Here is a 142274-nt window from a genome sequence, read left to right on the forward strand (position 1 = left end):
TAGTGGGCTTATCTGGCCAGCCCACATCCATTCTGGCTCTTACCACTGGGTGCTACAGCCTAGCCCTGCCTGGTCCATCCCCAGACCCAGCTCTCATGTGATTCAGTGGGTGCAGAGACCTAGCCCAGCCTCTCCTACACCTACCCTGGTTCTTATGAGCACCAACAGGTGTTGGAGCTAGGCCCAGCCTGGCACACCCCAGACCTAGTCCACACCCATGCCTAGGGATGCTGCAGCCATGTCCAGCCCAGTTCACCTGTCCCCATTCCAGTTCTTGTGCTGACAAGTGGGAACCAGCAGGGGCATCCCTTAGTTCCCTGATCCTGCTCCCAGCCACAAATCTTGTGCATGTCAGTGGTTGTTTTGACCCAGCCTGGCATGTCTTAACCCCTATGTTGGTCTTTACCATTGGATGCTGCAGCCTGGCCTGGCCTGGCCTGCCCCAACCCCAACTCTTGCTTGTGGGTGCTGCATCCTAGTCCTGCCAAGCCTGCCCCAACGCTGGCTCTCATGCAAACTACTAGGTCTGGTAGCCTAGCCCAGCATAGTCTGCACCCCATCCAGGCTCCTGTGTGTGGCAGTGTGTTACATTTTCACCTAGCCTGGCCCAGTCCCCCTGCCCCAAACCAGCCCACACACCTGCCTTATCCAAACTGACCAACACCCAGCCCCGACTCACATGCTCACCAGTGGGAACTATGGCTCACCATGGGAGTTCCCAAACTTCCCCCACCAGACCTTTTCCCAGACCTGAATCTCACATGTGCCAGTGGGTGTTAGGTCCTTACCTAAAATAGTCCACCCCCAATAGTCAGCTTTTTTGTACTGGTGGATGTTGCAGCCTGGCCCTCCCCACACCCAGTTCTTGGGTGGGCCTATGGATGCTGCAATTTGAACCAGCCAGGGCTGTTAACACCCCAATTCCCATGGGTGTTGGTGAGTTCCGTGGTTATGCCTAGTTTGGCCCCAGCTCTTCAGCAAACCAGCAAATATTTGCAGGCCAACAGAGGTCAGCCCACAAATCTCCCACAGAATCTGCTCCCAGACCTGATTTTCTCACATGCTGGTTAGCGTCATGGCCCAGCCTAACATAATCTGTCCCCTGTTCAGACATTCACTGGCGGGTACTGTGGTCTAACCCGGCCAGTAGGCCCCCAGCCCTAGTGTGAGCCGGTAGATGGTGGTCAGCAGTGGTCAATGCTAGCTAACCCAGCTCAAGTGTCCCAGTTGAGGAGGTGCATCAGTCTGACCCAGAAAGGTCCTCCAGCTTCCCTCCTCCATACTATCTTTTCTCTCAGCCCCCTTGCTTATGGCAAGTACAGTGACCTTGTCAGTGAAAGTCTCCCAGAAGTCATTCCTCACTTGCAACATACTCCTTCATGGGTCCTCCCTTCCACATGCCTCCTTATCCCCTTCCCTGAGCAATACATAGTCCTTGCACCCAGGAACACTTGAGTTCCCCAGGCCAGTCTTCTTAACCCCGGTCTTTCGGTGAGTGGTGTGCTGGCCTGGAGCTCTGCCTGCCCACCAGGGACCCAAAATCATGCACAGGTCTCCAGACCTATGTTCAAGCCAGCTTAGCCGGTAGCATGGACACGGCAAGGGTCAGGGAATCAGACACCGACAGGAGACCAGTAGTGGTGGAAGAGGCCTCTCTCTGGCCTCCCTTTATTCAGCTATGTATACTTATCCCCCAAGCCTCTAGCAGAACAATCGATGCTAATGAGTCTGACAGACAAGGTGCCACAGCCTCCAAGCCCATTTCCTGCAGGAGCCAAGCTTAACAAATGCTAACCAACTCCTCAGCCCACAACAGATCCCCGTTCTTTGTTTTAAAGCAGACTTGTCTGCGCCTGTCTTAGGTTGTGGACTCTAGGTTACCAGCCTTACCCGTCATTGGGAATCTCCGCAGCATGACGGAGCCCCTGTCTTAGGTTGGTCAGTGCCCAGTCCATCTTACCCATCACTGGCTGCCATCCAACGCGTTGTCTGCTGTAGCTGCACAAACCATACTTGGGGAGGTTAGTTACCCTGTTCCATGGCTAGGAGTGATTTACCTCGGTAGCAACGAGCAGGCAGCAATTCTTGGGCTTGGGAAAACAAAACACTACACAGGTGAAACATACATAGAGGCATAATGGGAGACAAGAGGCCCTGACCATAGAAACATCTTAGTTCGGTAGCAATGCACAGACAGCAATTCCCGGGCCTGGAGAAACATTCTGCACTACAGGGGAGTTACACACAAAGAGGCATATGATGGAATACAGGAGGCCAAACCAAATCTCACAGCATCTGCTGTTCTATGCCAACAAATCAACCCACAATTACAGCGTAGGCGTGCCCACCCCTCATGTTCATAGTAAAGTCCTGTTGTTCCATAACTCTGGCAGTCAGATCTGCGACCTCAACCACTGTCACCACGATAGCTGGTGGCAGCTGCTGATGTACTGGCTACGATGGTCGCCATTATGCCAAAGTCTCTTGAGCTTATCAGGCCAACAGAGGCCTCTCCGTCAGTCCCAACAGGCACAGGTAGGATTTAGGGCGGCTGCAGGATAACAGCAGAATCATAATTGCCATTGTAGCTTGCTGTCAGGGTGCACTGGAACTCGGTGTCATTCACTTTAGAGGCCTTTTCTGTATGTAAGAAACATAGGGATAATACAGGCAGACACAAGTTCAAAATTCAAGGAGTTGAGGTACATCCACGTGAGCGAGTCCTCAAGTCCAGAGGAGTGGTGGAACTGATAAATTTCATAGGAATAATTGCATTCCTAAAGAAGGAAAAATGGGGTGCATGCCAGTGCATGTCCATACCCCACAAAGCTGCCACATAGAAAAGGTGGGTATTTTCCCCGTGGTAATAACAGGGAAATAATAAGAAAAAGCACAGGCAGAAATTGAGCTACTTATAAAGGGCCAGACCCTAAACAACTGGGGTCGCACACCAGATAGTCTGAAGTCTGGTTAAAGGAGAAACTGGCAGGAAATCCATAAACAAAGAAAATTCCTGCTTTCCATGGCACTTTGCCTTGGGACAAAAGGCCACAGAGGTGCCAGACATAGGACATTCCAGGCCTAGGGCAGATGTGTATTACTTCTTCCTGCCCTCCTTTCAATGATAAAGAGATCAGCCTGAGGTCCTCCCACAATGGCCAGAGGTAGTGGCCAGATACTTCAGGTGGGGGATTGATATGTTAATAGCATCATGTCCCTTGGAAGAGATGTGCTCTGGTTAATCTAAGACAAGGTGGGGGATTTTATTTTTGAGAAAATGACTTGGGTACCCAGAATACCCTGACTGCCTACTACCCAATCTAACTCATCTCTCAATAAGACAAAGAAAAGATAAAGAGAGGGGTGCTTACCAAATACTAATATACTTATATAAAGGTCTAATATACTTGCTTGTCCGTCGATCTTCCGATTCAAATGCTTCATCTTGGCTAGTACCCGAGCTTTCACAAGACTCAGCAGCAGGAGCTTGCCGGACAAGCCTCTCAGGAATCCACCTTGGACCATTTTCGTTTTCTGGGAAAACGAACCTCGCCCCCATATGAGGACGGGATCTGGGCCTTGCCACTGCCCAGTCAAGGGATCCTTCCACATCACATAACCCTTCTCTTTATGAGACAGGCTCCAATGACGATCTGCAGCAGACCGTCCTTCAGCATCCAATGTTAGGAAATTTAAGATAAATAATACAAGGTTCAAATGATCTTGGGGAGTACTATACTCCCCCTTTTTAGTTTTAGTAAGATAATCCTTGATAGTGCGGTTGGCACGTTCTATAATACCTTGTCCTTAAGGATATTAAGCAAGGGGGCCTTAGGTCTGAAATACCAGGTTGCTTACTCTTATGGGGACAGTATAGAGTGAAAACTGTCAAATAATAGCTTTATATCAATGACATAATATTTTTTGAAAACAGACTATTAGTAATTTAAATTATAGAAATTAAAGAAATTGTGTTAACCAGTAATCTTATTCAAAGTAAATGAGTTTGTAGCAAAGTTTTAAAATCATTTAGGTACATTCACGGTCCTATCAGAAAGCTCTGGGAGTATCTGTAGAATTCAGAGCTTAAGGCAACCTACTTTTGATATTGATATGCAAATTATGTGTCCTGGTTTTGCAGCTAAGGATCCAGATAGCTGATGAGACAGATGTGTAAATTTACCTGCTTTTTAAAATGTTTCCTACAGGAAGTTTAAACTTAATTCACAAAAACTAGAACATTTTCTGACTAATAAGGAGACAGTAACACATTATTACAATTTTAAACAACTTATACAGAAGACAAACTTAAGACACACATGTGCGCGCGCACACACACAGAGACACACACTTTTAGAGACTTGAAAAAATTGTTCTCAATTAAACTTAGTGGTAGTAGTGTTCATCAGAAACCAGTAGCTGAAAAACCATGAAGTAAATAGCTTTGAACCACGACTTTGAGAGAGAAAAGTCACATTATGAAATTCTTTTATCATAATAAGAATACGAATTTTAGTCTTTTCAGTAAATAGCTATGCTAAGAATACATAGTGACTAACCAGATACAACTGCAGAGCTAAATCATTAAAAGTGTGTAAACTAAAATTTAAACCTTCACAATTCCATAGGTGTGTACATTATGACACGACAAAATTTTACTCCATTTAGCAATAATTTTAATCCAATCAGCCTGATTAACTGTCTCCACAAAACGGGAGATAAATCCGTTGGCATTCCTGAGGCTTTATACGAGTACCAAGGGAAATCCTAGAATTGGAAACTTGAATTCTTGGATGCCTCTTTAAGGATGGCTAAAAATATCTAAAAGAAGGTTTTTGTTGTTGTTAGTATAACGCATTATAGATTAGACTCCATTATTGACATGGAATCATCACTCAAACACCTTTAAAACAAATACAAAATCTTTACCAATTAAAGCAGTGAGAAATTTGATAACAGCCGAAAACACAAGACTTATTTTAAACTATAAAAATGCTTTGTATACAATACCACATTAATCTAACTTATACCTTGAAATAATTTAACAATGCATTAGAGTTTACTTCTAAAACAAATTATTTGCGATAAAATTTCACATTTTTGAACATATCACAAATGAAACTTAAGAGATTTGCCTTGCATTACTTGTATTTCTTAGAATTCTAAAACCCTAAAAGTTGCCATGGGCCATGGATATGCAGATGAAGCTAGCTTGCCAAACATTTATCACAACAAAAGACCTACCAAAGTACAATTTGCAAGCCTAGAAGACAAGTTCTGTAAAATCATTTTTCTTGACTTTTTCTTCGTGATCATATTATAAAGATATTTAACAGGTGGACAACCAGGCAACAGAAAATTTAAGATTCAGGTATTAGAGGTCTGGATGAATCAAAAAGCGGACAGCAAAAGCATTCAGCCAAACTTCCAATGGGCGGGGGATCCTCGGAAGACTCACTTCCATCCTCTACCCCTTCCTCGTCCTCAGAAGAGGACTCTGAATCTACTTCGCACAATTGCTCTAGACTTTGTCTATTCTGCGGTTTCTTTTCCTTATTTGCCCTGGTTTGGAATTCCTTCTGTCTACTTATTCTGGTTCGATGTTCCTTCTGTCTACTATTCCTGGCTTGCAGCTCCTTCTTTGTTACCCTGGTTTGGAGTTCCTTCTGTCTACTTACTCTGGTTTGCGGCTCCCTCCCCCTTCTTACAGATAATTTTTGAAGGAAGGGATGCACCACCGCTTCATGGGATGACAAAGCAATATTTACCAAGTGCCAGAGGAAAAAGGTGGCTACAAGGAGAGCAAACCATGGGGATACGTCGCAGATAGTTTCAACGAACTTCTGCGAGGCCTTAAGCTTACTGTCGGTGCCTTGTGAGTGGAGCAGATCTCGGACTCCCTTAATTACCTGCATTTTAGCGAATTATTGCTCCCTGATAAATTTACTTATGTCCCTGCGAAAATTTTTAAACCTGCCTCTACATTTCCGGGGTCCCTCAGATTGTCCCTCGTGCCCCTAAACGGGGAGAAGGTCTGGGGATTAAATCAATTATGCCCCTCCAAAGTTAAATCCTAAACTTGCCTCTGCATTTCCGGGGTCCCTCAGATTGTCCCTCGTGCCCCTAAATGGGGAGAAGGTCTGGGGATTAAATCAATTATGCCCCTCCAAAATTCCAGGGGTCCCTCAGATTGTCCCTCGTGCCCTAGCGCAGGGAGAGGGTCTGGGGATTAAATCAATAATGCCCCTGCAAAATTCTTAAATTCTAAACTTACCTTTGCAGGTCCAGGGGTCCCTCAGATGTTCGTGCCGTGCCGTGCCCCACGTTAGGCGCCACCTGTACCGGGCAGCTTAGCCGGTAGCATGGACACGGCAAGGGTCAGGGAATCAGACACCGACAGGAGACCAGTAGTGGTGGAAGAGGTATCTCTTGGCCTCCCTTTATTTAGCCATATATACTTATCCCCCAAGCCTCTAGCAGAACAATCGGATGCTAATGAGTCTGACAGACAAGGTGCCACAGCCTCCAGGCCCATTTCCTGCAGGAGCCAAGCTTAACAAATGCTAATCAACTCCTCAGCCCACAACAGACCTAGTCCTCTAGCACATGTGCTGGCCTGGGGCCTTACCCCTTTGCCTGTCTGGGACCCAAGGGCATTCATGAGTGCCCATGCCCAGCCCCCTCAGCACACCATGCCAACATCGGGCCTTTCCTTCTCCCTCTCCATCCAGCCATGGGACCCAAACATGACATGAGTCCCCAGGTCCTCTCCGACAGACCCAGGCACAAGTCCCCAGGCCCCAGAGCTCATGGAAGAGAGGAAAGCCACTGATGTCTCCAGCTCTGCAGGTAGAAGGAAGCTGCCGGCAGCTCCAGCTCCATAGTTCTCTTGAATTTTAAAAGCTCATAAAAGTGTACTTTGTAATCTTCATAATTACAAAGGTGGGCAGGTGCTAAAGTCCTTTGACTCAATCAGGTGTGGTTTTTATACTCTAAAATTAGAACTTCACAAATGTACTCTGAAACATGAACAGCCAGTTCCAATGGCCAACTGTTGCATGGTATACTCCTTTGCAGTTCATCAGCAAAATGATTGAACCAGTTAGTTGTAATTTTCCAAGATATCTGTAACTGATATTCCCAGACCTCCATAGTTGGCTAGTTTTATAGTAGTGAACCTGCTGAGACTTTAGTCTTGAGGATATTTTCTCAGTTTCTATCTTTCTACTCAATTTTTTTTACTATGGTAAAATAGAGCTAACATAAACTTTGTCATTTTAGTCATTTTCAAGTATATATTTCAGCAGTGTTAATAGCACCCATTTTTAAGTTTTAAATTTTTATTCAGAAATAACTTTATTTTTATCATAGTTTGTGTTTTTTATTTGTGGATACTTCTGCCTCTGTCAGAGTTCAAAAATAAGAACAGCCACCTTTTTCTCTTATGACAGTATTATAGGTAAGAGTACAACATTGATATTTTTGCATGAATTTTATTTCTTATAGTGTGTATGAGATTATTTTTTCTTTTTTTTTTATTTATTTTTTTTTAAGATTTTTATTTTTATTATTTTTTTATTGGAAAGGCGGATATACAGAGAGGAGAGACAGAGAGGAAGATCTTCCGTCCGATGATTCACTCCCCAAGTGAGCGCAACGGGCCGATGCTATGCCAATCCGAAGCCAGGAGCCTCTTCCGGGTCTCCCACGCGGGTGCAGGGTCCCAAAGCTTTGGGCCGTCCTCGACTGCTTTCCCGGGCCACAGGCAGGGAGCTGGAAGGGAAGCGGGGCTGCCGGGATTAGAACCGGCGCCCATATGGGATCCCGGGCGTGCAAGGCGAGGACCGTTAACCACTTGCGCCACCGCGCCGGGCCCGAGATTATTTTTTCTTAAAGCACAATCAATGTTCCTAACGTTCTATGTCTGATTTTTTTTTTTTAAGACAAAGCATTTCAGGCAATCAGTACTAACTTTGCCTTTTATAGGAGGTTGATTCAGGTGATTTTTAAATTATTCTATAGGTATATACAAGAGCCTGGTTAAGATGTGGCACAGACCAGATTAACATGCTGCACATATTGGCATACACAGGTACCAGAGCTGGGTATGGGCCTGGTGGCGGTTATTGAGGTCTCCCCAGCTAGGCTGCAAATCCTGCTGGTATATGCAAGGCCAAGTCTGTGGCATGCTGGGTCGGGTCGGGCTGCGACACCCATCAGGTTGCATAGGACGTGGGCCAGGGACAGAACTAACCAGACAACAACAATCACCAGTGTGTGCATAGGCTGATCCGGGTGACAGACTGAACCAGATCCTGTACTGATCAGTTGTCAGTTCTGGGGTCACCCCAGGTGAGGTTTCTTGGGAAACTCCCCAACTGGAACACTAGACTTGAAACTCTGGCCACAGGGAAAAATCATAAGATTTGTATGGCAGGGAGTATAAGGAGTATATGATGTCCAGCTCATTTGAGCCTACAGAGGATGTTGAATGCCATGTCAGAAGATAGAGAACAGAACAAGTTGGACAACTCTGCTGGCTAAGATATGGCAGCAAGTGTCTGGATGAGTGGATATGTTGGGGTGGACTCTGAGCCAATGGTCCTTGGAAGGATTTTCTCAACCTTGGAGCAGCAAAACCAACAGCATTTTGGAACTATCAAAACCACCCTTGGAATATTCTTCTCCACAGTTTCCCTACTAGGCCTTGTCTCTGTCCTGGGTCTTGCAACTTCCAGGGAGTACTGTGATCCAGTCTTGTACCCTGTTCCAGCACTTACTAGCAGATACTAAAGCAAAGCCTGGCCAGTCAACACTTATACTGACCTTTGAATGTGCCAACAGATGCAGTAGCCTGGCCTACCTCGGCTGTCCCCCAAACCCAATTCACATGCACACTGATGGTTTTTGCAGCCCTGCCCAGTCTGGTCTGCCCCCAGTTCCAGCTTGCACATTCACCAGTGGGAACAGTGGCCTAGCAGGGGAGCCCCCGCAACACCCCTACCAGATTCACTCCCAGCCTGAGGTCTTGTGTGTGCTGGTGGGTGCTGTGGCCCAGTCTGGCATGGCCTGTCTCACCTTGGCTCAGAGGCAGGACTCCGGTCCCAGCTTATGCTGGCAGGTGCTGCCACCTACCTCAGCCTAGTCAGCCCCAAGTCTCAGCCCTATTGTGAATGGGCAGGTATTGTGGTGTTGTGTCCCAACCTGACCTGCCCTGCACACTGTCCTGACTCTCGCATCTGGCAGTGGGTGATACAGACTAGCCTAGCCCGCCCCAATCCCAGACCTGACCCACATGTAGCCTGGCTTGACATGGTCTGCCTCCAGCCAAGGTTCTTGCACTCACCAGCCAGGTTTGCATCTTAACAAGGGAGTTCCCCAAGCTCCCCTATCAGACCAGCTCCCAGTTGCAGATATCGTGCATAACAGTGAGTGTTTGGCTCTGTCTGATTTGGCCCACCTCCAGTCCTGACTTTCACCAGTGGGTACTGTGGCCTTGCCAGAGCAGCCCACACATATTCCAGCTCTCACTGGTGGGCGCTACAACCCAGCCCTGCCTGGTCCACCCCCAAACCCAGTTTTCATGTGGATCAACAGGTGTGATAATCTAGCCAAGCCCAGCCCATCCCACACCTATTCTGGCTCTCGTGAGCACTAGAAGGTACTGGAGCCTAGCTCAGTCTGGCACAACCCAGACCCAGCCCACATACATGCCAAGGGATATTGCAATCATGTTCAACTCAGTCCACCCCCATTTCTGACTCTTGTGTTCACCAGTGGGAACTGCAGCCCAGCAAGGGAGTCCCCTAAACTTCCCTACCAGGCCTGCTCCCAGTCACAGATCTTGCATGTGCAAGTGGTTCCAGCCTGGTATGGCCTACCCACCCCCTCAACCCCCTGTCTTGGCCCTTGCTATCCAATGCTACAGCCTGGCCTGGCCAACCTGCCCCCACCCCAACTCTTGCCAGTGGGTGTTCCAGCCTAGGCTTGCCAAGCCTGCTCCCATCCCTGGCTCTCATGAAAACCACTGAGTATGATAGCCTAGCCTGTCATGGCTCATACCCCATCCTGGATCCTGTGCATGCCAGTGTGCTACCATTTGGCCCAGCCTTGCCTGCTCCACCTCCCAAGCCAGCCCACACACCTGCTGACAAGTGGAACAGTCATGTTTGTTCTGGCGCACACTCATTCCTGACTCAGCCTCACCAGCAGGAACTACAACCCAGTAAGGAAATTTTCCAAGTTCCCCCACCAGGCTTACTCCCAGACCCAGATCTCACACATGTCAGCAGGTGCTAGGCCCCTACCCTCCACCCCTCAGTTTCAGCCTTTGTATGTGCTGGTGGATATTGTGGCCTTGCCAGTCCCACATCCAATTCTTGAATGGATCTGTGGGTACTGCAACCTGGACAAACCTGGCCTGTTCCCAACTCCAGCTCCTGTGAGTGTTGGGTGAGTTCCGTGGTCATGCCTATCTCCACCTGTTGCCACCTCCAGCCTTTGAGCAAGCCAGTGGATACTGCAGTCCCAGTGGGGTGGGCCCACAGATCCCCCATAGAATCTGCCCCCAGACGTGATTCTCTCACATGTTGGTTAGTGTCATAGTCCACCCCTGCCACAACACTCACTGGCAGATACTGTGGTCTAGCCCTATCCAACCATGGCTTTCGTATGTGCACTGGTAGGCAGTGGTTAATACTAACAAGTCTAACTCAGGTCTCCCATATGGACAGGTGTATTTGTTTGGCCCTGAAAGGTTCTCGGTTTCCCTCCTACAAACCATCCGGTCTCGAACCCCTCTCTTACCTGCAAGTGCGGTAGCCTGGTCTGTGGAAGTCCCCCAGAAGTCATTCCTCATCTGTCATGTTTTTTCTCAAGGTCCTCCCTCCCACACATCGCCATACTCCCTTCCCTGAGCAATCCCCAGCCCCCATGCCCACAAGGGTGCAGGTCCCCCAGGCCAGAGTTCCTGTGGTGCAGCATGGAACTGAGGCCCTGCCCACCTGCCTGCCTGCCCATGGCTCACACACACATACACGTGGATCCCCAGGCCCCCATGCTGGCATCCGCCGGTGGGCTGGCATCTCAGATCTGTTCTTCTATTTTTAAAGAGACTGACTGAGAGATCTTCTATCTGCTCATTGACATCTCCCCACCCCCAGATTGCCACAAGAGCCAGTGCTGGGCAAAACTGAAGCCAAAACCTTCATCTGAATCTCCCACATGGGTGGCAGGGTCCTAAATGCGTGGGCCTTCTTCTGCTTTCCTAGGCACATTAGCAGGAAGCTGGATCGCCTTGCCCCTTAGCTGCTTAATTTATCCACTTGCCTATTTTTCTTGGAACTATTTCCATGTTCTGCTTACTGTGTGTTATCTGTGAAGGAGTTGTATACTCTGTAGCTGTTCTTCCTACTTAAAGGGCCTCAAGACATCTTCCTGCCTGATTGCAGTAAATCCATTCTGATCCTCAAAGAGGCAGGGCAGTGAAGTAGTTAAAGCTCTGCAGCTGACTGCCTAAAATTCCTGCTCAATCAATAATAACCTGTGTGTGATTTGGGACTCTGTCCTTAGTACCCTGAACCCACATGGGAGACCAGGAGGAAGCTCCTAGTTTCTGGCTTCAGATTGGCTCAGCTTCAGCTGTTGTAGCCATTTGAGGAATAAGCCAGATGGAAGATTTCTCTCTCTCTCTCTCTTTCTCTCACACACTTTGTGTGTGTGTCCTTCTCTCTGTGACTCTGCCTTTCCAATAACAATAAAATAAGTATTAAAAGAGTTTAGGGGCAGACATTGTGACACAATGGGCTACATCCCATGTCATAGCACCTGGTTGGAGTCCTGGCTTCTCTTTTCTTCCTATCCAGTTCTCTGGCAATGTGCCTGAAAGGCAACACATAATGGCTCCACTGCTTGGGTTCCTGCCCCTCACATGGGAGGCCCTGGCTTCAGCCTAACCCAGCCCTCTTTCTCCCTCTCCCTTTCTGTTATTCTTTCCTTTAAATAAACAAATTTCTTTGCTGCAAAAAAAAAAAGAGGTTACACATTTTTTAAATTTATGACTTATTTATTTGTATTATAAAGGCTGATTTTACAGAGAGAAGGAGAAACAGAGGGAAGGATATTCTGTCTGCTGGTTCACTTCCTAAATGGCCCCAGCAGCCACCCAGAATCCAGCTGATCTAAAACCAGGAGCCAAGAGCTTCTTCCGGATCTGCCACGTGGTTGCAGAGTCCCAAGGCTTTGGGCCATCCTCAGCTGCTTTCCCAGGCCACAAGCAAGGAGCTGGATGGAAAGTGGAGCAGCTAGAACATGAATCAGTACCCATTTGGAATCCCAGCTAATGCAAGGTGAGGATTTAGCCACTAGTCTGCCCTGCCAGACCCCACACCTAGTTTTTTCCATAAAATGTTTTCTGTGAACTTTTTGAAGACCCTTAGTACGCATAGATTTCAATTTTTCATTAGTATGAATGGATTTCATTTTTTCATAGTAAAACAAACTTTCAATTCTATTTTCCTTGGTCTTTTTGAAGTGGCCTCATATATGGTAGATGTGTATAAAATCAGACAAAAATTAGGCACTGGCATTACTGCTGCTCCTCTACTGTCCCAGAGGTTCTTGCTGCTTTTTCTGTTGCCACTGTGACTGTTATTACTACGGCTGCTGCCAAGAGGAGACCCTGGAAACTGCCCCTCAGGGGGCGCTTTCAATTGACAGCTTTAGTGGCAGCCCATCAACACTGCGGTTATTCATACCTTTAGCTTATTATAGCTCCCAGGTCTGGAAATACATCCCTCAAACGGCCGGGTGATGACATCCCATCACAGGACTTGGATTACGTGTAGTATGACTCTCTAATGTTAGAAGAGTGTAGTTCTGGCTTTTCCTGTCTGAAGACTGGAACAACACTGCCTTATGGAAACTAGTACAGAATTCTGTCTGCTTAGAGAATTTGTTGTCTAAAGGAAATTTGTCATTATTATCACCAGGAATTCAGAAATCCTAAGCTATTTATCCAAACTATTAATTTTTATGGATTTATTTATTTTTACTGTAAAGGCATATTTACACAGAGGAGGGACAGCGAGAAACATCTTCCATCTGCTGGTTCATACTCCAAATGGCTGCAATGGCTGGATCTGAGCCGATCCAAAGCCAGGAGCCAGGAATTTCTTCTAGGTCACATACACGGGTGCAGAGCCCCAAGGACTTGGGCCATCCTCCACTGCTTTCTCAGGCCACAAGCAGGAAGATGGATGGAAAATGGGCCCCCATATGGGATCCTAGCACATGCAAAGAGATGAGCCAATTATGCCATTGCACCAGATGTCCAAACTATTAATTTTTTTTTTAAATTGACTACTTATTTGAAAGGCAGAGGGACCAAGGCGGACAGAAAGATATGTGCTGTCTGCTGGCTCATCCCCTAAATTCCCATAGTGACTAAGACTGAGCCACTGTGAAATCAGTAGCCAAGAATTCATGAAGGTCTCCCACATGAGTGAGGGTGCTAGGACCATCACCTGTTGCCTCTCGGGATGCACTTTAGCAGGAGGCTTGAATGAAGAAGGGAGCCAGGACTCAAACCCAGGCACTCTAATAATTGCTCTCGGTGTCCTACACCGAACATCCACCTCTGCTACTATTAGTTTTATAAAAATGTGTAATTGTAAATAGCAGTAGTAACCTGGGTTTTTTGTAGGACTTTGCAATGATTCAAAACTACCTTGCCTTCTCAGAGATTAGGGGTATTGTAACTTAGCTTTGCAATTTCTCTTTTTTTCTGAACTCTGCTTGCTTCTTCCACCACCTAAGGTAGCCAGCATGTCCACCTGACTAGAATCATAATAAATAGAAGGAAAAGGGGGCCAGTGTGGCACAACAGGTTAAGTGGTCGCCTGGAAGAGCTGGTACTATGGAATAACGGATAAATCCATGGCCTGCAATAATTGCATCTCATATGGGTACCGGTTCAGGGCCCAGCTGCTCCATTTCCAGTCTAGCTCCCTGCTAATCTGCCTGGAGAAGCACCAAAGAATGGCCCAAGTCTTTGGGCCTCTGCCCCTTGTGGGAGACTTTGATTGTTGCAGGCATTTGGGGAAATGGAGGTGGAAGACTTCTGTCTCTCCTTGTTAGTAACTCTGCTTTTCAGATAAATGTGGGGATTTTTATAAATAGTTTTAATTGTTGTGTGAATTCTAATCAAACTAAGATATATTTTTATATTTTTTCTTTTTTCATTTTATTAATCATTTTTTATTAATGAATGAAAATCAGGAACCTTCTTGAAGAAAATGATGCTACTATATGCTCTATAAGTCAGTGAGAAATTTAATGAGGAAGAAAGTATTTTGAAGCGATGAAACAAAACAAAATCAAAATCCATGAGATATAGTTTCCATTGGTCTTTGTTGGTGAGATGTGTCTCCTGTAGGCAACAAATAGGTGGGTTTTGTTTTTTTAATCCAGTCCACTATCTATGATGTTAGATTGATGAGTTTAAGCCATTTACATTCAGGGTTAATATAAACACGTGGTAATTTGGTCCTGTCATATTAGCAATGGGCTGTAAATTGATTTAGTCTTCTCTTGTTACTCTATTGGGATGTTCTTCACATTTGCCTTTGGTTTTGGTTGGGTGCTATTCCTCTTCTCTGTCAAAAGAACATCTTTAAGTATCATTTATAGGGCAGGTTTGGAAGAGGCAAATTCTTTTAACTTTACTGTGGACGAATTTTATTTCATTTTCAAAGACAAAGGAAAGGTTTGCTGGGCACGTTATCCTGGGCAGACAATTTTTTACTTTTAAAAATCTGGAATATGTCCCTCCCTCCATTCTCATCTGGCCTGTAGAGTTTGCTGTGAGAAGTCTCCTGTAAGTTTAATTGGCATCCCTTTGTATGCCAATTGATTTTTTTCACGAGCACGTTTAAGGATCTTGATTACCATGTGTCGTGGTGAAAATCGCTTTTGGTCAAACTTGTTGGGAGTTCTGTGTCCCTCCTGGATGTTGTTTTCTAATTCTTTCTCTAGATTAGGAAAATTGTCCCTTATTGTTTCATTGAATACATTTTTAAACCCAGCTTCTCTTTCTGCACCTTCTGGGAGTCCCATAACTCTTATATTTGACCTTTTAATAGTGTCTTTCAGTTCTTCAATACTTTTTTTTTAACTTGACCCAGCTCTGCTTCCAGCTTTTTGTTTGTTTCCTCCTGGTGACAGGAAATGTCTTCTCATTCTGAGATTCTTCTGCTTTGTTCATTCTATTTTGGAGACTCCACTGTATTTTTAATTTGCTTCACTGTATCCTTCATTTTCTGATATATCAGTTTTCATTTGACTCATTTCCTGTGTGACATGTTCGTTAAATTTCTTAAACTTTTGTATTTACATGCTTCTCGGTGATAAGAAGCTTTGTAACAAATGTTTTTAATTCTGTATCTACTATTTTCTCAATGTATTCCTCAGTTAACTTTGAGATTAGCAAAGGGTTTTGCTCCTTTACAGGGGAGTCTTCAGTAATATTCATTTTGCCTTTGTCTCTTCTTTTGCTCTTGGTCATTGTACTTCTGGTTAGCAGAGTCTTGTCCTTGGGGCAGGTTTCTAAGCTGTGTCACTCACAGGTCTACAATTCATTTTACTTATGTGGTTGGTACACGGCTCTTTGTTTGTAGTCACTTGTACCACTCTTTCCAGTGAGTTCCAGGTTCGGATTCTTATTTTAAATTTCCACTGTGGTCTCCATAGCCCCAGCTCCTGGCCCATCACTCTCCACCTCCTGTGATACCATGCTGAGGCTGCACCATTGTCTATACAACCTTTCTCCCACTTCCAGTTGGAGTACTTCCCAGAATTAGAGAGACACCAGGCATTCTATATAGCTAGGTTATTGGTGGTACTGATCTTGCTGGAACCTGTTGGTTGTTAGTTCTGATGGCCACATGAATCTATTTTGACTCGTACAATGCCAAAGTCAGTATTATTTTCTGTGTGGGACTAGTGCAATGCACTGAGCTCAGTGAGTTCACTCCCAGCTCAGCACATGCACAGCTCACTGTTGTCTCTGCAGTCTTAAAGCCTTTGTCACATTGTACAAAATGGTGCCTGATGTGCCACTACTAGAGTTCTTGATCTGCTGGTCGTCAGGTCTGAGGCTACCCAGACCTGTTTTGTGTGGAACCTGTGGGATGCCACATTTCTGCAGTTCATTGAGCCAGAAATGAGTTCAATCCCAGCTCAGTGCATGTTCAGTTCTGTCCCATAGCCTTTGCCTCCCTACACAAGATGGCACCCGATTCAACTCTACTGGGGTTTGGGCTGTGAAATCCACCCTGTTCCCACACCACCAGTTTGGGATCTGCTGCTCTGTCTCTGCTCCTGGTCTGATCAAACAAACCAGCAAGATGGGCAGTTCTTTGTCTGGGTTTACATCCTGAGTTTCCAGTGAATTCCCCTTCCAACCTGGTTGTTGGTGAAGTCCAGCTGCCAGTGGAATTCCTGCTGCCAGTGCAGCTCAGATCACTGCTGGCTGAATGCCACTGGGATATTTGGTCGATGTAACACCATACAGTTGTCTCCGTGCTTTCCTGTGTCCATTAGTCCCCAGGTGCCGCTCTACCATCAGTCTGTCCTCTCCTATCTCCTGGAATATGCCCTCTCTTCTTTCTTCTTTACCCTGGCTGATGTTTTTCTGTCTATTTAAATGTGTCCTCACCCTATTCCTCCCTTCTCCTTCATGAGTGTGTGTGTGTGTGTGTGTGTGTGTGTGTGTGTGTGTGTATATATATATGTATATATATATATATATATATATATATATGAAAGTCAGGCTTACAGAGAGAAGGAGAGATAGAAAGATGTTTTATCAGCTGGTGCACTCTCTAAATGGTTGCAATAGTAAAGGCTGGACAGATCCGAAGGTAGGAGCCAAGAATTCTTTCCGGGTCTCCCACCTGGCTGCAAGAGCTGAGTATTTAGGCATTCCTCTGTTATTTTCCCTGGCTATTATCAGGGAGCTGAATCAGAACTAGAGCATGCAGGACTTGAACCAGCACCCATATGGGATACTGTCACCACAGGTGGAGGCTTAACTTGCTATGCCGCAGTACCAGCCCCAGGTCTTTTTGGTTTTTACTTGTGAAACGTCTTATTTGGTGAAGTAGTAATCCTTGCATTGTAATGTGATTTTAAAAGATGTTATCTCAGAAACAAGAAGAAGGTGAAAAGAAAGAAGGCAGCTGGGAGAGAGGGATAAAGGGAATATCATCCTGTTCTTAGAATTGTAATTATAGGGGTCAGCACAGTGGCTCAACAGGCTAGTCCTTGGCATTCCATATAGGTGCTGACTCTAGTCCCAACTGCTGCACTTCTGATCCAATATAATGCACCTGGAAAAGCAGCAGAAGACTGCCAAAGTGATTGGTCCCCTGCACCCACTTGGGAGACCCAGAAAAGTTTCTGGCTTCTGATTCCAGATCAGCTCAGCCCCAGCCATTGCCACCATTTGAGAAGCTAATTAGCAGGTGGAGTATTTCTCTGTCTCACCTTCTCTTTCTGTAGCTCTACCTTTTAAATAAAATCAATAATTTTTTTTAAAAAAAAAGTTGTATCTACAAACCACATTGAATCTGTTAAACACTACTTAAAGATTAATTTTTAAGAAAAAAAGAAAGAAAACAGCCACCTGCTGTGCCAGCATCCTATGTAAGAACAGGTTCAAGTCCCAACTTCTCCATTTACAGCCCAGTCTGAGAAAGAAGCAGATAATGACCAAAATACTTATGCCCATGTAACCTAAATGGGAGATATAAAAATAGATCTTTCAGTTGTAAGAAATGGAAATTGTCAGGGTTACTGTGCTGAGATGTGTTAAAACCTATTGACTTCTCAATGCATTGACCCAGCTTAACAAACTTCCGTACTTCATCTCCCACCTTTGCCTCCCTGGATCAATCCACTACAATCATGCTGGCCTCTAGTCCGTCGATGCATCAACCATGCCAACTTCACTTCTGCCTCAGAACCTTTTGCCCCTTTCCTATGCCTAGGGATTTTCCCTTTTCTGATCTCACAGTTTCTTCTCTTCCTTCAGTCCTAAGCCTTCTTATACCTCTTCAAAGCCGCCTTTTGCTATCCACTCCCCCTATTGTGTGGCCCTAGAGTGCTTATCTGTCTTTGAAACAAGCTCATTTTTGCATCTCATTCTTTGTTTGGCATCTGTCACCTTCATAAGAGCAGGAAATGTGTACATTTCCTATACATCCCCAGGGCTCAGTGAAATGTACCTAGGTGGATGCTCAGTAGGTGTTTGTTGAATGCTTGAAAGACTGTAGGTGAAATTCAGGTCTAAGAAGATGCAGTCTGGGTTAGAGGACTCACAATGTTGTCATCTTGGTCCTGTTGTAGCAGAAACAGGCCCTGGCCAAGAGGGGCTAGGATCTAGGCTCAAATTTATTCACTGGGACAGGCAAGTCCAACTTTAGTCACTGAAAGATAGCCTATCCCTGTAGCCAGGTCACGGACATCAAAAGCAACACAACAGTTTGTGTACTGGGTGAGGAATTGCAGTTAAGGTCATGGGGGAGTCCATCTGGCAGGGACTCAGCAACTGGGCTTTCAGCGGGCAGCTTATCAACAGATGGGCATTTGTGGATAATAACTAGTTAGAAAAACAGCTCTACTGTGCCTACTGGACAGGTGCCCAACAACAGGATCCAAGTGGAAACCAAGTGATAAGAACCAGGCTAGGGACTGGACTGAATTTCAGGCCGTGTGGGCGATGAGATGGGGAGGAGAGGGCTGCAGGCAGGATGCAACAGATTGTCTGTTTGGGTGGAAAGCACATCTGGTGTATTACCTTGTGCTGTCTGGGAACAGAAGGGGCATAATGCTAACAGAGGTAAATGCCTAGGGTCTTCTCACCATGGGATTCCGATAAGAGAGCTCTCTACAGGACAGGAAATTTAGCTGGAGCTATGTATGCCATCGCTGACTACACAAAGAGCTTTACACACTAATAGAACCAGATGTGTAAGGAAGAACCCACAAGCCCCTCCTGTTGGAGAACCAATGCAAGCTCCCCTTAGCTCAAAAATCAAGTGTACACAGTCCTGCCCCCCTGGCCGTTCTACAGTCCTTGGATCGTATTCCCGCTTGTTTTCTTGTCTAACTCTCAAGGTTATGGCTATCTTCCTGCTTCCTCCACTCCCTTTTACCAATCCAAACGTTACATTTTAGTCTGCATATCAAAGGTCCCATTATGTGTCTGTGAATTCTCCTTGAGGTTGAATAACTAATGCCCTCAAGTACCACAGCACAATCATGCACTTGATGTTGTCTGATTCGTGATATCACAGAGTTTCTTCCTATAACTAGACCATAGTGTCTGTGAGCATTGGAAAACTGTCATCTTCTTACATGTCTTCTGCAACCTCTCCCCCTCCAACCCCCCCCCCCGGAGGTCTGGGATTTAACCGATCATTGTTAGCTTCAGTCTTGCCCTATCCAAGAAAGGTTGGGAGGATGCATATTTTGGTGGCTGAAACTGCTTGGTGAAACATAGGGAGCAGGTTCTAACTACTCTGGAAGCAACTCATTGATCAACAGACACTTCCTTTTTTTTTTTTTTATTTTGTGAGATAGAGAGTGAGAAGCCTATCTTGACATCCAAGATGCACATCATGGACCCTCATCAATAGGTTCCTTTCTAGGCTTCTCTATCCCGCCACCGGCACTGACTCTCTAGAAAATCAAAATTTAGCCTTTGTCCCATTCTTCTTGCATGTTTCTTATCCCTGGTGAGGCTTTGTGACAGAGTGAATTATTTGAATTATTCAAGAAGGACATCAGGGGGCAGCATTGTAGTTGTAATGGGTTAAGCTGCCACCTGCACTGCCAACATCCTATATGCACACGGGATTCAATCCCACCTAGTCTACTTCCCATCCAGCTCCTTGTTAACATATGTAGAAGTGCTTTGGGCTCCTTCACCCAGGTGTGAAACCAAGGGGGGAGCTCCTGGTCCTGGTTTCAATTCCAAAGGCTCAACTCCAGCCTTTGTGGCCATTTGGGGAGTGAACCAGGGGAGTGGAAGATTTTCTCTCTCCTCCTCCTTTCCTCCCTCCCTCTCTAACTCTTCCTTTCAAATACATTTTTAAATTTTTTTAAAGTGGGCCCAGTGTGATTGCTCATTGGCTAAATCTTCAGCTTGCAATCACCAGCAGCCCAAATGTGTGCTGGTTCATGTTCCAGCTGCTCTGCTTCCCATCCAGCTCCCCGCTTGTGGCCTGGGACACTGCACTCACATGGGAGACCCAGAAGAAGCTCCAGGCTTCGTATTGGCCTAACAGCCATTGCACCTGCTTAGGGAGTGAACCAACAGATGGAAAAGCTTTCTGTCTCTCCATAAAACTGATCTGCCTTTCCAATTAAAAAAAAATTCTTTAAAAAAGTGACTCAAATAAGGATAAATCAGGTTGAACAGACACCCAGTGGGGTGTGCGACAGTGGGGCAAGTGACCTCTCCCATTCATCACAGTTGGAAAGCTCTTCTCAGAGGAAAATAAAACATAAAGCCAGATGATAATCTATACAAATTTTATTTTGATATCAATTTGTATGGAAACAAGCAGGTATCAGCATAATGCAGGCACGGAAAAAAGGGAAAGAAAAAACTCCAGGGGTAATTATCTTATATTTACACCATTTGGTTTCAACAAGGACAGGGAGTTTTACTGTTAGCTTCCCGTGGGAACTCCAGTTTCTGCACCTTACCCTGCTGCCTGTCAGTATCACGATACAGCAGAGATTTCTGGGCCTTCAACCGGCAAGCCAGGCACATGAAAATCGACTCCACGTTCTGACTCTCTTTGGGGTCCTTGGCTGAGGTCTCAAACAAGAGCATGTTGTGGGCATCAGCAAATTTCAGGGCTAAATTGGAGGGCACCTGGATCTGTTCCCTCAAGTCACACTTGTTGCCCACAAGCACTTTTGGGACTAGTGGGGGCACTGCATGCCCATTGCATTCTTGGATCCACATTTTAAGATTGGTGAAGGAGGTCATCTTGGTGACATCATAGACAAAGACCACTGCATGCACATTGCGGTAGTAATGCTCCACCATGCTTTTGCGGAAGCGCTCTTGGCCTGCTGTGTCCCACACCTGAACCTGGAAGATACAAAAACCCACCCGGAGTCAGCAACGAGAGAAGAAACCAGGATCCACGGTGGTATAGAAAATAAGGTTACAAGTCCTCACCCAGGAAGTAGTTCACAGCTAGATTAGTGGGATGGATTTATTATTATAGAGACAAGTTTCTGAGTTGGTTATGTTTTTTCAGGGTTGTTAGTCAAGGGGTAGACATTCAGGCCAATATGACCTTTATCCTGTTTCACAATGCTTGGGTTTGAGTCCCAGTTCCACTCTTAATTCCAGCTCTAGCCATCTCTCTCTCTCTCACTCGCTCGCTCGCTCTCACTCTCCCTCTCACTCTCTCCCTCACTCAGGTTCTCACTGTCTCTATGAATAAGATGGTTAGTTAAAAACCTAACATACAGGGACCGGCACAATGGCTCCTTCGGCTAATCCTCCCCACTGCTAATGCCAAGATCCCATATGGGTGCCCATTCAGGTCCTAGCTGCCTACTTCTGATTCAGCTCTCTACTTTAGGCCTGGGAAAGCAGTGGAGGATGGCCCAAGTCCTTTGGCACCCATGTGACAGATCCAGAAAAAGCTCCTGATTCCTGGCTTCAGATCAGCTCAGCTCTGGCCATTGTACCCCTTCAGGGTTTGAATAAAAGTTCAGTTTGTCTCATCTCTCCCTCTCTTGGCAAATTTGACTTTCAAATAAACACTTTTTTTAGATTTTATTTATTTTTTTCTGAGAGGCAGATTTACCAAGAAGACACACACACAGAGAGAAAGAAAGAGACACAGAGAGAAGAACAGAGGGAGAAGGAGGGAGAGAGAAACAGAGAGAGAGACAGAAAGTGTGTGTCCACCTACTGACTCATTCCCCAAATGGCCGCAATGGCCAGAGTTGAGCCAATCCAAATCCAAAGTCAAGAGTCAGCGGCCAGGAGCCTCTTCTGAGTCTCTCATGTTGGTACAGAGTCCCAAGGATCTGACCCTCCTCCGTTGCTATCTCGGGCTATAAGTAGGAAGCTGGATCAGAAGTGGAGCAGCCAGGACACAAACCAGTCCCTGAATGCTGGTGCTGCAGGTGGAAGATTAGCCTTTTGAATCGCTGTTCCAGCCCCACCTCTGGGAATATATCTAAAGGAAGTGGAGTTTGTTTATGAAAAGGGGATCTGTAATCCTATATTTACAGCAGCACAATCTGCAATAGCAAAGACATGGAAGCAACCCAGATGCCCATCCAAAGAGGAGTGGATAAAGAAACTGTGGTACATCTACTCCATGGAATACTACTCAGAAATTCTAGCATGAAATTCTAGCATTTGCAACCAAATGGTCCCTCCCAGCTAGAGACCATTATGCTCAGTGAAATGAGTGGCTGTGGTTGACATTTGGCAAGTGAACCAGTGGATGGAAAATCTCTCTCTCTCTCTCTCTCCCTTCTCTACCCCATCCTGCTCTCTATATAAATATGCCTTTCAATAAAAAATAAAAAGGAAAAAAATGAAACCTCTGCCTGACACCTACCTATATCTGATACGTGTTCTGGTTTGAGTCCTTACCTTCTCCACTTCCCAACCAGCTCCTTGCTTATGCATATGCGAAAACAATGGAAGAAAGCCCAAGTGCTTGACCCCTTGAACACTCATAGGAGACCTGGATAAAGTTCGCAGGTCCTGCCTGTGATCTGGTCCAACTGGACCTCTGTGGCCATTTGGGGAATGAACCAGCAGATGGATAATTTGTTTATCTAGCTGACTCCTTCTGCCACTTCCTTTCAAATAAATCTTTTCAAACAAAACAAGGATACAGAATATTTGCATACTATGGGTACAATGATTTTAAACTCTTCAACTTAGACATACATAGGAAATCAAAACTGATAGTTTCCACTGATTCACTCTCCCTATGCCAGCACTGGCCAGGACTGAGCCAAGACTGAAGCCAAGAGCTGAGAACTCAACCCAGGCCTCCCACAGGGAATGGCATGATTCTAATTACTTGAGCCATAACCTACTGCCTCCCAGGGCCTACACTAGCGGAAAGCTGGAGTCATGGGTTGGTGTTGGTTATCAGGAGGCTGACATCCTAACCATACTAACCACTCAACCTAACTCTTGACTCCCATAAAAGGTTATTTATGGACAGTTGGATTGTGGATGATATTTATATTGTTTTCTGTATTTTCCAGACTTTGCCTTGTAAGCATGCGTTGCTTCATTTCCATTCATTTCTAAAGAAAGTCAGTGTTTTAAAATCTCACATTTTATCTCAGTGTATTTTTCAACTCATTTCTTCAATATGGAAAAGGTAATTTAGCTCACTGGAATTTTTTTTCTCCCTGCATCTCTCAACTTTTGGGGAAAAGGCCAAATTGTAAAGGACAAAATCTGCTATCAGTAACATAGGCAAAGACACAACTCCCAGGGGATGCTCCGGAGTCAACAAATATTCGAGTCCAATCTATTTCCAGTATCTTAGATAAGGAAAATTCCTGTGCAGAAAGATGGTCCCGAGGCCCTATACAACTCTCAGTTATCAAAGAGATTTTGATTCTGACCACTAATTGATCACTATGGCTCTGCAAACACAGGCCAATCTTAAGTTGGAGCTAGTGGTCAGTGAGGATAATCTAGGAAATATAATTGGATCTCTTTGCTGAGGGCCTCAGAATCACCCTTCTGAGCATCACTTTTCATTGTCCCAGGTCCTCCTTCATTTCTTCTCCTCCACAGTGAGCTGCCAACTCCCTTTGGCATGGCCTTCAGGTTTAACCCTTCTTCTCTTTCCATCCCTCATCCAGGTCCCTTGGACATTTCCTCCTGTCTTCAGCTCCTGGACTATATACAATGGAGCCTTATACAATCCTGCTGTCTCTCCTGCAGTGCTTTACTGCATTTGGAATAGCCTTCCTAAATCCCTGCTGATTCCATTGCATCATCCTGTTCTAGAAATCACCAGAACCCTGTAGTGTGTGTGTGTGTGTGGGGGGGTACCACAAGGAAGATTTTACATCTGCCATAATGTTACTCCTCTTGACTCGGCTTCTAAATAAACAGTGAAGCCTCGCTTGTTCCTTGTGTCCTGCTAGTCTGCCCTCCTCACTACAGAATTGGTTGCTCCTCATTGCCTTATCCAAATCTCACTCATTCTTTAGGGCTAGGCTCCTTCTTATATCCACCTTCTTCCTCTAACCTTCTCCAGCCTCTCTTCCCTTCTCTTGGAAACTTCTATTGTGTTTTAGCCTACATCACACCATTGGGTGCTCTCTACCTTCAGCACTGATCCTGGCATGTCCCCAGCTCAACTGATCACTTGTCATCGAGGTTGCCATCACCATCATCACCATCATCTCCGCCATTATCATTGTCATCAAAACAGTAGTGACCTGAGCCACTGAGACTGCAAGCAGTCTGTTGTCCTAGCCCACTGCTAAGGCAATTTCAAGCGAGAACACCTGACTGTTCCAATGAGCCACCCAAGTCCTTGAAGACAGACATGCTTCTGCTAAGCACAGCTAGAAAACATGTCCCTTTCTTCCACCTCTCAGACACTCAGAATGGGCAGGAAGTGAGAGCAGCAGGCCAGGAGAAGAAAGGGGGAGGGTTGATAGGGAGGGAGCAGGCCTAGCGTAAGAATAGCATTGCCACTGGGCTCCTATCCGGCTGCCCCCTTCCATGTGCCCTTAACTCCTGTCTCTTGCCTCTGAGAAAGGCCAACTCCCTATCAGTCCTCAGGCATGCAGCAGATGCTCTAACACCATGAGCTCAGGACTCTAAAAATATCTACCACTAGCAGGAACACGGGTGGGAGTGTGGGAGGGGATGGAGACTGGGGATGGCTGCCTATTTGGTTCTTCATGGGCTACGTCACGGTGTCACCACCCTCCCTCCTCTCTACCACCTAACACCACACAAGCTGTCAGAAGTGCAGTGAGGGCCCTGTCTGCTGGAGACCTTCTCTGCCTTCCCAAGCCTGACCCAGGTGCATGCCTTGAAGCTTTTCTCCTGGGCACTCAGAATTTCAACTGGAGGCACTGCTCCTACCCCAGGCCTCTATAAGCCCCTGCTGGACTTGCTGGTACCCTCGCTGGTGGTGAGAGGTGAGCTGGAAAGCCTGCATTCAGAAGCTAAAGGAGCAACACCAGGCTTGCGGCACCATACAAAAGCATCTGGTGTGTTTTGGCTGCCTGGGATCCCATCGTCAGCAGCCCCACACAAGCCCCTGGCCCGTGCCCAGCACAGAAAGCATCTCTTCCCCCACCTGGCAGACAATTCTCCTCTGACCCATCCTCCATTCCCTGTCCCTCCCTTGGGCATGTGCACCATGCACAGGCCTGACGATGCCCCCTTCCCCTTAAGCCACATGCATAGTCCCCAGAGCGTCTCAGATCTCAGAGCACTGGGGCCAAGGAAGAAGGAGGCCTGCCATGTCAGGATGCAGAGGTTGGGTTGGTTAGATGTCCTCGTGCCAGTTACTAATCTGTCTTTCATCCAGAAGAGGGAAATGACAATAGTAATAGCAGGGATGCTAAGAGAGTTAGCATTCCCTGGAAGCCCACATCACCATGGTTTCCATGGAGGCCTGCTTTCCAGAAGCCCTCCAACATCAAAAGCCTTGGATGCTCAAGGCCCCTACAGGACATGGCACAGAATTCGTACATAACTTCTACCCATCCTCTGTATTCTAATTTTTAAAAGATTTATTTGTTTTTATTTTTAAAGCAGTTACAGGGCTCAGCGTGATAGCATAGTGGTTAAGGTCCTCACCTTGCACATGCCAGGAGCCCATATGGTCGCCGCATCTAATCCCGGCGGCCCTCCTTCCCATCCAGCACCCTGCTTGTGGCCTGGGAAAGCAGTCAAGGATGGCCCAAAGCCTTGGGACCCTGCACCCGCATGGGAGACCCCGAAGAGCTCCTGGCTCCTGGCTTCGGATCGGCTCAGCTTCAGCCGTTGCCGTCACTTGGGGAGTGAATCATTGGACGGAAGATCTTCCTCTCTGTCTCTCCTCCTCTCTGTATATCTTCCTTTCCAACAAAAATAAACAAATCTTTAAAATATAAAAAAAAGAAAAGCAGTTACAGAGAGAAGGAGAGACAGAAAGACACGGAGTGATCTTTTGTCTGCTGATTCACTCTCCAGTGGCCACAGTGAGCAGAACTGAACTGATCCGAAGATAGGAATCAGGAGCTTTTTTTGGTTCTCCCATGTGAGTGCAGGGACCCAAGGCTTTGGGCCATCCTTCACTACTTTCCCAGGGCCACAAGCAGGGAGCTGGATGGGAAGTGGAGCAGCTAGAACAGGAACCAGCACCCATATGGAATGTCAGTACTACAGGCAAGGGATTAACCTGCTCCACCACTGTGCTGGCTCCTCCTTACATTTTCAAGCATTCCTAGATGCCCTAGAATCTTCATGCCAAGTAAATAGTCAATGCACTGTAATATTTATGGAATAAATTATACACAAAGAAAAAACCTGTATGTGCAGCTCACTGGTAATTTTCCTTTAACAATTTCATTTCTTGGTTGATTGAGTCTGTGGAATGTGGAAGTCCAACTATTTACTATCTTACTTCCTCCCTGACCCCAAAGTTACTCCATTAAATCTGAATGCCTGGGCCAGCACCGTAGAGTACCAGGCTAAACCTCCACCTGTGACACTGGCATCCCATTTGGATGCTAGTTCAAGTCCTGATGTTTCATGTCCCATTAATGGCTCCCTGTTGACCTGGGAGAGCAGTAGAGGAAGGCCTAAAGCCTGGGGACTCTGCACCCATGTGGAAGACCCAGAAGAAGCTCCTGGCTCCTGACTTCAGCCTGGCTCAGACCTGGCCATTGTAACCATCTGGGGAGTGGACCAACAAATGGAAGAACCTCTGTCTCTCTCTCTCTCTGTAACTCTGCCTTTCCAATAAAAATGACTGAATCTTATTTTAACACAATCCGAATGGTTACTAGTTGAGCAGGCACCGTTGGAAAGGTAGCATTCCAGCACCTCTGTTTGGTGGCTGAGCAGTTAACTGAGTCCTCTAAGTTCCCTCAACCAAGCCACACCTTCCTCACTTCTGTAATGGGAGTATGCTGCTCCCCTGGGTGCAAGGAGGAGCCAAAGAAGCAGCAGCTGGGGGAAGAGCTGCCTTTGGCACCACATGAAGTGTTCTGAGCACGTCAGTTGCTGCCCTCGTCTCAGAAAGCCTGGCAGCCCTCTCCAGCAGCCTCGATTCCTGCACCCTTGGGTCTTCAGGTAGGAAAGCATGGCCTTTGGCAGCCAAGCAGGGGCATTGCAGTGGGGAAGGAGAAAGGGGAAAGCGGGGGGTGGGGGACGTAGGGGGTAGCCCCAAACTGAAGGGGTGCTGGAGGATGGTTGAGGAGCCACATTGTGAGGAACTGCAAGAGAGAAATGCAGCCTTAAAAACAAACAAACAACAACAGCAACAACAAAACATTTTGCTTGAGGCAATTCCCTTCTCCCACTGCCCTCCCTCCCCCCACTGCACCTAATCTCAGCTGCTGTGGGTATTTCTTTTCCCTAGGGAACATAGCTGGCCTCTCTCCACAGACAAGCAGTCTTTGTGCTTTGGTTGGAGACTGATAGGGGAGAGTATAAGTGCCCAAAGTAGAGACATGCACACCAACCTCTGGAAAATGCCCAAGGGGGAGGGAGGACACAAAAAAGTTTTGAAGCAGTCCTTTTTTTTTTTCTCTTGTAAGGCTCATACGCAAAACTGATGCTGCGAATGGCTAAGGAAGACAAAGACTCCTATACTGAGAGGTAGCAAAGTACAGACCAAGAAGCATTCATGGACGATAGCTAATTTAACCATGAAGCTAACTGGCAGAAGACAGAAACTTGAAAGACCCAAGGAAGAAGGCGTGACGTCATGGCATCTCCTAAGGAACACGAGCTCCACCTCCATCTGCTCTGTGTGCAACCCAGGAAGCCGTTTGCCTGGCAATCAGCAGATAAGAGATCCATGGTTTTGGGTGGCACCTGCCCAGAGCACCAGCTACCCTGTAGTTTTGTCAGATCCTGAAGGCTGGGGTAAAGGACTCCCCAACACCACCTCGTCCCCAAGGAACCAAACCAGGAAGGAAGGCTGCTTCCCCAAGAATCAACAAGCCGCCCCTCTACCACCTGCCTCCCATATACACACAGTCCTGTGAACATCTCCCAATGCCTTTAGACTGACACAGGATCTATACGGTGTAGCTACATTGTACATGGTGGGCAGCCAGGGAAGCTCCACCCTTCTTTTGGGCACTGGAAGATGTTGCCACCCCTCCCAGGTTGTCAGCTGTCCTATGTGCTGTCCCTCTATGCTCCTGTCACAGGTGACCTTGTGGGTTGGGTGGCCTACGGGTCAACCCAGAGCGGGGGTTTTATATGCTCTTCTGAGCCAAGCTGCATAATGTGTGGAAAGAGAAGACAGAAGACTTGGGCTCAGGCCTGGCTACTTCCCTTTCCTGCACTTTAGTTTTCCTGGTTTAGAAAATGTCTAAAATGTATGGTCTTTGAGCAGTCTCTGATTCTCAGTTTGTGGTGCAAAAATTGAATACTTGGGTGCAACTACAAGAGACACCTTGAAGGCTATAACCCCATGTCCTTGGCTTGAAAGAAGCAACTAGAACGGCCACCTGGCATTATACCTGCCCCCTGTGCACACTCCACCAACATAGGGAGCTACATATTGTCCAAGGAGCAAAGTGCATGGTAAGGAGCTCTGAGTATGGGTGAAAACCCTTGTCCTAAACTGCAGAGGAAGGTTGGTGAGATGGTGTAGTACTTGGGTTCAAGAGTCAAAGAACAAAGCTCAGGGAGCCAGGATGATGGCATAGTAGATTAATTCTCCACCTTCAGCTCTGGCATCCCATAAGGGAGCCGATTCAAGTCCCAGCTGTTCCATTTTCTATCCAGCTCCATGCTAATGGTCTGGGAAAGGAGCCAGTGATAGCCCAAGGCCTTGGGAGACCTGGAAGAAGCTCTTGGCTGCCAGCATTGGATCTGCCCAGCTCCAGCCGTTGTGGCCATTTGGGAAGTAAACCAGCAGATGGAAGATCTCTCTCTCTCTCTCTCTCCTTCCCTCCCTTCCTCCCTCTTTCCCTCTCTCTCTCTCTCTCCCTCTCTCCCTCTCTCTCTGTAACTCTGTCAAGTAAAATCAATAACTCTTTCAAAAGAGAAAGCACAACAATCATATTCCTAGTGCCATGGAATTATTTCATCTCTTTCAATCTCACTCTCATCTATAAAATGAAAATCATAATAATAGCACAGCTATTCCATAGCTGTTATGAATGTAGATCAAAGAAAGCACATACAAAGTGTCTAGCTGGGACCGTTTATTCCATAAAGTTGTTCTCAATATTATTGCTAGTTACTGGAGTCTGCTTGATCAAGTTAGCCTTAACAGGAAACGTTGAATGATAAATGCTATGATTGGTGGGAGCAGGTGATGTGGTGCTTAGAGAGGTCTAATGGGGCTTCAGTCTCATCAAATGGGGCCCTGATCCTTAGCAGTGTCACTGCACCCTAGCAACCATTCCCCAGCTGGCCATAGAGGTGGACAGTGTCTGCTGCCCTGGGCCAGCCCAGGCAAAGCCCCAGCCTACTCAGGCCCAGAGGAGAAGAGCTGGCTGATATCTCTACCAATTCTGCCATGGCAGGAGCAGCTACTTTATAACCCAACTGCGGTCTAGGGCTACCAAGGCCAGAGTCAGTGCACTTCCCCCCACCTACCTCCCCCACCCCAGCCTCCTCCAAAGAGGAAAGCCCTTGGCAGTCACCCCCTCAGCAAGGTCTTGGCAACCGGCTGTTTGAAACCCATAGGCGAGCCAGAGTCTGGGCTGAAAGCTCCTGTCTACATCACCTTCTGGCTGCCCACGCACGCTGGCTGTACCTGCTCTAGGCCCCTAGAAGCTTTTGTCCTGTGCTGCCAGCAGCTTTCCAAGAAGCAGGGTCACCAGTTCCCTGCCTCAACTCCAGCCCACGTTCCTCTTTGCTGGCCTCTTCTGTGAGCTCTGTCACAAGGCCATAGCCTCATAAAAATATCATCTTCCCCCAAAATGCCCCTAGGAAGCACTTTATCTGTATGTAGTGCTGTGCTGACCTGAGCTTCCAGCGAGTCACATAGTCACAGGCTGTGCCCTGTGGGGAAAAAGACCTGAGTCCTTGGCATATCCAGTTTGGCTGGATAGAATGGTGTTAGAAGGAACACCCCCAACATACAATGAGGCCATCATGGCTGATGACTTTCCTACACCTCTCAGCCCTCACTTTCTGGCCCCCTCTTTTCCCCTCCCCTCATTTTTCCTCCTCTCTTCTCCCTAGACACCAAAACATGTTTGGGTTTTTTTTTTTTTTTTTTTTTTGGCCTCCATCTAAATTTCAGATGGGCTTATAAATCAGAGAACTCTTTGCTTGCTGTAGACAGTTGTGTCGAAACAAATGAGAACATTAAATATGAAGATTTTGAGGATCTAAGTGCCCAAGCATAAACGTATTTGTATTTAAAAAAAAAAAAAGATATGCTGCAGAAATTCCAGATTACGGCCTTATGTCAAAGAAGCTTTATGTCAAAGAAGCTAGACACACTAGAGGAAGTTCCAACCAAGGCAACATCAGCCCTGGAGCTGGAGGGAAGGGAGACAAGCTACCATCTTTGACTGTAAAAGGCAATGCAGCTATTCCCGTAAAGTCTACAATCTCCAATTGATGATGGTTTATCTTTCAGGGTCTCCATTATCACTTGGAAGCTATCAGTCTTCAGCCATTTTAAATGCATTCATTTTTTTTTTTTTCAAAGTCCTGCAGCCTTGCACAGTTTGGGATGGTTCATCAGTCTGCCCAGTTACAGTTCAACCCTTTGCTCTACATCACTCAGACAAGAGGGTCTTGGGCTCACTTTGGCTGTTCTGCCAGCAAAAGGGAAGTCTACCTACACCCTGACCCCCTTCTAGGATCCAAACACATCCTCACTCAGGAAAGAGCCAATGGGGCATCTAGAGGTGCTGATCTCCAGTGTCCCTGGTGCCTTTTTAGGGGCTTCCCTCAACAATGTTCTGCCCCCCTTTTCCCTGCCACATGAACTTGTCCTTGCCTTGTCCTCTCTCCTGCCATCCCCCTGCAAATACAGATCTTCCTGCTCTAGTACACGGCTACCTTTTTGGAAGTAAAGGCAAGCACAGCTGCTCAGACAAGAATACTGGGTCTTAGCCCATTTGATAAGGTAATGGGGAAGGGGGAGAGGGACAGAAAGGACCCTTGATAAGTTGTCTGAATTTTCCACAAAGGCTTCCTGAAGACAAAACCAACAGAATGAGGGTAGTGGGCAGTCCATTCATTACACACTGCAGACAAGCAACAAGGAAATCATGGGAGGGGAATTGTTCCAAAAAATCACATTTTACCTATTACGGAGGGCCAGCAGATGACCCTATTTCAATTCCTTTAAAAGGGCTCCTGGCTGTGTGCCAGAATCACCCCCACACCAGGTCAGCCCTGATAAACTATAAACTGCTATTGAAAATAAAGCAGCTTTCATTCTCTGCATTTCCATCCATTCTTCCTAATGTTTCGGGTTTACCCAAAGTGGAATTCTTTTTAAGTCTATTGGCACTCAAGAGGTGGAAGAGACCTCAAGATGTTAAAGTGCTTTGGGGTCCATCCCATAGGATGGAGAGCTATCACCATGCCTCCCTGTGCCTCTAACTGCAGTGGCTCCAGCTCAGGGTCAATGATACCATCATCATGTCCCTTCATCTGGCAGGAGCTGTCAAGCAGAGAAGGGTGAGAAGGCAATCCTTCCCTGTTCACCCTTAAATAATAATAATAGATGAGGCAAAGCAGAGCCACTGTTAAGGGAAAGAGGATGGAGAGGGCTGAGGGAGAGGGCTGGGGAAGAGGGCTGGGGTCTCGGGCTCAGCAAGTGGTGGCACAGCCAAACGCTGGACAGTGGCGCCCTGTGGGAGGCGGCAGGCCCCCTCCCAGGCCCCTCCCTTCCCGGACCTGACTCCCGGCATCACCTTGATCTTCTCGCCCTCAATTTCCACCGTCTTCTCCCTGAAGTCCACACCGATGGTGGCTTCAGTCTTGTCCGGGAAGGTACCCCCGCAGAAGCGGAAGGTCAGGCAGGTCTTGCCCACGTTGGAGTCTCCAATCACGATGATTTTGAAGATGCGAATCTGCACGTACTGGTCCAGCGATGAGTCAAGCTCCAGGGAGGCAAGGCCAGTGGCAGATGCAGGCTGCAGGCTCCCATGGCCCAGGATGGGCTGCGCCATCTCCCCCGGACCTGACCGGGGTCCCAACCCCCCTCAAGGGCTCCACACAAAGAAAATGGTGAGCTACGTTCGTGTGCTCGAGGAGAGCGAGCGTTGTGTGTGCGGGTGTGTGTGTGCGCGCGCGCGTGCTTGTCTGTAAGTGTGTGTCCGCCCGTGTGTGCGTGCGCCGGCAACGTGTGCGCGCGCACGTGAAGAGGGTACTTCTCACCAGGTCGCCCCCCCCCTCCTCCAGCGCACCCTCCTTGCAGCTCCGAGCCCCCCACAAAAAAAAGGAGAGGAAGGAAATGAAGGAGGGTGGGTGAGCCGAGAGCCTTTGCCGCCAGTGTATGCCCTTGGACAGGACGCTGGGATCGATGGGCGCTCCCCAAGGCTTTGCTTAGACCCACCCCCGACTGGATCCCCAGGGAGATATGGGAGGGAGGACGCCTAAGGAGAAAAGGGAGGGGTTGGGGAGGGCAGCACACACTACCCCAAGAGAGACTTCCTTTCTCCTAGTGTTTATAGGTTTCAGGCTGCACATCCCCCATTTGCACCAAGCACACGGGGTCGAGGGGCAGGGCAGCACAGCTGGGGCGAAGAGCCAGCCGCTGCACCCTAAGGCAAGACTGGGGCACTTGAGCCTTGGAGTTGCACGTCTCGGTGCGGTGGTGTCGGGGTGGAGACACCTCCTTCACCTCGGGAGCTGAAGGCAGCTGAGCAGAGCCTCTGCGCTCCCCGCCTAGTCTGGGGATAAAGGGATGCTCTGTCTTAATGGGTGAGCAGGTGCACTCGCGGGTCCCAAGGGAGCCGGGGAGGGCGCTACCAAGACGTGCAATGGGTTGTGGGGAGCCCCGCGCAGCTGAGAGGACGGAGCCAGGGGGCGAAGGGAGTGCATATGTAAGGGGTGTCACTGTTTCTGTCACAGTCTTCCCAGATGTAGGGGAGGGTGCGCGTACCAGGCGCCAACCTCCCCTCATCACACCACGAGCACCCATCCTCTGAATGTTCAGGAGAGCGACTCTCATTGGCTGTCGCGGTCGGTTGTGTGTGGCTGGCCAATGGGGAAAGCCCGCCGTGGGAGAGGGTCAAAGAGGGAGTAGGGGAAGGGGGGAAGCTAGCAGTGGCAGATTCAGCAAGAGGGGACTTTGTTTCTGGGGCTGACCATTACAGGCCCAAGGCGAGGGGCGGGGGTCTGGGGACACGGCATAAAACCCAAAGTGCTTTGTAGTCCCCAGCCTTCTGCACAGTTATACGGCTTTCCAGAATAACAGGGTTTCAAAGGGTGTTGGCAATTCCTAGGTGGGTTCACGCCCCTCCCTCGCCCCCCACCCCGCCCTCCGCGGCTGAATGTAGAACAAAGTGGCTGGTCTAATTTGCCAGAAGCCTAGATTATGCTTGAAAGATGATAAATGAACACAACATTATTAAAGGGCAGCATCTCTCCACAACGATTTCAATGTTCGGATTTTGCTTGAGATCAACTTTACTGAGATACAACTTACATGCAATAAAGTGCACCCATTTTTTGGTCGTTTTTAACATTTTATCCCTTCCCTCCAACATATCTCATAGGCAATAGTGACATGTGCTAATGGCATAGCGCCCACATGACTTTTTGCTACTGCTGTCAGTCAAGGGATCACGTAGCACCGAGAGCTTACATATTGTTTGTGTGTGAAGCAGGCCAGCAAGAAGAGACAAATGCAACTAAATCCATTGCCACTAAGAGAAAATTGATTCAGGGTATTAGTGTTATATCTATAAGCAAACTGGAATGAGACCACTCAACCAAGTCCAAGGTTGTCAAAACAAGGTGTCTAGCTAATAAGCTTATTAGATGAGTTAGCAGATATATTTACAGCTAACTGTATGCCCTGTATGTGGGTCACCTATTTCTAAAACCTGAGATTATACTGCTCAACACCAAAACCATCCACAAAAGGCTGTAATTTTAGGGCTAATCCAAGGTCATCATTATGAATATCAATGATCACAGTACCATGTAGGAACCATCACTGGACAACACTTTGGTTTTTTATTCTAATGTCTAGATAATAGTTTGCTAGATCATTCTCCTCTGTGTTTCTTTAAATTTTAAACTTACATGGTTTGAGAGGCAGAGACAGACAGAGATCTTCCATTCAGAGAGGGCTGGGGACTACAAATAGCCACAAAGCAGGGCTAGGGAAGGCTAAGCAGGAGCCAGGAACTCAGTTCAGATCTCCCACATGGGGAGCAGAGGCTCAAGTCAGGATGCACCTGAGCAGGCAGCTGGCATCAGAAGCAGAGAACAGCATTATGTATGGGAGTTAGGTATCCCAAACAGTTTCCCTACATAACCACTGAGCCAAAGCACAACTCTTCTCTGTATTGAAGGCCAATGTCTCAAATTCCTTTGTTTTTATTTTTAAAATAGTTTAATCGAAAAAGAGAGAGATTTCATCCACTGGTTCACTCTCCAACCGTTCCCAACAGCCAGGGCTGGGACAGGCCCAAACCAGGAGCCCAGGACTCCATCTAGGTCTCCTACATAGCCATTAGGAATCCAAGTACTTGGGCCATATAAAAGTAGGGCATCGTATTGGAAGTGACAACCTGATAATGAGAAGCCTGCATCTCAAGCACTGATTATATATATATATATATATATAATTTTACATTTAACATACAATTCTATGCATATAGCAAAATCTATTACTATTAATCATATATTAATATACTCGCAGGTCATATATTAATATCAACTAATACTTAATAGTTTATCAATAATAATGAATTGATAATAAGCAAATAGAAATGATTTATTACTTATTATTTCTATTATTGTTATATATAATTATATTATGTAAAATGACACAATGCATTGCATAATATACATTTTATTATGTATATAATTATATTTTCATGTATTTATGTTAGTATAGTCTAACTTATTTTATTTATACAAAGTGAACAGATTTTACATATTTCACAATACAGATTTAGCAGCACAGTGATACTTTCCACCCACCTTCTCTCCTGCCAGAGTTCCCTACCCACCTATTCCTTACTTCTATTATTTTAGTTAAAAAAATTTTTTTCTAATTGGAAAGGCAGATTTACAGAGAGGAGAAACAGAGAGAGAAAAAGATCTCCCAATCACTGGTTCACTCCCCAAATGACCACAATGGCCAGAACTGAGTCAATCCTAAGCCAGGAGCCAAGAGCTTTCTCTGGGTCTCCCACATGGATAAAGTGGCCCAAGCACTTGAACCATTCTCCTCTGCTTTCCCAGACCATAAGCAAGGAGCAGAATCAGACGTGGAGTATCAAGGACTCAAACCAGAACCCACATGCCACATGGGATGTGTTGCCTGCGATACCAGACACCCCACCTTTTTTTTTTTTTTACAGTATCATACTTTCATGCCATGTCAATCACAGGCTTAATACCCCATTAGGAAAAAAAATTCAACTAACAACTAAGGGGAAAAAAAACCTCTGTTCCTCAAGACTATCAGCAAAGTTTATAAATAACAATCTCATTTTTTTTGTACTCTGTGTACTAAATATCCCAAATCAATAAAAATATGACATTTGTTTTGTGGGGGGACTAGCTTATTTCACTAAGCGTAATGGTTTCCAGTTGCATACATTTTGCTGCAAAAACAGGATTTCATTCTTTTTTATGGTTGAATATCCCTAGTGTCTATACATCACATTTTCTTTATCCAGTCATTTGTTGATGGATGTTTGGGATGATTCCATATCTTACTTATTATGAATTAAGCTGCAATAAACATGGAGGTGCAAATAACTCTCTAATTCTTTTAAAGGATTCATTTACTTTTATTTGACTTTTATTTGAAAGGCACATTTACAGAAAGGCAAGGAAAGACAAAGAGAGGGATATCTTCCACCTTGTGGTTCACTCCCCAAATGATTGCACGAATTGGAGCTGAACCAGTTCAAAGCCAAGAGCCTGGAGATTTTTCTGGGCCTCCCACATGGGTGCAGGGCTCCAAGGACTTGCGTCATCCTGCATTGCTTTCCCAGGCCAAAATAGGGAACTGCAATGGAGGTGGAACAGTCAGAACTCAAACCAGCACCCATGTGAGATGCCATAGCACTGGCCCCCTCAAATTCTGAGGAATAGCTATAAAAGTGGAGGAAAGATAACTATTAAATACATCCTATACAGAAAGCAGAAATGGGTTTTATCACCTTACAACTAGAGTTAATTACTTACTTAGATACATAAAATGTTATATCTACATAATCAGATTCTTTACAAGTATGCTTCTTGCAAAGAAAAAAAAAAAAACAATGTCACTGGGTCCACCTTTATAAGGCAGATACTTTGATTTCTGGAAATGTGGTATCTCAAAATAGTCAACTTGGGACCAGCATTGTAGTGCAGTGGACTAAACTGCTGCCTAGAATAGCGTGACAGTGACAGCCCATATGGGCTCCAACTGTTTCCACTTCCAATCCAGCTTTTTGCTAATGTGCCTGGGAAAGCAGAGGACAACAGCCCTGTGCTTGTGCTTCTGCCACCCACATGGGAGACTCAGAGGAAGTTGCTGGTTCCTAGCCTCAGCCTGGCCCGCCTGGGACCTCTATGGTCATTCAGGGAATGAAATGGTGAGTGGAAGATCAATATCTCTGTCTCTCTCTCCGCACTTCAAATAGTCTTTTTTTTTTTAAGGACAACAGCTCTACTAATATATATATATTATATAATATATAACATGATATATAATATAATATATATATCTATTCTCTTTATGGATTGACACTTTGGGGGCTGTCACTTATATTTTTGGAATTTGTTCTGACTGCATTTTTTTTTAAAAAGGTAAAACAAAAATTTGAATTAAAAAGACAAGACTACCTTACCGCAACCCCTGCAAAACAACAAAAAAATCAAAATAAAACACTAACATGTTGGGCCTGACACAGTAGCATAATTAGTAAATACTCTGCCCGTGGCACAAGCATCCTATATGGCTGCCAGTTTTTGTCCCAGCTGCTCCACTTCAGATACAGCTTTTTGCTAATATGCCCGAGAAAGAAGCAGAGGATGGGCCAATTGCTTGAGACCCTACATGGGTGACCCAGAATAAGTTCATGGTTCCTGATTTCAGAACAGCCCAGTTCAGCCATAGTGGCCATTTGGGGAGTTAACCACTGGATGGAAAATCTGTGTCTCTCCTCTCTGTAATTTTTCAAGTAAAATGTGTAAGTCTTTTCAAACAATCAAACATGCTTTACACTCCTGTATTAATTGTACATCATTAAATGATTGCATTTTGAAAATAGCTATTTCCTTTTTCTTTAAAGATTTATTTTTATTTAAAAGGCAGAGTTACAGAGAGTAGAGACAGAGAGAGATCTTCCACCCATGGGTTCATTCACCAAATGATCACAGTGGCCAGAGCTGAGCCGATCCGAAGCCAGGAGTTAGGAGCTTCTTCTAGGTCTCCAATGTGGGTGCAGGACCCTAAAGACATGGACCATCTTCCACTGCTTTCCCAGGGCATAAACAGGCAGCTGAATCAGAAGTCATGCAATCAGGACATAACCAGTACTCATGTGATGCCGGCACTGCAGGTGGATGCCAATATTGCTACACCACAGCACTGGGCCCCGAATAGAGTAATTTTCATAGGTACCTTTTTACACTTTGATTAAGTTTATATTTAACCAATCCATTTTTTTTTTTCGGAAAATCAACGTCTCCAACATTTTTAAAATGTTAAAAAGTCACTGGTACTCTGACATCATGACTTAAACCTCTGTGTGTGGCATCGACATCCTATATGGGCACTGGTTCAATTCCTGGCTGCTCTGTTTCCAATCCAGCTACCTGTTACTACTCCCGGGAAAGCAGCAGAAGATGGTTAAAGTGCTTGGGCCCCTGTTCAAGCCAGCTAAGCCGGTAGCATGGGTCAGGGAATCAGACACCGACAGGAGACCAGTAGTGGTGGAAGAGGCCTCTCTCAGCCTCCCTTTATTCAGCCATATATACTTATCCCCCAGTCCTCTAGCAGAACAATCGATGCTAATGAGTCTGACAGACCAGGTGCCACTAGCCTCCAAGCCCATTTCCTGCAGGAGCCAAGCTTAACAAATGCTAACCAACTCCTCAGCCCACAACAGATCCCCGTTCTTTGTTTTAAAGCAGACTTGTCTGCGCCTGTCTTAGGTTGTGGACTGTAGGTTACCAGCCTTACCCGTCATTGGGAATCTCCGCAGCATGATGGAGCCCGTCTTAGGTTGGTCAGTGCCCAGTCCATCTTACCCATCACTGGCTGCCATCCAACGCGTTGTCTGCTGTAGCTGCACAAACCATACTTGGGGAGGTCGGTTACCCTGTTCCATGGCTAGGAGTGATTTACCTCGGTAGCAATGAGCAGGCAGCAATTCTTGGGCTTGGGAAAACAAAGCACTACACAGGTGAAACATACATAGAGGCATAATGGGAGACAAGAGGCCCTGACCATAGAAACATCTTAGTTCGGTAGCAATGCACAGACAGCAATTCCCGGGCCTGGAGAAACATTCTGCACTACAGGGGAGTTACACACAAAGAGGCATATGATGGAGTACAGGAGGCCAAACCAAATCTCACAGCATCTGCTGTTCTATGCCAACAAATCAACCCACAGTTACAGCGTAAGCGTGCCCACCCCTCATGTTCATAGTAAAGTCCTGTTGTTCCATAACTCTGGCAGTCTGATCTGCGACCTCAACCACTGTCACAACTGGTGGTGGCAGCTGCTGATGTACTGGCTACGATGGTCGCCGTTATGCCAAAGTCTCTTTTGAGCTTATCAGGCCCACAGAGGCCTCTCCGTCAGTCCCAACAGGCACAGGCAGGATTCAGGGCGGCTGCAGGATAACAGCAGAATCACAGTTGCCATTGTAGCATGCTGTCAGGGTGCACTGGAACTCTGTGTCATTCACTTTAGAGGCCTTTTCTGTATGTAAGAAACATAGGGATAATACAGGCAGACACAAGTTCAAAATTCAAGGAGTTGAGCTACATCCATGTGAGCGAGTCCTCAAGTCCAGAGGAGTGGTGGAACTGATAAATTCCATAGGAATAATTGCATTCCTAAAGAAGGAAAAACGGGGTGCATGCCAGTGCATGTCCATACCCCACAAAGCTGCCACATAGAAAAGGTGGGTATTTTCCCCGTGGTAATAAGAGGGGAATGATAAGAAAAAGCACAGGCAGAAATTGAGCTATAATAAAGGTTGCGCCAGACCCCTAACAAATGGGGTCGCACACCAGATAGTCTGAAGTCTGGTTAAAGGAGAAACTGGCAGGAAATCCATAAACAAAGAAAATTCCTGCTTTCCATGGCACTTTGCCTTGGGACAAAAGGCCACAGAGGTGCCAGACATAGGACATTCCAGGCCTAGGGCAGATGTGTATTACTTCTTCCTGCCCTCCTTTCAATGACAAAGAGATCAGCCTGAGGCCCTCCCACAATGGCCAGAGGTAGTGGCCAATACTTCAGGTGGGGGATTGATATGTTAATAGCATCATGTCCCTTGGAAGAGATGTGCTCTGGTTAATCTAAGACAAGGTGGGGGATTTTATTTTTGAGAAAATGACTTGGGTACCCAGAATACCCTGACTGCCTACTACCCAGTCTAACTCCTTTCTTAATAAGACAAAGAAGATCAAGAGAGGGGTGCTACCCAAATACTAATATACTTATATAAAGGTCCAATATACTTGCTTGTCCCGTCGATCTTCCGATTCAAATGCCATCATCTTGGCTAGTACCCGAGCTTTCACAAGACTCAGCAGCAGGAGCTTGCCGGACAAGTCTTTCAGGAATCCACCTTGGACCATTTTCGTTTTCTGGGAAAACACAAACTGAACCTCGCCCCCATATGAGGACGGGATCTGGGCCTTGCCACTGACCAGTCAAGGGATCCTTCCACATCACATAACCCTTCTGCTTATGAGACAGGCTCCAATGACGATCTGCAGCAGACCGTCCTTCAGCATCCAATGTTAAGAAATTTAAGATAAATAATACAAGGTTCAAATGATCTTGGGGAGTACTATACTCCCCCTTTTTAGTTTTAGTAAGATAATCCTTGATAGTGCGGTTGGCACGTTCTATAATACCTTGTCCTTAAGGATATTAAGCAAGTGGGCCTTAGGTCTGAAATACCAGGTTGTTTACTCTTATAGGGACAGTATAGAGTGAAAACTGTCAAATAATAGCTTTATATCAAAGTAAATGAGTTTGTAGCAAGTTTTAAAATCATTTAGGTACGTTCACGGTCCTATCAGAAAGCTCTGGGAGTGCCTGCAGAATTCAGAGCTCAAGGCAACCTGCATTTACTATTGATATGCAAATTATGTGTCCTGGTTTTGCAGCTAAGGATCCAGATAGCTGATGAGACAGATGTGTAAATTTACCTGCTTTTTAAAATGTTTCCTATAGGAAGTTTTTAAACTTAATTTACAAAAAGCTGGAACATTTTCTGAGTAATAAGGAGACAGTAACACATTATTACCATTTTAAACAACTTATACAGAAGACAAACTTAAGACACACATGTGCGCGCTCACACACACACACACACACACACACACACACTTTGAGACTTAAAAAATTGTTCTCAATTAAACTTAGTGGTAGTAGTGTTCATCAGAAACCAGTAGCTGAAAAGCCACCAAGTAAATAGCTTTGAACCACAACTTGAGAGAAAAGTCATATTGTGAAATTCTTTTATCATAATAAGAATGCGAATTTTAGTCTTTTCAGTAAAATAGCTATGCTAAGAATACATAGTGACTAACCAGATACAACTGCAGAGCTAAATCATTAAAAGTGTGTAAACTAGGATTTAAACTTTCACAACTCCATAGATGTGTACAACATTTTGACATGACAAAATTATACTCCATTAGCAATAATCTTAATCCAATCAGCCTGATTAACTGTCTCCACAAATCCGTTGGCATCCTGAGGCTTTATACGAATACCAAGGGAAACTCTAGAATTGGAAACTTGAATTTTTGGATGCCTTTTTAAGGATGGCTAAAAATATCTAAAAGAAGGTTTTTGTTGTTGTTAGTATAACGCATTATAGATTAGACTCCATATTTGACATGGAATCATCACTCAAACACCTTTAAAACAAATACAAAATCTTTACCAATTAAAGCAGTGAGAAATTTGATAACAGCCAAAAACACAAGACTTATTTTAAACTATAAAAATGCTTTGTATACAATACCACATTAATCTAACTTATACCTTGAAATAATTTAACAATGCATTAGAGTTTACTTCTAAAACAAATTATTTGCGAGAAAATTTACATTTCTGAAAATATCACAAATGATTTGCCTTGCATTACTTGTGTTTCTTAGAATTCTAAAACCCTAAAAGTTGCCATGGGCCATGGATATGCAGATGAAGCTAGCTTGCCAAACATTTATCACAACAAAAGACCTACCAAAGTACAATTTGCAAGCCTACAGGACAAGTTCTGTAAAATCTTTTTTCTTGACTTTACCTTTTTTCCTGATCATATTATAAAAATATTTAACAGGTGGACAACCAGGCAACAGAAAACTTAGAGTCAGGTATTGGAGGTCTGGATGAATCAAAAAACAGACAGCAAAAGCATTCAGCCAAACTTCCAATGGGCGGGGGATCCTCGGAAGACTCACTTCCATCCTCTACCCCTTCCTCATCCTCAGAAGAGGACTCTGAATCTACTTCGCACAATTGCTCTAGACTTTGTCTGTTCTGCGGTTTCTTTTCCTTATTTGCCCTGGTTTGGAATTCCTTCTGTCTACTTATTCTGGTTTGATGTTCCTTCTGTCTACTATTCCTGGCTTGCAGCTCCTTCTTTGTTACCCTGGTTTGGAGTTCCTTCTGTCTACTTACTCTGGTTTGCGGCTCCCTCCCCCTTCTTACAGATAATTTTTGAAGGAAGGGATGCACCACCGCTTGACGGGATGACAAAGCAATATTTACCAAGTGCCAGAGGAAAAAGGTGGCTACAAGGAGAGCAAACCATGGGGATACGTCGCATAGTTTCAACGAACTTCTGCGAGGCCTTAAGCTTACTGTCGGTGCCTTGTGAGTGGAGCAGATCTCGGACTCCCTTAATTACCTGCATTTTAGCGAATTATTGCTCCCTGATAAATTTACTTATGTCCCTGTGAAAATTTTTAAACCTGCCTCTACATTTCCGGGGTCCCTCAGATTGTCCCTCGTGCCCTAGCGCAGGGAGAGGTTCTGGGGATTAAATCAATAATGCCCCTGCAAAATTCTTAAATTCTAAACTTACCTTTGCAGGTCCAGGGGTCCCTCAGATATTCGTGCCCCATGTTAGGCGCCACCTGTACCGGACAGCTTGGCCAGTGGCATGGACACGGCAAGGGTCAGGGAATCGGACACCGACAGGAGACCAGTAGTGGTGGAAGAGGTATCTCTTGGCCTCCCTTTATTCAGCCATACATACCTTTCCCCCAAGCCTCTAGCAGAACAATTGGATGCTAATGAGTCTGACAGACAAGGTGCCACTAGCCTCCAGGCCCATTTCCTGCAGGAGCCAAGCTTAACAAATGCTAACCAACTCCTCAGCCCACAACAGGCCCCTACACCCATGTGGGAGATCTGGAAGCAGCTCCTGGCTTTGGATTAACCAAGTTCTGGTTATTACAGCCGTCTGGAGAGTGAACCAGTGGAGGGTAGATCTCTTTGTCTCTCCTTATCTCTGACTTTGACTTTCATATGAAAACAAATAAATCTTTTTAAACACTAAAGAAATAAGACCCAGTGCAGTGGCCTAGTGGCTGAAGTCCTTACCTTGAATGTGCAGGGATCCCATATGGGCGCAGGTTTCAATCATAGCCACCCTGCTTCCCATCCGGCTCCCTGCTGTGGCCTGGGAAAGCAGTTGAGGACGTCCCAAAGCCTTGGGACCCTGCACACATGTGGGAGACCTGGAGGAGGTTCCTGGCTACTGGCTTTGGATTGGCTCAGCTCCGGCCGCTGCAGCAGCTTGGGGAGTGAATCATCAGATGAAGGATTTTCCTGTTTCTCCTCCTCTGTATATCTAACTTTGTAATAAAAATAAATCTTTTTTAAAATTAAAGAAATAAATTTCACCTAATTTTAGAATTGACATCTTCAATATTTATGCCTCAAAGCAGCGCTGCTTAAGCGATCACAAAACACCTGCGCTTCTGAACACTGAATGATTTTGCTTAGCAGGTAGGGAAACACCAGATCATTTTCACCAATCAAAGGCTACTGTTTCTTGGGTTAGATTTCCTAAAACAGGTCATTCCTTACCTCCATTCCATAATGTGCACGTGTGTGTGTGTGTGTGCATAACTTCATCATGTACATGATCAGGCCAAGGACCACCAGCATGGTGACATAGCAGGCTAAAGCCGCTATGAAGGAGCAGAGAGTGTCTGTGGACTAGAGGCATGTCACAAACCAAGAACACCTGGTGTGATGGCTTAATTTAATGCCACCAAGTCTCAGTGTTAACTCTTTGCTGTCTCACTCTGGTTGTAAACCCCAAGGGTATCTCCTCCTCTCTCCCTTAGTTCAAGTTGACTATGTTGTCCTTCCCTTTTGGCTTTCTTCAAGTTTAACATAGTGAAACCAATGCTGCAACATTTTGGAAGCCCCAGTCAGAGGGCAGTGCCATTCTGAGCTTCAGAGCCTGGCTCAGGAGTTAACCATGGCTAATTTTTTCTGTAGTAATGCCTGGCCACATGTAAAGGACCAGGTAGCCCGATTATCTCTTCATGGACATTACAAGTTTTCTAAATCCTCTGGGCACAGTCTATGAGTTCTGAATCACTTTAGCTACTAAATCTTTCCTTTTCACCGGTTTGCCTATCATGAAAATTCCCTCTACTGTTAAAACACTGGACCTACATATACTAGTAAAAATGTTATGGAGTGCAGCCAGTGATTACTCCTTCACCTTTCCTTGTATACTCTTCCCCCCAAGTCCTAATTCAGCCTGGATTTTGGATGCAGATGAGTCCAATTAGTCTTTTTTAGCCCAGTTCCTGTTCCTGCCCATCTCAATGAGCGCCAATTAACTCCTTAACTCACAACATTTGGGTATTCGTTCCTGCCCACCTGTGACTCACCTATCAATTGAGAGAAGGTATTGCATTGTTGTGTAACCCCTCCCCTCACAAGCCCCTTTGCACTCTCTTTCTGACCAGCTGTTTCCATTACTCTGGCACCTTGACTCTTGCCTGATCCAGGACAGGTAATCCCCTGAGCATGGCCCCTGTATACTTCTTTGATTGGACTTGTCATCTGCTATCTTAATATGTTCTATTATCACCAAGCTTGGTTAATAAAGACTCCTTAATAAAACCTTAGACATGTCTGGTGTGATCTCGTTCACACCCCGTAATAAAAACTTCAAGACATTCTGTTTGGAGTGGTCCATCCTACACACTTCAGATATTCCTTATAGCCCTCAGAGACAAACTTATTAAATGTACACATCACACCCTAAAAAGCCACAATATGACTCAAAAGTGTTTTTGTTGTTGTGCTTTGTGTTTCAGGCCAAATGTTTTCCTGAGACTCAGTTAAGCATCTTCTTACCTGTTCGATCAATCCTGACACCTCTGCCTGTAGCACCGGCATCCCATATGGGTGCAAGTTTATATCTCAGCACCTCCATTTCCTGTCCAGCTCTCTGCTTATGGCCTTGTAAAGCAATAGAGAATGACCCAAAGCCTTGGGGCCCTGCACCCATGTGGGAGACCTAGAGGAAGTTTCTGGCTCCTAGCTTCAGATCAGCTCAGCTCTGCTCATTGCAGCCATTTCATCATTTACCAGGGCATGAAGATATTTCTCTGTCTCTCCTCTTTTTGTAACTCTACTTTTCCAATAATAATAATAATAATAATAATAATGTTTTTAAAATAAGCTTTTTTTACTAGTTCAAATATAGCTGTCCTTATGCATACTTCCTCATATAGTATGTACTTTGTCATTTTTTTTTAATTGCCAGATCTTTTAGTTTGACAAACAGCATGGTACTTTCTGTAGGATGCATCACAATACTGGTTCTTTTTGACTTCCTATCACCTTTGTGAGGTTGGCAGGTGAAAACGGTCAACATGCTTCGTCACTGAAAGGTTACCTTTGGTGGTGTTGCAGGATTTTTGACTTCGAGTACACTAGTACTGTTTAGGCCTTGTTCATTAGGATAACAGCTATAAACAATAAAGCAATAAGATTATTAGACTTTAGTGATGTTTTCACATTTGTACCAATAGCAGTCTGTTAATATTTCATTATACTGGAACTAGCTAGCAGATTTAGTCACCAATACGATGAAAATAACTTGAAGAGAACTTAAAAAAAGTTGCTTTGACAAAGAATCAGATTTCAATTCCATTGCCCCAAAGATAAACATTTAGAAAATATCGTACACAATATGTTCAATTGTACCATACATCCTTTAAGAACTTGTTTTCTTCCTGTAAGACAAAATCTCACACGATGATTTTTGCAAATTAGAACATAAATAATTGACAATGTAAGAATACAAATAATTCCACAACGTGATACAGCTTCACGATTAAAAGCCAACTTGATCAATAAACATAACCACCAGCATATGCATTAGCAGTTTTTGAAACTTCACCAAGAATCTTTGTAATTATGCAAATGTTCATTCACTTTAATAGAATATACAAGCTCACACGCAGAATCTGTTCCTCCTTATAGCAAGCACCACTCTAGGTGTAAACACTGTAGGCCGGATCTGATCAGAGCTAGGATGGCACTATAAATCAGTAGATAGTTAAATTTCAAGACCAAACAGCAACGAAAGCAGCAGAAAACATTGCAAAAACACTGAGAACTCATCGCTGAAGCCAGTTGCAACGACACAGAAAAACTATGATTTAGCACATGAACAGAATGAAATACTAGTAGTCGGGGTCAGAGGGAACTGCAAAGGGAAGGAATCTCTCAGGCTACAAAGAGTTAATGAATTTTAAATTCTCCCTGGGGGTGCAAGAGTCTGGGGTCTGGCCCATTGTTAACCAGCAATATTCCCGTTGGTTCCCGAGATCAGTGACCAAGGAGAGACAAAATGAACTTCTACCTCCTGTTAGATCTCTAACAATTAAGCCTAAAATGAAACAATTAAAGCTAAAAGACAGAACAGGGAAGGGCCAAGGTAAAAACCAGCACAGCACAGCAGCATAGCTATGTAAAGAGGCCCATCCAGACTCTCTCCACTCTAAAGCTCAAAACTGGCAGCTAAGGCTTGGGTGCAGAAAAAGATCAGGCCCTTTTCTTTAGATTCTGGGGATCAAAGGAATCCCAATGCTTGAGGATAAATCCCAAGGGGGGTTGTGGTGGATGGCTTGCTTCCCATCTGAAGAGAGGATAAGAAAACAGAAGCGTCCCTCAGTTTCTATCTCTCCTGAGTTTAAGACGTCTCTTAAAACTCCTATTGCTAGCCCGTGGCGTCCAGCTGTACTCTGAAGACCACAGAAGTAGGGAGGAAGGTGGGAGTGAAGTCAGTACACTTGACTCACGTCGCTTGACCTCCCATGCCTTATGGGATGTGCCTCAGTTAGAACAGCATGTGCCAGGAGTGAAAAATCCGCTCCCGTTTCCTGCGCCATGCTAGACCTAGGCCTCAGCCTGGTGCAACACTCTGATGTCCTGAAGAACATATAAGTCAGAAGCAGCATGTGCCAAAAAATATCCCCTGCACCCTGATGCGTCTGGGACTTCTGCCGGACAAAATATGCTCTCCATTTGAAATTTGCTCTAACCTCGAGCTGACAAGCCTGACCTCAAACTTTTGCCTGATAGCATCCTATAGGCCTGTGTAACAATGTCCTTAACTAGAGCTGGAGGAGTACATGTGTTGACTCTGGCTTTCTGCTCACATTAGCGACTACACTGATTAAGAGCTAACCTGGAGGAACTGTCTCTGCTGACTGCCTTGTGAAGGAGTTAAGCACTTTCCAGTTAAGTTTCTTAGATCTCATCTATAGTGGGGCCTAGAAAGAAACTCTGCCTGCCTTTTCCTTTTCCCCATCACAGACCAATTGATATTCAGCACATACTAACCAGTAAAAGAAAACCCAAAAACTGAATCCATAGAGAATGAGGAGACTTAGTGAGAAAAAGCTTTTGGAGAAGATATCAGAAAAGGTAACGGAGGACTCGTCAGTGCCTGAGGCTGTTTGGGAATTGAGGCACGCAGCCCAGGGCTCGTGGCCTCGCCATGTGATGACTGAGTCCCCGTAGAAGGAAGAAAAGAGTGCATATTTCAGCCCGACACCCTGACAGGCTGTCGGAGTCCGGGGTACAGTCCAGAGGCCTTTCGAAAAGCATCAGGGAGTGGCCCTGACCAGAATTTCTGAGGCGCCCTTAGACTTCTCCCAGTCTCACACGACGGGCTTAGTCCGCGAAAGGAAACTGAGTCTGGACAAAACCGACATTCCTGGAGCCGAGGAGAGAGAAGAGAAAGATAGAACCCCCACTTCCGTAGACTGAGCACCCAGGTGCCTTTCCCAGGAGAAGCGCTTCACGGTCCTCTGCTCACTGGAGGCCTAGGGTGAGGCTGACTGGCTTTGAGGGAACGTCAGGGGGTGCCCTGACCAGATCCCCTACTCGTCCACGCCTTCTCCCACATCCTCCACGAGAGGCCAGTCCGCCAGAGCGGTGTTTCACGGCACCTTGCCCACTGGGCTTTTTAGGGACTGAGGTCAGCCGACGGGCTTTCAGGGAACATCAGGGGGTGCCCTGACCAGATCCCCTACTCGTCCAGGCCTAACCCCAACATCCTTCCTTAGGCGCCGATCCACAGAAGCGAGAGGAGCCGTTTCCCAGCGCCTTGCCCACTGGGCATTTCTGGGAACCAGGGTCAGCCGATGGGCTTTCGGAGAACACCAGAGTGCCCTGGTCAGATCCCCTATTTACCCAGGCTTTCCCTGTCGTTCTTGCGGCACTGATCTACGGGAAGTGGGAAGCAAGGAGAGATCAGAAAAGTGTCCCAGCTCCAGGGGATCAATTTAGCCAAACTCAGCAAGCCTCGCCCCTGAGTCTTAAGACCGGCAGCCGCGCTAGACGCATTTAACTGGCTGACAGGGACCCGGTGTTTCTTTTTCTGAGAGTTACTAATTGTGGAGAGCTAGTGTCTCCGAAAAACAGGATAGAGAGTCCGCTTTGCTCACCGTCCGACGAGGTGGATGTCTGGAGGCTGGCTGGAGATGAACTCTTGCTGGTAGAATCCGAGTCACACGGCACCAAAACTGTTGCAGGAATTTTGACTCCGAGTATGGCAGCAACCTCAAATTCTTGTCTCGCAGGAAAGAAGAATTTTCATGCGGACACAGTTTAGTTTTAAAGCAAGATTTATTAGAAAGGCTGAGAAGAGAAGACTCCCGTCCTAGCGACGGGAGGGGGTGTTGTGCCGGTTTTTTGAAACCCCCAGATAATCATCAAGTCTGAAGTTGGTGCTGAGGCAAAAAGGTGGTTTATTCAGGTTAGCCTAGGTCTCCCAGCGACCTCCCCCAGCCCAGCATGGCTGGGCGGGGGAGGGGCAGCCGCAGCCGAGGCTGCAAGGATCCATAAGGAGGACAAAAGAAGCGCGAGCCAGAAGAGCCAAGGGAAGGGCCGAGAGCCCAAGCCCCCCAGTTCTTATACACTTCAGGCTATTAATTATACAGTCATGACTTAGCAGGCTTCTATTGGTGGGTTTGAAACAAGCAATTTTCAAAAAGTACAAATCGATGAGCTATTGGGCTGTGAATCTTATCAAACACCAGGTACCTCCTTCCTGAGGAGTGGTCTGCCTAGGTGACCTGCCAGGTGTCAAGTAGACTATCAGGCCTGAAGTTCACACAGCCCCCAGCCAAGCCATTAAGGCAGAATCACAAAAGGCAGAAAATGCCTAGGTTCTTCAGGGGTTTTGAGATAGAAAAGACCCTTACCCCCTGCCATAGTGGCAGGAGGAAGAGTAAAAAAGACCTTAGTGCTCTGCCATAGTGGCAGGAGGAAAATGAGACCCCCTATGAATGGTGGGGAATGCACCTTTTAAAGGTTTCCCTCAAAGATGTTTCTCCATGAACAAAGAAAATTCCTGGTTTCCATGGTACCTGGCCTTGGGACAAAAGGCCACAGAGGTGCCAGACATAGGACATTCCAGGCCTTAGGCAGATGTGTATTACTTCTTCCTGCCCTCCTTTCAATGACAAAGATATCAGCCTGAGGCCCTCCCACAATGGCCAGAGGTAGTGGCCATTACTTCAGGTGGGGAATTGATATGCTAATAGCATTCTTGTCCCTTGGAAGAGATGTGCCCTGGTGAATCCAAGACATGGTGGGGAAATTCTCTTTTACTTGGGTACCCAGAATACCCTGACTGCCTACTACCCACTCTAACTCCTTTCTCAGTGGCAACGCAGCTAGTGTCTGCAGTGTCAATCCTGCTCCTCCACTGTGTGGGTTTCAATACCCACCCTTGAGAGCGAGCTCAAACAACAGCTCTTTCCTGATGAGCTTTTGATCTTCCTCAGTGACTCCATACTCTTCTCTCTGGCTCTGGCAGCAGGTCACATACTAGCCCACATTTAAGTGACAGGTATCCTGTCATCTCCCCAACAAGACAGCAGCCGCATGCTATATTTTTCATAGCCGCCAGAGCCTCTTTCAGTCCAAACATCCATTGCTGAAAAAATAAATTTAAAAACTTGTTTAGTGAATACATAACCCCAATCTTTGGGAATGTCATGTATGTGTCACATGCTGCACACTGACAAAAAATGATTCGCAATCCAGCTTGTATTTCGCACCTTTTTCTACTCAGCAGCTCATCCAGCTGCTCCCACAATTGTGAAAGCCCTCCTTTAGACGCCTCGTACAAAGTCTGCGAAGCTCCAAGTGTGAGTTTTTTCGCCAGCATCCTGCTCTTTCAAGCACAGAAGCTTGAACAGCAGGACCTGCCGCAGTGCCTGGCGAGGAGCATCTAGGCCACAGAATTACATAACGTAAAAGGGAAACGACAGCAGAGTGCGCGGCACGAGACCGTCGGGGTGGGAGAGTGTCCTGTGCCTTGTAAAAGACGGAAGTACACGCCAGATTTGAGAAGTCAGGTGGCCCAGCCAAGCAAAGTGGACTCTGGGAAGAGAATCCAAAAGGCTTAAGAGTCTTGTGACCTTAAAAAGGACGGCGTACGGTGTGAAGCGCTATCAGTGGTTCCCGTTACACACAGCGCTACAACCCCAGCCACAACCACTGAGAAAAGCGGCTCTAGGAATCAGTTCAGACACCTTCCCAACCCAGCCATCCAAGCCGCCGCCACCGACTCGCGGAAACGCTACTCCCAGCTACGGGGCGCGCGAGCGCGCAGGCGCACAGCCGAATCGCGGCGGGGGAGGATAGGGGGTATCTGTGTACAGGCGGGCAGCTAGCCGCATGCGCAAACCGTCTCTGCAAGTAGCCCAATCGCAATGTGGCGCCGAGTGAGACGCTTGCGCAGTAGGCCTCCGCTCGCGAGCCCCCCCCCGCCCAAGCTCTAGCCAGCTGTCCTTGCTGTCCAATGCCCACCCGGGACTGGGAGGAGGAGCTTGCGTAGTGTGCGTGTGGAAGGCGGGGGCGCGGGGCCGGCGCCGTGGTGTGTGACCCATCTGTCGGTGCGTAAGAAGAAAGGGAAGGAGGAGGGCCCGAGTAGCGGTGGCCGAAATGTTCCGGTGTGGAGGCCTGGCGGCGGGGGCTTTGAAGCAGAAGTTGGTGCCCTTGGTGCGGACAGTGTGCGTCCGAAGCCCGAGGCAGAGGAACCGGCTCGCAGGTGACTGACACATCCCACGTTAACCCCCACCTGGATGGCCAAGGGCTTGAGCGCCATAGGCTCCCCTATGCCTCCCAGGGCTTCCTCCCCCTCCCACCCCTGAATAACTTAAAACGGTCACTTTCGTGGGAATTTCGAATCCGCAGGATTCAGACCCTGAGTTTTATAAGTAGAGGAATCGGCTCGGTCCCGCCGACCTGACCTTCAAGCAATTTGAACCCAGTAGTAGGCTTAAGGCCTCTCGGTGCTGTACAGTGATACTAGAACCGCTGGCCATCTTCTATGGTCGTGGCCTCCCTGCCAGACGCACCGGGCCTCTTTTGCGCCACGTGGTCGGGTAGACTAAGCCATTTGCCTTTCGGGAGACTTTGAATAGGACCATTAAGCCCTATGCCTAACTTTTCGTATGTAATTGAGGATATTACCCGTGCTCCACTTTGCAAACATCAGAGGTGATTTGAGTGCCTCCTGCAACCATCGCTGCAGGCGATTGGGCGCCAGATTCTGAGAAAGAATGGTGCAGAATTCATTTTGAGATTCCCGCTCCCTGTCAATTCTTTGTGGGCTTTCAAGCTTTCAAGGAGAGACACTGCAGCATACGTTGAATTGAATCTGCTCCTCCCCTCTCTCCATGAAGTTGCAACATCAAACTTTTAGAGCTGGAAGGTTATTTTGTGGTAAAGTTCAACCCACTCCTTTTATAGGTAATAAACAGACACAGAGAGGTAAAATGACTTGCTCAAGGTCACATAGTTAATTAATAGGTTGGGCCCTGGCTAGTTTGTCTCTAGCCGCTTAATCCCCTTGCTACAACTCCACATTGCTACCCAAAGTTCGACCTCAAAAAAAGTTAACAGTGAACTCTGTTCCCTTCCTCATAATTATCATGTTGTTCCTCCAGTTAACCACAAATTTCTCCGAACATGGCTGCTTTTTAAATTTATTTATTTGTTTGAAAGAGATACAGAGAGAGGCAGAGAAACATAGTTTCTGCCTTCTGATTCACTCCCCAAATGGTTGCTAGCGTAGGAAGGGGTGAGGCCAAAGCCAGGAACCTTGAACACCATCTGTGTCTCCCACGTGGCTGGCAGGGCTCCAAGTACTTGGGCAGTCTTCAGCTTTCCCAGGCCAGGCCACAAGCAGGGAGCTGAACCAAAGGTGGGACAGCTGGGACTAGAACCTGTTATCGTATGAGATGCTAGTGTAACATGTGGTGACTTCACCATCTGTATCACACCCCTGGCCCAGAGCCTGCTTCTTTTTCAATTGACACAGTTTAACAGGGATAATGGATGATCCACCTGTATGATATGATTTTTAAAATCAATAATCTGGGCCTGGTGCGGTGGCCTAGCAGCTAAAGTCCTTGCCTTGGACATGCCAGGAGCCCATATGGGTGCCGGTTCTAATCCCGGCAGCTCCACTTCCCATCCAGCTCCCTGCTTGTGGCCTGGGAAGGCAGTCAAGGACGGCTCAAAGCCTTGGGACCCTGCACCCGTGTGGGAGACCTGGAGGAAGTTCCTGGCTCCTGGCTTTGGATCGGCGCAGCACCGGCTGTTGAGGTCACTTGGGGAGTGAAACATCGGATGAAAGATCTTCCTCTGTCTCTCCTCCTCTCTGTATAGCTGACTTTGCAATAGAAATAAATCTTTAAAAAAAAATCAGTAAACTTTGAATGTCTACCATAGGACATTTGCATTTGTAGCTTTAGAAGTTACCCTTGAGATATGTAAGGTGTGGAGACAACTTATGGGTGCTTTAGAAATAGAAAAAATTTACTTTGGACTGTTAGGGCCTTGAAAGTGTATATATGAGCAGTTTTTCCTGTTTCTGTGGATCCAAAAAATGTTTCCTTGCAACTATATGAGTTATGTCATAGAACATAAAACACCTCCTCCCTGCTTTTAAACTGATGTCCCCAGTTTGAGCTGCAGCACAGTGCATTAAGCCACTGTCTGCAGTGCTGCTGTCCCATGTGAATGCTGATTTGAGTGACACCTGCGTCATTTCTCATCCAGATCCCTGCTAATGTTCCTGGGAAAGCAGCAGAAGATGGCCCAGGTGCTTGGGCCCCTGCACCCATGTGGAAGGTCCAAAAGAAGTTCCTGGCTGCTAGCTTTGACCTCAGTAAACCTTGACCATGTGACCATTTGGGGTGTGAACCAGAGGATGGAAGATATTCTCTCTCTCTCTCTCTCCTCCACCTTTCAAATAACTGATGACATCAGTAGAGGTCACCTATGTAGGTTTTTACTGCATTGAAATGATAGTTGCTTTGTGCAAGCTGCATAGAACTTTACAGAGAAATTGAGATAGCCAGAAATTTTTCATTCATACTGGCCTTTAGAGCATATGTGCTCATTTTGCTTAAGGTTCAGAACTTTTTAAAAAATATATTTATTTTTTATTGAAAAGGCAGAGTTACAGAAAGGAGAGTCAGAGATGTTCTGTCTGCTGGTTCATTCCCCAGGTGCCGCAGTGGTGGTAGCTGGGCCTATCTGAAGCCAGGAGCTTCATCCAGGTTGCACATGGTTGCAGGGTTCCGAGGACTGAGCCATCCTCCAGTGCTTTCCCAAGCCATAAGCACGGAGCTGGATTGAAAGTAGAGCACCAGGGATGCAAACTTGTGCCCGTAGTGTATGCAGGCACAATGGCACCGGCCCCAAGACTCAGAACTTTTACCAGCATTTTGAAGTCTCACTAAAAATCTCATCAAATTAATATGCATTTGCAAAGCTAAATTGATTAGAAATTTTAACCTGGTTAGTGATATTCAAACTACAGAAAAATACCAGCTCTTTTTTTCCCCCGTTGCATGGCTTTGTTGAAGGTACTGTAGAAAATATTCAGCCTCCGTAACATATCTATCCATTGCTCTGTATACAGTTACATGTTTGTTCTTTGGCCTTGCACCAACATATAGCAAAGGTTGCCTTTAATTTTCATCAGAAATAATGGTAGTCTCATTTCAGAAATGAACTCCATTATCTGACTTGATTACTAGTCACTTTTCATCCGATTTCCTTTTCGCATAGCAGCTGTCATATGTTTTTGCAGAGATGGGAAAGAGGCAATGTTCATACATTGTTTTCCCTCCCTGACACCCCCAGTTGTTTGCTAGGATGTTGGCACACCTGCCTCGAAGTTGTCTCATCCACATCTGTCACCATTGTCAAGTTTATTTCATATCATTGTAGCTGCTAGTTAATTTGTTTGGATTCTCTGCCTCCTTCCAGAAACGATCCAAGCTGACTAATAGGCACCACTCTCTGGGTGCATTCAGCACTGAGGAACAGATAGGTTAGCTAATAGAGCTTTATCTGTTCCATAATATCTTATTTGGTCACTAAACATCACTCTGCCCATTTTCCAGACTGAGCACTGACTCCCTGAACTGGGATTCAAATGTTGGAACAATTTTTTCTTTGAAATCCTTCTCACTTTTGTAAAGATATCTATCTATCTTGTATTTGAAAGGCAGAGTTAAAGAGAGGGAAAGACATAGATCTTCCATCTGCTGGTTTACTCCCCAGATGGCCACAACAGCCAGGGCTGGGTTAAACCAAAGACAGGAGCCAGGAGATTCCTCCAGGTCTTCCTCATGGGTGGCAAGGGCCCAGACACTTAGACCATCCTCCTCTGCTGTACCTGCTCATTCATCGGGAGCTGGACTGGAAATGGAGCAGCCAGGAATTATATAGGATGTTAGTGCTCAGGCAGCTACTGAACCTGCTATGCCCCATTGCTGGCCCTACCTTTTCACTATTTTTTTTTTTAAAGATTTTACTTATTTTTACTGCAACGTCAGATATACAGAGAAGAGGAGAGACAAAGAGGAAGATCTTCCCTCCAATGTTTCACTCCCCCACGTGACCGCAAAGGCCGGAGCTTAGCCGATCTGAAGCCAGGAGCCAGGAACTTCTTCCAGGTCTCCCATTTGAGTGCAGGGTCCCAAGGCGTCCTTGACTGCTTTCCCAGGCCACAGGCAGGGAGCTGGATGGGAAGTGGAGCTGCCGGGATTAGAACCGGCACCCATATGGGCTCCTGGCATGTTCAAGGCAAGGACTTTAGGCACTAGGCCACGGTGCCGAGTCCTCACTTTTTTTTTTTTTCCAAAAGGGAATTTAAGTCTCCTTGTGGACATGGATACAGAGTTTGTAGACACTGCCAAATGGCACCCCTTTTTTTTTAAGCTTAGAAAATGAGTCTTCCTCCTACTCTTTCTACTTAAGGCATTTCAGAAGAAAAACTTTGGCAAATCATCCCTTTGTGTAGTCAGTTAACAAGCAAGATTTTCTAGAAATGTTTAACTTTTTGACACCTTTGCTACACATCTTCATATTCTAGATTGTTTCCAAAAGTTCTGTGACCATATGTATCCATATCCAATGCAGACCTGTTGCAGACTCTCCACGAAGAATCCTGGGATCTGTGTTTCAGGAAGCCCCTTGGTGGGATTCATTGATCAGGCAGGTTTGGGAATGCCTACCCTTTCCCTGTCTGTTCCTCTGGCCTAAGGATGCAGAGACCAAATGGAGTGACCTTGAGTCGCTTGCAAATTTGTGTCACACCCATTTTCATATTATAAGAAAATGAGTCGGGTACAAATTCTACCCTCACTGACTGGGATATTACCTAAGGACAAGCATTACGTCCTGTGTGTCATATATGTTCCCCCAACATCTTGCACAATCTGTGGCTCATGGAGAATTCTCAATAACTGAACGCTAGGACTGCGAAGGACTTTGCAGAATAGAGTTCAGTTTCTTTTGCTATCATCTGAATTGTTTTTCCCTTTGCACTTTTTCATTAGAGGGATTCATACTACACTACAGTTATTTAGACTTTCATTCTTCCAAAATTCCAGCATTGAGCTACATAAACAAAAAAGCTAGTTAGGTTAAATAATGTTGAGGTTTTTATTATTATTATTATACAGAAGCATCTGACTGCAATGGACCAAATAGGCTTATCTTGTTCTATATTTTATCTCTATTGAAAAAAATTGATTTGACACTAAGGAAGCAGTTTTCAAAAGCATGTAGGCTTCCTAACCATTTGGGATTCCTAGATGGCTCATTTATGTGGAAAATACTTTGTGAGAATGTGAAAAGAGAGGTTATGAAACCTGCAAAAATGTGCTTGCTGATATAGATACTGTTCCAGTGTTAATCTGTAGCAGTTAATGTCACTAATTTATTACTAAGCAACCTGAAACAAATGGGATTCAGCAAAAACTCTGCAAATACAATGCTCAGTCAGTATCAATAGAATTGAAAAGAATTTCTGTTCCCTTCCTTAACTCCTTAATTCCACAAGTAGATTTTGAGCAGATACCAACTATGGACCAGATGCTGTGACCCAGAGCAAATGGCCTCATTGAGAGGTAAATCGCAGGCGTGAAGGAGAAGCCTCAGACTGTGTGTGCCAGCTGGGCCGACTGTGGAAAATCTACAACAAATCTACTGGTGCAGTGCATGGGGAGTCAGGGAGGCAGTTGGCTTTCCCTCACATTGGAATGACAAGTGCAAAGGCAGGTTTCAGTCACAATGCAAACATTTCTATCATTCGGAAGCTATGAGGAAAAAGGTGTGAGAGTAATCTGTTGGGTAAAAACTGAAGGAGAAATATGGGCAGCAATACAGTGTTTATCTTAGTACCATTTATAAAGTTAACTCGGGGATGTAAAAGTGGCCTTTTCATAAAAGTGTCTTAACCTTTCTTTTCTAGGTGTAATTTAAATGTTAACCAATTTATTTTTTAAAATTTATTTACTTTTAAATATTTTTTTTTTCTTGAGGGTGAAGCAAAAGCTGCTGAACTTTTCTGACATCCACACTTTGTTTTGTCAGTTTATAAAAAGCAAGCAAAAAAAGTATAAACACATCAGTATTGAGTTAAGACAACGTTGTTATGATGTTTATATTTTAAGATCTAGGCACAGTAGCCTAGTGGCTAAAGTCCTCGCCTTGCATGCACCAGGATCCCTTATGGCCATCAGTTCGTATCCCTGCTGCTCCACTTCCCATCCAGCTCCCTGCTTGTGGTCTGGGAAAGCAGAGGAGGACGGCCCAAAGCCTTGGAACCCTGCACCTGCATGGGAGACCCAGAGGAAGCTCAGATCAGTTTAGCTCTGGCATTTGTGGCTGTTTGGGGAGTGAACCAGTGAATGTAAGGTCTTTCTCGCTGTTTCTCATTCTCTCTTTTAACCTTTCCAATAAAAAAATAAATAAGTCTTTTTTTTTTTGAAAAAAAGAAGATCTAACAGGATACAAAGAGTTTTATGTAAAATGTTTTTGGTGTTTATTTTCAGTAAAATGGATCCAGGAGGTAAAGGTGGAGAACAGACTGAGTTCGCCAAACTACATAACCGCATGGAACTTTCTCTAATTTCATTTTCTAAACTCTGAGAGTTACTAGTTCATTCTTCTGATTCTTAAAACGTTTTTATGGCCTTCTGAAGATCTTCTAGTCAGATTGAAATAAGCCTCTCCCCCTTTCATATTTATCTCACCATTTGTTGTTATGTCCACATATTAACCATTTTATTTCTTGTGATAATGAAGGATTCTAAAGCAGGTAAGAAACGACAATAAGGAAAAAAGCATTTCCTGTTCTAAGAGTGCAAGTCCAAAGTCGTAGAGTTCAGAAATCAAAGTAGGGCTTTCAACATTTTAGTAACTTATTTGCCAGTAAAATCCGATCTGAACTAGAAAGAGGCCACTTTGACAGCCCTTTTAAAATCCTGCTTAGTGTGATGGTTCACGTCATTATGAACGTGTCTGCTGCAGGGTCGTCCCCCCTTCTCATGCTAGGGAGTTGCCTGTCTGCTTTGATTGTACGGCTTGGAGTTTTGGAGTCCACAAGGTCCCAAAGGTTTCAGGTGTTCACTGGGCTTGTTTTCACCCTGTTTGTCCTGCGAGTATGAAAGCTCCAGGGAAGGCTGACCACCGCTAATCTCTACAAGTATATACAGGATGCCATTCCTCGGGCCCCTTCTGTTTATGCTTTTTTTTTTTTTTTAAAGATTAATTGATTGAAAATCGGGGTTAATAGAAAGAGTTAGGGAGAGACCAGAATCTTCCATGTGCTGGTTCATTCACTTCCCAAATGGCCTCTGTGGGCTGGGTCAGAGCCAGGAACCAACAACTTCTTCCATGTCTCCCACATGGGTGCAGGGACCTAAAGCCTTGGGCCATCTTCCACTGTTTTCCCAGGCTGTAAGCATGGGGGAGGATACTTTGGGTTACTGTTCAACAAACATGAAGAGTAAGCAGCAGAGAGAAGGTCGTAGGACCCCTACTTCACCCGTGGTATCAGCGTTTCCGTGTACAAGACTTATTATTCTCACTGGCCTACTACAGAGCTCTTCCTACTGGCTTTTACATCAAAATAACCTCTGGATTAGTTTAGAGCCATAAGAGCCATGGTGTTGACAAACCCTTTCAATTTTGTCAACCTAAAACATTTTCATAATCTGAAATTCTTCAATTCTTTGGAGGAGATTATTTATTAAATATATTTCTTTCTGGGGGATAGTGCCGTGGCTCAACAGGCTAATATTCCTCCTGCTAGTGTTGATATCCCATGTGGGTGCCAATTCGTGTCTCGACTGCTCCACTTCCCATCCAACTCCCTGCTTGTGGCTTGGGAAAGTAGTAGAGCATGGCCCAAAGCCTTGGGACCCCTTACCCGCGTGGGAGACCTGGAAGAAGTCCCTGGCTCCTGGCTTCAGATCGCCGCAGCTCCACTTGGGTAGTCACTTGGGGAGTGAATCATTGAATGGAAGATTTTCCTCTCTGTCTCTGCAATAAAAATAAATAAATCTTTTTTTTTTTTTTTGAAAAGGCAAGCAGCTTAGAAGTTTGCATTCTGCTATCTGTAGTATTGGTTACAGTTTCAGTTGTGTTTTTATTGGTCATTTAACAGTGAACATAGTGCAAGCCTGACAGGTAGTTAAGTCTTATATAATGCATTGATGTTTAATCATGAACATGTATTAACTCTTATTTGTGTGTGTGTGTGTCTTCATAAATTGTGTTCCTTAGGCAACTTGTTCCAGCGATGGAATGGTCCACTAGAACTCCAGATGACAAGACAAATGGCTGCCTCTGGTGCCTCAGGGGGCAAAATCGATAATTCTGTGCTAGTCCTTCTTGTGGGCTTATCAACAATAGGAGCTGGTGCATATGTAAGTAGAAAGGCAGCGCTGGGAAAGCAGCTGCTGGACGGCTCCCACTTTTAGACCTAGTGCAACTCTGCTTGCAAACTTGTCACTGAATTCTACTTTCTCCCTTCAGAAAAGCTTCTCCAAAGCACCTTCTGTTTGCTTGCGGGGCCAGTTTGGGAATGCCTGAAACAGAATTGTGCTGATTGATGTCTGCTCTTTTCACTTTTTACCTGAAAGCCACTGCTTTTGTTTTGTTTTTTTTTTTTAAGATTTGACTGATCCACCACATTGCACCTGTTCTTTTAGATATGATACACTAACCTGTGGGGAAGAAAAAAAAAACCAAAATTCATTGCAGTGCCTTAGCACAGTATTTGATTTTTGATCTATTTGTCAAATAGTTTATTCTTCCTCAGCTGAGAATTTACCTTTAGGGGGAAAAAAAAGCACAACAGCTTTCCGTCAGAAATGTTACATTCCTAAAAGGAAAAGTATCCCTGAATCTCAACTAGAGAATAAGTTATAGAAGCAGGCTTAGTGTCTTCAGTTTGAGAGTAGAGTGTGAGATGTGTGACGTGAGAAATATGGTATTTAATTGCTGCATTGTATTAGCATAATTATATCTCCTTAAATGAACTCTGATCAGCTTAGCAGGTCACAGAAGAGTTATTCTGTAGGTGTTTTTTTTTTTAACTTGGCAGGGTTTCTTGTGACTAAGCAGAACAGCCTAAAGTTGGATCCTGTAAGGTTGTATGAACCAACTTAGATAACACCTAGTAACATCCTTGATTGAAGAAAGCTGTTTCACTTACTAAGAACAAATGATTAGAAGCCATTTTAGTTATAGTCACTTCTGCTGTGGCAAGATAATGAATTTACCTTGGTTCCATGATCACTAGATTAAAAAAAAAGACGGGGAGGGCATGAAAACGATTTGCAGTTATCTGTATCCTCATACCCTAACCTGACTCCCAAAGGCACAGGGAAAGCAACCAGCAATTGTTAATTGTAAATCACATCAAAGTGAAAAGGTGAGATCAGCCTTGTAACGTACTTGGATGAAATATGCATTCTCCTCCAATCATGGAGCAGCATTTGGCCGCCTTTTTTTTTTTCCCTATTTTTAACACAGTGTAACCAATCCTGCTTTCCTATCTTTGTATTGAATGTTTTTATTATTATTAATGATTCTTTTTCAATTTCCTTTTGCTTCTTTCTTGGCTTTATCTTTAACTACAGTTGTGCAGTGTCATCATCTAGGATTGCCTACTAGATCACTAGTGCTCCCAGGTGCTTCTGAGAAAGATGGCAGCAGCCTAGTGCACTTCTTAATTGTAGGAGCCACAGTCACTGGGGCAGGCGCACATTATGTGAGATGCTTCCATTGCAGTGGATTTTGGGGTAGGGTGGATGAGACTCTAGCACTAATGCAACTTTGTTTTGTTAGGGTACAGTCAAATATATCACATCATGTGCTTTCCCTAGCTGTTTATTAAAGGGACATTGTCAACACTCTTTGAAGCTTTCTTTTTTAATAATCTAAATCATCTTTATAACAAATTACATTGTGCTTTCATGCTGCATATCTAACAAAAGTCTCAGAAGCATTAATGTTGATCACTTGAATGCCATCCATTTTGAAACATTTTAGGTAAAATATAATATTTATGTTTTGTAGGAAACAGTGTAACCCAACTTTTACTGTGAAAAGGCATTTTATTGAATGCTTCTGGGGAGGTCCAAAAAGCCATAGAAACTGAAGTCTTCTCCCTCTGCCACCCACAGCCTCTACTTCAAAGGCAGTTCCTTTGACAGTGTCCCTTTTGTAATATCTGATTTGATCAACCAGTGGCTGAAGTGGTATAAGCTAACACATTCATTTGGATTGCTTTCTGAACTAGCCTCTCAGTCATAATTCAGATACGACTGTGTGAGCCTTAACGTTTCCATTGTGCATCTCAGCTCTTCCCATCAGTTCCACACCGTTCATTCAAAAATGAAGTGTTCCCCATTCTGTATGTTCGCAACAATTTAAGCCTGTCAAAGCGCTGGCTTTTGCAGCTATACCAGAGTGTTGGATGACCTATACAAGGTTGACTATGTGCATTTTCCTGATGCAAGACATAGCCAGTCCCTATTGTGCTCTCCCGCTGAAGGAATATCTTAAAAGCACAAGTTTCTCCCAAGTCATTCAATTAAATGCCTCGTTACTCTCCATGTTTATCCAACACTGGTAATGATAAAGTACCATATTATAATAGTTCCAGCTTAAATGATAAGCTTTTGTCCATCTATAACCATTGTCCAACTATTTTGTACAGTTTTGTTTTAGGTTTTAAATCGCTGAAATCTTGATCTGAGGTGGATTTGAGGTTTTCCTCTGAAATTGGTGTCAGCCTCAAGAGAACCTTCCATTTTAAAAAGTCAGTGTTCAACCTTGGTGAGGAATGTCTGTAGGTCGCTCAGTGTTTGTCTTGATGTTTTGGGCCACAGACTCTATGGCTTAAACAACAAAAGTTTCTTTTTCTCACACTTGGGGAGGCTAGAAATTCCAAGATCAGGGTCAGACAGAATTCAGCTGCTAGTGAGGGCTCACTTCTCAGCTGTCACATAGCCACCTGCTTGTTGGCATCCTCACTCACCTGGGTGGGGAGTGGCAGGCAGTGGGCATGTGCACAGCTGGCTGATGCTAGCATCTCTTCCTTTCAGAAGAACAGCAGCCCTATTAGGTTAGGGCTCCGATCTATCTACAAATACTATCACCCTGTAGGGCTGGGCTTCAACGTATGAGTGGGGGAGGAAAAAAAAAAGCATTTAGTCTATAATAGCATCCCTCCGTAACTTTTTTTTTCTCACATTTGAGGAAATGTTCCTAATTTAAGTCTAAATACTCCCTTAGCGGTTTGTGGTTTGGGAACTCTGCCTTCCTCCTACTCCACCCCCCGACAAAGAAGGGAATAAACCAGTGGCCCTTTTAAAAATTGTGCTATGATCCACAATAATAAATATATTTTATTTTGCAACTCATAATTATGAAGATATACTATTAAAGCATGATATCAAGAAATGATGCTCTTACCAGGTGTGATATACCATTAATGTGTTCTGTTTGTTTTCCTAATGCTGGGATTAGTTTAGTAAATTGATTTCACAGCCCGCTAACATGTTGCAGCCAGTCTGAGAAATTGATTTCAGTAACACTTCTGGTTTGATTGTAAATATGAGCTGCTGATTGACATGGACATGAGAGTGTGTCCTCTGTTTGCTGATGACTTTCTGCAGAACCTCGGATCCTGTGATCCCAGTCCTGTGACGTGGCACTAAGCAGAGCTCAAGCGGCCTCTAGCATCCTGAAGGAGCCCTTGCCATTGTATAGCACAGTGCCTTACTCAGAAAATCACTTGCTTCTTTTCAAATTATTTTAAGTTGAATAACTGCCATCTTATTCTGGTGCTTCTATGAAAAAGGCTCTCACCACTAGTGTTTTTCATAAGCTGGTAGTTTGTCATAACCTGATGCGTTTATGTCACGAATTGGAAATCTCTACAAACTGAGAACACAGAAGAAATCCTTGGGGAAAAAGTGAAGCTTATATAGTAAGGCTATAAACTTATTTTTGTATCCGAACACTTAGCTTAAAAGCTGATGTGTGATATATATATATATATATATACACACACGTCTGCAACAAAACTGTTTCTTGCCCTTTCCCCACCAAACCACAAGCTATTTCTTGCTTTGCCTCTCCCTTCACAGGGGAAGCCATTATGAGGTGTGAGCTGGGCTAAAGCTATTTTTGGATTTCTCTCAGCATGAACACGACCCCAGTTTATTTCTGTGTTCATTCACTTGACCAGAATAAGCCATCATTTTAGGTCAAAGTCCTTGTCTTAAGAAGAAATGATGTTTTCAGTATGGGTAAATATTGGACTTGTGTGTTTATAATAGCAAGATGAAAGAAACTCTTCCTGAAATTTAACATTAATTAAATTCAACTTGTTAACAAAGGAAGTGGTTACTTCAAGGACTCACCATTGCCCTTTAAAGTACCGAACTTTATTTTCTGCACCATTTTTCTCCTGTGGTGAATATCTTCAGCTCCAGACCCAGGTTCTCCAATTGCCACAGATCACTTCTCTTTTATTTTTATTTATTTGAAAGGTAGAGCTATAAAGATAAAAGGAAAGAGGGAGATCTTCCACGCCCCAGTTTGGCCACAAAAACCAAGACTGGCCCTGGCTGAAACTAGGAGCCCGGAACTCCTCCTGGGTATCTCATGTGGGTGACAGACCCAATTACTTGGGCCACCTTCTGCCTTCCCAAGGCACATTATCTGGAACCTGAATTGGAAGCAGAACAACTAGAACTCTAACCAGAGTTCATATGGGATGCGGATGTGGCTGAACTCACTGCACCACAGCAGCAGTCCCACATCATTGCCTTTTTTTTTTTTTTTTAAGATTTATTTATTTATTTATTATTGGAAAGGCAACTATACAGAAAGGAGAAGAGACAGAGAAGATCTTCTCTCCAATGGTTTACTCCCCAAGTGACCGCAACAGCTGGAGCTGAGCCAATACAAAGTGAGGAGCCAGGAGCCACTTCCGGGTCTCCCAAGCAGCTGCAGGGTCTCAAGGCTTTGGGCCATCCTTGACTGCTTTCCCAGGCCACAAGCAGAGACCTGGATGAGAAGTGGGGCCATCAGGATTAGATCCGGCGCCCATATGGGATCTCGGCGTGTTCAAGGTGAGAACTTTAGCTGCTAAGCCAATGCATCAGGCCCACATCATTGCTTTTTAAAGTCTGTAATAGGGGCAATGGCATAACAAGCTAATTTTCTGCCTGAATGCTGGCATCCCATATGTACACTAGTTCATGTCCCGGCTGCTCCTTGTCTATGGCCTGAGAAAGCGATGGAGGATGGACCCAGTGCTTGTGTCTCCATACCCACACGGGAGACCTGGAAGAAGCTCCTGGCTTCAACTCAGCTCCAGCCATTGGAGCCTTCTAGGAAGCAACCCAATTAATAGAAGACCTCTCTGTCTCTCTCCTAATCTCTCTGTAAAATCTACCTTTCTAATAAAAATATATTTTTAAAAGTCTCTAATAAACGGTGTTGTATAAATTTTTTAAATTTTATGATACAGTTCCATAGGATCTGGGATTCTCCCTCCAGGGTTGTATGATTTTAAAAAGAAACTAATCATAGTAAGGAGCCTCTCTACCATTTGAAAGGGTAGGAAAGATATGGTATATAAAACATGACAAGTGTTTAAGCAGTGTTTGTCCCTTAGTAAATACTCATGTGTAATGTTTTTTAAGACTTGTTTCACCTTGTCAGGTTAGAAAAAAAAAAAGCATAGTCCATTGAAGGAGAAAGAGTTACATTATCAGAATAGGACACAGCTAGGCATGTTTCCAGGCATTGGGTACACAGCAAGCCTGGAATGCTCACCAGGAAAATTTTACCCAGGATAGTGTAGATGGCCCAAGCCCCCTTCTGCTCCTGATTCAGTTTAGCCCTTTTTAGCATTTCGTGCTGCTAGTATAAAATCTTTCTTGAGCTACACCTCCAAAACTGAATGTGAGTTCTAATAGCATAAAAAAATATGAAGCTCAGACTACTCACCTGCTTCAGATGTATTCTTTCTGTACCAAGTATGCATACCCAACTAACATAAGAGCTTTCTTTGCCTTAGTGGCTTACACATAGGAAGACCAATTGCATGTAGACAAAAGCTTCTCATTTAGTTGGAAAATGGCATTTCTTATGGTACAAGCTAACTGTATGGTGCAATAAACTTTCTCTATGTTTGGATCTGCAGGCCTATAAGACAATAAAAGATGACAAAAAAAGATACAATGAGCGTATATCGGGTTTAGGGATGACACCAGAAGAAAAACAGAAACTGGCCAAAGCATCTGGTGAGTATCCCCTTAATTCTCATTGTGACTTTGAACCTCAGGAAAGAACTTTAACAGTTCAGGCACCATGCTTTACAGATACTCTGGAGGCTGTGATGGTATGAGATTGAACGGCTTCTGGAAGCTGTAGTATTTCCCCAGAACTGGAAGCAATTTGTTGAAAGCATTTGGCAAGAATTTGATTTTGGGAATAAAATTAGTGGCAATTATGAATGGTCATTTTTCTTTATGTAAAGCTCTTCAAAAGCAGCCAGGTTTGGCAAGGGAAAATATTTGAACACGGATGGAAGCCTTTTTTTTTTTCAATGAGGAAATGTTTTGGGTCTGTCTTGCTCCCCTTTTGAGGTGTTAGTTTGAAGTTGTTAGCGATAGAGTTGTTTGCCTAGAGCACATAGCCCTAGTTGTCACTTCTGTGTTGTGTGATTTGCCACGTGGTTCTTCACAGAGGCTTGTTCTAATCCTTTAATAAGGCCTACAGCTCTGGGAAGCAATTTGTGTTGCTTTCTGCGGTAACACCTCCTTATTCGGGATCACTGTGCAATAATCCCTAATTGACCCCCTAGAGTTTTCCCCTTTATCCCCTTCATCACTAACAAAAGGTGAAAGTGAACTTGCTATTATTGTTATTATCACTAAATTAACGTGAAGGGCAAGAGACTTTCTCTTACATACTGTCGGATATATTTTAGAGATTACGAAAGGTTTGAGCTAGGTCCTGCTTCAGACCTAATGAATGAATGACATTGTTCAAAGGATTCACCTCTTATTTTTTTTTTTCGTTCCCCTTGTAAAATGAAGTAAGATACTTGCTGTTCCTCTCCTGCTAGAATGCTCTGAAGTTTAAGATTAGTATTGACACTATATATTGTTAGCATAGTGTAATGAATTAAGACAAGTATAAGATGATTTTTTTTTAATAGTGGCAAGGAGTCACCTGAGGCTTGAAGAAGATTCACCCTGTCTGGTCTGTCGCTTACAGCTCCAGAAGGAAAACCAGTTTCTCAAGTCAGGGTACCCAGTCATGTTCCTTTCCTGCTAATCGGTGGAGGCACTGCTGCTTTCGCTGCAGCCAGATCCATTCGGGCTCGGGATCCTGGGGCCAGGGTAAGGTGCATGGTATTTTGCTTGGCACACAGGGTATCCTCTGCAAGCACTTAGCCGCCATGAACACTTTGACATTGGCCTCTTCAAGAACTTGGCTCTGACAAGCGTTATTTGTGTGTCTAAAGGTACTGATTGTATCTGAAGATCCAGAACTGCCATACATGCGACCCCCTCTTTCCAAAGAACTGTGGTTTTCAGATGATCCACATGTCACCAAGACACTACGATTCAAACAATGGAATGGAAAAGAGCGAAGGTGTGTTCCCTTATGTAGGATGGGCCAGACCAGCCCTTAGCCAAGCACTGGTAGTGGGCTAGGATATGGGCACTACTTGTGTTCAGTGAGTAGCAGGGCTGACTTGGCTGTTTCCTGATGCCCACTGTGGTACGCACTTGATGAAGCTTAGAGGCAGTATGCTACACAGGGTAAAATTGCTAGATTCTGTTACAAGATTTACCAACAGTCGACCCTGTAATGATGGCCTCTGAAATACTAACATTCCTGGGATCTTTGTTGCTTTCTCTGATAAAGCTCAGCTGGACCTGTGTTGTCATTCCTTGTATCAGTCATATCCCATAAAAGTAGAAGAGACTGCATAATGGCACTTTCTTTGTAGGAGTAAAGCAGGAAGATTGTAAGAAATAACATCTTGGGGCCAACATTCTGGCAAATAAAACTATTGCCTACGACACTGACATCCCATATGAGAACCAGTTCCTATTCTGGTTGCTTGTCAAAATCATGATAATCAGGATCTCTATGAAAATTGCTATATTTAGGGCTCAGCACAATAATAGCTCATTGGCTAATCCTCCACCTATAAGCGCTGACATCACGTATGGGTACAGTTCATGTCCTGGCTGCTATACTTCCATTCCAGTTCCCTGCTTATGTCCAGGGAAAGCAGTGGAGGATGGGCAAAAACCTTGGGATTTTGCATCATGTAGGAGACCCAGAAGAATCTCCTGGCTCCTGGCTTTGGATAAGGCTCAGCTCCAACTGTGTGGCCACTTGGGGAGTAAACCAGTGAACAGAAAATTGTTTGCTCTGTTTCTCCTTTTCTCTGTAAATCTGCCTTGCCAACAAAAATTAATAAATCTTTAAAAGACAAAAGTAGAGATCCAGAAGCCTTCTCCAAGGAACACCTCAGAGCTGTTGATTCTGGTAGCATGTTCTTTGAATTCCATTTTTTTCCCTATTAGTGATCGCTTTGATACTGAACTAAATATTACAAAGCTACCTACCTCCCTCAGTCCCACTATCATGTTCCATTTTCCTTTAAAAAAAATGTTTTTATTGGACAGACAGATTTACAGAGAGAAGGGAGACAAAGATACTCTGTCTGCTCATTCACTCCCCAAATGGCCACAACAGCCAGAGCTGAGCCAATCTGAAGCCAGGAGCTTCTTCTGGGTCTCCCACGTGGAGCATCCTCTACTGCTTTCCTAGGCCATAAGCAGGGAGCTGGAGAGGAAATGGAGCAGCCAGGATACAAACCAGCACCTATAGGGGATCCCAACACTTGTAAAGTGAGGATTTAGCCGTTGAGCCATCATACCGGACGTTATCATGTTCTATTTTCTAGTAAGATGTTTCCAGTTACATTAGCCACCTTTCAATTAATACAGCTAACTGAGGAAGTAGCATCGCACGAGCTAGACCTAGTCATTCCATTAACCAACACCATTCTGGACAGTTCACTTTGATTGGTATGTGAATACCCCCTTGTTTCAATCTGAAATGAATCTAAACCTAAAGTGGAGTTTCCCAAACTAGCACTCTTGACATTTGGGGCAGGATTATTATTTGTTTTTTGGGCTGTGGGATGTTTAGGATGTAGGATGTTTAGTAGCATCCCTGGTCTCCACTTAACCCAAGTTGTTATAACCAAAAATGTCTCTGGACATTGCCAAATGCCCCTTCAGGGCAAAATGGTACTTAGTTAAGCATGTTTGAGTCTTCCCGTTGGAAAATACGGACCTAATTTTGTTAAAGCTGTGGGGGGAAGCTGATAACAAGCAGTTCTGGGTTCTTATAATGTTTCCACCACCCCTTCTATTCCCTACAGCATATATTTCCAGCCACCTTCTTTCTACGTCTCTGCTGAGGACCTGCCTCACATTGAAAATGGCGGCGTAGCTGTCCTCACTGGGAAGAAGGTGAGCCAAAACACTGCTTGCTGTGTCCAGGTGAAATAGAAGGTGCAGCCTGGGGAGTGGTGAGGGACGCCATGAGCAGCTGTTAGTCGAGGGCATCAGGTGTTCCATGAAACAGCTCAGGCAGTATCCATACGAGGGAGCTTGGATGTGATGATAAACACTTAGATCAAATTTTAAGTAATCTCTATTGGCCATGAGCAGGATATACTTCAAGGAGACAAGGCTAGCGAGAAACCGAATTGTGAATATCATTTCAGTAACCCTGCTGTCATGGTAGGAGCCCAAATTAGGACAAACACAGGTGATGATGGTGAAGACCACAAGTACAACTTAGGTAGTCCCTATAATCTCAGAAGAAATTCTTTGTGTGTGCTGATTTTATCCTCACTATAATCTTAGGAGGCAAGTAACATTTCCATTTTAAAGAGATAGAAATGGAGATTTTTGGAAAAATGAGTCAGAATGTTCACCAAAACTTCCACAGCTAGTAAGGAGTGGTGGGATCTACAGCAACGCTGCCTGAAGCCCCGTGATGCAGGCATTGTGGTCCCAGAACCCAGGCTCTTAGCCACATCCCATCTTACCTCCTGACACGCAAGTAAAGGAGAGTGGGGTCCTGCTTAGAAGGCCACTTTCGCAAGGCCCAGTGGTTAATGAAAGGAAGGAGAGACCATGGTGTAGCAAGCTAATCCTCTGCCAGCAGCAGTGGCATCTCATAGGAGTACCAGTTCATGTCCAAAATGCTCATTGCCAATATAGCTCGCTGCTTGTGATCTGGGAGACCCCTAAGAAGCTCCTAGCACCTGGTTTAACATTGGCCCAGCTCTACTCATTGCAATCAACAGATGGAAGCACTATTTCTCTTTTTCTTCTCTCTGTAATTTTGACACCTTTGCCTTTGAAATAAAATTTTTTTTTAAGTTAAAAAAAGGAAGGAGAGAAAGGAGAGGCAGAGAGGACTTTATAATTACAACTTCTGTTTTTTTTTTTTAATCACATTATAGTCTCTTACTCTTTTTTTTTTTTTAAAGATTTATTTTTATTATTTTCTTATTGGAAAGGCGGATATACAGAGAGGAGAGACAGAGAGGAAGATCTTCTGTCCAATGATTCACTCCCCAAGTGACCACAACGGCCAATGCCATGCCGATCCAAAGCCAGGAGCCTCTTCCGGGTCTCCCACGCGGGTGCAGGGTCCCAAAGCTTTGGGCCATCCTCGACTGCTTTCCCAGGCCACATGCAGGGAGCTGGAAGGGAAGCAGGGCTGCCGGGATTAGAACCGGCGCCCATATGGGATCCCGGGCATGCAAGGCGAGGACCTTAACCACTGCACCACCACGCCGGACCCACAACTTCTGTTTTCATTGATCCCTGGGCTAGGCGTAACAACCCAAGACCCAGAACTGCTTGAAGGGAAGACAGCATGAAGCCTTGTGTCTATGTGAAGGTGTCTGTGGGCAGTTGGGTATATGGCCATGACACTGGAGAAGGCCTGGCTCCACTGGGCATTCAGGAGTCACCAAGACATGTAGGAGTTGAGGCCATGATCATGGTGAGGCCTCCCGAGGAGCCCCTCAGGGGGTATGGGATGGAGCCATGGGGAGCCCAACTTGGCGAAGACAGGCTGAAGAAGTGAAACCATGGAAGAGACAAGGGAGCAGGATGAAGGGAGGGGCAGGAGTCAGGGCATCTGAGAGCTGCTGGTAGGAGGGTGTAGTCCTCAGGGTTACTGTGACAAGGGGCTTTTCTCAGAAAAGGATCATAAAATGTCCCATTCAGTTTAGTGCTTCAGGTACCATTAATCAGTTAGAATGAGGGTTAACAACTCTTTTCAAAAGATTTCAATGTGGGGGCCAACACTGTGGCATAGCTAGCAAAGCCACCTGTGACACTTGCCTTCCATTTGGGCATGGATTTGAATCTAGGCTGCTCTGTTTCTGACTCACCTCCTTGTTAATGTGCCCAGGAAAGCAACAAAGCAATAGAAGATGAACCAAGGGCTTCAACCCCTGCACCCACATGGGAGACTCAAAATAGCTCCCAGCTTCTGTCTTTGCACCAGCCTAGCTCTAGCCATTGTGGCCATTAGGGGAATGAACTAGTAGATGGAAGATTTCCCTCTGTCTCTGTCTCTCTGTCCCCTTCTCCCTCTCAGTAATTCCGCCTTTCAAATAAATAAATAAATTTATTTAAAAAAATGTTTGAATGTGGGACCACAGGCCAGCATTGTGACATAGCATGTTAAGCTATTGCTTATGATGCTAGTGTTTCATATGAGCACTGGTGCTAGTCCCCACGCCTCCAGTTCTGATCCAGCTTTCTGCCAGTGCATCGTGGGAGGCAGCAGATGATGGCTGAAGCCCTTGGTCCCCTGCTATCCATCTGGTAAATGCAAACGAAGTTCCAGGCTCATGGTCTCAGCCTGGCCTAGCCCTAGCCATTGTGGTCATTTGGGAAGTGACCCAGCAGGTGAAAGGCATCTCTGTGTAATTCTACCACTTTTCAAAAATATGAATGTACCTTATGTGTGGGGCATGCAGTTAGCCTCATGTTTAAGAAGCCCGTGCCTCACACTGGAAGACATGGGTATGATTCACAGCTCCTGTTCCTGACTCCAGCTTCCTGCCAGTACAGACCCTAGCAGGCAGCACTGCTGCCTTAGATACTTGGGTCCCTGCTACCATGTGGGAGACTTGACTTGATTTTGGCCCTGGACCAGTCTTAATTATTTGAAGAGATTTAGGGAATAAACCAGCTTGTGGAAGAACTCTGGCTTGCTGGCTCTGGGTCTCTGCCTTTGGGGTTAATTTTTTTTTTTTTTTTTTTTTTTTAAAGTTTGGGAGAACTGGCCTGATGGCTCAATTAGCTAATCCTCCATCTACAAAAGCCTGCATCCCATATGGGCAACAGCTCATGTCCTGGCTGTTCCATTTTTGATCCAGCGCCCTGCTAGTGTACCTGGGTAAGCAGTGGAGGATAGCCCAAGTGCTTTGGACCCTGCGCCCATGTACGCCCTGTACCTGGAAGAAGCTCCTGACTCCTGGCTTTGGCCTGGCCCATTCCTGGCCATTTTAACCATTTGAGGAATGAACAAAAAGGTGGAGAACCTCTCTTTGTGGGTCTATCAATCCCTCTTTCTCTCCATAACTCTGCCTTTCAATTAAATTGAAAAAATATATTTTTAACATAAAGATCTTTGCTGGGGCCCGTACAGTGTGTGTAAATGACACAAAGGTGTGAAGAGAACTGCTCCCCTGCAGGCAAGGCCCTGAGAAACTTCCTGCTGCAAGGCAAGGCCTGGTGTAGGAAATAGTCACAATGAGAGAGAACTGGGAGGATGCAAAATTGTGAATAAATGGCAGGATGTTTGAGGTAGAAGTAGATATTTTGTTCTTAAGCTTCTGGATGTGACTCGGAGGACAAGTGCAAACCATGTCCCAAGGTCCTCAATGAGAAGGAGTGGCCAGGAGGTGGCTCCATTGCAGTGATTTACAAAGACAGAGACTGGAGTCTCGGAGAAGAGGGAAGGCTTGTGAAGTGGAAAGTAGCAGCAACTTCAGGAAACCTGGAAGCCACCAGCACTTCTTCCTCACTTGGGGTGTGCAGTGTGGGTGTCTCCATACATAAGCTATCCTAGGGGATGAGCCAAGTTTCAGTGAAGACTACTAAATTGGAGAAAGCCTTCTGCAAAAATGCTGGGAATGGGGAAGAGTTACGAACAAGGAAAGCAGGATTTTGAGCAGCCACAAGGAAAAGGCTAGCCTGGTGGCTAGGATGGCCACATCCTACAGCATAGCACCCGATTTCCTGGCTCCAGGTGCCTGCTGAGGCAGACCCTGGGAGGCATCAGGAATGGTTCGCAGCATGGAGTTCCTGTCACCCATGTAAGAGATCTGAGTGGAGTTCCTGGCTTCCAGCTGCAGCTCCTGGCCATTCCACACATTTAAGAAGTGGATCAGTGGATGAGAGGACCTGCTTTCACCCTCTTGTGCTGTCCTTCCCTCCCTCTCTCCCACCCTACCCCACCTGCATTATTTCCTTTCTCTGTCTCTCCATTTCTCAAAGTATCTGGGAAAAATTGAATTAGAAGATAACTTTTAAAAAAATAATAATTCTTTAAAAGAAAGCAAGAAAAGCTGTCCCTGTTCACTATTTCCACAAAACACACAGGAACTCAAGCACTGTTGTGACTTGCTCTGATGTTGCCTGCTTAGGAACTTTTGACTCCTTAAAGAAAATGGATACCAGAAGCTATGATTCTAGTGATTACTTAAAAATGATTTTTAGTATTTATTCAAAAGGCTGAGTCAGGGCAAGAGAGAGCTACATGCATGCAAACACACACACATGAGCTTCACTCAGCTGGTTTGCTCCCCAAAAAGTAATGATGGCCAAGGTTTGGCCAGGCTGAAACCAGGAACCTAGAACTCCATTGCACTCCACATGGGTTACAGAAACCTAAGGACTTGGGCCGTCTTCCTCTGCCTTCCCAGGCACATTAACAGGGAGCTGGACCAAAAATGCAGTGGCCGCGACTTGAACTGACTCTCTGATATAGGATGCTGATGTCACAGGCTCTGCTTAAATTGCTGTGCCACAATGCTGGCCCAGGACTGATTGCCCCGGGGATAACATCAGGTCAAAAACTCATTCTTTTCATTGGACCAACAGATAGTAGATCTGAGGCTATGTCAAGGTGTGGTAGAGTTTTTGACCCCAAATACAGTAGCAACCTCAATTCTTGTCTCGCAGAAAAGAAGAATTTTTGTGCGGACACAGTTTAGTTTTAAAGCAAGATTTATTAGAAAAGTTGAGAAAGGAGACTCCCGTCCTAGTGACGGAAGGGGGCTCTGAGATAGAAAGGACCCTTATTTACCCCCTGCCACAGTGGCAGGAGGAAAAGTGAAAAAGAAGACCCCTATCAATGGTGGGGAAAGCATCTTTTAAAGGTTCCCCTCAAAGATGTTTCTCCATAAACAAAGAAAATTCTTGGTTTCCATGGTACCTGGCCTTGGGACAAAAGGGCAGAAAGGTGTCACTGGCCAACTTCCTTGGTTCCTTTGTAATGATATAGAGGCCAGTCTGAATTCCTCCCCTCTGGCAGTGGCAGGAGACAGAATCTGATGCTTCAGGTAGGGAATTGATATGCAAATTTCGCCCTTGTCTCTTGGGAAAGCATGTTCCTGATGAGTTAAAAATATGCACTTCAGGCAGGTGCTCTGGTGAATCCAAGACATGGTGGGGAAAAATACCCCTTTATATTTGAGAAAAAAATGAGTTGGGGACGCAGAATACCCTAACTGCCTACTATCCAGTCTAACTCCTCTCTCAAAGGGAGTGATGAAAATGTTCTGGAATTAGGCTGTGGTGAGTTGTATATCCTAAAGAAGATAGTAAACACCACCGAATTGTACACTGTTAAACTTGGGTGTTATGTGAATTGTATCTCAATAAAATCTGTTTTCAAAGCTAATTCATCTCTACCTGTTTTATGTGTATATGTGACTGTGCCAGGTAGTACAGCTGGATGTGAGAGGCAACATGGTGAAACTGAATGATGGCTCTCAAATAACCTATGAAAAGTGTTTGATTGCCACAGGTACGTATTTTGGGAGCTGGCTTTCTTCTCTGACCTGGCTCATCCTGACATTCTGGCATTCTCTGTGGAAGGCGTTACTCTGTAATCTGAGGAAAATGGAATCCAGATCTGCTCAAGTGGATGTCTTCCCCTGGTGCACAGCCCAGCTGAGGCCAGGTGTCCTGGGTTGCCTGCTCCTCTCGATTATTCACACCATTCCTTCTGGCACAGGCATGAAGAAGTTGCCCCTTTCCACCTCTGCCCGCTTAGCTCTGTGCCCTGGGAGTAATTCAGTCTGTGGCTTCATTGCCACTCTGCACCAGAAACCAGGAGAGGAGGGGCAGGTGTTTGGTGCAGCAGTTTAGATGGCACCTGGAATTCCCACATGCCATGTCAGGGTGCCTGGGTCTGTCCTGGCTCTGCATCCAGCTCCACCTTCCTGCTGATATGACCGTCCAGGGAGGCAGCAGGTGACGGCTTGAAGGATTGGGTCCCTGGGAGACCTGCATGGCAGTCCAGGCTTCTTGCTTTGTCTGGAGCAGCCTTCCTCACTTTTATCATTCCATTGCTATTGCTCTTACTCCCTTTCAAATAAATGAAAATAAATAAATTAGAAATAGTGTCAGAGAAGGGGGAAAACCAAGAGAGGTGAGTGAAGCAGGTTATTAAAGCAGTGTAGCTGTGCCAGCTGCTGAGTGTCCTGACACGCTAGGAGTGAATGTGGAAGCCAGAGTTGAGGCCTTGGGTTCAGCTGTGGGGAGGGTAGACCCCTGAAGGGTCCGCTGCTCCTCAAAGGGAAGTCGGAGAAGAGCCTGCCACAAGCTCAAGTAACAGAAGGAAGGCAAAGCAATCTCGTGCTGTAAGCGTCACTGTGGCACCAGCAGGGAGCAGCCAGGGCCATAGTCACACATGGAGAGAGTTCTGCCTTTGGTTGTGGGCCGGGGTGAGTTGTGTAGGGTAACTCCTGCTTGTTGGACTAAAGGGTTTTCTTCCTCTTGCTTCTAGGAGGTACTCCAAGAAGTCTGTCTGCCATTGATAGGGCTGGAGCAGAGGTGAAGAGCAGAACCACACTTTTCCGGAAGGTAATTGGCCGCTTGGTGTTTTTCGCAGAGGTCCTGTCAATTTGTGATCTCTCCTAGCACACAACCACCTCCCCCCCATCTGCATCCCTTGGGAACTAGAGGATCCAAGTGTTATTGATGGCTCTCTTTCAAACTTGTTTCCTGGGTTTGAGCAAGTCATCTCCTCTAATACCTCCTTCAGGGATTTTAAGCCCCTAGGAGAGAAATCCATCCAGTGTCTTTTATTGCCCTTCTACACTTTGTTTTTTGTCCTGATGCAATTGAGTCATGCAAACACCTCTTGGTGTTTTTCATTTGCAAGTGTTCTCTGTTAGTACTAAGTAAAAAGCAAGCAGGGAGGGGGCCGGGATGTTGTTTGCTTCTTAAGTGCTTTGCTTATGATCACCACCAAAGGTCTCCAGCTTATCTAGGAGAGTGTGTCATAAGATTTCCAGTATCCTTAGCTCTTGATAGAACAACGCTTGTCAGCCTCAGCACTGTTGACAGTCCGGGCTGGGTGGGTGTTTGATGGGGGCAGCTGTGTGGGATAAGATGTTCCTGGCCTCTGTCCACTAGATGCCAGCAGCACTTCTCCCCCTTCCCCCAACCTGGCCATCAAAAACATCTCCACAAATTTTTTTTTAAAGATTTATTTATTTCCTGGAAAGTCAGATATATACAGAGAGGAGCAGAGAGAGAGAGGAAGATCTTACATCTGATGATTCACTCCCCAAGTGAGCGCAATGACCGGTGCTATGCCGATCCAAAGCCAGGATCCAGGAACCTCCTCTGGGTATCCCACACTGGTGCAGGGTCCCAAAGCCTTGGGCCGTCCTCAACTGCTTTCCCAGGCCACAAGCAGGGAGCTGGATGGGAAGTGGAGCTGCGGGGACCAGAAACAGCGCCCACATGGGATCCCGGCACGTTGAAGGCGAGGGCTTTAGCCACTAGGCCACGGAGCCGGGCTCAACATCTCCACAATTTGCCATGCAGCCCCCTAGAGAAGAGGGGACAGAGCTGTCACCAGTGGCAAACCTCTGTTGACAGAAGGAATGTTGCATTGGAGAAAGAAACTTGGCCTAATAAGGCCAAGTCCTTGTTAAGGACTCTAACTGAGCCCCTGTTTTGAAAAGGAAGCTTCCTGTGCAAATTGGTGTTGTCAAAGATTAAGAAGGAAATATAGGGCCCAGCGGAGTGGCCTAGGGGCTCTAGTCCTCACCTTGAACATGCCAAGATCCCATATGGGTGCCAGATCTAATCCCGGCAGTTCCACTTCCCATCCAGCTCCCTGCTTGTGGCCTGGGAAAGCAGTCGAGGACACCCAAAAGCTTTGGGACCCTGCACCCGTGTGGGATACCCGGAAGAAGTTCCTGGATCCTGGCTTCGGATCGGCATAGCACCGGCCGTTAGGCTCACTTGGGGAGTGAATCATCGGACGGAAGATCTTCCTCTCTATCTCTCCTCCTCTCTGTATATCTGACTTTCCAATAAATAAATAAATCTTAAAAAATAAAGAAAGAAATATTTCTGAGTGTTGTTACCTGTGCCCCTTGGGAAAGTCAGTGAGCTAAACTGGTGCGATCCTGCAGATTGGAGACTTTAGAGCCTTGGAGAAGATTTCTCGAGAAGTCAAGTCCATTACCATCATCGGCGGGGGCTTCCTCGGTAGTGAACTAGCCTGTGCTCTTGGTAGAAAAGGTGAGTTTCGGGGCGAGACTGCGGTTTTTGCTCTCATCTTAGGTCACATCTTTTTTAAAAGATTGACTCATTTGAAAGGCAGAGTTACAGAGGGAGAAGGAGGCACCTTTTCCCTTTCCTTCTTTCTTCCTGGGATTCATTTTTGTCTCCTGCTGTAACTATTCCCTTTCTCCTTCCCAGCTCAAGCCTCAGGCATAGAAGTGATTCAGCTCTTCCCCGAGAAAGGAAATATGGGAAAGATCCTCCCTGAATACCTCAGCAACTGGACCATGGAAAAAGTCAGACGCGGTAAAGAGACTGCTGGCTGGGGCTGCCCGCTGTTTCCTCTGAGTGTGGCCAGAGGAGAAGTTAGCTTCCCTGGGAACCTCCCAGAATCTAGAGGCAATTTGTGACCTGGCAGATGAAACACTTCCACTCTTCTCCAGTCAGTCGGGTTCATAGATGTGGCCTCAGTTGGATGTACCACTGTGTAGTGGATGGTTGGTTTTCCTCTGCTCGTGAGGGTCAAAGCCCCCCAGGCTCAGCCTTTGTTCTCATTGGCTTTTACAGAGGGGGTTAAGGTGATGCCCAATGCTATTGTGCAGTCGGTTGGAGTCAGCGGTGGCAAGTTACTCATCAAACTAAAGGATGGCAGGAAGGTAAGATGGGGAAGACAGGCCCCCAGGAGATGCTCGGGCTCTCCCTCCTCTTTCCTCACTCCTCCTCCTCCTTCAGCTGAAGCCAGTGGATGTGGCTTTGGGCAGCGACCCTTAGCCTGTCATCATTTGGTGAATCAACTCCCTGCCCCACCCCCCATCAAAGCGGAGAGTGAATATCGGCAGAATAGTAGGCACCTCCTGCGAACCATAGTCCTTCAGCTCCTTCCCGTCGGTGTCACAGACGCTGAGTCCTTGCCAGGGTAGCAGCTCATATGAGAATGTGCTGTGTCTGTGGGGTGATGGCGCGGGGAGCAAGGATTTTGAAGTAGAACTGAAAAAATCCATCTACTGAAGTAAATCAACTCATAAATTTTTAAAGCGCCGATTTCTGATGATATGATATGCAATTCTTACATCTACAGGAATAAATGTATGGTAATGAGCTCAAGTATTTCCTTTATTGTTTTTTTGCTTGTTTTGTTTTTGCCTCAGGTAGAAACTGACCACATAGTAGCAGCTGTGGGGCTGGAGCCCAATGTTGAGTTGGCCAAGACCGGAGGACTGGAAATAGACTCCGATTTTGGTGGCTTCCGGGTCAATGCTGAGCTTCAAGCACGCTCTAACATCTGGGTGGTAAGTGCGCTACAATGCCAACAGGCACCACTCCCATTCCCAACCTGTGAGCCTGGCTACATGAGGTATGCCAGAGCGTAGGCACGGCCTAACTCACCAGGCCCCAGGTGTACAGACGCTGAAGGCAGGTAATGGAAGCTTGGGAGCTGCGTGAGTTAGAAGATTGGCTGTGACCTTGGATGCAAGGCATTGGAGAGGAAAGGACCAGTGCATGCACATACCAGCTGCTGCAAGAACTCTCGCAGTTCGCACAGTGAGAAGCAGCCATTGGCCATAATCACTGGGGGGGGGGGGGGGGGGGATGTGGCAGTGCCTGCATGTGAATCCAGGCAATGGGGTGAAACAGTTTCCTAACATGTCCCTTGGAAAGGGAAAGGGCTGTTTTCCTTTTTCTGGAGTACTATTTTGAGCTATTTTTCAAAGCATATTGTGACATAAACAAGAATGTAGTATGTCAGAGCCATGAGGTAGCTTCCCCATTGCTGCCTGGTGACAAGCACGTTGTCCTTCGGTCATGGCCTCCACAGCTCCGAAGTCAGCAGCCTCAGGGCAGTGTTTTTCCCCTTCATAGTTTGCTTTAAAAACAAAATGGGCAGGGGGAGGGAGCAGCAGAGATAATATTTTGAAGGTTGTTTTTAACCTGTTTAAAAGTCACAGACTCAATGTACAAAGCACAAGAAAGGGAGAGGGGGAGGACCACTTGTGGGGACTGTGAATACTCTGTGTTAGTGTATTTCCTGGCACATGTGTGGTTCTCTTTGTTTTACATGGTCCTGGTGAGCATTCTATATATAAACATGTGTAGTGTGCTCTTTTTCACTTGACCTCCTGAATATAAGCCTTTTCCTCATTGCCTCAGACTCTGTAAACAGTTTAATGACTATATAATACTCCAGGAAGTGGGGGCTCATAGTTTACTCTGCTGGTGCTTATTGGTTGGATTTTTAGGTTGCTTTGGGTGGTCTGAAGAGCCACAAGGATGCACAAAGGCTCAGGGAGCTCAAATACCACGTCCCTTGGGAAGCTGGCCCTGCTGACCCCAGCTTAACCCATTCAGCCCATTGAGTCTGCCCTGGTCCTGTGGCACGTTACTTGTGTACATTGCGTGGTAGTTAAGAACATTGCTGCATCTTGTATCAGATTATCCGCTCTGTAGGCAAGAGCCATGTCAGTTCTTTCAGCAACCCAGACAGCATAATGCTTTTGTACGTAGTTCGCTACTCTGTAAATATTTATTGAACAAATGAATACAAAATGACAAAAGCATCTAATCTTGCAAATGATTTCTAGGTGAAAGGCTGTCACAGCTAAAGACTCATCTCCAAGGACAGGTGTGATGTCACAGCCCATTGAGCTCCACCTTGAAATACCGACCTCTCACAAGACTGCTAGGACCAATTCCTGGCTACTCTGTTTCTGCCTTAACTTCCTGCTAATGCTTCTGAGCAGGCAGTGTGGATGGTGGGCTGAGAACTTGGCTTCCTGTCACCCACTGGAGTTCTTGGCTCCCGGCTTCCATTTAAATCAGCCCTGGCTGTTGCAGGCATTTAGGGAATGAACTAGCAGGAGTTGCAGAGCAAGAAGGAGATACAGAGAGATCTTTGACCTACTGGTTTACTTCCCAAATGGCCACAGATACCCAGTCCCAGAAAAAGCCACAGCTAAGAGCTTCATCCGGGTCTCCCATGTGGGTAGCAGGGGCCCAAGGACTTGAGCCATCCTCCGCTGCTTTTCCAGGCTCCACAGATGGCAGCTATACCTACTATGCCACAATGCTGGTCCCCAAAATATTTTTTTCCTTTTAAGATCTATTTCTTTCTATTGGAAAAGCAGATTTATAGAGCAAAGGAAAATCACAGAACAACATCTTCCATCAGTTGGTTCACTCCCCAAATGAAAGCAATAGACAGAGTTGAGCCAATCCGAAGCCAGGAACTTCTTCCGGGTCTCCCAAATGGGTGCTGCAGAATCCCAAGGACTTGGGCCATCCTTCACTGCTTTCCCAGGTCATATGTATGGAGCTGGATGGGAAGTAAAGGGGCTGGGACATGAACCAGGACCCACATGGGATGCCAGCACTTATAAATGGAGGATTAGCTAGTTATCGTGCCATGCCCCGGTCCCATTATTTTTAAAAATAATAAATAGGGGCCAGCACTATAGTAGTAGTATGAAGACTCCACCTTCATCACTGGCGCTGCTTCAAATCCTAGCTGTTCTACTTCTGATCTAGTTCCTTGCTTGTCGCCTTGGAAACCAAAGGAGTATGGTGCAAGGCCTTGGGACTCTGCACCCGTGTGGGACACTCAGAAGAAGCTCCTGGCTTCAGATTGGCTCAGCTCCAACCATTGCGAGTGAACCAGTGGAAGAAAAATCTTTCTCTGTGTCTCTGTTTTGGTAAATCTGCCTTTCCAATAAAAATTTAAAATGGATCTTTAAAACAAAACAATAAACAAACTGGTGCCCACGTTGAGTGTTTGGCCCGGCCTTGGGATGCCCTCCTCCAACATCAGAGCACCTCGCCTTAGATTCCAGCTGCACTCCTGGTGCTGGCTTGCCGTTCCTCCCATGTGGGAGGTGTGTGTTGAGTTCCTAGCTCCCAGCGTTCATCCTGGCCCTGGCTAGTGCAGTGTTTCAAGAAGTGAAGCAGTAGATGGGAGCGCTCTGTGTGTGCGTGTGGTCCCAGTGTCTCAAATAAGTACTTTTTTAAAGAAAAGTTTAAAACCTGTTTCACAGTATAGAAAGAAATATTTTTCAAATTCTGGCTACTAACTAACTTGTCAGGAACAGAATGAGAAGTAGGTATAAATAAGCTGGAACATAAAATATTTAGGTTGTCTTGATTTTTTTAAAGGTTTTTTTTTTTTAATTTATGTGAGTTACAGAGAGAGAAAATTTGCATTCACCGTTTGGCTCCCCTAATGACTACAATGAGGCCAAAGCCAGGAGCCAGGAGTTTCTTCCTGGTCTCCCACATGGGTGCAGGGGCTCAAGTACTTGGGTCATCTTCTGCTGCTTTCCCAAGTGCATTAGCAAGATTGGAAATGAAGCATCACCCATATGTGATGCTGACATTTTAGATGGTAGTTTAACCTGCTATGTAGGCATTGTCTTTGAAAAGTGGACTGTTAACAATATTTAATCATTTAGTTTCATTTGGGCCTGTCAGTGGGAGTCATTAGTTAACTCTCCAAAGGTTTGGGGGGCTCCAGAAGTCTATATTCTGTCCTTATTTTTTTTTTCTGATCATGTGATCATGTTTTGCATTTACTTCCAAAGGCAGGGGACGCCGCATGCTTTTATGATATAAAGTTGGGAAGAAGGCGGGTAGAGCACCATGATCACGCGGTCGTAAGTGGAAGACTGGCTGGAGAAAATATGACTGGAGCCGCTAAGCCATACTGGCATCAGTCAATGTTCTGGTAAGACTTGTGCCTACAGACTCTGTCAGTTCAAGCTCGGTGTTCAGAGGTCATAACCCAGCATTATGACTCAGTCCGCTTGCGGGCCAGTTTGCTTCCGAGAAAGGGGACACAGTTCCCTCTCATGTCCAGGCATTCCTCCCCAGGTGACCTCTAGCATCTCTTGCAGAATAACTCACCTTCTGAAGTATAGTCTAGTAAGGGAAAAGTACTCTTTGGGATACACAGCCATGTAGTTCATGTGTCCTTCATCAGGTAAGTCTAAAAAGCTGATAGCCTGAGGAAAGGGACACCCTTCCTATGTAACCCTTAAGAGCAGTGACTCAGGGGTGACACGGTGGCTCAGCAGGCTAATTCTCAGGCTGCCACGCCCAGCATCCCATATGGGCACCAGTTCTAGTCCCAGATGCTACATTTCCAATAAAAAGAAAAATAAAAAGCAGTGACTCTTAAGTCAAGCATGTGTAGGCAGTTCAGTGGAGAAAGACGCATTAGCAGCAGACATTCCCTAGTCCTGGGACTGGCCTCATCTGACACACTTTTTATCCTCATGATTTGAAAGATGGGGTACAAGAAACATTTCAAGGTTTTAGAAGCCTCAAAGTGTCTTCTCTTGGGACCGTTCTCAGCAGATGGAAGTACATTTCAGGACAGTCACACACAGTTTTACAAGCGGGCAGCAAAAGCAACAAACAACAAAAACCAAAGCAGGTGAATTTCAGGGTGAGCACATGTAAGATGATGGCTGCGGTCAGCAGATAGCGCCCACACCTGCAGCTGCCAGTCCAGGCCTAGGAAAAATGGCAGGGAATTGTCACAGAGGACGTGACACAATGTCAAGTCCGGGAAACAGCACCTGGGCTGTCTGTTGCTGTGAAGTGGTTTGTAAGGCCAGTAGCATGACAAGGGCAGTGTGGTAGCAACAGGTAATGTGTCTAAGCAAAGCCATTGAACCAACATGAACAAGAAGGAGAAGGCCCTTGCTGGAGAAGGCAGCCAGCCCAGCCTCAGTATGAAGGCACGGAAAGAGACCCTAGATTCATAAGACCACAGAAACATCACGGATTTGGCATTCTGAAAGTACAAAGTGTTTTGAAAAAAAAAAAAATCTACAAAAATGCAAGGATGTTTTTTCCCAAAGATGTATTTTTATTAGGAAGGTAAATTCAGAGAGGAGAGAGAAAGAGAGCAATCTTTCGTCTGCCTGTTTACCCCCCAAGTGCCTGGAACATCTAGAGCTGAGCCAATCCGAAGCCAGGAGCCAGAGCTTCCCTTGGGTTTCCCATGTGGATGCAGGGTCCCAAGGCTTTGAGCCATCCCCTACTGCCTTCCTAGGCCATAAGCAGGGAGCTGGATGGGAAATGGAATAGATGGGGTTTGACCAGTGTCCATATGAGATCTTGGCACTGCAGGTGGAGCATTAGTGTGGAGCCACCACACTAGATTCCCAGAAAAAGGCAGTTTTAGAATGAGTTAAATGAAGATAGTGAATAGCAAAAGTGAAGAACCCATTGCTCCCCCCCACCCAGGGTGTGTGGCATTGGATGAAAGCATGAATAAAATTAATGAAGTTTAGATCCTTCCATGATATGTGCAAAGGGACTTCAAAAATACTTGCAGGGAAATGGAGTTAGAAATAAGTGTGGGCCCAGAACAGTAGCCTAGCAGCTAAAGTGCTCACCTTGCATACGCCAGGATTCCATATGGGTGCCAGTTTGTATCCCATGTGGGAGACCCGGAAAGAAATTCCTGGCTCCTGGCTTCGATTGGCACAGCACCAGCCGTTGCGGCTGCTTGGGGAGTGAATCATTCGACGGACGATCTTCCTCTCTGTCTCGCCTCCCCTCCTCCTCTCTGTACATCTGCCTTTCCAATAAAATAAATAAATCTTTAAAAAAAGAAAAAAAAAAAGACCCTTCCTACCGTGGATACTTAAGGAAATGTAAGAGCTGCCGGGGGTCGTGCTGCTCAGGGTGGTCCCCTGAGGCCTCTCCAGCACAGAGGAGCCTGCAGCTGCTGCTTACTGTCGCACATCCTAAGTCCCCAGGCTGGTGGGCAAGCGCAGTGTCACGGGACTGTGCCCTGTGGCATCCTTCCTTCCAGGCCCTCAACAGGATGCCCTCTCTTTGCTTAGGAGCGACCTGGGCCCCGATGTTGGCTATGAAGCAATTGGCCTCGTGGACAGCAGTTTGCCCACAGTGGGTGTTTTTGCAAAAGCAACCGCACAAGACAACCCCAAGTCGGCCACGGAGCAGTCGGGTAAGGGCGCCCAAGCACTTCTCTCGGAAGAGGGAGGAGCTGTGGTGGTGAAGGTTGATTCTGAACAAGGGGGAGCCTGTGTGCCTGGAGGGGGCCTGCCAGTGAAAGGCCCTCTTCATGGCCTGCTGGAGAAGCAGCCAAACCCAAAGCCCTCACTCCTCTGTGCTCTGTGATCTGGTGAAATCTCATCTCCTGCTCCTGGCAGGCTGAAATAGTGCGGCGGGGGGAGTGGGGGACTAGGAAGCCCCCCGTGATGAGGTGTGGGGTTTTTCTTCATGCCACGCTAATTGTGAGCAATCAGCTTGGGGGGCTCAGCCTCGGCGCCACCCCCCTCTGGGGCTCCTGGTTAGCAAAGCCGTAACCATGGTATACCTCAAGCCTGTTTCCGTTCTCCAGATCCGAATGCAAAGTTTGCTTTAAACGGGAACACCGCCCACCCCCCACCACACACGTTTCTTTCATTAACTCCCAGGCCTTATTCTGTGACCTTGGCGCAAGTTATTTAACCTCTGTGTCTTCTCACTAGCGGTCTCTCAAGGGCAGGTGCCTCTAAGAAACAGAAAGCAAAATGCTCATTTGGAGATGTTGGTCCCTTTCCTGGGAAACTGTTAGTTCAGGACACTCTTGGGAAGTGGATCTGAGAGAACGACTGGGGTGCCTCATGGGGAAGCCTGCTCCCTGCTTCTTCAGCCAGGTGGTGTCTCTCAGAGCCTAACAGGCATGCGCAGAAGACAAGCTTCCCCCCCCCTTTCCCAGGCTGCCACGCTCCACCCGCAGCCACCTCCTCTGGGAAGCAGCACCTCCACTCGGGTTTTTCTGTATGGACGCACCTTTTGCTTTGGCTGAAGTGTCTGCCTAGCAGTGCTGTCCAGTAGGACTTTCCGCTCTGGTGGACATGTTCTGGCTCTGCGCTCTTCACTTGTGGCCACTTGAAGCATGGGGAATGCACACAAGTACCTGAAGCTGACATTTTATCGAATCTGAAATCATTTTTGTTGAAGCAGCTGTATGTATGTGGCCAGTGGCTACCGAGCGACAGCAGGCAGCTCTAGGATGTTTCTCAGAGGACAGAAACCTGACTTCTGCACTTTGAAGCAATTCGGATGCAAGGAAATGTCCATAGCATAAGCTTAAACTGAGGGGCCAGTGTTGTGGCACAGTGCATTAAGTCACCACCTACAATGTCAGCATCTCATATTGGAATAGGAGTTTGAGCCCTGACTGCTCTACTTCCAATTCAACTCCCTGCTAATGCACCTGGGAAAGCAGCAAAAGATGTTCCAAGTGCCTGGGAACCTGCTAACCGTGTAGGAGATCCTGAGGAAGTTCCAGGCTCTTGGCTTTGGCAGAGCTACACTCCAGGTGTTACAGCTATTTGGAGAGTGATAAAAGATGTCTCTCCCTCCCTCTTTGAGATAAATACATTTTTAAAAAAAATTTAAATGAGGTAATAAGGGAAGTTGGGATCAGGACTGGCTCAGAGCCCCAGAACTGCCGAGAAAGAATCGTCCTTGGCCGCATCAGTAGAAAGAAGCTGAAGAAGGCCAAGGTTTACCAAAAGAGCACTACAAAAATCACCTAGAAGCAAGTCTTTTTAAAAGATTTATTGTATTTTTATTGGAAAGTCAGATATACAGAGAGTAGGAGAGACAGAGCTAAAGATCCTCTGTCCATTGACTCACTCCCCAAGCAGCCGCAATGCCCGGACCTGTGACAGCCTGAAGCCAGAAGCCTGGAGCCTCTTCCAGATCTCCCACGCGGGTGCAGGGTCCCAAGGCTTTGGGCCGTCCTCCACTGCTTTCCCAGGCCACAGGCAGGGAGCTGGATGGGAAGCGGGGCCACAGGGATATGAACCGATCCCGGCGCATGCAAGGCGAGGATCTCAGCCACCAAGCTACCACGTTGATCCCTGGAAGCAAGTCTTGGAAAAAAAATCTTGCCTTCTGCAATTTTCTAAGTCCATAGGAACTGAAGTTTTGACCCTACACTCTCGTGTGTGTGTGTGTGTGTGTGTGTGTGTGTGTGTGTGTGCGCGCGCGCGTGTGTGTATATCTTGTGGTTTGGCCACAGGAACGGGCATCCGGTCGGAGAGTGAGACGGAATCGGAGGCCTCAGAAATCAGCATCCCTCCCAGCACCCCTGCTGTGCCACAGGCCCCAGCCCAAGGGGAGGACTACGGCAAAGGCGTCATCTTCTACCTCAGGGACAAAGTGGTGGTGGGGATCGTTCTGTGGAACATCTTCAATCGGATGCCAATAGCAAGGAAGGTAGGCACCTACCAGAGCTCCTCATGGAAAATGGGGGGGGCATGGAGGGGCTTGGAGAGCTGTCCTGTGGCTGCCCTGGGTCCAAGCTAGGACCTGGACTCAGGGACCTTACCTTTTTGACTTGGAACTCAGCCGGGCGGCCTGCAAGTGGGCAAGCTACTCATCTAGGGCTAGCAAGCAGCCGTTTCCACAACTTACCCACCCAGCCCAGTCCTGGTATGATGTGGGCACTGGCCTCCAGGCACGCTGGAGTGAGTTAGGCACATGAGGTCATTGTCCCCCTCAGATCATCAAGGATGGTGAGCAGCACGAAGACCTTAATGAAGTAGCCAAGCTGTTCAACATTCACGAAGATTGAGACCCTGCGGCAGAGGCGGCTGGCACGTCTCCATCCCCAACGGTGGATTGTCTAGGCAAAGGAGCGTGTTGGATTATTATTATTATTATTATCCTCATTATTATTATTATTCCACAAACTTTCTCTGCTGTACAACTTTGAATGATCAAGTCCCTTGTGACTATTTTCAGCCGTGTTTGGAAATTCTTAATGTTCCCATCATGAAATAAAGTCTGATTCTTTTAAATCAATCTCATTGTCTTTTAAAGGGGGCAAGTAGGTGAAGGGGGAAAGCTGGAGAAGGGCAGGCACATGGCAGCGACTGCCAAGCACCCGAACGGTCACCCCCATGGCCTTCTGACTCCATCACTCCAGGCTCCTTGCAGTCCCCTGAACTGTCCCTCACCGCTACACGCACCTCTGCACCTGCTGTGGCTCCTGTCCCCCTCACTAACCCTGTCCTCTAGGAAAGTTCTGTCTCGGGGAAGACCACCCCCGCCACCAGCCTTTTAAGACCACTCCTTGTTCATTGTTTCCCCACGCTGAGCCCATAACTCCCTGGAAGCAGGAACCACAGGTCAAGATCTCAGGCCTGGTTGTATCTGCAGAGCCTAGCACTGGCTCTGGTGCTGGGGTCTGTGTGATGGATGTGGAAGAGAGGAAGGCGTGAAGAGTATTGTTCCATTGCAGGCAGGGCTGCAAGGAATTTCCCGCTGCATGGCAGGGCCCAGCGGATGTCTCTACAACCACCTGAATGCAGCTCCACCTCCATTTGCATGGACACCAGACAACCCCATTGAGATTTCTGTAATCTATTTGGGCATTGTCTGCCTCTGTGGAGTTAATGTTCACTACCAATGTGAGCTTGGAAGTTGATGTTGCTGATACTGTTTTAGCCAAAAGGCCTTTCATTATTGCTGTCACAGCTGCCCTCATTGAGTGTATGCTAATCAAGGGTATAGCAGAGACCTATGCTTAGGATCCTCCTCCCCCATGAAACATATGCTGATTAAGGGTGTTCTGTCCCCAGGTGTAGTGGGAATCTATTCTTTCCCTCTTTCTTTGATCTTCTTTTTTAAGATTTATTTATTTATTGGAAAGTCAAATATACAGAGAGGAGGAGAGACAGGAAGATCTTCCGTCCAATGATTCACTCCCCAAGTGAGCGCAACTGCTGAAGCTGAGCCGATTCGGAACCAGAAGCCTGGAGCCTCTTCCTGGTCTCCCACATGGGTGCAGGGTCCCAAGGCTTTGGGCTGTCCTCCACTGCTTTCCCAGGCCACAAGCAGGGAGCTGGATGGGAAGCAGGGCCACTGGGATTAGAACCAGCACCCATATGGGATCTTGGCGTGTTCAAGGCGAGGACTTTAGCTGCTAGGCCATCACACCAGGCCCGAATTACTGAACTTTTTAAAAACAATTATTTTGTATTTTTTCCACGGTGCATTTTTGTAGGTATAGGGATTCCCCCCTTGCCCTTGCCTTTCTCCCTCCCCATTATCCTCTCACACCATTTTCCCCAATATTATTACATTAGCACAGTCCTTTAGTAACAGTTGCAAGTTTAACATTCTGCTATTTAAATATATCATAGAATTGTAGGTATAGAAGGTATAGACAATGGTAGAAAATCTATTTAAAAATCAGTTCTCAGGCCTGGTACGATGGCACAGTTGGTTAATCCTCCCCCTTGCACATGCTGGGATCCCATATACATACCAGTTTCTGTCCCTGCTGCTCTACTTCCCATCCAGCTCCCTGCTTGTGGTCTGGGAATGCAGTTGAGGTCGACCCAAAGCCTTGGGACCCTGCATCCATGTGGAAGACCCAGAAGAAGCTCCTGGCTCCTGGCTTCAGATCAGCTCAGCTCCAACCTTTGCAGCCACTTGGGGAGTGAAGCAGCAGATGGAGGATCTTTGTCTCTTCTTTGTAAATCCATCTTTCCAATAAATAAATAAATCTTTAAGAAAAAATTGATTCTCGGAGGTCCTGTCTGGATCTGGCCAAGACACCTGCTCATGTGAGAGCCCTGGGCTGGGCTTAGTAGCATTGACTGCTGCCAGCTGATACATGTGTAAACTGGGGCTGGGTGGGGGGAACCTGACTGGCAGGGTTAGGCCACAGTACCCACCTGCAAGGATCTGGGCAGGAGTTGGGCCACTCCAGGCTGAGCTGCAGCACCTGTTGGCATGCAAGAGAACTGGGTCAAGGGGTAGAGTTTGTAGGGGATTTGTGGGCTTACCCCTGTGGGACTACAGCACCTGCCTGTTTGCGCAAGAGCTGGGGGTGGTAACCAGCCAAATCAGGCACTACCACAGAACTCTGACACTCACAGGAGCCAGGGTTGGGAGCAGGCCAGGTTGGGCCAAGCTGCAACACCCACCAGCACACATCAGAACCACATCTTGGGGCAGGCTGATCCAAGCTGAGACATAGCACCTGCTAACATTTCCAAAGGTCAGGACAGTGCTACAGACCATGCCAGGCAGGGCCACACCACTCACTTGCAAGTGTGAGATCCAGGGCTGGGAGTAGATCTGGTAGGAGAACTTGGGGAACTTCCCTATTAGGCCACAGCTCCTGCTCTGAGACCCCAAGCTGGGGGTGGGCCAAGTCAGGCAGGGCTGCAGTACTTTGCATGTGTGTGGGCCAGTTGGCAGGCTGGGCTGGGCTATAGGACCTACTGGTACATGGAGGAGCCAGGAGGGGATATGGGCTATGCTGGGCTAGGCTGCAGCAGCCACCAGCAAAAGTTGGGACTGGGAGTGGGCCGGGCCAGGCCAGGCTGCAGAATCTGCTGGCAAGTGACAGAATTGGGGGTAGGCAAATGCCAGGCTGGGTCAAAACACCTGTCAGCATGCGCAAGATCTGGGGCGGAGAAGCAGGCATGATAGCAGAATTATGGGAACACCCCTGCTAAGTAGTAACTTCCACTGTTAAGTGCAAGAGCCAGGGCTGGGGGCGAACCAGCACCCCTCAGCATGCATGTGAATGGACTGGGTCTGGGAGCAGGCTGTTTAGGTAGAAAGGGTTAAGGTATGGGGAAAGGTGGGTGGGACCAATGTTTCAGTTTTTTTTAACCTGTGTCTGCAGGAGGGGAGGGGAGGGATGGGAGAGGGGCCACTTCTTGGTGTCAAGCTACATCCACACCCAGGGATGAGGACAGTTAACCAATGACACTTTAGAGAACCCGATATGGGAAAGAATGTTTCAAAAGTGTTGCTTGGGTGGTTTTGATAGTTCTGAGACATTGTCTGCTTTGTTGCATCAGGGTTGAGAAAATCTTTTCAAAGTCTGTTGGTTGACTAAGTCCACCTTAGTGGATCCACAGACCCAGACACTTGCTACAAAGGTTGGCCAGGAAAGTTTTCCAATCTTGGTACTTACCAACTTCTGAGGCACTCCACATCCTCTGCTGGCCTAGGTGAGCTGGCTGTCATGTGCACCTGGGCATGCTGTCCACTGCACAGGCATCAGCAACCGAGGATGGCTAGTCCCAATCCATGTACTCCAAGGTCTGACCACATGTCCTGTGGTTCTCCCTGTGGCTGTGGTATAAGTCCAGTGATTTATTTGGGGAATTTTCCAAGAAACCTTATCCAGAATGACCTCCGACTTGACTCGTGTGGCAGCTGGCTGGTGTGCATGAGGGCTGGGCCTGTGATGGGCTGGGCCAGGCCACAGCATTCATAGGTTCACATGAGAAATGGATCTGGGGGCAAAACTAACAAAGCAACTGCATCCACTAGTATGTACTTTGGCTAGTTCAGGTGATGGACTGCACCTGACTCTCTATTAACTGGCATATGACCTTCTCACCTATGTAATAATCATTAGAATTGTTTTAAAAATAATTAAAAAATATGTTCTTGTTTCAATTGAGAAGAAATTTTTTTATGATTTGTTAGAGTCCTGTTATGGGTGGTGCCTGGCATGGTAGCCTAGTGGCTAAAGTCATTGCATACACCAGGACACTAGGTGGGTGCTGGTTCGTATCCCAGCTGCTCCACTTCCCATCCAGCACCTTGCTTGCGACCTGGGAAAGCAATAGAGGACGGTCCAAAGCTTTGGGACACTGTGCTAGAGTGGAAGACCCGGAAGAAGCTCCTGGCTCCTGGCTTTGGATCATCTTGGCTCCAACCATTGTAGCCACTTGGGGAGTGAACCAGCGAATAGAAGATCTTTCTGTTTCTCCTTCTCTGTAAATCTTACTTTCCAATAAAAAAAAATAAAATAAGTAAATCTTAAAAAAAAAAAAAGAGTCCTGTTATGAATAGTTCTGTACAGAGAAAATTAAGACATCTGGCTTTCTCGACTGCTTTCCCAGGCCACAAGCAGGGAGCTGGAAGGGAAGCGGGGCTGCTGGGATTAGAACCGGCGCCCATATGGGATCCCGGGCGTGCAAGGCGAGGACCTTTAACCACTTGCGCCACCGCGCCGGGCCCGATATCTGGCTTTCTAAAACATACTGAGTTTGATTAAAGGAACTTGCAGTTCTGACCAAATCCTTTCTGAGCACCGAACAGGCCGGCTGTCAACTGTAAGAACTGGCTTCCCTGTAGCCAGTCCTTACTCTGTGGATGCAGTTTAGTGGACATGAGCTGATGCATGCCATATCCAGATCCATGTATAGAAAACTCATTTGGGGGCTGGCGTTGTAGTGAAACGGATTAAGCCAACACTTGGCTAAATATCACCATAATATCACTACTCCATCACATCAGAATGCCTGTTCAAATCCTGGTTACTCTGCTTTCAACCCAGCTTCCTACTAATGTGTCTGAGGAAGCAAAAGATGGGATGGGATGGTCCAAATACCTCAGCCCCAGACACCCAAATGGAAGACTCAGAGTTCCAGGCTCCTGGCTTTGGTCCAGGCCAGCCCCTGTTGTTATAGGCATTTGGGGAGTGAACTCTGTCACTCTACCTTTACAATTTAAAAAAAAAAAATCATTTTGAAAGGTAGAGTGGGGCCCGACGCTGTGGCCTAGCAGCTAAAATCCCCACCTTGAACGTGCCAGGATCCCATATGGGCGCCGGGTCTAATCCCATCCCGGCAGCTCCACTTCCCATCCAGCTCCCAGTCTGTGGCCTGGGAAAGCAGTCGAGGACAGCCCAAGGCTTTGGGACCCTGCACCTATGTGGGAGACCTGGAGGAAGTTCCTGGCTTCGGATCGGCATAGCACCGGCCGTTGCGCTCACTTGGGGAGTGAATCATCGGACGGAAGATCTTCCTCTCTGTCTCTCCTCCTCTCTATATATCTGACTTTAAAAGAAAGAAAAAAGAAAGAAAGTTAGAGTGGCAGAGAAAGGGACAGAAAGATCTTAGATCTGGGTCACTCCCCAAGTGGCTGAAACAGCTGGAGCTGAGCTGAACTGAAACCAGGAGCCTGGAGTTTCTCCCAGGTCTCCCACACGGGTGCAGGGTCCCAAGGCCTTGAGCCATCCTCGGCTGCTTTCCCAGACCACAAGCAGGGAGCTGGATGGGAAGCAGCTGGGGCAAGAGCCAGTGCCCACATGGGATGCCTGTGTCATAGGTGGAAGTTTAGCCACATTGCCAACTTCAATAAATTTTCACAAGATTTATTTATTTATTTTGGACAGTCAGATATACAGAGAGGAGGAGAGACAGAGAGGAAGATCTGTCTGATGATTCACTCCCCAAGAGAGCACAGTGGCCAGAGCCTAGCCGATCCGAAGTCAGGGGCCAGCAGCTTCTGGGTCTCCCATGTGCGTGCAGGGTCCCAGGGCTTTGGGCTGTCCTCAAATGTTTCCCCAGGCCACAAGCAGGGAGCTGGATGGGAAGCAGGGCCGCTGGGATTAGAACCAGCATTCATACGGGATCTTGGCACATTCAAGGTGAGGACTTTAGCCACTAGGCTAACACGCTGGGCCCCTCAATAATTTTTTTTTAAACAAAGATTCACCTCGTATAGAAATTGGTACCCAGTAATAACTACAGCTCACAAAGATAGGAGCAAGGCTCTGAGGTGTTCCACAAGTCATTAAAAACAAATCCAATTTTGATTTATCTTGGTTTAGTGTTATATGCAATTTTACCTCACTCTTTGACAGTTATTACCCCGACCAGCATGCTATTACAATTTGGTTAATTAAAAGTAAATGATCTGTTCACGTAATCAATGTTCACTGAGTGCCTACTACAAGCCAGATGAATGGCAGAATTGGAAGATGGATAAAATATTGCCACTGCTTTTTCAGGGGCTCCTGATATTGTTGGAAAATGCAGATGTGGAGGTGCAGAAGTTCAACCCGGTGAGCTAGGTCCCCAGGGCAGCCCAGAGGTACTGTGGAGATGCCAAGAATGGGGCAATCAACCAGGGTATCCCCCCCTTGGGCAGCCATGGCTATTAGAGCACCTAGCAAAAGCACCGCTTACTTGGTCCATGCCCCCTCCGTGTTTCAGAATGTGCAACAACTCCCCCTCCAGATCCGCACAGAGTTCAAATTCTACCACAGCACTCCAGGATCTCAGCCCGACCTGCCTGCCAACCTTCCCCATGGTTTCAGTAAGTACTCATAGACATGGGCACATCTGGTTTATTGTCACCTTTAAACTTGGATCCATGCTCCATGATATCTGGAATGCCATTCTTGTTCCCTTTTATCAAGCCAAATGTTGTTCATCTCTCATGGCCCAAAGCAAGCTTGACCTTGGTGGTCGATACCAGTTGGACTAGTGTTCATATGTGTCTTCTCCCACCTCTGAATTGCATTTGCACCGACTACCCTTGAGCTTAATTGTTCTTTTGTTTTAAAGATTGATTTATTTAGAAGGGTTGCAGAGAGTAAAAGACAGAGATCTTCCATCCACCAGCCTCAAATAGCCTCCATGGCCAGTGCTGGACCAGGCTAAAGGCAGGAGCTTCTTCTGGGTCTCTTGCGTGGTAGGGGTCTCAACATTTCAGCCATACTCTTTTGCTTTCCCAGGTGCATTAGCAGGGAGCTGGATCAGCAAGTGGAGCAGCCGGGGTATGAATCGCATCTATATGGGATGCTTGTTCTTCAAGTCATTCTGGAGGGATTTTAAACTATCACGGAGCAGATTGATCCATAGGATTGGAACCACATGCTACAGTTCCAAAAACCTTGACAAAATGCTGAACACGTCTTAGGTTGCTTGCTTGGATGATGCTAGATAACAGGGCTGACTAAACACGAGCCTCTTCCTTGTAGCTGCCAAGCTCAGTAATTCAGGTTATTTATGGAGGGCGTACAGACCCCTATCACGTCACTCGCTGCCACACCTTGGCACTTAATCCTGGGATGCACTTAATCTGCCCTGGCCCAAGGGATCACGGGGTCTGACTTCGGACTCCACAGATCAGCAAGGCCAGCTGAGGTTGGCCCCTCAGAAGACAGGCTGTGGTTGGCTGCAGCACACCACAGTGCAGGACAGGGCTGGTCACACCCTGGGAAGAAGGGCCTGGGCTTTGCCAGAACAGCCAGCATTTGGAATCCACCCACTTGATTTCAAACCTCACTCTCCCTTGCCATTTTACAAATGACAGCAGATGGTAACGTGGCACCACTTTGAGCTGGCACTGGCCTTTGCCTGGCTACCTGTCATAGTGGAAGCTGGGGGGAACGGGGAGGAGAGGGAACGTCCTCATATTGTTGACAGCTGGAGAGATGGGACAGAGGAAGTTTATTGCATTGGAAAGGGGTCAAATTAAGCCTCTCAGTGAAGGATGAGGTCAACATATGTGAGTTTTATTTATTTCTTTAATTTTTTTTTTGTTCTAATCAACAAGGCCTGTTTTGGAGACAAGAGACTTGAAACAGAAAGGAATGGGGGTGGGAATGCACAGTGACCTAGTGCAGGCGGGCTGCTTCCTTGCAGGCAAAAGAGCAGCTTCTCAAGAGACCCATTTAGACAAAGGAACTCCTCCCCTCCCTTCCACCCCGACCCCTTTCCCGTTCCTCTCATGTTTGCTGCTTTGCAATCTCCCTCTTGGCCCTTGCTTCCCCCCTCCCGCCCCCCACCAAACCTCCCCGCCCCGACTCCCCAGAAAGCTGGACACCCTTGCTACCATCGCTGGAGCCTGTCGGGGCTCTGTGGCCGTGCCTTGCTTTCCGGGCACAGAGGAAGTCTTGCCAGGCTCCGAGGTGAGAGGGGACTGCCTCTGGCCTCCTTCCCATCTTATCAGGGAATTTCTGGCGAGTACAGACACATGTACACAAAACCACACACAGCTACACGCAGCCCAAGCCAGTGATGACGTTCCCCTGCCTGGCTGGTTCTACATGTGGGTGTGACTAGGTCAGAGTACAGGGAGGGTCTAACTATTTAGACACTGAACTACTCAGCCCTGCTTGGAGACCAGGGATCATCACAAAATGGAAGTTGATGAGAATGATCAGCAGCCCCCTGACATCCAGATGCTGGCCTGGTACTGTCACCAAGGACTTCACTGTTGCTGGCAACTGACCTAGCACTTTAGAGCAAGACCTTGGGGCGGGTACTGCAGCGTGGTAGGTAAAGCTGCCACCTGGCATGCTGGTGCCCCCCCATGGATGCTGGTTCCAGTACCAGGTCTCTGCTGATCTGCTTGGGAAACTAGCAGAAGCTGGAAGAAGCCTTTTGTGGCCATTTAGGGACCAAGTCAGCAGATGGAAAATCTTTCTCTCCCTCCGTTTTTCAAATAAAAACAGGGGGTGGGGGGGTTGGGAGGGAGGTGCTGCAGGATCTGAGGGTTCGGTTGCACCAGATTCCCGGTTCCCAGGATGTTCAAGGCTAGGACTTTAGCCACTAGGCCACACTGCTGGGCCCAGGCCTAGCTTTCTTACACACTCCTCAGTTCCCCCATGTCAAGCCACATCCTTTAGTAAGTCTTCTCTAGCACCTTCCCCCCAAGAGACACCCCATTGTTCTCCAGTGTGTCTTCTCCTTTGTTGAGATCATTGCAAACTTGCCCAGCCCCTGGCGATCTCTGGCTGGAAGGCATTGACAATTTAGTGACAGATTCCTTTCTGGGAGCCCCCCTACCAGGCAGAGACCCCAGGGGATTTTCCCTACTCCTGCACTTCCCTGAAGACTTAGCCTAGTTCAAGTGCAGCCTCCTCCTAGATGGGTGTCTCAAAGCCCAGGAATCATCTCACCTGCCTAATCTCCCCGGCAGTTTCTCCCCTTGGTTGTTCCAGCCCCTTGCAATGCAATGAGAGAGGCACTTCTCCGGGATCATGCCAAACATGGGTTGTGCATCTCTGAGGACACACGCTCAAATGCAGTCATGTGTGTCACATTTACTAACAAACACTCTAGGAGCAGTGAGTGCATGCTGTTGGACGAAGCTAGGCCCTAGAGATAAGGAGATGAGTAATAGATGGCCTCCACCTTCAATGACTGTATAACCCAGTGGCAGACACAAACAAGTCGGCTGGGACTACCAGGCCAGCCGAAGCACACAGACAAAAATGTGTGATTTCTGACTGCAACTCTCTTTCTCCTCAGATGGTGCCACATCCTGTTTCTCTCTCTTCTAGGCTTTTCTTCCATTGCTTCAATCAATATCCACACCCATCCTCCCCTGCCCCCACCGCCACACTCCTTACTGGTTTGATCAGCCCTGTTATTGCTAGCAACAAAAGAATTGGGAATCCTCTTCTGCTTAATATAGGATAAATGGCCTGGTGTTGTGGCACACTGGGTAAAGCCGCTGCCTGACACACTGCCATCCCATATGTGTAAGGTTCATATCCCGGAAACTCCACTTTCCATCCAGCTCCATGCTAATGCACCTGAGTCCCTGAGCCCATGTGGGAGACTGAAGGAAACCTGGTCCAGCCCCTGCAGCCTGAACCAGCAAATTAAAAATTCACTCTTTCTTCTCTCCCTCTCTCTCTCTCTCTGTATCTCTGTCTTCCAAATAACTATGTCTTTAAAAGCAACTCAGGGAACTGACACTACTCCTTTGCCCAGAGATTATAGGTTTCTCTCTTCACTCCCCCCACCCCCACCCAGGCTTTTCCTTCTCCCTTCTTCCTCTCTCTACAGCCATCCTCACTCAATCTCTGTTTGTTTCCTTTAGGTCCCAGCAAGCGCTCCGTGTCCATATTTTTTTTCTCCCAGAATAGTGCATAGAGCACTGTTCTAGAACCGAATCTGAGCTGCCACACCCTACCTAACTAACCTTAAGCAGCTACTTTGTTACAAGTCATCTTCCTCCTCTGTAAAATAAACAGACTGGGGACTGGCCTGTTGGCATAACAGGCTGAGCCTCTGCCTATAGTGCCAGCATCCCGTATGTGAAGGGGCTCAGAGTGTCTATGGACTAGAGGCTTGAGCCAAGAACACCTGCATTATCTTGAAGCAGCCAAGTCTCAGTGCTCTCTTTCCTGCCTCCCTTTGGTTGTAAATTCTGGAAGAAGGCCTCCCTAACCCCAAGGCTATTTCCTCTTCTCTCCCTTTGTTCCCCGGCTATGTTGCTTGCTCTTTTTTAATTTCTTTAGGATTAGTTAACATAGAAAAACCAGCCCTAGAGACTGTTAGTTTCCCCCAAGATAACAGTTAACAAAAGCTTACATATACTGGCCTTTGACACCCTAGCTTTTGGGGATGTAAAAAGTCTATTCTATGGGCCCAGCGCGCTGGCGTGGTGGCGCAAGTGGTTAAGGTGAAGGGGAATTCAAACATCCCACCTGGGAGTCACTTCTTGCTTTCCCATTCCCACAGCTCAAGAACTTCTTGCCTTTCTGGTTATCCACCCCTGAGATGTAACTCATGGCCTCTTACCTGAGAATCCCACTCCGCAATCTCTTGCAACCCCTCCATCTCCTTCCCACCCACCTATCTGTGGTTCAGATCTTTTCTGTCACCAGTTCCTGGGGCCAACACACAGCCCTTCCTTCCAACCAATTCCCCACATCCCTCATACCTAGGTTTGTTTCAGTGTAAATGAGCCTCCACGTGTGTCTCTCCTTCGCTTCTCTTTTCTCCTCTCTTCCCTTCCCTTTTTACCTGACTCTCCCAGTCTTCCATCTTGCCCCTTCCCCTGCCCTGGCAGCCCCCATCCTGCACCATGGCAGGTGATGCTTCCCTTCCTGTTACCCCCTCTTCCACACACACACACACACACACACACACACACACACACACACACACTCCCATTCCTACCCTGTTGGAATAGAAGAACCTCCTAATATCTCATCACATCTAGTATTTCAGCTCATGGTAAACTAATCGTGAAACTAATCGTGAAAAGAAGACTTGGCGGTGAATATTAGCTGAGCATAAAAACGTAAGAACTTTAAGTGCATTTAATATCTAACAGGCTGCAGTGTAGTGTAATAAAATCATTTTCCATTAAGCATCTTCTTATTGTCTGTTCGATCAATCATGACACATATGAGTGCCAGCTTGAATCCTGACTGCTGCACTTCCAGTCTAGCTCCCTGCTAATGCCCCTGGAAAAACAGTGGAGGATGGTTCAAGGCCTTGTGCCCTGTGGGAGGCCCAGAAGAACCTTTTGGCTCCTGACTTTGGACCAGCCCAACTCTGGCCATTGGAATCGCTTCAGCTCGGGGTGGGGTGGGTGACTTGGAGGTGAAGGATTTCCTGTTCTCAGCCCACCAGTGGGATGCAAGACAGTGGAAGGATAGGGCTTAGCTCAGCACACTTCTTCTGCTTGCTTGGAATATTAGTTTCAAGCAGGTGGCCAAAGACCTCTGGTTCCAGGCCCAAGGAAGACTTCATGTGGAAGGGGACTCTGTTGGCATCAGACACACCTCCAGTTCACCTTTCCTTCCGGAAGGGGCATGGTCCTGAAGCATTCTTTCCCACCCAGAAGATCAGGGAACTGGATTGTCATTCTTTTCCACTGTGCAATTTCCTTTTGTTTGTATCTGTGTGGTAAGAGGCCGATGCTGAAGTTTACAAGCTTCCTGACTCACTTGTCACTGACCTTCAGGACACAGCTCTACCAAGGCTTCATTCAGTGTGGAAATGGCCATGGGTTAAGAGCCAGGCGAAGGGATGGGGTGGGGTGTGGATCAAGGGCTGGTCTCTAGCTTTGGGACTTGCATGGCATGGAGGGACGAGGGTTCTCAGCATGGTTGAGATGGATCTTTGGGTTCTGGTGACCGTCCACCTGCCATATGGGCAGGGTGTATTTGGTTGGGATTAGGAACTGTTAAACTAGGTAGGGATGTAGGTGCTAGGAATGTGGCTAAGAATAGGCCTGCCTGAAAGCTTTCCTGGGGTGGAGGTAGGGAATTCACAAGGTTTAGAGCCACAGTCAGGTGCTAAAGGATACCACATTTCATGGGGACACTCCCTAGAGAGGCCGGGTGTATTTTCTAGGGGTCTCAGGGCCAGATGCATCATGCGTGGTCCAAGAAGAACTACAGGGGCAGGGCCCCATGTGCTTGAGCGAGCCACCTGCTGCTCCCTCACAGAGCATGCCCCAGCAGGAGGCTGGATCAGAAGCAGAGATGGGATTCTATGCTGGGGAGGGATGCCTACAGTAGCTGGAATCCCACTTCTGCTTCCGACAGCTTCCTGCTGCGGTGCACTCTGGGAGGAAACAGGTGGCAACCCAAGAAATTGAGGTCCCAGATGTGGCAGTCGTGGAGGAGAGTTCTTAGATCTAGGATGGGGCCTGACGCAGTTCCTGCCTGTTGTGGGCATTTGGGAAGTGAACCAATGAATAGAAGGTCTCTTTGTCTCCCCTGCCCCCATCCATATCACTCTGCCTTTCAAATAAATAAAATCTTTACAACAGCCATAAACTTTAGAGAAAACAAAAACGCCCCCTCCCCACCAACAAGTCTGTAATCTAGTTGAGCCTGAGACACAGCAGGCATGTGATGGAGAGGTACTTGCCCAGAACTTGGGCTTCCATCGGCTTTTGCCCCTGTACGGAAGGAAAGGGGAGTAGGAGGTGTGTCAAAGCTAACAGAACCCCCTTCCATTTGTAGGCTTCCCCGAGCCTAGAGCCTGAGGCCCCTGGCCACCTGGCAGAAACTAATACTCCGGGCAAGCAGAAGTGTACTGAGCCAGTCTCTACCCAGCTGCCTTGCAGTACCTTGCATCCAAATGACCCAAGTGGTGGGCTGAGAATCGGAAATCCTTTACCTCCAAGTCACCCCACCCCAAGCTGAAGCAGTTCCAATAGTAACTTCCAGGAGCAAAGGCCCTGACTGGTAGCCAGGCAGCTTGACTTCCTGCGGGTGCTCAGCACCCCTCAAGGTTTGGGGTACCCTTGCAGGTGGGGAAAATTTTTTTTTACCATCAAAAGTCAGTTTAGGCATTTAGAACAGCATTGATGAGCTTATACAAGTATCAACTTAAAAATCAGCCTGCTTGGCGCTGGCATGATTGGTCAACTGGCTAATTCTCCCCCTGCAAGTGCTGGCATCCCATATGGGTGCTAGTTCATGTCCTGGCTGCTCCACTTCCCATCCAGCTCCCCACTTGCAGTCTGGGAAAGCAGTGGAGGATGACCCAAGGCCTTGGGCCCCTGAACCCATCTGGGAGACCTAGAAGAGGCTCCTGACTCCTGGCTTCAGTTCAGCTCAGTTCTGACCATTGGGATCATTTGGAGAGTGAACCAGCAGATGAAAGATGTTTCTGTCTCTCCTTCTCTCTGTAAATCTGATCTGTCTCTCCAATTAAAAAAAAATCTTTAAAAAAAAATCAGCCTGTTGTAAATGATTCGAATTTCCAGTCCTATCCAGACCAAATGATGGGGGGGGGGGTGTTGGGTAGCGTCAAACCTACCTTCCCCCACTGCATGCCTGACCTATTCATTGGAATAGGAGGTTTCAAAAAAGACACTCAGAGCTTTCGGGTGAACTCCCCCAGTTAGTGTAGAGACCCAGAGGAGGGAAGGGGCACCCCAGGGAGCCTCCACTCAGCAGGCGCTGCCCACAGAGGAGACCCAGGGTATAAGCGCCCAGTTCCCCCTCGGACAGTCCCTGAAGCTCCCCCTTTCTCCTCACTCGGTGGCCGGGCAGGAGTCTCCCTGGGGACTTGCGCCCAGGCCACTTCCCTCCCCAGGCGCCCACCGAGTCCTTGTCCTGCAGCTCTTGTCCTGCCTGACAGGACAGCACGGACCTGGAAGGTGAGAGCAGGGAACCAGTGAGAGAAGGCGAAGCATCCAGGCGTATGTTGGGCAGGGGGAGGATCCTCATTTTCATGAGTCAGTGAGGAGGCAGCCGGGGCTGCAGGCCACTCAGAGTGCAGCAGCAGGGAGTGGAAGGTCGGAACACCGGATGCTCGTGCCTCGCTGGCACAGGACAGGCCTCGGGGCTGGGCCGGTCAGTCCCTGGCGGCTGAGGTGGCCTGCCTGCGGGTTAAGGGCGGGGGACGCAGGGGAGCCCACCTCTCCTGCTCCTCCTTCCAGAGGTCGATGCCTTGGCCGCCGCTCTGCGAGAAACCGCAGCGAGTGTGCTCCACCTGCAGGTGGCGCTGCAGAGGAGCCACAAGGGGAGAGGCGATGTGCTCAGCCCCACTGAGAATGTGGGGAGGTGTGGGGACAGTCGGGTGGCAAGGGGATGGCGTAACAGGGGCCTCCAAAGCCCTGTCGCCTCTCAAGCCAACCAGTCAAAGATGACCACATTCCCACCCATGGTGCGGAAGAGTCAGGAGAGTGACTTGACCGCGGGCCAGCGACCCCGGGTTAGAGATGGCTGGTGCGCGCTTCTCCGCAGGTCCCTAGGGCCACCTCTCAGGCCCCGCAAAATTTAAGGCGACTACTCGTTTGGCCTAAGGGGTTGTGGTTTGCGGGCCGCGCCTTTGCTCTCTTCGGGATGGCGCTCTTGACCTGCGAGCAGGCTTTAGAATGGAAACTTTGAGTCGCGTCTGGGGCGTTAGGGGTGGGTTTCCTTTGCTGGCTCCCCTGAGATGCAGCACGCATCTGTAGCCCCCTGGGATGCAGCCTGGGACCAGGAATCACAGCTAGCTGAGGGTTAAGGGGCCCAGCTTCAGGCGACCAACTGCTGGACTCCATGTTTGTTCACTGCTGCCTCTTGCCATTCACGTGGGAGGCTGAGTCCCACGTGAGATTCAAACTTGCAACCTTGGTCTCCAGTAGACAGAGCTGGGTGTTTCAATCCCTTGCAGGCCCCAGAGTTCGCCAAGCCTGGATGCTGCCTCGGACCTCGGTGCGGTGGCTCAGGGTTCTGCGGTGGCTGCCTAGTTAATGTGCTGAGAAAATCGGAGCATAAAAATAGCCTGTGGCCAAACACCTTTGAGCTGGTGGGGTTGGGGAAGATCTTGGTGAGGTGGTGGTGGTGGGGTCCTCGCTCTTTCCAGAGGCTAACAGAGGCCATCTTCACCATGGTAGCCTTGAGCCTTGACATAGGAACCCTGTGGACAGCCAGTCCCCCTTTCTCATGCTAAGAAATTGAATACAGGCGCTGAGCTAGTGTCCTGGGTGTCCCTTTCTTCCTGTCACTTCATCTATGCATCGCTCCTGCTTCTAGGGCATCCCAAGCCATCTGAAAAAGTTATCTAAAGATTTTCCATAAAGAAGAAGAAGGGAAAAAAGGGAGGGGGAGAACCCTCAACATCCTAAATGTTCCCAGGTTTCACTGTGTGCCAGGAGAAATACCGACCAGCTCCCGCCCAGACCTCAGAACTCGGGCCTCCTTCCTACAGGACACCGCCCAGCTATTCCTGGAAACATGCTCCCTTCTGCGAGCCCCCTCCCCAAAGTGCCTGCTGCCGCAGCAGCAGCACCACCGAGGAAAAGGATCCAAGTGGCCTAGCTTGATGCACCCAACTCCCCCTCGCCCCTCGCCTTCCTCTTTTTGGCCTCATCCTGATCCACAGTCCTCAGCCCTGAATCTAGCCCTGCTCCACCACGATGCCACCACCACCACCGGAACCCTCCTTCCAGCCTAGCCGAGGTGGCTGCCAGAGGATCCGATAATACTAATTTGTGTTAATGTGACAAAGAGCGCTAATGGGGGGGGGGGGGAATGTCACGTGCTAACCACGGGCCAAGTCCTAGCTTGGCCTCTCCGTCTCAAGCCCAAGTCCAGGTTGCCGGGATGGGAATTTCAGTCTGACTAATCTCCACCGCCTGCTGGAGGAGGCGGGGGAGTGGGAGGAACTGAAGCCCGGGACGATCCCAGGGTGCTGCCGCCTTGGTCGGAGCTACAGCCTCGGTTTCAGTTTCAGCCTTGGCTGACACTTTTCTCCGAGGAGTGCAATCGCTTTGCATTCCCCCCACTCCACCTCCCTCACCCAACCCCTCTCCCTCCCCTGCTGCCCCTCCCCCTTTGGATTGCTAGCCTGGATCAGTCCGCCCGTCGTTTGGTGAGGGGAGAGATGGGAAGATAATTTGGCAAGGACGAGGAAAAAAATGTACACGTAGACACCCTCAGACGCACGGGCTCACAGCCCGCTGCCTCGCAGGCATACACATGCACACATCTTCCACAAACATACAGGCATGCGCCACGGGGCTCGGAGTTCGCCACGCACATCGGAGTCCCGAGCACTCGCACGCACGCACGCAGCCCACCTCGGTTGCGGTTCGGCTTCGCCTGCAGCTGTGAGAGCCGCCCAGACACAGGAGGGCAGGCCCAGGCCCCCGCCAGAGACCTCTCCCCGGCACAGACCCCCCCCCCCACACACACACACTCGCTCACTCGCACACTCTGACACCAGCAACCGCGGCCGAGTTGGATGGCTTCCTCAAAAGAGAGCTGGAAAGTTTGTTTGCTGCCAGCGAAGGGGCCTAGACATTCCGTGAAATGACTCACACTGCACCTTTATAGACATTAAATGTTGTATTTTTTTTTCTGCATTAAACAACAACAACCAATTAGCCTCACCATTACCACCACCACTATCACTACCACCACCAACACCACCACCTTCACCCACCCGCCCCACACCATGGGGGCAGGGTAAGGCAAGGGTGGGGCAGCTTTCCTGTTGGACTAGTGCCATCCTCCGTCCCCAGCACACACAGTACTTGCCACTGGGCCTGTTATCGCCCTTGTTGCCCTGTGGCATGGGACATTCCTAAGAGTGTAGAGTAGAATCATCTACCTCCTAGTACAAATCTCAGGCAAGGCCAACTGGGTGAACCAGAGGGCCAGCCAGCTTCCCCTCACACACAATTGGTTTGACAAGGCTACTTCATGACTCCCTGCTGGGCACCTGTGATCAGGCCCCATATCCCCCCCCATGGGGTTTCCCTGTATAAGCCCTCCTGGGCACTCCCTGAGTTTTCCTGAGTCTCTTCTTACTGCCACCTGCCTCTATGTTGCCCAGCTCCAGGGGCACGCCATTGGCTTTCTAGATCTTGGAGCGCCTCTCCCTTCATCTGGACCTCTTGTCCCTCTGAGTGCCAGTGTAGTGGTTGCTTATAACTCCGTTCCCCAGTACCCCCAATAGGAGAAGTCACGAGGGTGGGAGAGGGCATCGGAATCCACCTGCATCCAGCTGCAGACAGGTCAGCTAAGGCCAGGACCACTTCAGGTCAGCCAAGGCCAACTTCATGTTGAAGATCAAAAGATGATGCAAAACAGGCATTTGGCAGAAGGGGTTGAGGCCCAAGGGATTACCTAGGGCCGCTGGTGGCCCATTTCCTCTGGTTGCTTCCTTGACTGTTAAGTACTCCACTCCCCCAAGCAGGTGCCAGAGGGAGCTGAGCAGGTGCTGTGCCCCTCAGCCCAAAGGTAGAGTGCATTGACTCTAAAATAAGCACTGGGGGCTAGTGGGAATGAAGAGTCTGGAAGTCTTGTCCTCATTGCTTGAACTTCCATCCCCAATCGTTTCTACTTTGTTTTCTTTTGCGTCTAATTAGAACTCGACTCTCTGCTCTCCACCGTCCCTCTAAAGGCCACACCATTCCAGAAAGCCACTGAATCTGTTTCTCCAGCATCAGGCCCAGTTCCCAAATCCTTGAGGGTGGCAGGGACAGCACCTCACAGCAGCCACCATGTCTGTGGTTGGCATGCTGAGTGACCTACCCTTCCCCTGTACCCTCCATCCAGGGGCCTGGCAGTACCCACCCTGTCTGGCAGCATCTCCCTTCAAGTAACTACCTTCCTCAAAGCCCCCAGTACCCCCAGGTGCTGCTCGGAAATCTTGTAGGGGCCTGGGACTTGTCTGGAGGGCAGATACCTCTCTCCATTGTTCTCATTTTCAGAACCATATCCTTTTTACAAAGACCTGGGATATGGAGACTTCCTCCTGAGCTTATCTTACAAATTCTATAGATGTAAATTTAGGCTTAGCTCTTCCTCACTTTCAAATCCCCGCCCCTGACACCTACCTGCAAAGGCGGTTTGGCTTAAATTCTGCTCCACAGACCAGGCGGGGCACTTCCTTGCTGCGCTCGGCAGGGTCAGGACGGTGTTGATCTCAGCCCGGCTTGCTGCACCTGACTGGGACTCACCTTCTGGGTAAGTGGAAGAGCGCGGAGCCAGGTGGGGAAGGGCTGGCAGGCCAGGCCGGGGAGCAGCAATACTATGGGGCAGGGCAGCTAGGAAGGCCACAGAGGAGGCCAGCACGGCTTCCCAAGGGGAGGGTAGTGCAAGATTTTCAACAAGGGGGGTGGGCTGGAGTTTGCTTTGGCTATAACTCAGGTCGTGAGGCTGTAGATCCTTGGCTGGGGGTAGGTGGAAATTCATATGGGATTTCCACAACCCCGGCTGGACTTCAGGACCTTCGTAGATAATGACCATGGCTATGACCTGGTTGCCAGTGCTGACCTCTCCTCCCAGTCATTCCCAAGAGGAAGACCTTTGCTTGAGGCTTCAGCGTGGCATATCCCTCCCCACCCGCGCACGCCTGCACACACACAGGAGGGATCTGTAACATTTTAGATCTCAACAGCTTCTGCAAGGGCTTTGGTCCAGCTTTCTCCAAGGAGCTGGGTTGAGAAAGTGTGATGGAGGTAAAATTGATTGCAAGGTACAGCCAACATGTACCAGGCCATGTCGTTCATTCCTCATCACAGTTTTGTGAGACTTGTTCTTATTATTCTGCCACTCCCTGCCACCCCCCACACCTCATCGTAAACTAAGTTAGGCTAAAAGAATTTAAATACCTTTCCCACACGCTGGGAATAGAGATCCAGGTGTGTCTGATGTCGGAAACCGCTGAGCTTTTAGCAAAATGGGAAACCGTGCTGTAATCCGTTGCTACCTTGCCACTCCATCACTCCTGTTCCCCAGCCGCGAACGCAAGACTAGCCTTTTATAAGGCCCCAGGGAGCAGGTGGATGCTCCTAGCTGAGCAGGTCCTTGAACCTCAGGCCCTTTGACCACCCCTAGCCCCTTAGGGACCCCTCCTCTCCTGCCCCCCAAGACAGAGGGGTGGTGGCTATCCCCCTTCAGCTTTGCTGCTCACTGCCTGGATGGGTTCCTCCTCCAATTCCCAGCCGACTCTCCTGGAGCTGTGGGACCCGGTGGAGAGGTGGGAGGGAGGAGGGCCTGCTGTGGGCTCTGAGGGAGGCCACAAGAGGGAGCAAAGGGTGACGGAATGGCCGACTGGGCTTCAAGTGGATGCCTCAAGTACAGAGGCTTCGTGGCTTTGAACTGGAGGGGGAGAGTGGGCACCGACTTGCCCCCAGCACTCCAGCTACACCTGCTGGGCCAGCCCTTTCCCCTGATTGAAGCCCTACGCTTACTTCTCTAGAGGTCCCCCCAATTTCGCAGACACCCCCAACTTGCATGAGATACTCCACTATATTGAATAGTAACCTCTGAGACCTCCCAGAATGCGGGACTCACCCACTGGCTCGCCTGCAGGGGATGTGTGGTGAGGGGTTTCTCTACACAGCTGGAACTGAATAACATCTTGTACAGGGTTCCGGGTCAATGGGGTCAAGGAAGCCAGCCCAGGGCGCCAGCCACCAGGAGGCTTGGAGCATTCCTGGGGGTCTCAGGTGGGGGGCTTCCAGCCGGCCAGAGCGAAGTCAGTCCGTGCTGAGTGCCACGCGAACCGAAAGGGGTGGGGGTTGGTGGTCCGTCGGCCAGGGTAGCGGCACGCGCTGCGGGCTCTGCGTGGAGCCCTGTCCTCACTGTGCCTCTGGGGGCGAGCGAGTCGCGAGGGGGAAGCCGCGCGGAATTACGGGCCTCTGGCAGGGCTCCCCTTGCCTTGCTGGCGACCGCGGCGGGCTAGGGGGTGGAGGGGCGCTGTTTCCACCGACCAGTCTCGTCCCTCCCTCCCTCCCCACCCCGCCCGCGGTCCCTCCCGTCGGTCCCTCCCTCCCGGCCGGCCTCCTTCGCGCCCGCCCCAGACGCCGCCTGCGGGGACGTGTGTCTGTGTCTCTAGTGCAATTTCCCCTTTCGCTCCGCAGTCTCAGCGTAGGTCTCCGCTGCCTTGCGCCCCCTGCCCGGGCGCCCGGCGGTCACTTCCCTGGGCCCGGCGTCCACCCTGCACCCCGAGGGTTCCCCAGTTCGTCTCCTCCCCACCTCCCACCGCCACCCTTAATCCTGGGATCATTTTTATCAGGGGCGCCACCGCCTCACCCAGTATTTGCATCTCGCCCTCCAACTTGCCATTGGCGGCGCGACGTGTGGGAGAGCCCTGCGCCTTGCCCGCTCGGACCAGCCTGCCCCGGCGCCGAGGTGAGTCACGGGCGCGGGGCGGCGGGGGCAGGCGGGCAAGGGAGGGAAAAGAGGGAGGGAAGGAGGGCGGGGGACCGCGGCCCCGGCGGCCGCGGGGACCGACCGGGTGCCGCGCTCAACTTCCACTTCTCCTTTTGCCGGCGCCCTGCTCCCGGCGCCACTTGCCGGCTGGGCTTCTAAGAGGGGAGCAGGCAGGCTGGCGGGGCTGGGGACCCCGCGTGGGGATCCCTGGAGCAGAAAGGGTACCACGGCGGCCCACGAAGACAACTCGGCCTCAGGTACGTCGATGGCGGCGGTTCTTTGGAGTTTTCGGGGACCTTGAAAAGTTTGTTTCAGGGCGGGACAGAGGGCGATGGGGGCCCCCTTGCAGAGGCGGGGGCCCGGGAAGGGGTGGAAAAGCAACAAGCAGCGTGGGGAGTTGGCTCCGTGGCCTCGCCCTACCGCAAGTAAGCACTTGGAAAACGTGGGCTTGTGCTCCAGGGCCAGATTTGGACTCGATTCTCCGAGTCCCAGTGAAAGGCCAGTTTTCCCGCGCCTCGGGTAGTCCGGATTCCGTGAAGCAGCCCCCCCATCTCGTTCCACCCCACCTCCTAAAACTCTGTGCTTGTGGGCAAAGAGACTGGGTGGATCGTGGAGGGGCTGGCGGGGGGGGGGGGACGACGATCGATCAGACAGACTCTAGCTAGTCCAGGGCAAGGCGCTTGAGGGTCGCACTCCAGCTCACCAATCCTGGGGCTTGGATAACTGGATCAGCCAGATAGAGACCTCTTGGCAGGGTCCGGAGTTTCCGTGTGAGCAAGCCGCCGCAGCCTTCCCAGCTCCGCGTTCCCGCTCTCCTCGCTTCTCCCGCCCGGCTGCTTCCTCCCCCTGCTGCCGCCAGGGCGTCTTCCTCAAGGCGCGGGGTCCCCTGACGCCAGCGCCTTGCCTTTGGGAGTTTGGGGGAACTGCCGAGGCGGTTGTAGCTTTATGAATTCACAACCCACCCACTACCCCCACTCTTAGTGTCATCCCATCGCGCCGTAACTCTGCTGCTCCCCCCCACTTTTTTTTCTCGTTTGTACACTGTGGAGACATGGGCTTCCTAAACAGTCACTGTCTGACCCCATTGGCACCTCAGCTCTGACCCCCAACCTCACAACCCACACACCATCCCCTCTTCCTAACGGAGGGATCTGAGGTCCTTTTGATTGCTGTCCCCTCATCCCTGCGCCCCAAATAGAGGCCTGTCTGGTCCAGCAGCTTCTTTGAGTTAATGTTTGACAGTTCATTGTGGCTAATCATTTTAATTAGCTCTTAAAGTGGGAAGGAACAGTTAACCTTGGACTTCTCGATTTTGGCCTGGTGGGGCCTCAAATGGGAGGAGTCCCAAGGAGGTGGGGAGGCAGGAGCAGAAGTGAGGTCACCACCCGAGGGCCTGAGCCACTACAGCCCGCCCCAACAGCTGGCGGGCACGCCCAGTGGAGATTCAGCCCCTAGAGCTGACCCCTGGCCTTGGTGCCAGCTTGGAGGGAGGTGAAGGGAACAGATTGAGCCCTACCCCGCCTTGTTCGGAAGACAGGACACTTTGGCACTGAAAATGCTCAGTGAATACGGATGCCCAGCTCCAATGCCTGTCCCTCTTATTAGTTAGCCAAAGCCTTTCCAATCACATTGTTTTCCTAAGCATTAAGTCAGTGTCACCCGCACCCCCCCCCCCAGCACAGAAACAGTGCTGGAGGACTGATTTGTGAATTCGGTGTAGGCTGTGTGGGATGGGGAGAATTTCCAATTGCTGCCAGCCCAGTGTTGTCAAGAGGCTACCTTGTATGCAGTTGGCTCTGGGGCTAGATCTCAAACCTGGGATGCCGTGTTGGGGGCACGAGGAGGGAGGGGAGGATGGGAGAGCCAGAGGCAGACCTTCACGTTGCCACCATCGTCCCCCTGCCTCTTGCTGTAAGCCAAAGGAGTGGCTTGTTTGCAGCTATGCCTGGCATTCCTCCCTCTGCTGCCTGATGTTTGCTCCGTGGCTGCCCTGGGCCTGGCGCCCACCGCTGGACAAGCCTGCTTGAGGGGGTGGGGACATCCACTGGGACCACTCCCATTCCTAGCACTAAATGGTTGCACCGCGCAGTGTGTCTGCTTTGTCACAGATTGAGATGTAAAGCTGAAGGCATTAATGTGTGCATACATTGGAGCTTTTGGCCTGTAGCGTCCCAGCTAGCTGCCGGCTAAAAGAGTGATGTTCCCACTGGACTCTGCTTCTAAACCTGGTCTTGGGAGCTTCCACCACAGCCCACCTCCCTGACTTTCTCATTGTACCTCCAGCCCCTTACCTCCATGTTGAAATTCTAGCTTGTCGCTTCCTTCCTAGCCGATCTTAACCAGCTGTGTGCCTCAGTTTCATCATTTGTCAAGCAAGTGAGCCCTACCTCACAGAAGGTGGTAGTGAGGGTCAGGTACTAGGCTATATCCATATCTGCTGGCTTTTAAAACAGTACAGCGTGGCTTACAGTTAGCGTGAACTGGCACATTGCTATTGTCTCGCGCTGTGCCTGAACTTCACGTCTAGGATTGTGTGTATCACCCTGTGTGAGCCCAGGGTTGGTAGGGGAGGCAGAGAGAGTGGCTAACACATCAATATGGATAGCCATAATTGAAATCCTGAACCAGTGTGGGGAGCTCAGGCACTCTAGATCTGGGCCCCCCCCTTGCCTGGGGACCCCTGGTGAGGTTGGCTCTGGGATTTGAGCCAATGAGCGATGGGAAAGTGGGACCTTCTCAGGCTTCAGCTATGGCTGCTGCTGTCCACCACCCCCACGCCAACATCCTTGTAGCCCCCTGAGGCAGTTGAGCTTCTCTCTGCCACTTGGCCAGCCTCTCCTGGCATTCCTCCTCCCCCCTGCTGAGCTGGGGCAAGCCTGGGGCAGCCTTTTCTTCCCAGGCCTGGGCGTGACCCCACAACCTGTGCCTGCTTTTTCAAAGCTGCAAAGAGGTTTCTAGCTTCTCTGTCAATTTATTCCCTCTGCGCTTTTCCGCCTGCAAACTAGTTCCATAGGCGAGAAGGGAAGTTTGTGTGACGTACCCAGAATCCCATGGGCGCTTTCCTAGGGGTCAGGGGCCTTTCTCATCAACACCAAATCTCCGGCCGCTGAGCCCTGTCTGTGTGCTGTAATAGGGCCGAAGCTGCTAATGCCCTGTGCCTCGGGCTCCAGCACTGGTTGCCAAGAAACTGCTGATAGGAGTGCTTATGAGGGTTCTGACCTCCTAGGGGCTCCCGAGTTTCAATTCAACAGACGTTTATTAACACCTACTGTGTGTCCAACCTGTACTGGGGCGCTGTGGGGGAGCCGAGAGGGAAGGAGGCGGAAGAGATGACTAAGACACTGAAACAATCAGAGGCGAGGACAAGCGGGCGGGCCGGTGGCTGGTCAGGTGCTAATTGTGCTCCTCGGGGCAGAGGCCAGCGCAGCGGACGGGCCTTGTGAGGTCAGCAGCAGCTGGAGGAGGGTTAGGCGAGGCAAGGCTTTGTCAGGGATGCGAGGGACGACCAACCTTGAAGGGGGAGGGGGAGGGTGGGAGACTTGAGGGGCAGGGGAAGGCAGACCTCAATAGAAAAGGGAGAAAAGACCGCCTTTCTATTCCCTGGCCATCGGCTGACCTTGGAAGCTGGGCATGATTGTTGGGCAAACGCATGTGGCATAAAAGAGCAGGTCAGGGTGTGTGGGTTAGCTCAAAGTGGAACCCCATCTCCACTCCAGGAGTTACAAAGTGATGGGCCCAGCTGGAGCTCCCAGCCTCTATTGAGAAAACACACGGGGTGGGTGGCCAGGCTTCCCTGCCACCCAGGCAGAGGGTATTTCATTTTTAAAAACCCCTCCCATTACACACACACACACACACACACGCACGCACGCACGCGCAGAGCGGGGGGTGGGGGGGTGCCCTGGGGACTGTGGAAGGAGTGCACTTCATTCTCCCTGCAGCCCGCCACTGCCCATCCTTCAGGGACAGGAAAACTAACCGCAGGTGTTCATGGCAGATGTGGGCTGGCTGGATCCCACTTCTCCCCAGGCGTTCCGGGACTTTTCTGGAAGCGCAGGGGTTCAGGTAGAGGACAGAGTTGTGTGTGTAAGAGCTCTGCCTGGGCTCACCAGGGACCTGAAGGCCAAAGACTTGCTCAGGTTTCTGCTCAGACCACCAAGGACAAGCCACGTATTTGTGTTGCTGCCCTTGTGTCTCCAAGGGCTAGGCGTGGACAGGGCTTGTCTCTTAGTGGGTTTAACTGGCTGTAAGTACCCAGACAGCTGCTACACACACACACACACACACACACACACACACACACACACACACATTCATTTGTGCTCTCTTGATCCATCTCCTGCTCAGCACATCTCAACACAAAAGGGACAAGTTGGAGTCCTCTGGCCTCTTGGTAGGGAAATGGTGTCCTAAAGTGAGCATCTTGGCAAAGAGACCCCAAGGTTGAGAATGTGGGCCAGGCAACAGGGAAGGGTATTTCATGCAGGCCAAGTTCTAGAACATTTCTTAGAGAGAGGCTAACATGAAGTCAGAGCTTTAGCAGTTTGCCTCAGTTGGGTAAGCTTTGCACTGGCTTCCTACCTCCTCTGTGGGCTTCTTTTTTTTTTTTTCTTTTTTTTTCTTTGGTCATCCCACACTGGCACTTCCTGCCTCTGAGTCCACTTGCCCTCTCTGAAACTTCTTTTCCTCTTCTGATCTGATCCAACAACCTTTCCAAGCAGTGTTATTGTCTAGACAAGGAAGAACGCATACTCACTGCTGCTGTCCTGCATCTACTGCTTACTGGCTGCATCTACGCACTAAGTCTGGATGAGATGATAAACATAAAGGCCCAGCGCAGTGCCTGGCACTCAGGAACTACGTAACAGCTGTTCAATGTTGTCATTACTCGCATGGTTGTTATTGTTGTTCCTCTCCTTTCTCCTCCACATACCCTTGAGTTTTCCAAGTGCCTGGGATAGACCACACCTATGGCAGTGCCGGCAGGACAAGCAGCACCCATTTTGGAAGCCCAAGGGGACCATTTTATAGGTTTCTCTGCTAACTTTATGTTGGCTTCGCTGTCACACAGAATAAGGAAGGTGCATGTCTTAGAGAGAGAGAGTAGGATTGAAGCTACAGGCATCAACAACCTCTGTTTTTCTCCCTCACCCCTCCCCACCCCAAGTGCCTTCGCTGCTGAAACACAAAAGAGTTGCCTCCCCACATTAGTGGGTCTGTTAGTACCCTACGGGAAGTCAGCTGGCCGGCTACAGCTTCCCCTGGCCCCCTGTACTGCAAGACATGATGAGTCCATTTCTGGACCAATGGTCAGAGGGCATGGATAGGCCAGGATAAAGGAGATCACGTCAGGACCACCCCTGAACACAACACACACACACACACACAGGTCCACAGGTCCTTGGTTTGCCATCTTCCAGGTTAGAGCTGCTAGGCCTGGGAGGCAGGGAGGATAGGCAATTCATCTTACTCTCCCTAGATTTCTGATGAGATTTCTGATGACCTGATAACAAGGAGACACTTAGACATGCTCCTTTTCCCATAATACCCCCTGAGGATAGCAGCTCTGTAGACACCGGAAGAATCTACATGCAGAGAGCACCTGCCTTGGTAAGCCATCACTTTCTTTGGCATCCTATTGATCCTAACAAAAACACAAGAGGCCTAGGTACCTCCCTGGAAGGGTCTCAACCCAATTCTAGAGCCCTTCATACATAGCGTGTGAGAATGGGCATGCCAACCAATCCAAGGCACAGAACGTGGGCCCAGCTTGTGGTGAGGGATCCTTCAGCTTATTTTGAGGAAAGGCATGCTTCTCTTGCCTCAGCTGCACTGGGGATGGCTTCCTGAAGGCCAGAGGGCAGATGGCCTTTCAAAAGAGGAAAGAGAGACATGGGTGGTGCTCTCGGGGCATTCCGGGCTGTCCTGGGGCTGAGTACGAGAGGAACGGAACATAAAACTCATTAGAATCAGCACTTGCAGTCAGTTCCCGATTCCAGGCTTGCTTCTGTGGGTGGCCCCCCAGGAATGCGTGGGTAAGTTTTTATTGTTATTATTATTGTTTGTTTTGGGGATTTATTTCTTTATGGTGCTAGTGCCATAGCTCAACAAGCTAATCTCCCACCTTCAAGTACTGGCATCCCAAATGGGCAATGGTTCATGTCCCAGTTGCTCCACTGTTTATCCAGGTCTCTTGCTTTATGGACTAGGAAAGCAGCGGAGAATGGCCTATGTTTGCGACCCTGCACCCATGTGGGAGACCTGGAAGAAGCTCTTAGCTCCTGGTTTCAGATCAGCCTAGCTGTGACTACTGCTGGTTTAGGGATTAAACCAGCCGATGGAAGACCCCTATGTCTCTCCTTCTCTGTAAATCTGTCCTTCCAATACAGATTTACAGAGGAGAGACAGATAAAAAAGATCTGTCCACTGGTTCACTCCCCAAGTGGCTGCAACAGCTGGAGCTGAGCAGATCCATAGCCAGGAGCTTCTTCTGGGTCTCCCATGTGGGTGCAGACTCCCAAGGCTTTGGACCTGTCCTTGACTGCTTCTCCAGGCCACAAGCAGGGAGCTGGATGGAAAGTAGAGCAGCTGGGATACAAACAGGCACCCATATAGGATCCCGATGGATTCAAGGCAAGGACTTTAGCCACTAAGCTTCTGCGCAGAGCCTGCAAAAGTAAGTCTTTAAGAAAACAAACAAAAAGATTTGTTTATCAGAAAGACAGAGTTACAAAAAGACCGGAAGAGACATACAAGAGAGAGATCTTCCATCTGCTGATTCACTCCCAAAATGACCACAATGGCCTGGACTGGGTCAAGTCAGAAGCCAAGATCTTCTTTCAGGTGTTTTACATGGAGCTCAAGGACCTAGGCCATCCTCTGTTGCTTTCCCAGGCACGTTAACAGGGAGCTGGATTGGAAATAGAGTAGTATTCTCACAGGAGAGTGACAATGCAAAGGGGACACAAGAAAGGCTTACTGTTATCGTTACTGCTGTTGCTGTTGTTGTTGCCGCTTTATCCAATCTGAGGACCTTTCTCTTTCTTTTTAGTCAACAGCTTTATTGAGGTGATATGGACGCATAATAAAATGCACGTATTTGTCAGCGTTCAATTTGACCATAGCTGACACATGTCTCTACTTCGCACAACCGTCACCACAATCGAGTGAATGTAGGTGTCCCTCCCAGGAAATGACCTGTGGCCCTCGGAGAGCCCTCCTCCCCATTCGGAAGCCATTGCTGCTCCACTCTCTGGCAATAGAGATGAGTGCGCATGCTCTATGAAATTGTGCTCTCTTGTGCTCTGCCGTCTCAGTGTGTGCATATGACATTCATCCACACTGTTGATACATCACCATTTCATTTCTTTTTCTTGCCAGGTGGCATTCCAATGTATTGATAGATCACACATTTTCCACTCATCAGTGGATGGACACTGTTTTTTTTTTTTTTCCAGTCTGTATCTACTACAAACAGCTGCTCTGAATAGCTGTCTACAAGGCTTTTTATGGCCCTGTATTTCCTTTGCTCTGGGTTAAATTCCTAGGAGTTGAATGGCTGAATCATAGGGTTGTATAGATGCAATGTTTTTCTCAAAAGATGTATTTTTTAAAGGATTTATGTATTTTATCACTCATTTTATTTTTATTTGAAAGGCAGAGTTACAAAGAGAGAGGGAGGAACGGATAGAAGGTCTTCCATCTCTTGGTTCATTCCTCAAATGGCCACAACAACTGGAACTGAGCTGAGCTGATTTGAAGGAGCTAAGCAGCCAGGGCCTCCTCCTGGGTCTTCTGTGTGGGTACAGACCCAAGGACTTGAACATCCTCGGCTGCTTTCCAGGCACAAATAGGGAACTCGATTGGAAGTGGAGCAGTCTAACTTGAACCAACATCCACATGGGATGCTAACACCACAGGCAGAGAATTAGCCTACTATGCCACAGATCCCTTATTTATTTATTTATTTGAAAGACAGAGTTGCACACACACAGACAGAATTTGAGTCTTCCATCTACTGGTTCATTCCCCAAATGGTTGCAACAGCCAAGGCTGGGCCATACTTGAAAAAGAAGCTTTTTCCTTGTCTGCCACTTGAGTACAGGAGCCCAAGCAGCTGGCCCAGCCTCAATTGCTATCCCAGGTCACCAGCAGTTAGCTGAATTGGAAATGGGCAGCCAAGACTCAAGTGGATTCCCAGAGTCACAGGAGACAGCTTTACTAGCTGCAGCACAATGCCTGCCCCTTAGGTTCAATTTTTAAAGAAACTGTCAATCCAGCATGGGGGCTCAACAGGCTAACCCTCCGACTGCAAGTGCCAGCATCCCATTGGGCAGCAGTTTATGTCCCAGCTGCTCTGCTTCCAATCCAGCTTCCTGTTTGTGTGGCCTGGAAAAGCAGTGGAGATTGGATCAAGTGTGTGGGTCCCTGCACCCATGTGAGAGACCCAGAAGAAACTCCTGGCTTCAGATCAGCTCATCTCTGGCTGTTGCAGCCATTTGGGGAGTGAACCAGCAGAAAGAAGATCTTTCTTTTTGTCTCTCCTGCTCTCTGTAAATCTACCCTTCAATAAATAAATCTTTTCCAAAGTGACTGCCTTTTTCCATTTGCACCAGCAAGGTATGGCAGTCCTGGTTGTTCCACATACTCCCTGACACTTGTTATATGTTGTTTTTACTGGTCACCATTCTTACAGGTGTGCCATGCTAGCCTGCTGTGGTTTGCATTTGTATTTCCCTAAATCTTGATGAACATCTTTCTGTGTACTTCTCATCACTCATGCATCTTCTTTGGAGAAGTGTTTGTTTCCATCTTTTGCCCATTTGGAACTGAGTTGTTTGTATTCTTGTAGTTGGGCTTGAAGAGTTCTTTAGGTATTCTGGAGATAAGACCTTGATCAGCTATGTGCTTTGCAAAATCTGTGCCCGGGTCTGGTTTATCTTTCCAGTCTCTCCACAGTATCTTTTGATGAGCAGAGGTTTTTTATTTTGCTGAAGTACAACCAACTCATTAGTTTCTCTAATGGCTCAGATCTCCTTGCCCAGTCCTAGGTCACAAATATATTGTCTTACATTTTCTTTTTAGAATTTGGCTAATGTTAGGTTTTATGTTTTGGTCTGTGATCCAGTTTGAGTTCATTTTTCTGTTTGAGAGGTCTGAACCCTAACTCTCTGTTTTTCTTTTTTTGTTTGTTTTTAAAGATTGACTTTTAAAATGTTTTGAATGTCAGAGTTACAGAGACAGGAGAGAGAGAGTGAGATCTTCCATCTGCTGCTTCACTCTCCTAATGGCCACAACTGCCAGAACTGGGTGGTTCCAAAGCCAGGAGCTCCCACATGAGTGCAGAGGCTCAGGCCCTTGGATCATCTTCTGATGCTTTCCCAGATCATTAGCAGGGAGCTGAATTGAAAGTGGAGCAGCTGGTGATATAAACCCATATGGATGCCAGCATCCCAGGTGGTAGCTTAATCTTCTATGCCACAATGTTGTCCCCTCTGCTTTTCTGCTTAAATATGGATATCCAGTCACCCTAACACCACTTGTTGAAAAAGCTATCAGCAGTCTATTACTACTGTTACTGAAATGTGGCAGCTAATTTCTGGGCTATATTTTATTCCATTGGTTGATCTATTTTTTAAAATCTCCACATCAATCTCAAGAGCTTTGATCACTGTTGCAATTCCATATGAACTTTACAGTCAGGTCGTTTGAATTGTTTCCTTTTAATATTGATACTATTAGCATTAATTGTTTTGATGGCCATTGTTTGCCTTTGCTTCTGTGATCTTGTTTTACAGTAGTAATATTTGTCCCTGATGTCATTGTTGTTTTGGATAGTACTTATCTTTATATTGATATTCTTGAGCTTAAGAGTCCATTCACTTTATCATGAATTGTAAAATAGGATTGTTTATTATTTGTTCTTTTTTTATAGCAAATTGTTAGCCAATGGGTCCTGGTTTATCTGCTCTATACATCACTGTATTTTTATTTTATTTTAAAAATATTTATTTTTATTTGAAAGATTTTACACAGATAGAGAAGTTCTTCCATCCACTAGTTCACTCCCCAAATGGCCAGAAATTTCCAGGACTAGAGCTATCCTCTGTTTTGCCAGGCCATAAGCAGAGAACTGGATCAAACCTGGAGCACGTGGAACACGAACTTGTGCCCATATCAGATGCTAGCACCACAGAACAGAGGATTAACTTGCTGGGCCCCACACATCATTTTATAAATACAAGACATAATCCTCTTTCTTTCATTTAAAAAATATTTTTATTTTGAAAGGCAGATTTGAGAGGAGAGACAGGGAAAGATCTTCCACCTGCTGGTTCACTCCCCAAATTGCCGTGATAGCTGGAGCTGAGCTGAGCTGATCTGAAGCTGGGAGCCAGGAGTTTCATCTTGGTCTCTCAAGTAGGCCCAGGGTCCCAAGACTTTGGCCATGTCTGCTGCTTTCCCAGGCCATTAGCAGGGAGCTGGATTGGAAGTGGAGCAGCCGGGACATAAACCAGTGCCCATATAGTATGCCGGAGTTTAAGGGTGATGGATTAGCCTACTGTGCCACTGCATTGTCCCCACATACATCACTTTATATATGTCACTTATAATCTCTTTTCAACCTGGTCTGTATAGACAACAAAAGGATCTGCAAATAAAACTTTATCCTTGGGCTCTGCATGATAGCCTTGTAACTAAAGTCCTCACCTTGCACACGCCAGGATTCCATATGGACGCTGGTTCATGTCCTGGGCAGCCCACTTGCAATCCAGCTCCCTGCTTGTGGCCTGGAAAAGCAGTTGAGGACGACCCAGACCCTTGGGACCCTGAACCATGTGGGAGACCTGGAAGAAGCTGCTGGCTCCTAGCTTTGGATCAGCTTGGTTCCAGCCATTGCGGCCGCTTGGGGAGTGAACCAATGGACGAAGATCTTCCTCTGTGTCTCTCCTCCTCTCTATCTGCCTTTCCAATAAAAATGAATATCCTTTTTGTTAAAAGTTTATCCTCATGGAACTCTCCTAATAGCATATTAGCTCTGAGACCCAGTCTAGCATCACAGTGTCTTCCCTGAGGGTTTGCTGATCAGAAGGCCAGCCAGGGTGGGAGCATCTTGACTTTGTACATAAGGAGAAGGCTTGGATCATTGAATGACCTTCCCTTCCCAAGGTTGCCTACAATAGATGACTGCAGCTGGCATGGGTTGCCCCTAACAGAGTCTTGGAGCAAAAGAGAAGTAATGTTGGAACGCTGGTGACCTCCACCCTCTCTCTCTATACTTTGTAGTCCTAGGATCTCTTGGGATCTGTGATGTCTTTTAGAGGGATATCACCTGAGTTGAGATTTTATGGGAATTTCATTTGTGAATGCCCAGACCTGTGTTCATCCAAAGAGCAAATGGGCTTGGATCTCATCAGTTTGACTCGCTGCCAGGGCAGCAAGAGATGCACTTGAAATGATGGAAGAGCAATACAAGACTATGTGGGGACTAAGAAACACTGTGATAGAGCGTGAAGTTTAGAGGAAGGGGCTCTGGCAACAGGGTGTCATCCGGCAGTTCCACGGCACTGAGGAACTTGCTTGGGGCCCCTGCCTTAGCAGCAAGGGCATGGCAGGCCTGAGAAACTCTGTCAATGAGCCTGGAATGCTCCCTCAGGGGACCCGAGAGGAGACCACTGGGCTTGAAGCCCAGGCTGGAGTTGGGAAATCATGGGAAACGAGGCTGAGTAGGTAGGGTGGGGTCAGACTGCAAAGGACCTTTGCAGAGCAAGATGATGAGTTTGCACTCAGAGGCCCTGTGCAGTGGGGCCGGTGAGGCCACAGCCGTGGATTTTCATGTGTGTCCTTGAGCAGGAGTTGGCGCCAGCTCAGAGGCCTGGGGAGGAGCTAAGCAGAGGCAGGGTCGGACCTGGAACTTGATCCTGCCCACTCCCAGTCCTGTGGGCTTTCTGCTGCATCAGGCCTCTCGTTCAGCTTTTCAAAGGCCCTTTCACATCCACTCCATATAGCTTCCTGTTAACAGAGACCCTGGTGGTGGAAAATAGATGGTGAAAGCCAGCTGGCTTTGTGGCTGTGGTTGCGACAAGAGGCAGCCCCCGAGCAGCACCCCAGCTCATCTGACCGCTGGCCTGCCTCCCTGTACACCCTGGAAGGCTTCTCTAGGTGATAGCATGCTAGCCCATGACGGTGTCTTATAAGAAAAATGTGATGTGTTGGGGCGAGGGCCATGGTGTAGTGAGTTAAGCCTCGGTTTGTGCCGACATCCCCTGTGGGTGCTGATTTGAGTACCGGCTGCTCCGCTTCTGATATAGTTTCTTACTGTTGTGCCTGGGAAAGCAGTGGAGAATGGCCCGAGTGCTTGGGCCCCTGTGTTCATGTGGGAGACCTAGAAGAAGCTTCTGGCTCCTGGCTTCAGCCCAGCCCAGCCATGGCCATTATGGATGCTAAGGGAGTGGGAGAGTGAATCAGCTGGTAGATCTGTCTCTCCTTCTCTCCATGTGTAAATCTGCCTGTCAAATAAATCCAAAACAATGAAAATGTTTTGAGTGAGATGATGCATTAACCTGATGTCAGGTGTTAGCATGTTCATACCAAATGGATTTTGATTTTCCTGAGTGGTAGGAAAGTTCATTTCTAGGTAGATAATATAGTAATTTGGAAGCTATAAGCCTTTGTCATTTAAAGATAGAGGTGGAGAAGGGGCAGAAATCTTCCATCTACTTTGTCTTTACACAAATGTCTACATTTGTCAGGCCAAAGAAGCCAGGAGCTAGGAATCCATCAGGGTCTCCCATGGGCATTGCAGGGACTCTGCTCCCTCCACATGTTACTAGAAGTAGAGCCTGGCGTCCAGGTATCTGGGCATCCGGAGCAGGGCCTCACCCACTGTGCTAAATGCGCATGCCTGAATGCTCTGGAAGGAAGGAAAGAGAGTTGGGGTCCTGCCAGCTGCTAGGGTCAGTAATCCTGCGAGGAGCCCCGGGGAGTATAGATCCTCTTGTGGAAGAGGTCTGAGGCTGCAAGAAACCGTGTGACATGGCTTGCCTGCGACTATATGGCCCACTAATGGCAAAATTAACCTTCACAGAAGTTTTCTGAACTTTCCCACCCAAGTGCCCCTACTGAATTGTATTCCAGAGACCTAGAAAGGACAGTCTTCTAAAATGTTTTTGAAGTATAGCATTTAATCTGAAGTGTGTTTTAATGTGTCTCAAACACATTTAAAATGATTTATCTGTGCACAAAATGGAAGCCCCTGGAAGGTGAACTGGTTTTGAACTGTGGCATTGAGTCCTAGTCTGCGACCTGGTCAGCTGTAGAAAGCAGGCCCTTGAACCTGTCCCTGACATGGGCAGGTCAAAAAGAACTGTCAGGATTCTAGCACAAAGTATCTGGAAGGAAAACCCATTGCCCACAGCATCTTCTTTTGCCTCCTGTCCCCACCTCTCTGTCTTGCAGTTTGGTTCAAACATATCCGATGGGATAGCCTAGATCTTTATGTCTTGGGAGGGCAGTGTTTTGACTTGCCCAGTGGTTTGCCCTGGCTTCATCCCAGCCTTTGGGCGGGTGAGCAGATCCTGGGGTGGGAAGGATACAGCTTTGGGCTGCAATGATTTCCTGGCCGCAGCTCCTCTTTCATGCTCAGCCTGTGGCCCCTTGACAGCATCCCCCAACTTCAAAAACAGCTGCTTGCCCCTCAGAGCCTTCCAGCCTACTGCTGCCCTCCCTCATCTCCCAGTGGCAAAGAGCAGAAGAGCCTTCTGGCCTGTCTGCATAGCCTGCAGATAGAAAAGCCTGCACTTTGCAACCCAAGCATGCCCTCCTCATTTGCGCAAACTGAATTGGTGCTACAGATATTTAGGTTCCACCATAACAGGCTGGGCCCCAGGGGCTGAAAGCCTGTGTGAGGCAGCAAACTTTGGTCCACACCCCAACCTGCCAGGCATGGGGCGGGGATGTGGTGGGGGCGGGGGGATGGGCGGGATCCTAGCCGTGGGTGCTGCTTCCCGCTGTGGTGGTGGCAGGCAACCACGGATGACGGTGACGAAAGAGCAGGTAGGGCCCTGGGCGGGGCGGGGCCGCCAGGGTGAGGTGCAGATTCCCCAGGCTGATAAGGCAGCCTGGAAACACCCCACAAGGGGAGGGGACAGAGGGCAGGCCACCAGATGGCAGGAGTTGGGGGGGGGGAGGAAACCGGAGCAGGGGTAGTCTGCAGGAAGTGGGGGCCTGATGTGGAAATATCCTCTCCAACAGGGGCTAGACTGGGAGCGGTCAGTGATCTCTACTGGGCCCACACCAGGTACGCAGGCTGCACACGAGCAAGGGGCGAGGCTGGGCAGCGGAGAGGCTGCTGGCTAGGGACCTGCTTCACCACCCTCTCAAAGGGCTGGTCTTGGTGGATCTGGGTTCCAACTTGATCTACCACCTAGCGCTACCAGGGGAAATTAGAACCAAGGTGTTCCACGTGGCAAGCCTTACCAGCAGAATAATGCAAGAGAATGTGACTCACAGGAAAATGGGTGTCATGGCTGCCAGTGAGAAGCATGGACTGGAACAGTGCTGGTGGGTGTCAATCGTGTCAAAGGTCTCCTGCAGACCCCCCACCAAGAGCCGCCTGTCCACCATCCATCCTGTTGTCTTGCAGGGCCTTCTAATTAGAAACCCAGAGGGTCAGAACCAGCTAGGCCAGTAGCAAAGAATCAACAAACTCAGCCACAGGCACTTCACAGAGGATAGGAAAATGGATACAGAGACTGGCCATGAGTGGCAGAGCTGAAGATCAAGTTTTCCTGCTCGCTCTCTCTCTCTCTCACTCTCTGTTAAGTGGTTGATTTTATTTGTGTGACAGTCAAAATTAAAGAAGCAGAGAGAGAAATCTTCCATCTGCTGGTTTGCTTCCAAAGCCGGGAGCTGGGAATCCGACAGGGTCTGCCGTATGGATGCAGGGACCCGAACACTTGGGCCATTCTCCACTGCTCTCCAGGTTTGTTAACAGGGAGTTGGATTAGAAGTAGAGCAGCTGGGACTGGAAATGCGCTCATGGAATGCTAGTATCGCAACTGGTGACTTAACATGCTGAGCTACAGTACTGGTCCCACAACCCTAGCTATTGTCTCTTTCCCACTGCTCACCCTGAAACCTGTAGTCCAGCCCCATCTCTACACACAGAGTGGACTTGCTATTTCTGCTCCATGACTGTGCTTAACTTGGGCCTCAGGGAGGCTGATAGGGAAAAAGGGTGGCCTTGAGTGGGTCCTGCGCTGGGCCTATCTTGTTTTGCTTTTGTTTGTTTGTTTTTCTCAAGATAAAAAGTTTCGTAGATACAGTTCACATACTAGAAAATTCCCCCCCATAAAGTCTGCTCTTTAGCATGTTTTGGTATGTTTCTCAGAGTTGCACATCTATCATCAGAGTCTACTTTACAATATCTTTATCACTTCCCATTTCCACCCAGCCTCAGGACCTCAGTTATTTTTTCTAAGGATTCATTTATTTATTTGAAAGGTAATGTTACAGAGAGAGGGAGTGACAGAGAATCTCGCATCTGCTGGTTCACTTCCCAGATGGCATCAATGGCCAAGGCTATGCCAGGCCAAAGCCAGGAGCTTCTTCTGTGTGTTCCACATGGATGCAGGGTCCCAAGGCTTTGGGCCATCTTCCACTGTTTCTCAGGTCATAAGTAGGGAGCTGGATTGAATGTGAAGTAGCCGGGACAGGAATCAATGCCCATATGGGATGCCAGTACTATGGGTAGTGGTGGCTTAACCTACTATACTAGGATGCTGGCCCCAGGGCTTCAGTTTTTTTTTAAAGATTTATTTTCATTGCAAAGTCAGATATACAGAGAGGAGGAGAGACAGAGAGGAAGATCTTCTGTCCAATGATTCACTCCCCAAGTGACCTGTGCCAATCCAAAGCCAGGAAGTTCCTCCAGGTCTCCCACATGGGTGCAGGGTCCCAAAGCTTTGGGCCATTCTCGACTGCTTTCCCAGGCCACAAGCAGAAACCTGGATGTGAAGCGGGGCTGCCAGGATTAGACCCGGCGCCCATATGGGATCCTGGTGCATTCAAGGCAAGGACTTTAGCTACTAGGCCACAGCGCCAGACCAAGGGCTTCAGTTTTGAAGGGAAGCTTCCTACACATCGGCAATGATGTTTAGACCGATGGGCTAATTCATCTTGCTGTCAACTTAGGTCTAGGACCTTTACCATGGGCAACAGGCTGGTCTCTGGAGCTAGCCCCTGGCCATGGGTCTGGCCCCGCTGAGGTGCTCTGGACTGGCTTTCCCATAAATATTTGAGTGAACTTGTGAACCAACACCTGAAGATAAGAACCCAGACTGACATTATGTGTTAGATGACAGACAGCAAGGGTAGACTTATGGGGCCAGGACCATGTCAGGGAAACTCCAGGGCTGAAGCCAGGGAACTCTGTGGAAACAGTAGGCCCCAACGTCCAGGAAGCAGCGTAAGCCGCCACATCAGCAGAACTATACAACCAGTACTCAGGTTGTGTAGATCTGATCCAGGAAGTCAGCATTCACTGGGCAAGACTTGTATGGCATGGAAGGCTGTGGCTGAAGGGACCTCCCAGGGCCTTGAGCCTTTGAAGTTGAGGGTTGTGAGCCAGCTGGGGTCCCAGCAGGTGGTCGTCAGAGTAGACAGGAGGAGAAGCAAGGACTTGGAGATCAAGGTCTCCCAGGTCCAGGTTTGAATTCTGTCTCCTCCTGATGACACTGTGATTTAATCATGTTACCTAATCTCTTCTGAGCCTCAGTTGTGCTGCTTTTAAAAGGGAACGGTTAGAATTATTACCAAAATTGCCTTCTCTGAAAACTGAGTTCAAAGCTAGTAGATGGAAACAAAGTTGGGCTCAAACCCGAGCTTTGCCATTGAGGGACAAGCAGAGATAATGTGACCGAACCCCTGCACAGTATCAACCCCACAGCCCGAACCACAGTACTGTAACTCCATGCCACCCCTACCCTACCCCTCATTCCAGCCTGTCACCCTCTAATTTTCCTGCTTGACCCACCACTCTCCACTTCCCTAGACTTAGGGCAGAAACTTGAACTGCTATCAGAGGGTGCAGAAGAGAAATCTTGCACACATTTAAACAAGCACCCACACCCCTCTGCCCCTCCCGGGAGCGGCCATGAGGCCACAGCAGCCACACCCACCGCCCTAGGCCTGGCACTGGCTCTGATTGGTGCCAACCTCACGAGCTCTCACCCCAAGCTGGCACCAGTCTCAAGTGTTTCCACCCCCTCTACCAAAGGCTCGATGTGCTTTCCAAACATGCACCACCAGCTTCGAGTCGGGCTTGTAACCAATGCCCGGGGCCCTGGGTTGGCCCTGTATCTGGCAGGAGGGGGATTGGCAGGAGTCCAGTTGCACATCCAGATGTTGCCTCTAAGGCTCCCCGGGCATCCCTCGTACCAGCTGTGAAGCAATGCTCATGCCAGCTTGCAGGCACTGAGAAGGAGTCTCCATCCTTGGGGCCCTACCTTGGGGAGAGTGATTTCTATTTGTCTTGGGAGGGGCAGAGGGAAGAGTGAACCCCCGTTTTCTCTTGGGGAGAGGCCTGACTGGGCAGAGCTCTGAGTGGAAGGTGGAAAATAATGAGCTCTCAGATCCAGGAGAACTATTACCAGGAGTCTTGGAATTTTATTTTCTTTGCTGTCTCATCCAGAATCATGGCTTCTGGGGTCCCCTTAAGCCTCTCAATGCTATCTGACATGATCATGAGGGCAATAGGGTAACTGTGTCCATTACCCCAAGGCCCCCATCACAAGCATCAAGGTCTTGGACCAGTAGCTATGACCTGTCCCAAGGACAGCTAGCAATGGACCAGCGGCCCAGAACCTTAGGTCATCACTGCTGCCTTGACCCATGGCTTTCCGAAGGCCTCGCACGTCACCTGTCCGTGGGATCCCTCGCAGGCACACTGGCCCGCAGCAAAAAGCCCTGGAAGGAACTGACCAAGTCTAAGTGATCACGCCACATAGGCAGCCGCGGTGGAATGTGAGCATTCCCTGCTCTGTCACCCGGAAAATGCCACTACCCTTGACCTACATATGATGTAATACTTTTTTCTCTTCTGTTGCCTCTGTCCATAAACACTAACGACAGGAAGCCCCCTTACAGGTAATAAAATGACATTGATTTCTGTGTCACCTGCCTCTCTCCTTGGCGTATGTCTTGCCCCAGGTCCTATGGCTTCAGCCTGTCCCTCCACATACTGGGCACAGATCTTACCATTTCTAATTTCTGATTGTGTATCCAACCCTCTGAAGTCCCTCCCCCAAAGTGACTAGTTCATTTTTACTCATCAGTGAACAGGACAGAGACATGGAGACAGCACTGGCGGCCGAGCTCAGGCTGATGGCATTGCCGCTGGGGCGTCTCCCCCCGTCCCGCCCCGTGTAGCCAGCTGTCCGATCTGCCTTCCCATGAAGGATCCTCCCCTCTGCACTCTCTGACCTGCGTGGGGCTCGGGTGGGGGTGGGGAAGGCCACGGGGGAAGGGGGCGGGTGACAGGGGCCTGTAGGGGAAGCTGCTGAAACCCCTGGGACAGGAAGTGGCAGCCAGGGGCTGTTTCCTCTGGCAGGGCAGGGGTGCGGGGAGAGCTGGCCCTGTCTCCAGCTCCACTTACTGTGTATCTGCCACGGGCTCTGGGAGGTGGGGGACAGGGGAGACTCCTTGCCCTTCCTCCCCACGGCAAAGTGGAGGCTTTTGAGCCACCTGACTGCCAGGGGCCAGGGGGCGGGGGCAGGTGGTGTGCTCAGAAAAGGCTATGTTTGTAGGGGGAGAAATTGAAAGAGCAGGACACGCAGGTCAGCGCAAGGGAAGAGTGGGCGGAGCAGGTGAGCGCTGAGAGACAGGGGGGCCCAGGGGTGTGGGCCCGGAAACCACAGCCAGGCAAGGCAAGGGGGCGGTCTTCTGTGAGAGCTGCTGCAGCAGCGGTGGTGGTGGTGGCAGCAGCAGCAACAATGAAGCAATCAAGTCCAAGCCTACTCAGAACTAGGTGGCTAGCAACTGCAACAGGTCGCTGGCTTTCTCTAAAGCCCACTGAGGGTCTCACAACATCCAGGTCAAAGCCCTCGCCCGATAAAGGACAACATGCCAGGAAGTGACTTGCTCAGACCTCAGTCAGGTGTCCTGACCCTGGAGCAGGACAGATTTCAGGATGCAAAGCCTCTGGCTTTGTACGTACTGACCTACCATTCCCCCCAGGCACTTCCATCACAAGCGTTCTGTAACATTCTTCTCGAGCTAAAGGCCAGCACACTTGTGTTAAGGATCACGTAGGTTAATTTTTTTTTAAGAGTTGTTTATTTTTATTTTTATTGGAAAGTCAGATATACAGAAAAGAGGAGAGACAGAGAGCGAGGGGATCTTCTGTCTGCTGATTCACTCCCCAAGTGGCCGCAATGATTGGAGCTAAGTTGATCTGAGGCCAGGAGCTTCGTCCGGGTCTCCCACACGGGTGCAGGATCCCAAGGCTTTGCGCCCTCCTCCACTGCTTTCCCAGGCCACAAGCAGGGAGCTGGATGGAAAGTGGAACTGCCGGGATTAGAACCGGTGTCCATACGGGATCCCAGGGCGTTCAAGGCAAGGACTTTAACCGCCAGGCTAAGGATCATGTAGTAAATTCCTTAGGCATTGTGGACCCATAAAAATCCTGTCACAGGCCTGGCTCAGTGGCTCAAAGGCTAAATCCTCACTTTGTACGCCTAAAATCCCCTGTGGTCACAGGTTCTTGTCCTGGCCTCTCCACTTCCTTTCCAGATCACTATTATTGACCTGTGACAGCAACAAAGATGATCAGAACTTGGGCCCTTGCTGCCCATGTGGTAGACCCTGATGAAGTTCCTGGCTCCTGGTTTTGGATCAGCTCAGCTCCGGTCATTGTAATCACTTGGGGAGTGAACCAGCGGACGAAAGATATTTCTCTCTGATTTCTCCTTCTTTTTGTAAACCGGATGTGGCTTTCCAATAAAAATAATGAAATCTTTAAAAAAGAAAAGAAAGTAATCTATGCATGTTTTGTCCATAAATGTGCATTTTTCATGGACATATTGAAGACCCGCACAGAACCCTGGCAGGCTCACTTTAAAGTGCCACGTCCCTGCTCCCCTAGCCAAGAGACAGTTTGTTTCCATTGTCAGGGGAGGGAGCGAGGGAGGGAGCAGCAGCACTGACCAGAGACTAATTAAATTCATTAGTGGGTATTTTAGAAGCCAGGGTAATCAGTCTAAGCACCAACAGGATATTAAGGCAGATAACTTTTATTGAAGGGACCATGTTCTCTGCTGAGGCCCCTGCTGGCGTGTGTCCTAGAAACCCATGCAAACCTTCTCGCTCGGATCCGGGACTCCCATGTGCATGAGGCGTCGGGCTGGGGGACTCCCCAGTGCCCCCTCCTTCTGGGCCACTTCCCACACCTGACAAAGCCAAGGGCATTTCTCCTGGCACAAGGCTGGTACTTAGTGCTGCAGTACTCCCAGGAACTAACGCTGAATACACGCATGTGCCGAATACCTTGAGCTTCCATGATTTCCCAGCTTGTGCACCTTTGTTTATGCTGCTCCCATGCCGGTCCAATGTCCTGCCCCAATTTCTTTTTTCTCTTTTTTGTAAGATTTATTTTTCATTTTTATTGGAAAGTCAGATTTACAAAGAGCAAGAGAAACAGAGAAAGATCTTCCATGTTCTGATTTACTCCCCAAGTGGCTGCAACTGCCAGAGCTAAACTGATCTGAAGCCAGGAGTCAGGAGCTTCTTCCAGTTCTCCCACACGGGGTCAGGGTCCCAAGGCTCTGCTGCCTTCTCAGGCCACAGGCAGGGAGCTGGATGAGAAGTAGAGAATCCAGAATTAGAATGAGTGCACATATGGGATCCTAGCGGATGCAAGGTGGGATTTTAGCCACTAGGCTACTGTGCCAGCCCTTCTGCCTCAATTTCTGTCAATTCAACTTTCACACATCCTTCAAGATCTGAAGCCAGTGTCATCTCTTCAAAGCCTTCCTCGCCTGGTTTATTCTCATCTCCTCTTCACCTCTTAGACCTAAGCAGAGGTTGGTAAAAGCGGGCCCGTGGACCAGTCCATCCAGTGGAATTTTTGGATGTGGACCCTTAGCCAAGCATGACTTTGACATTAAAAAAAAATTTTTTTTTAAAGATTTTATTTATTTTTATTGGAAAGGCAGATATACAGAGAGAAAGATCTTCCATCTGATGGTTCATTCCCCAAGTAGCCGCAACAATTGGAGCTGAGCCAATATGAAGCCAGAAGCTTCCTCCAGGTCTCCCACACAGGTGCAGGGTCCCAAAGCTTTGTGCCATCCTCAACTGCTTTCCCAGGCCATAAGCAGGGAGCTGGATGGCAAGTGGAGCTGCCAGGATTTGAACTGGCGCCCATATGGGATCCTGGCGTGTTCAAGGCGAGGACTTTAACTGCTACATTATAGCGCCAAGCCAAGTTTTATATTTTTAGATGTGGAGAAACAGAGTAGTATTTCGTGATACATGAACTGATAGGGAATTGGAGTCTCAGAGCCCATAAAGTACCATGAATAAAGTTTTACTGGAACACAGCTGTACTCATTTGTATACTTATCGTCTAGGGTTGGCTTTCTGCTCATTCTGTTAAATAGTTCTGACTGGCTTTATATATATATATATATTATTATTATTATTATTGGAAAGGCAGAAGGATTGATGGAGAGAAGGAGACAAAAAGATCCTCTATTTGCTGGTTCACTCCCCAAGTGGCCGCAATGACTAGAGCTGAGCTAATCTGAAGCCAGGACCCAGAAGCTTTTTTCATGTCTCCCATGCAGGTGCAGGGTTTTGGGTCGTCCTCAACTGCTTTCCCAGGCCACAAGCAGGGAGCTGGAAGGTGGAGGGAAAGTAGAGCAGCCAGGATACGAACTTGCTGCAGGCCTCTTTTTTTTCTTTTTGTTTTTTCCTTCCTTCCATCTTCCCTTCATTCCTTTTTTTCTCCCACAAAAGAAACCTCATTTCATTTTTCCCATCAACTTTTTGAAATACGCTTGGTCTTGCATCACATCTTGCTGCTGGCTTGTCTGACAGCTTAACACCTGCCAATGGACCCAGATAAGACCAAGGCTTAGCAAAATGTTTGTTTTGGTCCTCATTTTTTTGCCCCTTCATTAAACCTGGGTTTTGGAAGATAATCCCATCTTTAAACTGTGTGAGCTTAGGCTCAACATAGTAGCCTGGTGACTAGTCCTAGTAGCCTAGTAGCAAGTAATTTACCTTGTGTGCATCCGTTAGGATCCCATATGGGCGCCGGTTCTAATCCTGGCAGCTGCACTTCCCATCCAGCTCCCTGCCTGTGGCCTGGGAAAGCAGTGGAGGACGGCCCAAAGCCTTGGCACCCTGCACCCGCGTGGGAGACCTGCAAGAAGCTCCGGACGCCTGGCTTCAGATCAGCTCAGCTCTGGCCTTTGTGACCACTTGAGGAGCGAACCAGCAGATGGAAGATCTTTCTCTCTCTATCTTTCCTTTTCCTTGTAAATCTGATTTTCCAGTAAAAATAAATACATTTTTAAAAACAAGCAAAGAAAAAAAAATGTGTGAGTTTAAACTCAAGGCCAGTCCCTTTCGCTGCCCTGATCACTCATATCTGCTACCATTTTCACAGTGGAATCACTATACATCTGGGGGTCTCTACAGCAAGGCTGTTTCCCCATAGTCTATCAGCTTTTTCCTTTTGGGGCTAAGAAGATCATCCCCTGGGTTCCAGAGCTGCCCCCTCGTCTTCTGCCACCTCCTCTGCTCACAGACCCACTCTCACCTACACCTAGAGGGTGGCTTTCTTTTTCTTATGATTTATTTTTATTTGCGGGCCTGGCACCGTGGCCTAACGGCTAAAGTCCTAGCCTTGAATGTGCTGGGATCCCATATGGGCGCTGGTTCTAATCCCCGCAGCTCTACTTCCCATCCAGCTCCCTGCTTGTGGCCTAGAAAAGCAGTTGAGGATGGTCCAAAGCCTTGGGACCCTGCACCCATGTGGGAGACCTGGAAGAGGCTCCTGGCTTCTGGTTCCGAATCGGCTCAGCTTCAGCAGTTGCGCTCACTTGGGGAGTGAATCATTGGACGGAAGATCTTCCTCTCTGTCTCTCCTCCTCTCTGTATATCTGACTTTGTAATGAGAATAAGTAAATCTTTAAAAACAAAAAACAAAACAAACAAAAAATACTTCTTTTTATTTGAAAGGCAGAGTTACAGAGAAAAGGAAAGACAAAAGCTTACACTGAGGATTTACTTTCCCAAACAGACACAACAGTCGGAGCTGGGCTGATCCGGAGCCATGAGCTTTTCTCTTTCCCACATGGGTGCAGGGTCCCAAGTTCTTGGGGGCATTCTTCCCCGCTTTCTCAGGCATGTTAGCAGAGAGCTGGAGGGGGAAATGGATCAACCAGAGCTCAAACTGGTGCTCACATGTGACACAGCATCTCTAACGGTGGCTTTAGCACTATACCACAGTGCCAGCCATATGTGTGTGTGTGTGTGTGTGTGTGTGTGTGTGTGTGTGTGTGTGTGCGTGCGTGTGTGTGTGTGCGCGCGCACACACGCGTTCAAGTTTGATTCCTCCGCTCTCTGATGTACCCTATCCACTTTGTAGCTTCTCCCAGCCCCTCCCTCTTCCAGTGCTTGCACTGCTTGTCTTTCTTCTGCCCCTCTCAGCCTTCATTTTGACTCACCATCTCCATTTCCCTTTCTTTTTGCACGATATCTTGGACATTTTCTTGTATTATCTGGCAGAGACAGACAGATCAATCTCCCATCCACTGGTTCACTCTGCAGATGCTTGTGATGGCAGGGGCTGGGCTGAGGCCCAGGCTGGGAGCTCATCCAGCTCTCGCACGTGTGTGTCATGGATGCAGTGACTTTGACTGTCTCCTGCTGCCTCCTCAAGCGCCGCCGTGTGCAGGACGCTGCCATGGGGCGCAGAGCCAGGGCTCAGTCTCAGGGTGTCTCAAGTGCTTAAGAGCTCGCCCCAATCCTGTCCTTTCTCAGGAAAGTGGTAGGCACAAACCCTAAGGCGGAACCAGCTCTGCTGGCATCAAAACTCATGCCCTTAGGCTCTGTGGACGTTGTAGTGGACAGCCTGTACCCATCTCGTGACCCTCTGTTATTCAGCCTCTTATCCTTGGCACTCAGTGGAGTAGCTGTAGTGGCTACAGGCGCCTCCAGGTGGCGTTCTTTTAGCTTTCTCAGGGCGACTGAAGCCAGCGGTTCCCTTTGTCAGCCACCCTCCCCCCTCCTTCCTCCCTTTTTGGGGCGTCTGTAGTGTTTGTTCTTGCTACATAACCACAACCCAGAGGGCTGGGCCGGGGTTGATGCTGGGGAGGGCAGGGGACTGCACCAGCCTGCCCCTCCGTGCAGGGTCCCCAACCCAAGCCAGGAATCGGTTCCTTCCCAGCCAATAACCATCTAAGTCCCACCCTCTCTTGGGTTCTGGAGCCCCTTGGGGGCTCTCAAGGCCGCAGATTGGGGCCCTGACCCCTTGCTGCTTGGGAGGTGGCCTGGAATTCACCATCTGGATGAGTGAATTTTCGCTTTCACAGCGCCTCCCACCCGCCACCTTCACTCACCCAAGACTGCCTGCTGAGCACCTGCTAAGGCTCCATGACCCTGCACCCTCACCCACTTGAAGGATGACAGAAAGCACAGCCCAGAAAGATGGGTGGCTTTTTCAGGGTCACAGTCACATGAGGCTGCAGCCAGGAGAGCGTGACCCTTCTCATCCTCCTCCTTCTCCTCCCTCATCCTGGGCGGTAGACACCATCGTGGGTGGGCCATGGGTCTCCACCCTGCCACCCCCTCTTCCCCCAGTTGAAAAGCTAGACAACTCTTTGCCTGCAGCCTGCCACCTCCCGCAGCCCTGATCACCTTCTCCCTGGGATGGATCGCGGACCTGAAGAGGGAGCCTGGGAGAGGGGAGCAGAGGATGAGGACGGGTGAGGGGGACATGAAGGAGACCCACCTCATCATGGGAGTGTGACAAACCATGAGCTGGAATCAGGCAGTGACCCAGGGGCATGGAAGGAAACTGGGTTTCTTGTAAATAAGCAGAGAAACCCCAACCAACAAAAGTTTGCAAAACTCTGGCCTGCTCGCCCTCCCTCTTCTTGACATGAAATTGTCAAGTACAGGAGGCATCAGAAGGAAAGGAACAGAGAAGGAGCTGACACAGGGTGCTGGCTCAAGGAGGACTCGCTTGCTGACCGGAGTTGGGCCTGAACTTGGCCAAGGTTATGGGTTTGAGTTCTGCCAATGGATGGATTGTCTCCGCCGGGGGCTGCAGAGCCTCTGTGCTGGTTACGGTAGGGCAGCAGGCGCCTCTGCTACTTGATGACGCCTAGCCAGAGGAGGAGGGGCTGTTTTTAAGTAGCGGGCACAGCTGTTCCTAGGGTAGTTTCCATTTTGTTTGTGGTTGTGGGGGAGGGGTGTCAAGGGAGTGGGAAATGGCATGAAGGAAATGGTCACTTCCTTTCCAGAGAATTCCAGAAAGGTTTTCACGAAGGACAGGGTATTTCAGGGGTGAGAGCTTGGCTACAAGGACAAGGAGCTGGGGGAAGGAGAAGTGGTGACGGTGGCGTTGGGGCCCTGGCTGGCCACCTGGTCCCCATGTATCCTGACCCCATGGGAAAATGGCACGATTGTTCCGAGCCGTTCTGGGAGAGCCTCTGGAGACTGTGCATGTGGCTTCTGCCCAGGAGCCACTTGCTTGTAAGGGAGGCCCGAGTGGGGTGGTGCTGACCATTGCTCCGTGTGTTCCAGCGACAACCCCAGCAGGGCCCTGTACCGGCCATTTGTGCTTACAATGGAGCAGTCCAAGCTGCTTCCATAGTCCTTTGATTAGGAAATTCATTCAGAGCCCCAGAGAGGCAGTGCCTGCAGCACCCGCACGGTGCTAATGCTCAGGCCCTCACATGCTGACTCCCCCACTGAACCCACTGACTCCTGCGCTGCTGCAGACACTTTGCTTTCAGTTCAGCAGGGTAGGCCCTGGAAGGGAGGGAGAAAACCCACAGGAAGGGAAGCCCACGAACTCCGACCACCTTGTCAAGCAGATGGCAACTAGAGCCATCTGTGAGCTGTACTCTGGTTGGGGGAGTGAGCATCCCTGTAGTTTCTGGTTCCCAGGCACCTCAATTCCCTGAACAAAGTGTCTGCTTTCGTAGATCTCCTGCTTGCAGCCACGGAGGCAGGATCTGGCCAGAGGGCTCAGGAGGAGGCCGGATGGGGTGGCCTCCCCAGTGTGGGCCTCTCCAGCCTCCAACAGGGTGGAGGGAGGGCCTGCCTGCTGGTGGCTTCTTTGGTTTCAGGTTCTTGGGAGAAGGAGGTTATTTTGAGGGACCTCGGGGCGGAGAGTAAGTGAACATGCAAATGAGCCTTTCTCTCCACCTCTCACTTTCAAATCCTCAAAACATCTCAAAGTGTGTGGGGGGGGCACGGGGGGGGGGGAGAGGGAGAAGGGGAAAGCTTTTGGGACTGGAAGGTTCCACGGCATAGTGGGGAGGGAATTTTCTTAGCCTTGGCCAAGAGGGGAGGGTAGGAGACTGAGCACGCTATGGTCGTAAGCATCAGGGGCAGGGGCAGATTAGAGTCCTGGGCTGGTGGGAACTGTACCGATTGAGTCCTGAGAGCAGATAAGAAGCAGATCCAAGACTCATGTGCTTGGGATGATCTGAACTTCACCGCCCCGCCTCTTGTTGATGGCCACTGCTCTGGCTGCCTCCCCTCCCTACTGCTCTCTGACAGAGTGAACTCTGTGTGTGTGTGTGTGTGTGTGTGTGTGTGTGTGTGTGTGTGTGTGTGTTGAGGGTGAAGGTGGGGGCCTCGCCTGTAACAGGGGCAGCCTTCAGGCTGCAGCCAGCCCACCCTGGTCTCCAGTATAGGCCTCTTGCAGTCGGGCAGCAGCTTGGCCTGAACATTCTCCTGCCTCTGTGGAGGAGGAACCAAGCTTGCAGCTTTGCTGGCCACAATGGGACACAGTGCCTGTCACGCACATGTCCCCACACTTGCGACTCATGCACGCACCCTGCACACACAGACACACGCCTCCTAAATGGCACGTGCAAAGCAAACACAGGCAGTGCCCACAGCGTAGATAATGAGGACAGTGCCCCAAGTCTGCAGATGGGACCTCGTGGGGGATGCAGGCTTCGCTCAGCCTTGCTCAGCCTTATGGGAGCAAGAGTCCCCGGTGCTGGTTGCATCCTATGTAGACCTGGACGCATACAGCTGAGAAGAATGCTCAGCAAACACCACCAGTCGCCCAGCGAGGGGTGATTAGACACAAAGTATCTGCTGCTCCATGCGATGCCCAGGGCAACGGGCTGAGCAAGCGCTTAGTTGCCGGCAGAGTGGTCCCTGCCTTCCAGGAGACCACTGTGGACTGCTGGAGGTGAGGAAGACGTGCAGGCATCCCCCAGGCACTGAGCAGCCACTGTGACCTTGCACAGATGAAACACCCATCTGTGAAAGGGAAGCCCTGGAGACATGCAAACCGGAAAGGAAGGGTTACACCGAAATGGCCTTGGCCTGGGTGAGGCAGACACAGAGTTTCAGGTTTAGACAAAGTGGGATTAGGTGAAAGTGATCACCTTTTATTGGATTCTGCCAGAAAATGCTCTTCTTCCTGGGGCAGGCAGGACGGTGCGAGGGCTGCAGCTACGGAATGCAGACATCCACATGAGGGCGCTGAAGCGAACGGACAGACTGTCCGGGCAGAGATGGCCCTGGGAGGCTTAGTGAGGGACTGGGTGGGAGCAGGGCACGCAGTCCAGGTGCCTGCTGGTAGGCCTGCCTGCATGAGGGTGCAGCCTCCCGTGTCTCCTTCAGCTGCAGACTGTCTCAGACCTTGCGGGTGGAACAGAGTGGAGCCCAAGGTCTTCTCCAAGCATTTTTTTTTTTTGCCCGTGGGGGCTGGAAAGGTGTGGGGGTGAGGGCAGGGGTGGGGTAAAGCTGGGGCTGGCCCTGTGGGCTAACGGAAAGGAAGTGGGAGAGGCCTGGGTGTCTCCCATCGGGGACAGCGGTCATCGGGGAGGTCACCCGTGCTCCCCCTCCTTTTCTCTCTTTTGCCCCTCTCTCAAGTTCCTCATTTCCCCACACCCCAACCCTGGGGGACAATTGGCCATCCTGGAAGTGGGCACCAATGACTCTCTCCTGCTGTGCTGGCTCCACAGACACCTGTGAACTCCAAACAGAAGTGTCATGGCCCTCCCCAGTTCCCTGCAACGCTAAGGGGGAGAGCATGCCAGCTGGAGGGATGGGTCAGGCCAGGCATGGGGCTTCCAGGGTGGGCAGGGGTGTGATACCTCCCACTCCGCTGGTCTCCGTAACGTGTCAGAGCACAGCCCAACAGGGGCATTGAGCTGCAGAGATGGGCTTGGGGCATGTACCTCCAGTGCGAGGGGCGGCGGGATGGAGGGCAGCAAGATACGCTCATGCATGTGAGCGAGTGAAAGACGCTTGGAAAAGTGGCTTGTGCCGGCTCTGGGAGGCTGCGTGGCCGCTACTCCCCTGCCACCTCCCCCGGATTCCAGGGTGCTGGGCCTCTGCTCCCAGGTTCCCAGGGCCACAATACAGTGTTGAAACTGAAAGCACAGCCAAGCAAAGAACATAAAACCCACACAAAGTGGCTGAGGCTGGTTTCGCTGGCGGCCGTAGGGGGCAGGGGTGCAGCACGGGCACGCAGCAGCCCACCTGGCCCTCTGTGGCCAGGCTCTCCTCTCTGGTGGCGTGGCCTGGCTGGTGATGGGCACCCCTCCCCCCACCCAGCTGCTAGCCCTGACAAGCACAACCCCTGCCCCCCCACACAGAGTGTCCACAGCAAGAAATCTTGCCTTCTCTATAGAGTCTGTCTCTCCCAACTAAGCTCCCCCATCACCCCCACTGCCTAAGGTAAACAGCCAGGCCCACTGGCCACCCCTTGCCTCACTGCCATGATGCCTTGGGATTCAGGCATTAGTCTTCAGAGTACTTGTCCCCAGGTCACTTCCTCCAGCAGCAGGGAGGGAGCTGCAGGTGTCAGAGGCATTGAGGCCCGGCCACTGATCCCTGCAGGGGCTGCGTCCACTGCCTCTTCTCCTGGTTCCTTCTTGTTTGCTTCTTGCCCCCTTTCCCACTGCCCTCCCCTTACTGTTGTCTATCCTGCCCCTGGCAGTCTGCCTTGGTGTAGGGCACAGTCCTTCGGCTCTGGCAACAGAGGGCAAGGAACGTGATTTTTCTCATTGCCCTGTCTCTCTCTTTGTCCCTAGGTCGCTCCTGCACTTGGCTCAGCTCAGCATGCAGCCTTGAGCCCAACTTAGGCCCCTACAAGCTGCAGCTGTCTCCACTTCCGATCTTACTGGCTCAGCGCAGGTTCAAGGCTCTGAGGCACGGCAACACTGCATCCAGAAGCCCCCCAAGCCCCTCTTCCCCTGGGCCCTCCTGTGGGACCCTGCTATTAGCTGTGTGACCTAACAGCATGGCTGTCACCCTGCAGCCCAGTGACCTGGTCTTCGAATTTGCAAGCAACGGCATGGATGACATCCACCAGGTAACAGGCCCTGGAGAACAAAGCCCATGCAGCCCAGGCTGGGAGGCAGGCAGACGCACCCTGCGCATAACTGAACAAGCACCTACTGTGTTCAGGGTGCCAGGTCCACTTGCCAACCAGTCACTCACAGAGGGCCCGTTCAGAGTCAACAGGCGCATGGAGGGCGGTGGTCTCCTACATGCCATGCCTAGCCACCAAATCTGCTAAGGAGCTGCTAGGGAAAGGAGTGAGCAGGTGCATGCTGAGCCCTCACCCCCTAGTGTCACTGAGAAAGCTGCTGGAACACCCACTTAGCTAGAGGGAGAGACAGCCCTGTTCTGGAACGACAGGGTGCCCCCAAGACTGGGATTGTCCGACTCCTCAAATGATCACAATGGCTGGCAATGGGCTGGCACAAAATCAGGAGCCAGGAGCATCTTTCTGGGTTTCCCACGTGGGTACAGGAACCCAAATACCCGGGCCATTGCTTTCCCAGGTACATTAATAGGGAGCTGGATCAGAAGTGAAGCAGCTGGGACTTGAAGTGGTGCCCATATGGGATGCTAGCACCATAGGCCACAGTTTTACCTACTGTGCCACAGTGCCAACTGCTACTTTCCCATCTTTGCTTAGAAAAGTTTTGACTGGGTTATCACTAAAAGCATTGCAGCCGAACTCTGAGGCTCTGTATCCCATAAATCCTTTTGAGGATGGAAAACTGTCAAACTCTCTGGAGTCCTGCAAAAGGTTGCCCTCTAGTGGGCTTTGGTGTGCATTGCACTTTCTGTCCCGCTCCTCACCTCAAATTACTGGATTTAATTGAATAGCACTGGCGAGCCTAGCCTCCCAGAGAAGGCAAGAGACGACAAGGGAAAAAAAAAGTGACCCGCCATGGGTTCCTAATGCTACTTGTAATTTTTTTTATGTGCATCTGGTCTGCCTAACAAGTGTTTCTGTTTTTCCTAGAGGCTACCCTTACCTCCCAACCTACCACATTCACCCTCAGCAGACAGCTTTCCCAAGCCAGACAGGTTCAGAGCCTGCAACAGTCAGGGCTGCTCCAGGCCAAATCCAGGATCCCAGAGCTCCAGCCACGTTTCCCACATAATTGGCAGGGGCCTGGGTAATTGGCTTACCTTCTGCTGCCCTCCCAGGCACATTAGCAGGAGGCTGGATCAGAAGCAGACAACGGGCACTCTGGAATGGGTTACAGGCAGCAACGTCACTCATTGTGCCATAATGCTGGCCTGTATCTTTAATCTTTAAACATTTGGATTCTACATTTTTTTAAAAAAAGATGTTTATTTGACAGGCAGAGAGAAGAGAGGGAAGGAGACTGGCAGGGCTGGGCCAGTCGTGGAGCCTGGAGCCAAGAACACCATCCGAGTGTCCCATGTGGGAGCAGGGTCACAAGGACTTGGGCCATCTTCTGCTTTTTCCTAGGCGCATTAGCAGGGAGCTGGATCAGAAGTAGAGCAGCCAGAGACTCAAACAGGCAATCTGATTTGGGATGTCAGTATTGCAAGCAGTGACTTAACCTGCTGTGTCACAATGCCATTTCCTCACCTTTTACCCTTACTACCCCTTGTTGTCATTGCTTCCCTGCTCAGCTGCGAGAGAGAAGTATCCCTCTTTCTCCCAGAGGAACCTACCCAGCCTTGGGCCTCATGTGCGCTCTTCTGCCACCTCCAAGACTTGAAACTATCCGTCACCTTCCCCCACCAATGCTGTATCTTTCAGATCTCACAAACAGTTCTCTTCAACCTGAACATCTCCCTGAAAAGCTTTCAGGTGCCAGTGTGCTGATGTAACAGGCTCATTTTCCATCTGGGGCACCAGCATATCACATAATTTCTTTTTAAAATACTGGCTGCTCCACTTCCCATCCAGCTCCCTGCTTTTCGGCCTGGGAAAGCAGCAAAGGATGGTTCAAGTCCTTGGACCCCTGTATCCACCTGGGGGTCCTGCAAGAAACGCCTGGCTCCTGGTACAACCCATGGCCGTTCTGGCCATTTGGGGAGTGAACCAGCAGATGGAAAAGCTCCGTCTCTCCCCCTCTTTCCATAACTCTGACTTCCAAGTGAAACAAGGAAATCTGAGAGAAGGAAGGAGAAAGAGAGCCCTTCCCTGCCTTCTGCCTCCCCCTGCCCCAGCACTTCAAAGTATGTGTTGAGCAACACTTATCCAAACATCTGAAAGCCTAAATGCTCTGCAATCCAAAGCCCTTTGAGTCATGACCCGGCTCTGAAGTTTCCACTCTCAGATCTTGGGATTAGAGATGCTCTCTGGCAGTTTGTGCAGATATTTCAGGATCTTAAAACAAAACAGAACAAAACAAGACACACCTGGAATCAAAGGCTTTGCTGGTCACAAGCATTCCAGAGAAGGGGTCCGCAGCCCGCCACAGTTTTCATCTTCTCTTCTGTCTCCGCCTGTGGCTTGTATCTTCTCACTTCCCTTTCAATCTTTTTTTTTTTTTAAGACTTTTTAATTTGTAAAGTCAGATATACAGAGAGGAGGAGAGACAGAAAGGAAGATCTTCTGTCCGATCATTCACTCCCCAAGTGACCAAAACAGCCAGAGCTGAGCCAATCCGAAGCCAGGAACCTGGAGCCTCTTCCAGGTGTCCCGTGTACGTGCAGGGTCCCAAGGCTTTGGGTCGTCCTCGACTACTTTCCCAGGCCACAAGCAGGAAGCTGCATGGGAAGTGGAGCTGCCGGGATTAGAACCGGCGCCCATATGGGATCCTGGCGCATTCAAAGTGAGGACTTTAGCCCCTAGGACATGGCGCCAGGTCCTTCCCTTTCAATCTTTTAAGATTTATTTTGTGAATTTGAAAGGCAAAGTTGCATAGAGAGAGGGAGAGAGAGGTTTTTCAGTCACTGGGCTCACTAGGTTGAAGCCAGGGATCCAGAGTTTCATCCAGGTCTGTCACTTGGGTGGTGAGGACCCACACACTTGGGACATCTTGTGTTGCTTGCCCAGGCACTTGAGCAGGGAGCTGGATCAAAAGTGGAGCAGTCAGAACTTGAATCGGCAACTCTATGGGATGCCAGCATTGCAGGCAATGACTTAAGCTGCTCTGTCATGGCACCAGCCTCCTCCCCGCTCCCCAACCCCTTTTCATTCTTTGTAGGAGACAGTTTTTATTGCAGAATATGTCATGAATACAAAAGAGTATGTAAGTCAGGATGATGATTAGATAACTCTAAAACAAGTCCAGGTTAAGAAATAAAATGTCAGATTTTCCAAAAGCTCCTCATACCTGGTGCTTACCGAGAATTTACAGTTGGCCAAGCCCTGAGCAGAGGGCTTTTCCTGTGGCCATCTGTTTACACAGCCCTGTGCGGTTGGAACTGACATACAAAATAGTTAGGCAGCTTGCCTCTGTTCATACTAAAATATAGCCTGGTCTCAACCCAGGCAGTCTTGCTCTAGATCAGTAAAATCCAATGGAATCTTCTGGACTATTGCAACTATTCCATATGCTGTCCAGTCTGGGGTCACTAGCCACCTGTAGCTATGGGAGCATCTGAAATGCGGTGAGTGTAGTGGAATGTAAATAAGCTGCCATGGCTCTTCTGGTGCACAGCTCCAGACAGCATGGCAGCCTTGGCTACTCCCCTTGCCTGTGTGCCCTGGACCATCTTCTCCGAGATCACTTGTAACCCTGCCTGGGGATCCCAGAACTGCCTTGAACTTGGTTCAGCCAGGTTGACTGTCAAAGGCCAAACCTGATTGCTCAGGGTCACCGGGGGAGAATCATTCTCATCCTGTTCTCCTGAGTAAAACACTGATGAAAGTTGCACAAAAACATTGTAATGAAGAAGGATTAAGGACAGGAAATGTGGAAAACAGAAAAATAGAAAGAAGTGGGGAGAAAATCACCCAAGAGAGCTAAAATATAACTACCAGTAGCATCCTTATATAGTTCCTTCTAGAAGTTTTGTAAAAGAAAACAGCTGCGATTGCACTGTTGGGGAAAACAGAAAGCTTGATTTGGCAAGCCAAGTGATGGGGGAGGTGGGCAAGAGAGGGAGGGGAGAAAGAGAGAGTCTTCCATCTGCTGGTTCGTCTGGTTCATTTCTCAAATGTCTACAACAGTCAGGGCTGGGTCAACCCGAAAGTCAGGAACTCTACGTGGACCTCCTATGTGGGTGCAGGGACTTGGGCTGCCCTCCACTGCCTTCCCAGGCACGTTAACAGGGGGCTGGGTCAGAAATAGAGCTGCTGGACCTGGAACCAATGCTCAGATTAAGGGATGCCGGATCTGCAAGCAACCTAACCCAGTTAGTCGAGCGGCGGCAGTCTAGAACTAACCCATCTCTATTCATCAAGAGCCCCTCAAAGCATCACCCAGAGAGAGGTTGGACCTAGATTAAGAGATACAAACTACAAAGGGCAGCCCCCAGCCAGCCCCTCCAAAGGCAAGGGCTCCAGAGATAAAGGGAAGGTGGGGAGGGCTTCCAAGAAGGGGCAAGCGAGCCCAGCTGTCTCCTCTGCCCCCTCGTCCACAGCTGGAAGACCCCTCCGTGTTCCCGGCTGTGATCGTGGAGCAGGTACCTTATCCAGAACTGCTGCATCTCTACTCGGGCCTGGAGCTGGATGACGCTCACAATGGTGTCATCACCGACGGGGCCCTGTGCATGGCGCAAGACCAGATCCTTGAGGGCAGTTTTCTGCTGGCAGGTCTGTTCTCTGGCTGGATGCCGAAGGTGGGGTGTGGAACAGAGTTATGCCTCAAGGGAACCCAGGTCACTGTGTCTATTAGTAAACACCAGGCAGAAGGGACAAGCTCCCCAGACAAAGGGAGTGTTGCGCTGCATGCAGGAGCAAGCTATGCCAAGGGAGCCCCACGGGATGGGGTGCCAGGAGGGCGGGGTGGAGAGGTCAGGTAAGCGGGTGGGACACTGCCTCCTTCCACACAGTTGTCCCCTAGACCCCAGGTCTCTAGTGGCTCCTGGGCCTCCCCCCACCCCCCACCCCAGGCTCCCAGGATGTCCCTTGCCTGGACACTGAGCACTGTTCCTTTCTCCCCCACATCCTCACGCAACTGGGAGCAGATGACAATGAAGCCACCTCACACACCGTGTCCACCACTGAAGTCTTGCTTGATGTGGAATCTCCCAGTAACACCCTGGACGAGAAACAGATCTGTAAGTCTGAAAGAGCACCCCTCCCTCAACCCCTGCCTTCGTGCCTCACAGATGTTCCTTTTGAGAATGTTAAGTTACAGGTACTGGATTCTCAGGCTCGTGTGCACCCTGGCCCTACATACCCACAGCCACCTATCTACGAGGAGGGGTCTTCAAAAAATTCATGGAAAATATATCGCCCGAGAAATTGAGGCACAAGTTTCCTTTTTTTGTTTGTTTGTTTTTGTTTTGTATCCAAGTGAAATTGGGTGTTCATTCCATTTCTATGAAGTTTTTGAAGTGCCGCTCATACAAGTCATCAAGCTAGGACTGGTATGAGAGGGGCATGAGGGCACCACAGTCAAGGGAGAGGCGACCAAGGGGTGAGTTTTTGGATTTTGGTTGCTTGCCAGTTTTGAACTTGTGGATAAAATATACATGACCCCCAAATGGATTGCAGAGACCATCTTGCAGCATGCAGTTCTGCCACACTTGACCTAGAAC

General features: G+C 48.4%; 3 protein-coding genes across 7 annotated transcripts in view; 2 read left to right on the forward strand and 1 right to left on the reverse strand.

Annotated features, from left to right (window-relative positions):
- Window positions 1-20581: 20581 nt before the first annotated feature.
- On the reverse strand, window positions 20582-32783 carry RAB33A (RAB33A, member RAS oncogene family). Its single transcript, XM_040999836.1, has 2 exons — window positions 32161-32783; window positions 20582-21166 (listed from the first exon to the last, which is right to left on the reverse strand). The coding sequence occupies exons 1-2, from the start codon at window positions 32416-32418 to the stop codon at window positions 20711-20713; spliced, it is 714 nt and encodes a 237-aa protein (XP_040855770.1). The 5' UTR covers window positions 32419-32783; the 3' UTR covers window positions 20582-20710.
- Window positions 32784-51000: 18217 nt separating this feature from the next.
- On the forward strand, window positions 51001-86733 carry AIFM1 (apoptosis inducing factor mitochondria associated 1). Of its 3 annotated transcripts, none has more exons than XM_040999798.1 (16): window positions 51001-51240; window positions 59289-59431; window positions 65236-65335; window positions 66315-66439; window positions 66565-66695; window positions 68509-68599; window positions 74114-74198; window positions 75183-75259; window positions 76828-76936; window positions 77117-77224; window positions 77486-77574; window positions 78067-78207; window positions 81487-81629; window positions 83764-83888; window positions 85959-86155; window positions 86442-86733. In XM_040999798.1, exons 1-16 carry the CDS (start codon window positions 51135-51137, stop codon window positions 86511-86513), a joined length of 1842 nt encoding a protein of 613 aa, XP_040855732.1. In that variant the 5' UTR covers window positions 51001-51134; the 3' UTR covers window positions 86514-86733. The 3 variants fall into 3 exon arrangements, with proteins under 3 accessions (XP_040855732.1, XP_040855733.1, XP_040855734.1); XM_040999799.1 differs by lacking the exon at window positions 59289-59431 and adding an exon at window positions 60650-60780 and having other exon boundaries at window positions 51040-51240; XM_040999800.1 differs by lacking the exons at window positions 59289-59431; window positions 65236-65335; window positions 66315-66439; ... (3 more) ...; window positions 75183-75259; window positions 76828-76936 and having other exon boundaries at window positions 51040-51240.
- A 20019-nt stretch (window positions 86734-106752) lies between these two features.
- ELF4 (E74 like ETS transcription factor 4) overlaps window positions 106753-142274 on the forward strand; it is a 41614-nt gene continuing 6092 nt past the window's right edge. Inside the window, exons 1-4 of one of the 3 annotated variants that reach the window (XM_041000019.1) lie at window positions 106753-107051; window positions 136376-136656; window positions 141153-141324; window positions 141699-141791. In XM_041000019.1, coding sequence (XP_040855953.1) covers window positions 136585-136656; window positions 141153-141324; window positions 141699-141791 — 337 coding nt within the window. In that variant the 5' untranslated portion in view covers window positions 106753-107051; window positions 136376-136584. Of the gene's footprint in view, window positions 107052-107189; window positions 107330-136375; window positions 136657-140973; window positions 141325-141698; window positions 141792-142274 lie in introns of those variants that run through there. The other 2 variants (XM_041000018.1, XM_041000020.1) reach the window with 2 other exon arrangements.

The sequence above is a fragment of the Ochotona curzoniae genome, unplaced genomic scaffold (genome assembly GCF_017591425.1).
Source record: "Ochotona curzoniae isolate NIBS_2020 unplaced genomic scaffold, NIBS_Ocur_1.0 scaffold_1852, whole genome shotgun sequence".
Lineage (NCBI taxonomy): Eukaryota > Metazoa > Chordata > Mammalia > Lagomorpha > Ochotonidae > Ochotona > Ochotona curzoniae.

Coding starts and splice junctions, on each gene's coding strand:
- RAB33A (XM_040999836.1), bottom strand. CDS start 32,418: ATGGCGCAGCCCATCCTGGGCCATGGGAGCCTGCAGCCTGCATCTGCC. Junction 21,167..32,160: donor TTGAGGGCGAGAAGATCAAG/GTGATGCCGGGA, acceptor TGTATCTTCCAG/GTTCAGGTGTGGGACACAGC.
- AIFM1 (XM_040999798.1), top strand. CDS start 51,135: ATGTTCCGGTGTGGAGGCCTGGCGGCGGGGGCTTTGAAGCAGAAGTTG. Junction 77,225..77,485: donor CATGGAAAAAGTCAGACGCG/GTAAAGAGACTG, acceptor TGGCTTTTACAG/AGGGGGTTAAGGTGATGCCC. Junction 78,208..81,486: donor CACGCTCTAACATCTGGGTG/GTAAGTGCGCTA, acceptor TTACTTCCAAAG/GCAGGGGACGCCGCATGCTT.